Consider the following 132,950-nt stretch of genomic DNA (forward strand, 5'->3'; position numbering starts at 1 on the left):
AGCCTCCTGCAGTGATTGGTTGAACTGCCCTGATGTCACAGATTGTCTGCTCTCAAACTTCTGGATGCCACTGCTTGGAAATCCAAGATGTGACTTGGGAGGGTGGGGAAGAGATAGGGAGGAGCAAAAGCCTACAGAAGGTGCAGGCAGGGGTGTAAGACAACAGTAGGCCCAAGACAGAAGGGTTGGAACATCACACGGTCCACAGAAGAGCTGAAAAACGGGAGGCAAGGAGGAGGGCTGCAATTAAACATACTGGTTTTGAATCTGCCAGCCAAATCATTAGTTGCAGGCCTCTGAGTACCATTTTAATCCTAGCACCTATGAACAGGTTGGACACTATGATGCCCTCCATATACTGTTGGACTCCAACTCCCATCAGCCCCAGCCAGCACAGCCTGGAATGATGGGAATTGCACTACACAAAGTTTGGAGGATGCCATGTTGGCTACCCCTGAGTTAAGTCAAAGCAACAATCCTACACATTTTATAAGTAAACTCCTTTGAACTCAGATGACCTAGCTTTTCAAAGTAATTAAACACAGAGTTAAACTTTAAGAGTGATTTGTCCGAGAACCTCCATCCCTCAATCCTGGGGATCTAAACCTAGGGCCAAGTTCATTATTATTCCCATCACACTATGCTAAATTGAACTCAAACAAAATGAGTCTATCCAGAGCTCAGGGAAAACAGCAACCTGCAGATGCACGTTCTGTAGTTCACAGAATTTCGCCCGTGTGTCTCCTCCATGCCAGCTTAGCAAACTACAAGCAACACTTTTCGTTACCTTTTCTGTAGGCAGATCTGAACAACTGACAATCTCCTCCTTCACCAAGCGTCTGCAGAAAAGCTCCACGAAAGAGTTAGACTCCGCATACATCTTGTGACAGTAGAAGTTATATGCCAGCCGCGATATACAGTATGCTGTTAGAAGAAAACCGATCTTAAAAGCCACCTTCAATGGGTATTAAAACCTACTTATGCCAGAAAACTACAAAACCGATTACTGGTTCATCTCCCGAAGGAGAAATCCAATTGACCCAACTGATCCTGTAAGGCCCTGGATACTTCCACTAGGAAGCTCCTTATAACATCTAGCTCAGTATTGTTTACACTGACTGGCAACAGCTCTCTAGGATTTTCAGATTAGAGTCTCTCCCAGCCCTACCTAGAGATGCCAGGGATGGAGACTGGAATGCTTTACCCTTGAGCTACAGCTCTTCCCCTTAGTCCAAAACCTGCCCATTCAAACTTTGTTCTGAAAAGGTAATGAGCTTAAAGAAGCCATAGTTGTTTACCATCATGATTTCGGGTTGCTGATCAAATTTTAACTAGCACAATATTTTCAATTAAGCCAAAAGCAGAAGGACCAATATAGACAAAACTCTGCACAAAATCAAGACGCAGGTGAAGGTCTCTTCTTAAACAAGCTCTTTCTCAGAGTCAATAGCAACAGCAATTTGGACTGGTTTTTCCCCTTACACACCTTCAGCGGCTCATTAACCTTCTACCTGTTAATCAGGATTGTGCACAACTCAGGTGCTGAGATAATTGTAGCAGAACCTCTCTTACTGCTCACACCTCTGGCGGGGGTTGAGGAGCCCCTTGCTTGTGCCTCAGGAGACAGAACCAAGAAAAAGGACCCTTGGGATACATGAGGCCCTCAGTTTTGTTGTTGTTTAGTCGTTTAGTCGTGTCCGACTCTTCGTGACCCCATGGACCAGAGCACGCCAGGCACTCCTGTCTTCCACTGCCTCCCGCAGTTTGGTCAAACTCATGCTGGTAGCTTCGAGAACACTATCCAACCATCTTGTCCTCTGTCGTCCCCTTCTCCTTGTGCCCTTCATCTTTCCCAACATCAGGGTCTTTTCCAGGGAGTCTTCTCTTCTCATGAGGTGGCCAAAGTATTGGAGCCTCAGCTTCACAATCTGTCCTTCCAGTGAGCACTCAGGAGCCCTCAGTTACCAATCCCTAATCCCATCTAGTTATCTCCCGCTTGGACTACTGCAATGCGCTCTACATGGGGCTACCTTTGAAGGTGACCCGGAAACTGCAATTAATCGAGAATGCGGCAGCTAGACTGGTGACTGGGACTGGCTGCCGGGACCACATAACACCGGTCCTGGGAGATCTGCATTGGCTCCCAGTATGTTTCCGAGCACAATTCAAAGCCCTAAACGGCCTCGGTCCTGTATACCTGAAGGAGCGTCTCCACCCCCATCGTTCAGCCTGGACACTGAGATCCAGCGCCAAGGGCCTTCTGGCGGTTCCCTCATTGCGAGAAGTGAGGTTGCAGGGAACCAGGCAGAGGGCCTTCTCGGTAGTGGCGCCCACCGTGTGGAACACCCTCCCTTCAGATGTGAAGGAAATACGCAGCTATCCTATCTTTAAAAGACATCTGAAGGCAGCCCTGTTTAGGGACGTTTTTAATATTTAATGTTGCACTGTTTTTAACATTTGATTGGGAGCCGCCCAGAGTGGCTGGGGAAACTCAACCAGGGTGGGGTATAAATAAATTATTATTATTATTATTATTATCCTCCAGAATTTTAGCAAGTGACCAAGTTCTCCAGCAAGTTCAGCTTGTCAAAGGCAATCTACCCACTCATACACCTATTGAAGAGAGAAAGGTGGACACCTCAGAGACTGAGCTGCCAAAAATGAAGAGTGCATTCTTCATTCTTATGGCCCCCAATTGATCTGTACACAGCTGCATCTGCCCCACCTTCAGACTCGGACAGCTGGAGAAGGACAGCTGTTCGTCTTGGAAACCAACCTGAGAAATCCAGGTACTCGGCCTGCTCTTTCTTGGGAAGTCCTACTAGCATATCCAACATCCAGGTGACAACCTTCTGAAGATACACCAGTAACTCTGGCAGTGCTGCAGATTCCGGCCCCTGTGTGGAAATCCGAAAATTTTAGGAATTAAAGCAGGAAGGGGAACTTCAAGACTCAAAGCAACAGTTCACCACAGGGCATCTGAAACAGATAGTAGATCATCACCTTGATCAAGTTCAATGGTCAAAGTACCTAGGGTCAGTTAGGAAAACTATGCTGCACCTGATATGGTATGATTGAGGAATTGTGGGTGTGCTGCAGTCTCCTTCCCCCTTTTTTAAAATAAAGTATTATTACTAGAAATATAATGATACAAGAATAGAAAAGAGCATAGAAAAGCATAAAAGGTTAAGAGAGTATGAAAGTGAAGAAAAGACTGCAAGAAAACACAGTTAAAAGTTTGACATTTCAAAATAATTAACTTCACTATTTCTCATATACTTAATATATGCTTAATAAATGTATTGCTCCTCTGAACACTTTACAGACACTGCCTGCTTCATTGTCTTGATACGGTATGACACTCTCAGAGAAGCATGAATTCAGTCTCTGTCCCCAAAATTCCTTATTTTCTTTTAATATAATTCACTAACCAAGGCTTCTTTAAACTCCTCCTGCATTTTCATCACTGTCAATTGTATTAATCCAAACTGCTAATCAATTCAGTTTCAAGATATTATCTTTCCAGTACCTAGCATGCAATTCTTTTTAAGTATAGGGTGATTCTATAGTTACCTGCAGCCACTGACACACCACAGTATTTTGCATATAAATTCATCTTAATTACTTTGTGGCCCAAGACTTCAGCCTTCATTTTGCATGCCTTCCAGCCACAAGTACTTGTGTCTACTTTATTCTTCCTGTGCATCAACTCATTATCTAAGCAATTTGGAATTTACACACATTTGTTTGCATGATTAGGATAAGATAGCAATTTCCCATCATCTTTCAATGTGCCTGTCAATTATATTTTGATTTGCAGATCTTTACAGAATCAAAAGTTCCTCATTCAAGGCATAAGATAGCCACTACATCACATCCTATTGCTTTTTTAGCAAGATATGCTCACTTTGGTCCATAAATAGCAACACCCTAGTGGTCCTGGGCCCTAAGGAAGTTAGATTAGCCTCAACCAGAGCCAGGGCCTTTTCAACACTGGCTCCGGCCTGGTGGAACGCTCTGTCTCATAAGACCAGGGCCCTGCAGAATCTGATTTCTTTCCGCAGGGCCTGTAAGACAGAGTTGTTCCGCCTGGCCTTTGGCTTGGAGCCAATTTGATTCCCTCCCCCTCTTTCTTTTTTCTTTTTCCTTTCTCTCCCTATAATGAGGCTGCATTTTAATGTTTCAATATTTTAATGTTTTATTTTAATCTTGTTTTTAAGTTGTATTCATTCAACTTGTTTTTATTATTGCTTGTTAGCCGCCCTGAGCTCGGCTTTGGCTGGGGAGGGCGGGGTATAAATAAAAATTATTATTATTATTTGTTGTGTGCATTCTTGGTAGGAGAAGAGGCTTGTGCCACACATTACACAGTGTGCCTTTTGTGTGCATTATGTTTCTGCCCTTCAGAGGTCAGCTTCCACGTTCACAGCTAAAAAGAAATAACACTTTTATTTATGAACCATGGGCATTCTGTTGATGTGAAAGAAACCATGTCAGTATCTTGTCTATACAGTCGTACCTCAGAAGTCGAACAGAATCTGTTCCAGAAGTCCATTCGACTTCCAAAGCACAGCTTCTGATTGGCTGGTGGAAGCTCCTGCAGCCAATCGGAAGCCGTGGAAGCCCTGTTGGATGTTTCGCTTCAGAAAGAACGTTCGACTACCAAGGCGTTCAGGAGCTGAGGTACGACTGTATAGGAATTGGGTAGGTGATAAAAGTGCGCTTTTTCTTGTTTGATCAAAGTTCCATTTAGCCCAGAACTGTCTTCTTCAGAGATGGGGAATCTGTGGCTCTCCAGATGTTGTTGGACTACAACTCCCATCAACCTCAGCCAGCATGGTCAATGCTCAGGAATGATGGGCGTTCCAGTCTAGCCGTGTTTGGAAGATCACAGGTTCTTCATCCCTAGTCTACTATGACAGGGAGCAGCAATTCAACAAATCTCCAGGCAAATGTCTTTCACAGTCCTGCTACCAGACATTTGGACAGAAGACCAAAAGCTCCCCAACTGAGGCAGCAAACAACTTAAAGAGAGTAAGACTTGTTTATCCTGCCCAAGGAAGACAACCTCAGTCTTACTTCCACAAACTGAATGTTTTTGTCCATTCAAGACAGACTTACCTGCAGAGCCTGTAGAGTATCAGATACCAAAGTCGTGTATATCTGGAAGTAGTGGTACAGTTGCTTCTTCAGAGTTTGCTGCTGTCTCATGTTCTCCGGCAGAACCTTATACAAGACAAAGACGACAGAAAGTATTTGGAACAATTCCAAGTCAAACCTGTATAAGATTACTCGCAAAACCTTTAATGTGTTGAAAGCCCTCCTAAAAATCCCATTAAAACAAAAACAGTAGCACCCTAGTGACAGCAGAGGAACTGGCCTATTTTAATTTGAGACAGGAAAAATACAATTTATTAATCTACCTACCATCATTGGCAGAGTTTACAATGTCTTTTCACACTTCAATGTAAAATGCAATAGATGAGAACTTGGAAAACATATTTCTGAGATGTAACGCCAACATTTGCATTCTAAAAATCCGATTGTGCCCCCTCTTCTCTCTCACACACACCAACTATATAAAAGGCTGTACTTTGAAAATCAACTTTCTAGATCTCACAATAGCAGAGCAAAGGTATTTATCCTACCTACCCCCTCCCACCTCCTCTTGCCCACACAGGTTAAACCAGGGGTTGTCAACCTGGTCCCTACTAGTGGGGCGTTTCAGGATTCTAAGTGGGCGGTAGGGGGTTCTACGGCACAAGCTGAATCCTCCTTCCATCAAGCACTGGTGGGCGGTAAGGGAATTTTACCATCAAGAAAGATGCATTAGTGGGCGGTAGGTATAAAAAGGTTGACTACCCCTAGGCAAAACCAATGGAATAAAACATGTTTTGAAAGCCTTAAGTGTTCGTTGAACCACATTCACTGAATCTCTGCATAGTCTGCACCTTCCCCTCCCCAAATCCAGGATAAAACCCTATTGTTTACATCTCAGCCATGCACTACTGCTCTCACAAAGACATCCAGGACTGTATGAAAGTATAGGCAGGGAAAGCTTTACTCACTAAACTCATCAGCTTCTGGAGTAATGTGACGTAACTTTCCATGAAGGCAGAGATCCCCAGAATATCACGCAGGTTGAAGAGGCCCTGTTTGCTGTTCTTTGCAAGTCCAGAGAAAGGGGTTACGAGCAACTGGCAGCTTTCAGTCAGCACTCTAAGCAGGGGCTCTTGAGCATCTGGTGAGGAGTTTAGAGCCTGAGTAGCTTGGATGAAGAAGGGCTCTACTGAACCCTCAGCCTGCACCAACACTTTGTTCAGCTCAATTCCAGCAGAGAGTATGTCTAAAGCCACACTAAAGAAACGGCCCTCATTGCTGGACTTTCTCAAGTAGCCTCTGAATTGCTGGAGAACTTCATCGCTCTCTTTGAAGCAGCCACTTTTGCAGAGGTAACGGCACCTCAGCACAGTGAGCTCTAAGATGCAGAGACAGTCCTGGAAGGCCAAATGCGCAGCCACACCCCTCTTTTCCAGAAGGGCAGCAACCAACTGGTGGAATAACTCTGCACTGAGAAAATGGGCCTCTTCCTTTCCCAGCGGACTCCGCTGGGCCTCAAATGTCACAGCTGCAATGCAGGCATGCCGGGCCACGTTGGAGGTGAAGTACGGGGCCTCCTGAAGCGAGAGGTTGCCGGCATCGTTCTCCAGAAGCATCAAGAAGCGTACAGCTTGCAGATGGGTAGAGAGCACAGCCCTGAACTCTGCTAGACTCTTGTCCAGTTTAGCCCTGCCGTCCGCACTCTTCCACAGCACGCCAAAGGTGCTTTTGGCAACAGCCGCATAGTCATCAGCAGGCACCTGGGGAGGCTGGTACTTCAAGAGTTCCCCATAGAGGAGATCAGCAAACCTTAGGGAAGAATCATAGGAGCCCTGAGCAACCATACCCCTCAGCAAATGGAACAGCAACTTTTCCAAGTAGAGGGGAATATACTGGAGCCTTGCTGCAGTGTAGCCACCACAGGCTGCCTCGGCTAGGGCCTGGAGACTTTCCAAGTGAGCAGGACAGTCCAAACCTTCACCAAGCCTGTGGATGCAAGCCCGTAGGATTCTATCACATGCTGTGACCTGTTTGGAGGCTTGGCATGGGCTGTCTGCATTTTTGGGTTCCCCCTCAAGGCATTCCTGAAATTGAGAGGAGACTTTTAATATCATTGTTAGAGCATCTCACCATTTTTTAAGGTTTACTAAGCCCCTACTGGAGGCAATGTAACTATGTGTACCAAGAATGGGGAACTCTATGGCCCTCCAGATGTTTCTGAACTTCAGCCACCATTAGTCCCAACCAGCATGGTCAGGGATGATGGGAGCTGGAGTCCCACAACAACATATGGATGGCCACAGGTTCTCCATCACTGATTTATACAAACAGAAAAGCATGCATCCAGAGTCCCATTTGGGCATTGTGAGATTTGGCATTTTTTTTCTCCCAGCACAGTTCTACATTCAACACAGGAAGGCTGTTAGAACACCCCATGCAAGTCACCACCAGGAACCATATCAGCTAAAAAACCGCCATGTCAACTTAAGTAATGGTCAGTTAAAGGTTTCCAGAAAGCTCACAAGCTATTTATCCCCCAATAACTGATATTCATATTCACAGATATACTGTGTCTAATTCTTGGGATTCCATTTACCCACCATGGCGAATAATAGCCATAAAACCCTCTTTCAAAAGCCATTCCTTATCAACACATCTAGCAGCATTACCTTCAACTCAGACAGCAAAGTCAGTGTTTCTTGGGAAGTGCTGGTCCGCGCCACAAAATCCACGTCTTTGAGGAACTTCATCTCGCATCCTGCAGAAAGTAAGAATACAAATAAAATTACCAGCCCATACGCAGAGCTGTGCCAGGTCTCTCTCTCTCATTTAGCCTGGTCCTATATCCCTCATCCCTACCTTGTTACAGTACAAAATCGTTACAGTGTCACTGAATTGGAAGGGACCCTGAGGCTCATCTAGTCCAGCCCCCTGCAATGCAAGAATCTTTGAGTCACATCTCCTATCTTGGTGCTTAAACGGCAATAATTTACACCAGAAAAAATGGGCTGCTACTGGTGGCAACAGTGTGTTGGCACAGAAAACCATAAAATAGTAAGTCCCAACTAGACCAGAGCTTACTGAGCTCAAGAAAGGCTTCCATATCTGGACTGCCACACACACAAACACACCTTGAGTCTCTCACTGTTGCTTGCATGCCAATTCCTCTCGCTACATATGGAGCATAAGAAAAGCCTGGCTGCTAGGTCATTTAAAAGAGGTAATTCATTGGGTTGCTAAGCCACTTTTCATTCAAATGAACTTCAAAGCAGTTTACGAACAAGAACAAACAGCAATAAATTAATAAATGACAACAACATAGCAGAATAGAACATCACAAACAAACACAACTCATATGAAGCAACTGACAATCAATTAAACAATCTACAAAACACAATTAACGAAGCAGCAATAAAGAAAACAGGCTAAACCTCACAATTACATTGGAAGCCGTGTTATATGCTTAACGAATCAAAACGGCATTTATAGTCTATTGGGGGCAGGGAAGGACGCCTGGACGGGTACCTTTTACCTCAATGCAACCCCTGCGCTTCAAGCCACCAAACTCCTCCCAAGCCCGCCAGTACCTAAACCGAATTCCGCCCTGAGGGGCGTTCACACTGGCTCCAAAAAAACACCCCACAACCCTCTTCCCAGGCTGGGCTCGGACTCCGCCACCTTTCGGGATAGAAAACCGGTTCGGCTGCTCTGGGATATATTCTCTGGCACTATAGAAAGGACTCGGCTCGGATTCGGATTGCGTCGTGTAGACGCACCCCTCCCCCCCCCCACACTCCCAGTATCTTACTCCCAGTCTCCCGACGACCCCTCGAAGTCGGCGGGGCCGCTTCCCTAACCGGCAACCGCGCGAGGCAAACAAGCGAGGAAGCCCGCAAGCGGAACCGCGCCCCGCGCGCTCCCCGTTCAAATCGGCGCCCGCGGCCAATCCCCGTCGCCGCTTTGCAAGCCCCGCCTTTCCCGGGCTGCGCTTCCCCGCTGCGGAAACAGCGTAGCGCCTCGTGGGATTTGCTCCGGCTGCTGCTTGCTGCAAGCTAGTCCTACCTCCGGAATGCATTGCCGCTTGGCGTAGGATCGCGTGTGTTATTGCTGCGGCCAGTGATGGGCTACGGCGGACCCGTCGCCCATGGATTTGAACTTAGGAGAGGAGATTCCGACAGGAACTTTCTGACAGGAAGAGTGGAACGGTGGAGGTTTTAAAGCAGAGGTTGGATGGATGGCCATCTGTCACGTTTGCTTTAATTGGGATTTATGCATCTCAGGGGGTTGGACTAGATGACTCTTGGGGTCCCTTCCAACTCTTCAGTTCTCTGATTTCCTTCCGCACGTGAAAGGGATCGGATCCTCGGCTCACCGTTCTTGCAGAAAGCTGGCGAAGTGGGTGTTGATTGGTTTTTGATGTATTTTTAATCCTTGTTGGAAGCCGCCCAGTGTGGCTGGGGAAACCCAGCCAGATGGGCGGGGTACAAATAATAAATTATTATTATTATTATTTTGCTCGGTGTTGCAGATTTTTGTTACTTTCGCGTGCATTTATTGGGAGGACAGGACATGGGCGTAGCTAGGATTTTTGTTAGGGAGGGCAGGCTTTTGTTTTGGGGAGGGCAAAACCTCAGATTTGTACTGATTTTGATAGATTGGGGGCAGCTGCGCACCTGCCCCCCGGCTACGCCCATTGGGGAGGAGACTTTATTTTTTTTTACAGGGGAAACTGGACTGGACGTGCTCTTCTGGTGAACCGGCCACCTCTCGCTTATGCATCCTGAGCATTTGCCATTATTTACCCGGGCGTAAGCCGCACCGATTTCAAAGCGTCTTACTCCCAAGCAAGCGTCGCAGTAAAGGGGGATGACCAAAGCCAATCGGCAGTGCAGGAACAAATCACCCCAAATGTTGCCCTGTGCAGAATAAACGGATTGAAGTCCGTGGGGCTGGGCTTGGGCAACCTCTCGCCTTCTGGACTACCAATTCCCATCAGTCCCAGTTTGCATAGCAGCTGGGAGTCCAGTAGCCTGGATGCCCATAGGCTCTCCAGCCCTGCAGGTAGACCTGCACGCACAGGGTCGCGGTGGTCAAGAGATCGAGAGCCGTCGCCACGGGCTCCCCTGATATTGTGCCACCGCCAGCTTCTTTGGCCGCCATTGCTGCAAGCAGCCCACGGACGCCGTCGGTTTCCTAAGTGGGGAATCAACTTTCAGAGGGGAAGTTGCGACAGTCAGAGCCAAAGGTGCTGCTGCTGTCGCTGCCGCCGCCACCTTAAAAGACGACATAGAATTGTGGGTGCAGTTTGCAGAGCGAGGGTGAAATCATAGAAGCTGTCGGGGCAACGGCAGCGCGCGCGGGCGCGCAGCCGGCTTACCTACCCAGCGGTTTTGCTCGACGGTTGTTGAGCTGCAACTGGTCGGAGGTCGACCTGATGGCCACCAGCTCCAAACCTCTCCAGCCCGTCACTCACGTCATTTTCGACCTGGACGGCACCCTTTTGAATACCGAAACCCTTTACACCGAAGTGATGAATGATGTCTGCGGCCGCTACGGGAAACAGTTCACTTGGGACGTGAAATCCTCCATCATGGGCAGAAGGGAAGCGGAAGCGGTGGTGATGATTCAAAAGGCCCTGGACCTCCCCATAAGCCCAGACCAAATCATGGAAGAAAGTAAGAAGAAGAAGAAAGAGTTGTTCCCCAAATCCGTGTTTTTGCCAGGCACAGAAAAACTCATCCGCCATTTGCATCAACACAAGATACCTATGGCTGTGGCCAGCAGCTCCATTAAAGAGTCATTTGACATGAAAACAGTCCACCACCAGGCCATATTTCAATTATTTCACCATATTGTGCTGGGAGATCACCCGGAAGTGAAGGCTGGCAAGCCAGCGCCTGATATTTTTCTGGTCTGCGCAAAGAAATTTGAGCCTCCAGCCCCTCCAGAAAAGTGTCTCGTGTTTGAAGATGCGCCCAATGGGGTCAAGTCAGGTGTAAGTGCCGGCATGCAAGTGGTCATGGTTCCGGATGAACACCTGGCAAAAGAGTTAACCAAGGAAGCAACCCTGGTCCTCCCCTCCATGAGTGACTTCAAGCCAGAAATGTTCGGCTTGCCAAAATTTCAATAAGGGATACAGTTTCGTGTTGACTGCGTTAATCTTGCCATATTGGAGGAAATAGCAAACTCCTTATTTTTTATTATTAAAAGGCTCACCAGCCCTATTATAAGTTATAGTCTCCATTTCTCCCAGGTCATTTATTGAAATCCATGAATGCTAGAGAGAAAAAATGGGCCGTGCATGCTATGCCCCTCTTAGCAATTGACTTCTGAAAGTACCATTTTTGGCAGTAGCCCCCGCCCCTCCAAAGAGATTTAACCCTGAATTGCAGAGCCACTTGGGGAATACCAGACAGGGTGGAAAAGGGGCAGGGGAATCCTTGGGTGTGAATGCAAACATTTTTCAAAGCTCACCTACTGTGTTAATAATAATAATAATAATAATAATAATAATAATAATTTTTATTTATACCCCGCCCTCCCCAGCCAAGGCCGGGCTCAGGGCGGCTAACAAGCAATAATAAAAACAAGTTGAATGAATACAACTTAAAAACCAGATTAAAATAGAACATTAAAATATTGAAACATTAAAATATTAAAATGCAGCCTCATCACAGGAGGAGAAAGGGAAAAAGAAAGGGGGAGGGAATCAAACTGGCTCCAAGCCCAAAGGTCAGGAACAACTCTGTCTTACAGGCCCTGTGGAAAGAGATCAGATCCTGCAGGGCCCTGGTCTCATGAGGCAGAGCGTTCCACCAGGCCGGAGCCAGTGTTGAGAAGGCCCTGGCTCTGGTTGAGGCTAATCTAACTTCCTTAGGGCCCGGGACCTCTAGGGTGTTGCTATTTATGGACCTTAAGGTCCTCCGTGGGGCATACCGGGAGAGGCGGTCCCGTAGGTACGAGGGTCCTAGGCCGTGAAGGGCTTTAAAGGTCAAAACCAGCACCTTAAATCTGACCCTGTACTCCACCGGGAGCCAGTGTAGCTTGAAAAGCACTGGGTGAATATGCTCCCATGGCAGAGACCCCGTGAGGAGCCTCGCTGCAGCATTCTGCACCCGCTGGAGTTTCTGGGACTATCTTGCCTTGTTTATCTTTCCACATTTTGCAATGACCTGCCTTCTGGTTTTATTTACTCGTTTTCTTATTGCATTTGTCTCACACCTTTATTAGCTCAAGTGAGCATATGTGATTCTCCCATTCTCCAGAGATAGGTTAGGCTGAGATGGTGGACTGGGCCACAGTCAGCTAGCTCTTTGCATGAACTGGGAATTTGAACCTGGGTCACCCAATGCTCTAGTCTCAACTCCCAACCGCTCCAAACATATAAAACTCTGCCTTCTGGATTGAAAGGGAGATGGCACAAAGTAGAAAACATTATTCTGCCACCAAAGTCTCATTTGTCTCAAGGATTGTTGCCCAACTAACTCTATACATTATAAACCTGAACTTGGCCTTATTTGTGTTGACAGAAGTACAGGTTTTTAAAAGTAATTTATAAGTAGTACGCTGTTTAGACATCTCCGCCTCCAGTTTACATCTTTATGTTTATGAAGGACTATTCAGAATGTAACTAGAAATTTATAAATGTAAACTGAATCCTTCCTCCTGCAGCATGATCTTAATCTAATAATAATAATTTTATTATTTATACCCCACCCATCTGGCTGGGTTTCCCCAGCCACTCAGGGGAGCTTCCAGCACACATAAAAACATAATAAAACATCAAACACGAAAACCTTCCCGATACAGGACTGCCTTCTGATACCTTCTAAAAGTTGTGTGGTTCTTTATCTCCTTGACATCTGATGGGAGGATGTTCCACAGGGTGGGTGCCACCACCGAGAAGGCCCTCTGCCTGGTTCCCTTTAACTTCACTTCTCACAGCGAGGGAACTGCCAGAAAGCACTCAGAGCTGGATTTCAGTGTCCGGGCTAAATAATGGGGGTAGATTAGATGGCCCTTTTTGTTAGAAAAGTAAAAAATACTGCACCAGGACATTGCAGTAGCTACTGGGTGGTTGGGTATTACAGGGATCCTGCAGTGAGATAAAATAGCTCATTGGATGAAGAGCAGGTCCCACAGAAAACCCTTCTCTATCCACAAACTTGTACCTACTCATCCTTTTACTTGGTATAACATCTCTGCCAATAACCATTATTTTTGGCATTTCTCCCACCAGTGCCAAAAAAGGCAACTTGCAGGAGTACTGCAAACTTACCTGTAGAAACACCTTTTACAGCACACACTTTGCAGGCTAGAAGTAGAATTACCACGTAATTCTTTCACAGGAATGGTGGCATTCATGGGTGTTGCTGTTTTTTATTACATAGAGACTTCTAAACCTTATGTGGAAAGACGACCAGCTCTATTAGGCAGATTGAGACAGCTGCCACAGGCCACACTGACTTGGGGTGTTACGAAAGGACAGGAAATGATTATTTTTACTCCCAGGAAGAGAGGGGGAGGCACTTGTGGGGTATTCTGTCTCAAGTGTTAAAGTCATGAGGTTGTCCTTGGGTGCTGTGAACACGATACCGTTTTGATCCCCAGCATCTCTAGGTAATAATAATATTTTTTATTTATACCCTGCCCTCCCCAGCAAAGGCCAGGCTCAGGGCGGCTAACAAACAATAATAAAAACAAGTTGAATGAATACAACTTAAAAACAAGATTAAAATACAACATTAAAATACTGAAACATTAAAATATTAAATGCAGCCTCATCACAGGAGGAGAAAAGAAAAAGAAAAAAGAAAGAGGGGGAGGGAATCAAAGTGGCTCCTAGCCAAAGGCCAGGCGGAACAACTCTGTCTTACAGGCCCTGCGGAAAGAAATCAGATCCTGCAGGGCCCTGGTCTCATGAGGCAGAGCGTTCCACCAGGCTGGAGCCAGTGTTGAAAAGGCCCTGGCTCTGGTTGAGGCTAATCTAACTTCCCTAGGGTCTGGGACCACTAGGGTGTTGCTATTTATGGACCTTGAGGCTCTCCGTGGGGCATACCAGGAGAGGCGGTCCCGTAGGTAGGGCCTAAAGTGCCACCATCAGTCATTGTGGACAATACTGAGCTAAATGGACCAGTGGTCTAAGTAATAAGGCACTTTCCTGTGTTGGAATATCTACAAGGGTAGATTGACACCATACATTTAAAGCACATGACTTACCCCATAGAATCCTTGGAATTGTAGTTTCCCCCCACAGAACTGCAACTCCCAGTGCCCCCAAACTACAGTTCCCAGGATTCTTTGCGGAGAGGTCATGAGATTTGAATATGTGTTGAATGTCCTTCAAATTACAGTGGTACCTCGGGTTAAGTACTTAATTCGTTCCGGAGGTCCGTACTTAACCTGAAACTGTTCTTAACCTGAAGCACCACTTTAGCTAATGGGGCCTCCTGCTGCTGCCACGTCGCCAGAGCATGATTTCTGTTCTCATCCTGAAGCAAAGTTCTTAACCTGAAGCACTATTTCTGGGTTAGCGGAGTCTGTAACCTGAAGCGTATGTAACCTGAAGTGTATGTAACCTGAGGTACCACTGCAATGTGTTGGATCTGCCCCCAAGAGAGTTTCCTAATTTCCAGCACAGAGGGGAAACTAAGGCTTGTTGCCTCTGTAAAATCTATAGCATATAAAGTGCACTGGAAGAACCGTATAAGCAAGAGAAATAATTTGGGGATGGGGGTGGATTAATGCCTAAGGGTACTTTTGCACCTGAAGCAAAACATCTTCCCTTTAAGAAGGGCTCACAACTGGAGATTGATAGCAGGAAAATGGCACACCCAATAGAATCAGCTGCCTAAAGCAACCACTCAATATTACTTTTATATTTTTGTATTTATTAGATTTATATACCACACTTCATCGTAAGATCTCAGGGTCACATTGAAAGTATGAAGGGCCACCTGGAAGGTTCGGTATCATTTCACCTTCTAGGGAGAACCACAAACACATAAGCACCTTTCACACACACCACAAATGCACAATACAACCATGCACCAGAATTCGAGCATTTATTCCATTCTGAATTAGATATAAGTAAAGGTAAAGGGACCCCTGACCATTAGGTCCAGTTGTGACCGACTCGGGTTGCGGCGCTCATCTCGCTTTATTGGCCAAGGGAGCTGGCGTACAGCTTCCGGGTCATGGGGCCAGCATGACTAAGCCACTTCTGGCCAACCAGAGCAGCGCACGGAAACGCTGTTTACCTTCCCGCCGGAGCGGGACCTATGATCAGCAAGCCCTAGGCTCTGTGGTTTAACCCACAGCGCCACCCGCGTCCTGAATTAGAGATAGCCCAGCACAATTTTCAGCATGCGGTGGCAAATGTATGGGTGTGACAAACCTTCCAAAACAAATACCACCTGAACTAAGTTAGGTTGATAATTCTGGGCTGAAAGTAGGAACGGTCCAACAGGTTTGTCAAGTATGACTGCTCTTGCAACCCTCTCTTTACAACTGATGATGTTAATTGGGCAGGGGTACTGCAAAGAGGGGACGTGGGTGGCGCTGTGGGTTAAACCACAGAGCCTAGGACTTGCCAATCAGAAGGTCGGCGGTTTGAATCCCCGCGACGGGGTGAGTTCCAGTTGCTCGGTCCCTGCTCCTGCCAACCTAGCAGTTCGAAAGCACGTCAAATTGCAAGTAGATAAATAGGTACCGCTCCAGCGGGAAGGTAAATGGCGTTTCCGTGCGCTGCTCTGGTTTGCCAGAAGCAGCTTAGTCATGCTGGCCACATGACCTGGAAGCTGTATGCTGGCTCCCTTGGCCAATAAAGCGAGATGAGCGCCGCAACCCCAGAGTCGGCCACGACTGGACCTAATGGTCAGGGGTCCCTTTACCTTTACTGCAAAGACAGGCAGTAGTAGAAGTTGCAAGCAAGTATCTGCAGACATAATCCTGCACGTTCCAGGCTCTGGTGACTTGGATGGAGATAGAGGCAACCCATTTCCAAGGAGACAAAATATTTCTTCCTCATCCCCATGAGAGATCCTGTTCCGTTATTCTTTGCGTACTGTTAGGCATTAGTGACCCTGTTTTATGCTTATATATTGCTAATTGTCCCCACCTAAGGCGGGTGGCGCTGTGGGTTAAACCACAGAGCCTAGGACTTGCCGATCAGAAGGTTGGCGGTTCGAATCCCCGCAACGGGGTGAGCTCCCGTTGCCCGGTCCCCAGTTTGAAAGCACGTCAAAGTGCAAGTAGATAAATAGGTACCGCTCCGGCGGGAAGGTAAACAGCGTTTCCGTGCGCTGCTCTGGTTCACCAGAAGCAGCTTTGTCATGCTGGCCACATGACCCGGAAGCTATACGCCGGCTCCCTCGGCCAGTAAAGCAAGATGAGCGCTGCAACCCCAGAGTCGATCACAACTAGACCTAATGGCCCTTTACCTTTAAGGTAAGAATCATCTCCAGGCAACCAGACAGATCTTTAACATGAAAGGGTTTAGATAGTGGTTTTTATTTCCCCCCTACTCTTTTGTTACCACCAAAATACCACAAATAAGTAACTGGTATACCGTAATTGGGCCCATCTGTTGGAGATTTCAAACATCTAAAAGCTCAAGTTTGTTTACCCGGACCTATTTGGATATTTGAGAGTGTTATCCTGCCCAGTTGTTGACTTGCTGTTTCAAACAATGGATTTTAAAGGTATTTATTCTGTTCTGATTTGTATCTGCATTCTGTTGTACAGTGGTGCCCCGCAAGACGAATGCCTCGCAAGACAAAAAACTCGCTAGACGAAAGAGTTTTCAGTTTTTTGAGTCGTTCCGCAAGATGAATTTCCCTATGGGCTTGCTTTGCAAGACGAAACGTCTTGCAAGTTCTTGCGAGTTTGTTTCCTTTTTCTTAAAGCCGCTAAGCCGTTAATAGCCACTAAGCCGCTAATAGCCGTGCTTCGCAAGACGAAAAAAACGCAAGACGAAGAGACTCGCGGAACGGATTAATTTCGTCTTGCGAGGCACCACTGTACCCAGGTTTTATAATTTTTGTAAACTGCCCAAGGATTTTTGCCAAAAAGGTTTGGCGGTTATCCGCATTTTCTGAACTAACGTGAAATTTGTGGGGCAGTAACTTCTGTGGCCTTATTTGCAAGACTGCCCTGTTCACAAACCCAGCAGTGGGCTGAACAGAGGTGGGAGTGGGAGAATGAGAAAATTATAGAACTGTAGTTGGAAGGAACCACGGGGATCATGTAATCCAACCTCTTACAATGCAGGAATCTTTTGACCAACGTGGGGCTAATATTATTCCAAGATGCAACCTGCCTAGAAACACATCTTGCAAACTGTTGTCACCCAGACAAGAGGTTCAAAGCCTTCTGAAGGGCCCTGAATGGGGTGGGGCGTGCTCATGGATTCCCTTAGCTTTCTGCCATAACTCTAGGCAACATTATGCTACTGAAATGGTTATCCTTTGGCAACATGTACACGGTACGTTTCCACATTCTGATGTGGCAAAAAGTGATAAATCGCCCAGAGATCTACCAGGAGATGCACATCATCCCTTCTGCCTGCCTGGGTACCAAAGCGGGAGGGGAAATCAAGGCTTACACATCTGTTCACATGGTAATCACAAATTAGCAAGAGAAATTCTTCAGTAACAAGTAGAACTGATATACGTTTTTGAAAAAACCAGTCATTCCTGTTGGGAATGGTGGGAGAAGACATTGACAAGAATGACCAGAAACTGTTCTTATACACAACCACGGCGGTGAGGTTATTGCTGGCTCAGGTATGGAAACAGCAAAAATTGCCTACAATAGAAGAATGGTAGTACAAGGTTATGGAAGACGCAGAAATAGCCAAATTAACAGCAAAAATTTGACATCAGGGGGATGAAACATATCAAAAAGAATGGGGAAAATTTATGTTATATATAGAGATGATGATGTGAAATAGGGAAACCAGTAGAATTAAAATAATATCACATAACGGGAAAATACCAGAAATTTACTGGATATTAATATCAAAATGAATTAAAAATGTATATTAGGATTATTATTGAACAATATTTGTAAATGAATATAGACAGACAGCAAGAATTTGTATGTATAGAAAGATTTATTTGTTTACGGACATTTAATGGAAAAAATGAAGAAGAACAATCTTGTGGAAAACGGACAATGACAATGCGAAAAGTCAAAGAGGACACAAAAAAGCCAGAAGGAGGAAGGAGGGAAGTCAGCTCGGGAGAGCAAGAACAAATGTGAAATATAATGAATGTGTATGTACAGTATGTAACTAAAAATTCAATAAAGATCATCTGAAAAAAACCCAACACAAGTAGAACTGTCAGCCCGTGAAAAAGATCAATTAAATCTCCACATAACTGCATTATTCTGATGAAAGCAAGCATGATTGGTTTTCTTTAGGTGACACATCTACATGGCAGAGCAGCACCATTTTAGAAAGAGGATTTCCTCCTGTGGGAGAGAGGATGCTGTACAAGCGCCACAGATGCCTTTTCTGAAATGCTCCCAACGCCTGTGGTTTTTATAATTTATTTACTTTAGTAAGCTGCAATAATCTGCACCGTAAATCGGAGCTAGCTTTGAAAACAAGATTTTATCAATTAATGAATGACATGTTGCAACGATACTTGCATTGTGTAAGGGAATGAGTCACTCATGGAGGAGAGGTTTTAAACCATGGGTGGGGAACCTGTGGTCCTCCAGATGTTGTTGTCCAACAAAGGACATCATTCTAGCCACTGGCTATGCTGGCTTGGGGCTGAAGGGAGTTGGGAGTCTGGCTATCCAGCCCTGATTTAATCAAAGCACTAAATCAGGCTTCCTTAGCCTTGGCCTTCCAGATGTTTTGAGACTACAATTCCCATCATCCCTGACCACTGGTCCTGCTAGCTAGGGTTCATGGGAGTTGTAGGCCAAAAACACCTGGAGGGCTGGGGTTGAGGAAGCCTGCACTAAATGGAACCTTTGTGTCAAGAGGCAGGCTGCCTCTGAGTATCAGGTGCATCTGAGAAAACAGGAGTTTTCTCCCCAGCCATTGCTGGGAACAGAATTCTGGACCACATGAACCTTTGGTCTACGATTCTAAACCAGGAGTATGGAAAAAGAATGCTACCGGCTGCAAGTCCTATCTCTTTTTTTTCTTTTTTGCTGTGAACCTGAGATCTTTGGATGAAGGGTGATATGCACATTTAATAATAAACTAAACAATAAATTAATACCTGCACTTTACCTGCTGTAAAGTGTCTCGTACTGGTCATTAACAACTCTTACCACACCTCCACCTTTTTTAGTCTGAGCTTCCGTTACTATGAAAACATTTTCATGCTATCTTTCCAAGTGTCCAGAGTGGCTGACACCCAGAGACTCAGCAGACGCTCATATTCATTTGTTACTCTCCGTAAACAGCATGAAAAACTTGAAACGAAAGCAAAAAGGTAGTAATCAGAAATTATTTTTCATTACTGTGCAGTCAAACAATGCCCAGTTGCAGAAAAGAAGTAAAATACTCCAAGAAAGACTTGCAAAAGATCCTGACACCACATTAGGAATTCAAAATATTCCAGCTGCTAAACCAGGGATGGGGAACCTGTGGCTCTTCAGATGTGAGTTTTCCTTCTGCCAGCAGCCCCCTTCCCAATGTCCCTTCAATAAACTCTCAATGCCTTCTCTGAGGCATGAGAAGACCCTGTGAGATATGAGAAGTAAAAACTGACTGCCTCTGTTGCTTTGTGCCTCTGCTGGTCTTGGCCAAAGCTGAAAGCACCTTCATATCAGCCTGGATAAGCTCATTTGGTTAGAGCATGGTGCTGATAACACCAATGTTGCAAGTTCGATTCCTGTATGGGATAGCTACGTATTCCTGCATTGCAGGGGGTCAGACTAAATGCTCCCTTCCAATTCCACAATTCTATGATTTCTATCTCCGTCTCAAGACATTTGCTAAAAGACAAACCTTTCATATTCTTTCACTTGATAACAAGTTGTGTTTCCTGTTACGGATCAAATTATGTGGAAAACCTTTCAGGTTCTCCTTTCTGCCCGTCCTCTAAAAATGTTGCAACTCTAAAATCAGTTATGTAGTAGGAAGGGAGAAGTTTGAGCAATACAGGGTCTTCATTCGTGTGCATGAAGGGTTTGCCCTCTCCCTTCCCTCCCACATCAGCACAGCCAATGGTAGTTACAGCATCCGAAGAGCCACTAATACTCAATCCTGGGCCTAAACTATGAAGGCCTCACCATATATTACCCCCCCACCAAATAAACACTGAGAAGAGAAGCTTTATGTATTTTATTCTTTTCCAAAAGCAGAGGGTTGACAACATGGAATTTGGCTGACATTATGAACAAGTTCAATACTGATAATGGATGGTCAGTCTATCACCCTCACTGTTCACTTATAAAAAAAAGAAAAAAAGAAAGGGCTGTGTCCTTTTCACCCATTACTTTTCACAATCTATCCAGGATGAAGTGGTAGGAAGCACTCCCCACACCCTCACACACAAATTTTGGTAGCAGAAGTCAAGATGCCTCGGGAATCAAAAACTCCACGGTGCAGAAAAGAAAGCTATGCTTGCCACAGATCAAGTCCGATAGGGATCAATCCTTATTGAAAAAGGCATAGAAAAGATTCTCCCATGTGGGAAAAAAGGACACACAAGACTCAGAAGAGACTCTTGTGTTCTCTCTGCAAAGACCTTACCTATATACAGTGGTGCCCCGCAAGACGAATGCCTCGCAAGACGGAAAACCCGCTAGACGAAAGGGTTTTCCGTTTTGGAGGTGCTTCGCAAAACGAATTTCCTATGGGCTTGCTTCGCAAGACGAAAATGTCTTGCGAGTTCCTGCGGGGTTTTTTTCCTTTCCCCCCCCTTTTTCCCAAGCCGCTAAGCCGCTTATCAGCTGATCCGCTAAGCCGCTAAACAGCTGATCCGTTAAGCCACTAAGCCACTTATCAGCTGATCTGCTAAGCCGCTTATCAGCTGATCCGCTAAGCCCGCTAATCCACTAATGGGCTTGCTTCGCAAGACGAAAAAACCGCAAGACGAAGAGACTCGCAGAACGGATTCTTTTCGTCTTGCGAGGCACCACTGTACAGTACCAGAACTGTGATGTGCAACAGACGACTGGCCAACTCCAGAGCATCTTCCCCCAAGAAAAAGCATCACATATCAGAGCTCAGGAGAAGAGACCTCGCTTTGACCAGGCGGACTGGGCAACCTGAGCTCTGCATTGTTACGGACCACCGTGAAGAGGCTCACGACGGCCAAGAGGGCCATCACCATCATGACAGAGCAAATGGTGAACATGTTCCTGGTGCCTGTCTTGTAGTCGCTGTCATGGAGGATCAGCAGGCCGAGGCAGGCCAGCAGGTTGAGTGGGACGCGGAACCAGTGCATGACACCTGCTTGCTCCTTCTCGGGGATCACCTTCTGCCGCAGAAAACCCATAGAAGGGAAGTAGAGCCCGCAAGACAGCTCAATGAGCAGGAAGGCCAAGAAGGACTCGGAAGGGTTCTCCTGCCCAGGGTTGGTAGAGAAAGTCAGCATGAAGAGGGAGAAGAAAACCATCAGGACCGAGAGGGAAAGGATGTGCATGGGCTGCAGGTGGTATTTCTTGGAGGTTGCAACGCGGTAGAGCGATGAGCCTGCCATGCTGGCCGCCATGAAACTAGAGAAGACTATGCCCAGGGGTGGGTTGTGGGGATCCAGGACGGGAGTCCAAAGGAAGATGAAGATGTAGATGACACTCTCAAACAAAGCCTGGATGGTACCCAAGAGCAAGACCCGGCGGTCTGAGAGGAGGCACTTCAAGGCATCAGTGCAAGTCCTGGAGATAGCCCTCTTCTTGCCATAATTTTCATCCCAGTTCTTCATCGCCAGGACACCCGCCAGCATGAGAAAGGGGATGGAGACCATGAAAGGGGCCACCGGGCCCAGCCCCAGCCATTCGGCAAAGACGTTGGCTACCACGCCGGCTCCGATAGCGATGATGCCATTCCAAAAAGCCGCCTTGGAGAAGGTAGCGGGGATCCACTCAGCCGGGAAGTCGTGGCGTTCCACGTGCTCATGGACGTACCACGCCTCGAAGGCGGAGAAGAGCAGGGCAGTGGACAGCCCCCCTAATATCCTTCCCACAATGAGCACAAAATAATCCCAGGAGAGCTTTGTGAGGCAGCAGACGGAGTAAGTCAAGGAGAAGAGGATGCAGGATTTCTTACGGCCCAGGCGGTCAACCAAGGAGCTGGAGACCAGCCCAAACAGCACGCTGGAGGCAAAGCCACAGACGTAGATGATGGTGATCTGAGCCTCCAAGAAGTGGTAGTGCTGGTACAGTTTATAGAGATAAGGTCCCTGCAGCCAATCAGCAGCAAGGGCCAAGAAGTAGACCTGGTAATAGTCTAGCTGGAACCGCAGGAAGGCAGGGTTGGAGCAAGACCTGCCGGTGATCTTGGAACGGCAGGCGGAGAACTCCAAGCCAATGCATATCAGCAGGAGGAAAGCAAAAGCAACATAGGCAGTGACCAGCATGGTGTTCTAAATCATCATGTGCAGTGCATCTCCCAAGATCTGCTCCCGACACACCTGAAAGAGAAGAAGGCAAGAGATACAGATGTGACAATTTGCACTAGGCAGCTTTGCAGCAAGACTTGGAGGTGGGCAGAGCAGAGTTTATCTGTGGTGCATTTACACTTCTGAAAAAGCTTAGCACAAACTGTATGTACTCGGTGCACACTTTTGTGCAGTCCTAACACTTTCACACACCCTGCACACTAAAGATGACACCCCGCCCCACACCTTGCACAGACAAATCCTCTAAGCTCACCATTATGTTGGAAAGGCTGTGGAGAACGAGGTTCCTATATTCATGTGTGGTGGGAGTACCCTGTGGTCCATGCCTTTTGGGGGAAAGTTTTTAATCTGACCTCCAAAATCACTAAACAATCTATCCCTCCTAATTTGGCACTTGCCTTGTTATGATTAGATTTGACCGCAAATTCTACCCTTAAATCTAAATAATTAATTTCCTTCCTGTTCACAGCAGCTAGGCTAGTTATTGCCCAACAATGGAAGGAAACTTCTAATATACCAATAGAGGCTTGTGTTAATAACATCTGGAGCATTGCTCTGTCAAAATGCCTCACATACCATCAGTGACTAATCAAAGGCATCTCCAAAAAAGATACCTTTGACACAATCTGGTCTCCCTTTTTCTCTTCTATTGAAGAAGAACAGGATATTTTAATGCCACCATCATCACAGAAGTGTCTGTGGAGGGGATATATTGATTGAACATATATTGTATTATAACTGTATTGTAACTTTTGACTACATGTTTTTAAATGCATGAATGACGACACCCCAAATCTTTGAACACATTTTGAAACAATGAGTACATTAAGTGAACAATTTATTGCCCAGCCATCTGCAACAAATGGGAGTCACCTCCAGGTAACCAAGAAGAAAGTTTCGTGTAAACTAGAAGAGGATCAACTTCTCCTTTCATGCTACTAATATTTATAATACACTGCTAAATGAGCCTTCCATTCATAAGCAATATAGCTCTAAGTACCAAAATGCTGGCTGTACACAACAAAAGACAAATCATCTTCAGGCTGTTTGTGAAGTGTCCTAGAGCAATGCTTCTCAACTGTTTTCTAACCCATGTTCCACCTTTGCAATTACAGAAACCCCACACCTCCCCTCTTATTTTAATTGCATTTTCAAATGGATGTAAATTGCATAAACTTGATTATTATTATTTTACTCATATTGTACATATTCTTTGGGAACACTCAGGTCCCACCCACCTGCCCAATATATTCATATGCTTCACTAGTGGAAAAACACTGTTCAAGAGGGACTCTAGGAGGGTAGTGGACTAGGTGAAACTTTGGTCTTCTCCAGTAGGGCAATTCTTATGTTCACAAGCTACATAGTGGTATTTCTGAACATACAAGGTGGTGTGCGTGTAACAACAGGGCTAGCTTCCACGTGTACTTTAGCTTATCTTTCAATCAACAGACTAGAATTGCAAATGAGACAGAGTGTAAAAGCATAAGCATATGGAGATTAGAGGCAGAAAGGGGTTAAGGAACCTAATGTTCCCTAACCTAACCAGGGACGCGGGTGGCGCTGTGTTCTAAACCACTGAGCCTCTTGGGCTTGCCGATCAGAAGGTTGCCAGTTCGAATCCCCATGATGGGGTGAGCTCCTGTTGCTCTGTGCCAGCTCCTGCCAACCCAGCAGTTCGAAAGCACACCGGTGCAAGTAGATAAATAGGTACCGTTGTGGCGGGAAGGTAAATGGCGTTTCCGTGTGCTCTGGTTTCCGTCACGGTGTTCCATTGCACCAGAAGTGGTTTAGTCATGCTGGCCACATGACCCAGAAAGCTGTCTGTGGGCAAACGCTGGCTCCATTGGCCTGAAAGCAAGATGAGCGCCACAACCCCATAGTCACCTTTGACTGGACTTAACCATCCAGGGGTTCTTTACTTTTTACCTAACCTATAACCTCAAGATTGTCCTGGACTTCTAACTGGCATCACTTCCAGCCAGCAGGGTCAGAGATGAAGTATCGAACAATATCTGGAGGACCGCAGACTCTCCACCCCCAGGATAGGGGAATGGGGAGCAATGCTGGGCATTCAAGCCCAAGTGAGAAGGGAAGAGACAGCTTTGTTCTACTGATAAAGCCAAATTACTTTAAGATTTTTCCCCACCACCATGAAAGATACAATCCATGCCTCCCCCCACCCCCACTCCTCAAAGCTAAGAAAGAGAAATTGAGTGAGCCTGAGATTACTAGAGGCTGTTACAGCCAAGTATTCCTCATGTTGTTTCAAATGCTTCCCATACGAGCAGTGAAAAACAAGCTCAACCAGCTAAACTAGCCATCTCCTCCACCACACAGCTTGGGAGCAATCAAGAACAACTTTTTGGCTGAAATACAAAACTGTCTCCCAAGGACTCCTTTGCAGCCTGTTATTAAAATGTCTGTAATACCTCTACAGCCAGGAGGCAGAAGCCACTAAAAATATCTGCGAGTGTAATATTATTGCAGCAATCCTGAATTACAACTTTCCTACAACTCAGCTATGGAGCTTGTAGCTCATGTTAACCTGATAAGGATCAACATCCACACCTTACCTCTATGCAAATATTAACAATGAAAACCAGAAAGAGCAATTTAAACTCATTACTTCAGAAAGCAATTGTAAACGCATATTGTTTCCTCACAAACCCATAATGTTTTGCCTCCATAACCTTCCATTGTATAACTAATTATCACTGATCCCTAAAAATGTGAATCTCTCTATTTACTGGTCAAGCCCTAGGCAGGTTTTCAATTTATGCTCAACTCCTCACCAGATCCATGGCATCAGATTCATCTCCAGTACCTGTAGGAGATTATCTTTAGAACAGAACAGCCACCTGCTTCACAATGGTATTAGGAGAATAGAGGAACTAAGAGTATTTTATTTTCCCAAGCTTTAGAGGGGCAGCACAGTTTAGATCTAAAGAAAGCATGAACGGGCTTATTTGGCTTTTGCAATCAGATTTAGGAAAGCGTGGAAGTGTGGCAACCTAAAACCAGTGCTTTTTTAGGGAGAACTAACCAGAACTCCGTGGGACACGGGTGGCGCTGTGGGTAAAAGCCTCAGCGCCTAGGACTTGCCGATCACATGGTCGGCGGTTCGAATCCCCGCGGCGGGGTGCGCTCCCGTCGTTCGGTCCCAGCGCCTGCCAACCTAGCAGTTCGAAAGCACCCCCGGGTGCAAGTAGATAAATAGGGACCGCTTACCAGCGGGAAGGTAAACGGTGTTTCCGTGTGCTGCGCTGGTGCTGGCTCGCCAGAGCAGCTTCGTCACGCTGGCCACGTGACCCGGAAGTGTCTGCGGACAGCGCTGGCTCCCGGCCTATAGAGTGAGATGAGCGCACAACCCTAGAGTCTGGCAAGACTGGCCCGTACGGGCAGGGGTACCTTTACCTTTAACCAGAACTCAGTTCCAGCACCTCTCAGGTGGGTTCCAGCACCTCCCAGGTAAGTTCTGGCAGCTCTCAGACGGGTGCCATTGCCATTCTAAGAGAAAGAGAGAGGTGTTCATGGTGAGTTCCGGCACCTCATTTTCTGGAAAAATAGCACTGCCTAAAACCATGTAATAATACCTTATTTGTTTTTTAACTGTGATTTATTAACTCAAAAGTATTAGTTACAGAAAATACACTGTACTAACAACACAGTCCTGTGCACCCAGAGTGGCTGGAGCAACCCAGTCAGATGGGCAGGGTACAAATAATAAAATTATTATTATTATTATTATTATTACTGGGAAGTATGTCCCATTTAACTCAACGGGGCTTACTTACAGGAGGCAAGTGTGCAGCCTAAGCAAATTAAGGCAGGCAATGCCAACACCGTGTCCTCAAAACAATTCATGTGTACAGATTTACCGTATTTTTTGCACCATAACACTCACTTTTTTCCTCCTAGAAAGTAAGGGAAAATGTCTGTGCGTGTTATGGAGGGAATGCCTACGGGTGGCGGGGGGATCTGCTGCAGTCGTGAGCAGAGGATCCATGGCTCCCCTTCCTTCCCTCCTCCGTGGCTTGCTTTGAAACAGTAAAGTGGGAGAAGAGCCGCTGAGTGGGGAGGAGAGGGGGACAGAGAGCCTGCTTGCTTTAAAGGAGCAAAGTGGGAGAGAAAAGGAGCCTTCTCCCCTTATACCCCTCTTCTACATTATTAGCAGCATCCTTCTCCACACACCCCGCGCGTGTTCCTTCTCCCCTTAAACCCCTCTTCTGCATTATTAGCAGCATCCTTCTCCACACACCCCACGCGTGCTCCTTGTCCCTTGAGTGCTTTTCCTTCCCTCCCCACTTAAAACGTGGTTAGAAACCACGGATCAACATGGATCCTCAGGATTTTTGCACTGGGTCACCCCAAATTCACCATCAGATCACATAGCATGTCCATGGCTACATCTTGCACCAAAAAAATCACGCACCCACTGTTGCCTGGGGTGCAAAAACGTGGTTACAAAGCATGGATCCTCAGGATTTTTGCATTGGGCTACTCCAAACTCACTGTCAGATCACATGTCTGTGGCCACAGCATGAACCACAAAAATCATACATCCACTGTTTCGTTTAGAATATTTTTTTCTTGTTTTCCTCCTCTAAAAACTACGTGCGTGTTATGGTCAGGTGCGTGTTATAGAGCGAAAAATAAGGGTAGGTTAAGCTATTAGCTCCCATGCCGCAGCAGCTCAGGAACAGAAGACACTTTGGCTAAGCCTGAGAGGGGGGCAGGCTTCGATACACCTCCTCCCCATATAGCCCAAATCCCTACACACACATAGTAGGATGGTGCTTCTGAGGCGAAACAGAGAAAAGTTCTCTCCACACCACCACCCAGGGGAGATGGCTGCATGCAGAGCTAGGGTTGTCACCTGTCCTGTATAATTCAGGATTGTCCCATATTTCAATGCAAAATGCTGCGTCCTGTATTGCTAGTTCAGGTCTTTTCTCTCTTTCTATCCAGGTCAGCCTGGATAGCTCAGTTGGTCAGAGTGAGGTGCTGATAATGCCAAGGTTGCAGGTTCCATCCCCGTATGGGATGGCTGCATATTCCTGTACTGCAGCGGGCTGGGACTCAATGATCCCCCGGGTCCCTTCCGACTACAGTGGCCCCTCGGGTTAAGAACTTAATTCGTTCTGGAGATCTGTTCTTAACCTGAAACTGTTCTTAACCTGAAGCACCACTTTAGCTAATGGGGCCTCCTGCTGCTGCTGCACTGGAGCACGATTTCTGTTCTCATCCTGAAGCAAAGTTCTTAAGCTGAGGCAATATTTTTGGGTTAGCGGGGTCTGTAACCTGAAGCGTATGTAACCTGAAGCGTATGCAACCTGAGGTGCTACTGTACATACATGATGATAATGATAATAATAATTTATTATTTATACCCCGCCCATCTGTCTGGGTTTCCACATGATTCTACGATTCTCTCTGTCCCTCAATCTGCCAAGTTAGGGAACCTTTGCAAAGGCGGGTGTGCAAAACGTCATGCAGCAGAGTCAAGCGCAGCCAGATTTACAAATTCATATTGTGCGTAAGAACCTTTTAATGAGGGTGAAAGAGGAGAGCGCAAAATATGGTCTGAAGCTCAACATCAAAAAAACGAAGATCATGGCCACTGGGCCCATCACCTCCTGGCAAATAGATGGGGAAGAAATGGAGGCAGTGAGAGATTTTGCTTTCTTGGGCTCCATGATCACTGCAGATGGTGACAGCAGCCACGAAATTAAAAGACGCCTGCTTCTTGGGAGAAAAGCAATGACAAACCTAGACAGCAGAGACATCACCACCTTGCCAACAAAGGTCCGTATAGTTAAAGCTATGGTTTTCCCAGTAGCAATGTATGGAAGTGAGAGCTGGACCATAAAGAAGGCTGATCGCCAAAGAATTGATGCTTTTGAATTCTGGTGCTGGAGGAGACTCTTGAGAGTCCCATGGACTGCAAGAAGATCAAACCTATCCATTCTTAAGGAAATCAGCCCTGAGTGCTCACTGGAAGGACAGATCGTGAAGCTGAGGCTCCAATACTTTGGCCACCTCACGAGAAGAGAAGACTCCCTGGAAAAGACCCTGATGTTGGGAAAGATGGAGGGCACAAGAAGAAGGGGACGACAGAGGACGAGATGGTTGGACAGTGTTCTCGAAGCTACCTGCATGAGTTTGACCAAACTGCGGGAGGCAGTGGAAGACAGGAGTGCCTGGCATGCAGAATTGTGTGTGAGTGATAAGATTGTACAGTGGTACCTCGGGTTACAGACGCTTCAGGTTACAGACTCCGCTAACTCAGAAATAGTACCTCGGGTTAAGAACTTTGCTTCAGGATAAGAACAGAATCGTGCTCCGGCGGCAGCAGGAGGCCCCATTAGCTAAAGTGGTGCTTCAGGTTAAGAACAGTTTCAGGTTAAGAACGGACCTCCAGAACGAATTAAGTACTTAACCCGAGGTACCACTGTAATGGATTGGGGGGGGGGAGGGGAAATAAATCGCACCCCAGAACAAAGGTGGCAGCCCTAATGCGAGAGTGTCCTCCACCCGCATCTCCAGAGCGGGAAGGGGAGGAAGCAACACGCCCTTCCCCGACCCCCGCTTCTCGCAGGGCCCCCTCCCCACATTCCTGCCCCGCCAACGAGGTCGCCTCTCTCGCCCAGCCCTCTTCGCTTCCGACCCTTCGGCCTGAGGGAGGGGAATTCCCCTCCCCCAGCCGCCCCCCCCGGACTCCCCCTCCCCCCGGCCCTTCCCTTTACCTACCTGCCTGGGTCTCTCTCCGGCTGCCCTCCCCTCAGCCCCGTTCTCTCCGCCTGGGGGAGCTCAGGCTGCACGCCCGACGCCTCGCTTCCGCTTCCGGAGCCGCCGCGCTGCCTGTCACGTGGCCGCCGGCCGCGCGCTCGGCCTGTCGCGAGCCCGCCCCCTGGAGGCGAGCGCCGCCAATGCAGGCTGCTTGCGGCGCCAACTGTATTAAGCACCCGGTCCGTCCTGCTTTTTATTTAATACAAATTTATTTAATAAAAATTTAGCAGCAGCATCAGCAACAACAACAACTTTAATTTAACAGCAGCAGCAATAACAAGAAGAATTTCTTGTAAGAAGAGGATTTAATTTTTATGCCGCTCCACCACGTATTAAAAAAAGTACCTCTAGAGAAAACTGAAGCGGTGGCGGACAGTTCAACCAAAATATGGCAAAAAATACGCAGGTACATAAAAAACAACATTGCATTAATACGAAATCAAGATAAGAAACTTTTTTTATAGAAAAGAATGGAAATGGTTTATTGAATCTTTACAAACAAACTGTGAATGAAGTTGCATCACTGATGTTTCTTTTTCTTTACTGAATGGATTTTCCACATTAAGAGGACTTTTTTTTTTTAAAGATACAGGCTGGAATTATTATCACAATGACATTATCAGCCCAGACACTGAGATCCAGCGCTGAGGGCCTTCTGGCGGTTCCCTCATTGCGAGAAGTGAGGTTACAGGGAACCAGAGAGAGGGCCTTCTCGGTAGTGGCACCCACCCTGTGGAACGCCCTCCCTTCAGATGTGAAGAAAATAAGTACCGTATTTTTTGCTCTATAAGACTCACTTTTTCCCTCCTAAAAAGTAAGGGGAAATGTGTGTGCGTCTTATGGAGCGAAGGCAGGCTGCACAGCTATCCCAGAAGCCAGAACAGCAAGAGCTATGAGAAAGTCGCAGAATCATAGCACTGTAGAGTTGGAAGGGACCCTGAGGATCATCTAGTCCAACCCTCTGCAATGCAGGAATATGCAGCTAGTCCATACAGGGATCGAACCTGCAACCTTGGCGTTATCAGCACCATGGTCTAACCCACTGAGCTATCCAGATTGCTGCTTTCACTGCGCAGTGATCCCTCTTGCTGTTCTGGCTTCTGAGATTCAGAATATTTTTTTTCTTGTTTTCCTCCTCCAAAAACTAGGTGCGTTTTGTGGTCTGGTGCGTCTTATAGAGCGAAAAATTTGGTAGGTATCTTATCTTTAAAAGACATCTGAAGGCAGCCCTGTTTAGGGACGTTTTTAATATTTAATGCTGTACTGTATTGTTTTTAACACTCAATTGGAAGCCGCCCAGAGTGGCTGGGGAAACTCAGCCAGATGGGTGGGGTATAAATAATAAATTATTATTATTATTATTATTATTATTAGGGTGGTGTAAAAAAACACAAAACCTTGTGTATGTATGTGCAGCCACGATTCCACAACAAATCTCCAATCTGGAAGCACCCTAATTGTCAGTACAGAAAGACCATGCAAGCATGGTCTACAGTGGTACCTTGGTACTCAAACGCCTTGATACTCAAATATCTTGGAACCCAAACACTGCAAACCCAGAAGTAAGTGTTCCAGTTTGCGAACTGTTTTTGGATGCCGAACATGTTCCATTTTGAGTGCCGCACTTCCATTTTGGGTGTTACACTTCCGATTTGAGTGTTAACGCTGAGTTCTGTCCGTTTTTGCTATTTATTTTATTTTTTTGTTTTTGTGGCTCTTTTTTGTTTTTGTGACTGTGTGGAACCTAGTGTAGCTACTGATTGACTGATTGTGTGACTGCAGTACAGTGGTACTTCGGGTTAGGTACTTAATTCGTTCCGGAGGTCCGTTCTTAACCTGAAACTGTTCTTAACCTGAAGCACCACTTTAGCTTATGGGGCCTCCTGCTGCTGCCGCGCCGCCGGAGCACAATTTCTGTTCTCATCCTGAAGCAAAGTTCTTAACCTGAGGTTAAGGTTAGAGGAGTCTGTAACCTGAAGCATATGTAACCTGAAGCGTATGTAACCCGAGGTACCACTGTACATTGTTTATTACTTTCATTTTATGAATCAGTGGTCTTGTTAGACAGTAAAATTCATGTTAAATTGTTGTTTTAGGGGTTGTTTTTAAAAGTTTGGAACGGATTAATCCATTTTGTATTACTTTCTATGGGAAAACATGCCTTTGTTTTGGAACGCTTTGGTTTTGGAACGGACTTCCGGAACGGATTAAGTTTGAGAACCAAGGTACCACTGTAAAGGAACCAAGGTACAGTACCAGTGTAAAGACCTTTAACGTTGTTTCAAAGCTTCAGATTATATGCTTAGCCACTAGGTGGCAGAAAATACACAGTGAAGTAGTCTGTAGTTCAACATGGCGAGATTGCTATGTGTTTTGTTTTATGGGAGGTGAAAGGTGCACTGGGACAGAGGCTATATAACTACCTTGGCCCTGGCTGCAGTACTTGGGAGTCAGTGTTGATTTGAATTGCCTTCAATGCACATCTGGCTTGTGCTGTCTGCTCTGAATCCCATCTGGGGATTCATCTGCACAAGGAAAGTTAATGCGGTTAATTTCCTCCCTGCCAGCTCTGGTCCCAATTGCACTAAAACACACGTGTTAATAAGAACCCAGTGAGTCGAACATCTGGCAGCCATGCTTTGAAATGTGCCTTCCCCCAAAAAGTATTATTAATTCCCCCAAATAAAATGATTAATTATTGTTAGTGAAGCTACAGGGAACCAATCACAGGGCCTTCTCGGTAGTGGTTTTTTATGCTTTTACTCTGTTTTTACTAAGTTTTAAATGCCTTTACAGTGGTACCTCGGGTTACATACGCTTCAGGTTGCATACGCCTCAGGTTACAGACTCTGCTAACCCAGAAATAGTACCTCGGGTTAAGAACTTTGCTTCAGGATGAGAACAGAAATCGTGCGGCGGCGCCACAGCAGCAGCAGGAGGCCCCATTAGCTAAAGTGGTACCTTAGGTTAAGAACAGTTTCAGGTTAAGAACGGACCTCTGGAACGAATTAAGTACTTAACCCGAGGTACCACTGTACTATGTTTTTATATATGCTGTAAGCCACCCAGAGTGGCTGGGGAAACCCAGCCAGATGGGTAGGGTATAAATAATAAAAAATTCTTATTATTATCATCATCATCCTGGGAACTGTAGTTCATTGAGTGTGCTGGGAATTGTAGCTCCGTGGTAGGCAAACTACAGTTACCAAGAATCTGTGGGGGAAGAAAAGTGCTTTAAGTGTGGAGTATGGCTGTGACCTATTAAACTAACTGCCAGGGAATACAAAATTCCAACCTTCATTCTCATTTGTGCCTTTGTGACCTCCTTTACTGTTCTGCACTGTTTTGTACTTTTGGTTTTGTGTGTTTGCATGTAGGACTGCTGCTTCTTTACAGGCTGTTAGGGAAGCAAGCATTTAACACGTGATTCCATCTCTGTCTCCACCAAGAAGCTGTCTGTGCCTGCCGAATGTTTATCTGCTACACAGCTATACACAGTTACCATCGGGGGGGGGGCACACAATGGTTCGCAATGCGCTATGTGCTTGTGCATGATTGCATTCTCCTGTAGGCCATATTAGGAAAATAGTACTATTTGTAAATTCACAGTCATACCTCGTGTTGTGTTAGGTTCATGTTGTGCCTTTTCAGCTTGCGAACACGGGAAACCCGGAAGTGTATACTTCTGGGTTTCGCCACACATGCGCAGAAGCGCTGTATCGCGCAGAAGAGGCACTCTAGTTATGGACTTTTCAGGGTGCGAACGGCACCCCGGAACGGATTGAGTCCGTAACTAGAGGTAAAGGTAACGGGACCCCTGACCATTAGGTCCAGTCGTGGCCAACTCTGAGGTTGCGGCGCTCATCTCGCTTTATTGGCTTTGGGACCCGGCGTACAGCTTCCGGGTCACGTGGCCAGCATGACTAAGCCGCTTCTGGCGAACCAGAGCAGTGCATGGAAACGCCGTTTACCTTCCTGCTGGAGTGGTACCTATTTATCTACTTGCACTTTGACGTGCTTTAGAACTGCTAGGTTGGCAGGAGCAGGGACCGAGCAATGGGAGCTCACCCCATCATGGGGATTTGAACCGCCGACCTTCTGATCGGCAAGTCCTAGGCTCTGTGGTTTAACCCACAGCGCCACCCGCGTCCCAACTAGAGGTACCACTGTACTAAAATAGTAAATTATGCAAAAATATTCAAAAATATGTAAGAGATCTTATTTTTCTCCCAGCTGAGACACAGGTTTACTCTAAGGAAGATTATATTATATGGCTTCAGTAACAGGGCCAGCTCCACAAATCAAAGCGGTCATCTGGGGACACATGGCATAAGGTGATCCAGCAAGTAAACGGCTCCCAAGCTATTAAGGGCTTTATATGCTAATAGCAACACCTTGAACTTGGCCTGCTAGCAGATTGGGAACCGTTGAACTTTGACTGATCTTAATACACATGAATCAAATCAGAGCCTGGATTTGCAATTGGAGACCCTTCTCCATTTTCCCCCTGCGAGGAAGATGTCGCAGGTGGCGACCTGAGAAAGGGCCTTTTCAGTGGTGTCCCCCCAAAAAATTTGTAGGGTGCTCCCGGCAGGGAAGCACATCTGGCACCATCACTATCTGTTTTTAGGCACCAGGTAGAAACATTTTTATTCACCTAGGCTTTTGGACCTGAAATTGGAGAGTGAGGCATGCGCAAGTGGCGGAACCCGGAAGTAACGTGCTCCGTTACTTCCGGGTTGCCGCGGAGCGCAACTCGAACACGCTCATCCCGAAGCACATTCAACCCGAGGTATGACTGTACTGTTGCTATGGCCATTGGCTAATGCGAATAAAGTTTTATCTTATCTTATCCTTATCCCATGTTTGCCTTTCTCATTTAAAGCGGGTGCAGGGAACCTTTGGCTCTCTAGATGTTGCTGAACTACAACTCCCATTATCCCTGGCCATGCACCATGCTGCCCGGGGCTGATGAGAGCTGGAAGCCAGCAGGACTTAGAGGGCACTCTGCGTTGGCTACTGCTGATCTAGAAGTATTTACACTTTCTGGGCAGCCGCCAGATCCTTCCTGCATTCTGTACAACCTGTAGTGCATAACTGGGGCTAAAGAAATCAGCTGTAAACAGCCACAGCCAGGGGTTTCAGGAAGCCGCAGGCAACCCAGGCACATTGTGTGCCGCTGTGTCTCTGGGAAGCCACTCGGAGCCGAGGAAGGAAGGGGTTAGGTGAGGTTGCTCAGTTCCACAACCACAGCCTGTTTTCTGCAGCAGCCTCCAGCATTCACGCCTGACCCAGTTTTATACCGTGGCCCAGATATATTTAGAATCCTCCTGCGGAGTGTGTGACATGACAAGCATGCTCAAGTCTTGGATCTTGTGGTCTCCTTGGTAGGGGAGCCCCCACCCGCTTTGCCTCAAGTTCCCAGGTGAAAGGGGGGGGGGCTTTATACAAACACACTGTCGCAGTGTTAGAAAAGGCTCGCATTGAAACAGTGCTCCAAAGGAAATTTGTCACGGTGCACGCAGTCGTTGCTTGGGAGAAAGTAGTTCAAGAGGAGCATGGGGAGACGGAAAGGGCCATAGATAGCTCAGGAGCAAGTGCAGAGCTTGCAGACCGCCTCCGATTCAGTCCCTGGCATATCAAGGTAGGAACTAGGTAAAGGGTAAAGGGACCCCTGACCATTAGGTCCAGCCGTGGGGATGAGGAAGAAATATCATTTTGTCTCCTTGGAAATGGGTTGCCTCCATCTCCATCCGAGTCACCAGAGCCTGGAATGTGCAGGATTATGTCTGCAGATACTTGCTTGCAACTTCTACTATTGCCTGTCTTTGCAGTAAAGGTAAAGGGACTGACCATTAGGTCCATTCGTGGCCGACTCTGGGGTTGCAGCGCTCATCTCGCTTTATTGGCCGAGGGAGCCGGCGTACAGCTTCCGGTTCATGTGGCCAGCATGACTAAGCCACTTCTGGCAAACCAGAGCAGCGCACGGAAACGCCGTTTACCTTCCCGCCGGAGCGGTACCTATTTATCTACTTGCACTTTGACGTGCTTTCGAACTGCTAGGTTGGCAGGAGCTGGGCCGAGCAACGGGAGCTCACCCCGTCGCGGGGATTCGAACAGCGCCACCCGCGTCCCAACAAGGAACTAAGGATGGACCTTCTATACAATCGTCTCAAAGCAGTGTTCAATAAAAACGGTCAACACCACAAAAAGCCCAGCAGATCTGTTTAAAACAAAACTAAAATCCTACAAAGCTCAGTCGGTAGAGCATGAGGCTCTTAATCTCAGGGCTGTGGGTTCAGGCCCCATGTTGGGCAAGAAGGTTCTTGCATTGCAAAGGGTTGAACTAGATGGCACTCGTGGTCCCTTGCAGCTCTACACTTCTATGATTCTATGGTACCCCTTTATCCAGCTAGGAACAAAAATGTTTTCAGTGGTTTCTGGAAAGCACAAATGACAGGCACCTGTCATATATTGACAGGAATGCTGTTCCACAGAACAGGACCAGCCGCACTAAAAGTCCTGCTCTGAGTTACTGTGGAGTGAGCTTCTGAGATCTTTGGAACTTGCAGAAGAAATTCTCCTGCAGACGGCAACAATCTACTGGGTGTATAAGGTGATCTCTTGTGGCCTTCCTTTTAATATATATATATATATATATATATATATATATATATATATGGCTTGCTCAACCCTACATGTCAAAGTATAATACAGCGGTGCCTTGAGTTACACACGCTTCAGGTTACATACGCTTCAGGTTACAGACTCCGCTAACCCAGAAACAGTACCTCGGGTTGAGAACTTTGCTTCAGGATGAGAACAGAAATTGTGCAGCAGCGGCAGCGGGAGGCCCATTTGCTAAAGTGGTGCTTCAGGTTAAGAACAGTTTCAGGTTAAGAACAGATCTCCAGAACGAATTAAGTAAGTAACCAGAGGTACCACTGTAGTAAAGAGAAGAGTGCCTCTGAGCATGTGTAGAGCACCATTCTCCCACTAACTATCCTAACTAGTTAGGATAGTTAGGTGTTGGTGTACCTCATTTGTGCCATCCCCTCAGCAGAAATATTCAGATATATTTCAGTTCATTCTATTGATTATCTTTCCAAACCCACACTCTCAGTGCATGAGTTATGCAGTTACAGTGGTACCTCGGGTTAAATACTTAATTCATTCCGGAGGTCCGTTCTTAACCTGAAACTGTTTTTAACCTGAAGCACTGCTTTAGCTAATGGGGCCTCCTGCTGCCGCCGCGCCGCTGGAGCACGATTTCTGTTCTTATCCTGAAGCAAAGTTCTTAACCTGAAGCACTATTTCTGGGTTAGCCGAGTCTGTAACCTGAAGCGTCTGTAACCTGAAGTGTCTGTAACCCGAGGTACCACTGTACTGGGCACCTTAGAGTGGCTGGGTAATAATAATAATAATAATAATAATAATAATTATAATAATTCGTAGTAGCAGCAGCAGCTGTGGTGCATCTGGCCAGGACTAGGAAGACCCAGGTCCAAATCTGCACTCAGCCATTAAGCTCATTGAGCGACCTTTCACTAGTCACTTTATCTAACCTCTTTCACAGAGTTATAAATGTATGCGGCTTTGATCTCATAAATGCACTTATGTCAGGTCCCATGGGGCTTGGAACTTGCTCAGTCAGAACCCTTTTGATTTATTCACAGCTAAGGTCTTCAAGTTTCCTTAAAGCGAGCCTCAGATTTTAAAGGCTTGACTTGCAAGGAGGCTTGCTGTGGTCTCCTCTGCCTGTACGGTGAGAGCCCTCAAACATTTTATGTCCTAAGCTTTGCCCGCCATTTCCTTAAGCCACCCACTGAGCAGTTCTCCTGAAAATCAGGATAACAGCAGGGTAAAGGATTGCACAAGAAGGGGAGAGAGGCAGGGAAAATGAGTTCAGAGGCAGTGGGACCTCTTGCCCAGCCAAGTGACGGCACACCCTGCCCCTTTCTCCTGCCATTTCAAAAATGTTTCAGATAGCACAAGGGATTATGGGGTGGGAGGCGGCTAGCCCCTGACCCATGGCCAGTTCTACCATTAAGCACAGTGCGGACTCTGTATACCATGAGCCTGGCCTGCACCCCCTCCCCAAACGTGCTGCCCTCAGATCAGGTGGAAGATGCTTTGAAAATTGCCACGAAGGTACGTTTCCTACTTCGCAACTTAACTTTACCGCACGACCAGAAACAATGAATATGTAAGTTTTATACGTCCTTCTTCAGCATCACCTTTTGCCATTTGTTTTTGTGAGGCCAGACTCTGGGAGATGGAGTGAGATGGAGTCCTTTACCTAGGTAGCCAATGAAATGGGTTCAATACATACTGGTATGTGCAAGCTTTTGGCTGCCTTTGGGTGATTTGTTGAAAGCTCCCATTGGTGGGGTGTTGTTGTTGTTTTAAAAAAGAAGTCCACTATTGGGGCCCCAATATCGAGAGGTTCACAGTACATTAAAACCTATTATTTTGCGCATAAACCAATCCACGGGAGAATGGTTAATAATTGATTGCACTTTCTGTGCAGAGTGCAAGTTGCCATTTTTGGTTCAGGTTAGGCAAGTCAGCAGAGGGACGCGGGTGGTGCTGTGGGTTAAACCACAGAGCCTAGGACTTGCCAATCAGAAGGTTGGCGGTTTGAATCCCCGCGACAGGGTGAGCTCCCGTTGCTCGGTCCCTGCTCCTGCCAACCTAGCAGTTCAAAAGCACCTCAAAGTGCAAGTAGATAAATAGGTACCACTCCGGCGGGAAGGTAAACAGCGTTTCCGTGCGCCACTCTGGTTAGTCATGCTGGCCACATGACCCGGAAGCTGTATGCCGGCTCCCTCGGCCAATAAAGCGAGATGAGTGCCGCAACCCCAGAATCGGCCACGACTGGACCTAATGGTCAGGGGTCCCTTTACCTTTACTAGGCAAGTCAGCAACAAGTTGAGATGCACCTGAACCAGCAGCGAAAACTCTCCATACTCCGTTTGGGGAATTGAAATGAAACGGAAGTACCATTCTGTGCAGGTGTGTGTATCCTGTTCCCAGGAAATGCCAATTTGCACGTTTCCCAAGAGCGTTTTTTCTTTCTTTTTGGTAAACGACCATGTTGGAAGGCGGATTAAGTAGTGTGCTTGATGCCAAAGAGGGATGTGAACAGAGGTGGGCTTGAGGAAGGGCCGGGAACAGGGCATGTCCACAACATTTGGACAGGCAAACTCTAGCTTTTTAACAAATGTTTTGCTCTCATGTTTGGACAAGTGGAGGACAAATTGAATATGGAAAAAAGTGGATTTATTCTTAGGTATGGATGAGCTGCTAGCTCTGTCTATTTCCATGGATGCAAAATTATTTACATTTTTAAGAACTATGATTTGAGTCTAGCTGTCTGGTTCAATAGGAGCCAATATACCAGACAAATGAAACCATACATAACAGCCAGTGTGATACTCTCCTTTGGGTCATACAAGCTACATCTGCCGACATTCCCTCTTCCACACAACTGTTAAGAGCTCTGGCCTTTCTCCTCCTCCTCCTCCTCCATCTGGCTACCCTAATCTCCCAAGGAGCAGATTCAACTCTTTGGATGCATGCAATTCTATTATCTACCAAAGCACCTTATCAATAAAAGTCTCCACCACCTCCATCATTCAGCCTGGACACTGAGGTCCAGCTCCGAGGGTCTTCTGGTGGTTCCCTCATTGTGAGAAATGAAGTTACAGGGAACCCGAGGTACCACTGTATATTAAAGCTAAATGACAGAAGACAGGCCTTTGGCGTGCCCCCCCCCCCCCCGCCGCCCCACCAGTGCACTCTCCGTGGTGTGAAGAGCCCCATTTATTGATTTCTGCCTTGTTGTGTTAAGAATCACAGGGCGCCTCTCCTTAAAAACTCTTGCCGCTGTTAAGAGTCACAGGGCCTCTGTCCCCATGGGGCTCTGGCCTCATCCAGGTACTGGCCATATCTAGAGAATAGAAAGAGGCAGGTGTTCCTTTTGGCCTCCAACTGCTCTTGCCCATGCTAAGCAGCCTGGCGAGCTGAGAGTCCGCGTGCTGGCTCAGGGCAGCTTTAGGAACTGGGTGCTCTTGGCCTTAGGGAGCTATAAATATAGCCCCGCTGGCCGCGTCCCGTGGGCCTGCCGGCCTTGTGCATGTCCTGGAATCCTCCCTGAGCAGGGAAGGCCATGGGGCTTTCTCGCTGGGTGCACTTCCCTGAGTCCAGCAGCAGCCGTGCAGAGACACTGTGAGTTGCTCCCAGCCCTGCCCTTCACCTTCTCCTGGCCTGGAGGGTGCCCCCTCCCCTGCCCGCCTTGCTCATGTGTAGCATCGGCTGCTGCCCCCCGCCCTGTCCCATGTGCTGCCCCGGCTGCTTCAGGCCACCCTGCCCCACTTGCTACCCGCCTCCTTGCTGCCCCACCTGCTGCCGCCCCTCCTGCTGCTACTGCCCCCCACCTCCTGCCTGCTGCCGCTCGGGGGGCTGCTGCTCCAGCGGCTGCCGGCCCCCGACCCCCTGCTGCCACCCTCGCCCTTCCTGGGGGGGCTTCGGCTGCTGCCCTCCTCCTCCTCCCCCTTGCCCAGGCTGCCGCCCTGCTTCACGATTCTGCGCCCCATCTTGCTCGGCCTGCCGCAGGCCCGGGACCCGCCTCAGCACCAAGTGAGCCACCTTTGCCCTCCTTCGGATGCCTGTCTCCTTCGGATGTCCTTGAAAGCCCAGGCCCCCGTGGGAACAGCCCAACTCGGCCGCCTCCTTGCCCAAAACAACAGTAAGTAACCATCTTTTCTGTGACGCCAGCCACCGGCTTCCAGCGCGGCTTGCTGGCATCCCAGAATGCTTTGCTGCGATGGAGGCGGTTTCCATTTTGTGGCCAGGGTGGATGATGAGGTCCTAGTGGCGAATCTTGCACTTCGGAAGCGATCTCCCTCCCTGACCTTCCTAGCTGTAATCCCATCAGATATTAAATCCCCTGAGATCTCTTCACAAAATCCTCGAGGAGGGTCTGGTGGCGGGACAGGCGGCCATATTGACAGGTGGGGCTCTATTCAGCATCCTGGGTCATCTTATGGCTCACAAACCCCAATGGATCCCCTTCCCCATTGTATCGGTGGCAGGCTTTGGTCATATGGCACCTGGGTGGGTCGGTTGGCATTTGTCTGTCACAAGAGACTATGGAGGAGTGTGCCTTTGGGGGTGAAGTCGGAGGACAAAATTTGACACACCCCATAAATATTTCTTATTTTCACAATGATTCCTTTTGGTACAGTTGCTTTTTCCGTGGATCTTCTCAGTGAGTACCCATATAAATATATTGTAGATATTATTATTATTATTATTATTATTAATTGCTATTTTTCTGGAAAAAGAGGTACCAGTGGTGGCAATGAATGGCAATGAAAGGCCCCGATTATTATTATTTTGCACCCTGTACATGGGAACCGCTCGCACCGCCTTAAATCTGTCGCTGCCGTTATGCACCGCAACCTTTTTCTTCCGCATAAACCAAAGCACAAAGGCTGTTTTCCCCTCCATGCCTGTGTAAGGGGGCGAGCTGGCGAAGTGTAGAAGAAGAACTCTGACAAAGCCTCTGTTGTTGTTGATGCTGGGGAGGCGGTGGCGGGGTGTGTGTGTGTCAAGAGCCCAGTTCCTGTGTTTTGCTCCTCTGGGACTTGAGTCAGCAAGCAGATCCAGTGTCCTGGCCCTTCAGGCCTTACATAAATAAAAAGAGAGTGTCGTCCCCCCCCCCCCATCAACAAGTAGAAAAAGAGCAGCTTTCACAAAGCCCTCCGCTACTCGGTAGGGGCTCTCCTTTAAGTGACAGTTCTGGAGCACAGGACTGTGTGAGCTTCCCAGCAGCAGTGCCCATCTGACAGTCCAGCACACCAGGTGCACTGATTGCTCTGGGAGATATTATCTCACAAAGAAAAGGCATTTGCCAAATTAGTTAGATGGGGCTGGGGGACAGGGGGAACCGAGTTATATGGCCGAAGCACAATAGCGGCTTAGGCAACTTTTATCAGCAGGGAAACAACTGCAGAGACAAGGATGGCGCCAGGGAAAGGGGAGGGGTGGGTGGGTGGGCGCAGCTTCTGGAGCAATGAGCTATATGTAGGAGGGCCCAGGAAGGGGATTTCGCACAACCTAAAGGAAGATTGTGCAGGCTGAATTGTGGGGATCGCATGGATAGTGACGGGCAGGCAGTTTTCTGAAACAGCAGGGAAATGCACAAGGGTGAAAGCAGCTGTCTGAGTTGTGGGCAAGTGTAAGAGAGTTGGGATATAAGAGACGCCTAGAAAAAAAAACACATTTTGTAAGCTGTAGATAACCTCTGCTGTTTCACCATTAAGTGTTCCAGTTGCTGCAGTATCTTTTAAGCATATACCTATTTTGGGATGAATCTTTCCAGAGGGGAACCTTACTGATGGTTTTTGGGTTTTGTCTGCATGTGATGTTGGGGTCCTCCTGAGACCTGCAGCCTATTAAATCTTATACGAGACAAATTGTGAGATTTTCTTCTACGTAGGATCTTTGGTGTTAATATGGATCTCCTAAATGTCTCGCTTTCATCATACAGTGGTACCTCAAGAACTTAATTCGTTCTGGAGGTCTGTTCTTAACCTGAAACTGTCTTACCCTGAAGCACCACTTTAGATAATGAGGCCTCCTGCTGCCGCCGCACCGCCAGAGCACGATTTCTGTTCTTATCCTGAAGCAAAGTTCTTAACCTGAAGCATGATTTCTGGGTTAGTGGAATCGGTAACCTGAAGCATATGTAACCTGAAGCGTATGTAACCTGAGGTACCACTATATTAATGAACAGTTTGCGGCTGTCTGGGTGCTTGCAGATGGGAGTTTAATGTGGGATTGATCTGCAAAAGTTTTTCACACTGCCCACAAGACATTTGCTCCTCAGCAGAGCACAAACTACTTGGTTGTTGTTTTTTTGGTGCTGCAAATGATATGAGCACGTCTGTTTCCACCAGCCACCACCTAATAATGTATTGACAGAATGCCCAAATTTCAATAACCTAATTCAGTCTCAAGATCTCTACACAGTACATATGAGGTATTACCTGCTCACATACTTCCTGTAAATATGGACTTCCTCCTCTGGGAATTGCAGGCTTCAGTCGACAGATGCATTAAATTTATGAAACACCACATAACATAAAATTATCTAGGTGCTGTACAGAATAAAAGATCACAATAAAATCAAAGTAAATTTAAGAAGCAACCAGCATAAAACCCCAAATGTAAAGCCACCATGCTGAGGTAGCAGATGCAGCACAGAACTGAAACAGCCATCAAATACACTAAAACCATCAATAATGCGGGTGGTGCTGTGGTCTAAACCACTGAGCCTAGGGCTTGCAGATCAGAAGGTTGGCGGTTCGAATCCCTGCGATGGGGTGAGCTCCTGTTGTTTGGTCCCTGCTCCTGCCAACCTAGCAGTTCGGAAGCACATCAAAGTGCAAGTAGATAAATAGGTACCGCTCCGGCGGGAAGGTAAACGGTGTTTCTGTGCGCTGCTCTGGTTAGCCAGAAGCGGCTTAGTCATGCTGGCCACATGACCCGGAAGCTGTCTGTGGACAAACTCGGCCTATAGAGCGAAATGAGCGCCGCAACCCCAGAGTCGTCCATGACTGGACCTAACGGTCAGGGGTACCTTTACCTAATCTTTAAAAGCCTGGGAGAACAGAACCTTCCTTCCCCCAAAAGACAACAGTGTGCACACCAGGTGACTTCCCAAAGAGAGCATTCCATAACCATGGAGCCATCACCGAAAAGGCCCCCTCTCCTGCAGATTTTCCCCACCAAAAAGCAGAACAGAGCTTTTGCACAGTTGCAACCACACAGCCCCATACACCCCCACCCACTCTAGTGGTTTATATCCTGTTATGTCAAAAATTGGGCTTTAAAAAAAGGGAGATGACAGCAATCTTGCATTTGCCACTTCACCTTAGATTGTGAAATTGGTTCCAGGTGTAAGAAAATGGGCTGGTTTAGCTTTTATGCGGGGGGGGGGAGTACTATGAAATAAACTATATAGATATGAAATAAACTATATAGATTGATGGGTGTCAATCATGCACGTAGCCAGGATTTTTGTGGGTGGGGCAAGACTTTTGTTACAGGGGCAGAACTGACATGATTGATCAGTTACCGTATTTTTCGCTCTATAACATGCACCAGACCATAACACGCACGTAGTTTTTAGAGGAGGAAAACAAGAAAAACAATATTCTAAACGAAATAGTGGATATATGATTTTTGTGGTTCATGCTGTGGCCACAGACATGTGATCTTACAGTGAGTTTGGAGTTTGGAGTAGCCCAATGCAAAAATCCTGAGGATCCATGTGGATCCATGCTTTGTAACCACGGAGGAGGGAAGGAAGGGGAACCATGGATCTGCTCACGACTGCAGCAGATCCCCCCCGCCACCCGCAGGCATTTGCTCCATAACACGCACAGACATTTCCCCTTACTTTCTAGGAGGAAAAAAGTGAGTGTTATGGTGCAAAAAATACGGTAGTTAAGTATTTCTATTGTTTTACTTGATCATAATACCCAGGGTGGGGGGGACACGTTACAAGCCAGGGGTGCCAATTTAAATAAAATAAGCCCCGCCCCACATAATCACATTACACCGCGCACACACCATGTGAATGGCAAGTCCCATCAACTTTGGGAGTCCCCCTCAAATATTTTATTGGGGGGGGGGTGGCCCCTAGGAGTTGGCTCCTATGTTATACGCTTTGAACAGGCAACAGTTGTCCATTTCCAGCAGAGAAATGCAGTGATGCAGCTGGGTAGCTCAGTAGGTTAGTGCATGGCACCGATATTGCCAAAGTTGCAGGTTTGATCCTCCGTATGGGACAACTATAATTCCTGCATTGCAGGGGGTGATCCACAAGGTCCCTTCCAACTCTGCAATTCTATGATGGGGGAAACAACGCATAGAATTTCTAGCTGTCGATACAAGTTGTAGCATGAGTTTTATAAATCATTTAAAGTGTCAACACAAAGAGAAGTTATTAATATTGCAGTTGTTGTATAAGGGATTATGATTACCGGAATGGAACGGAAATTAGTAAGATTTTGGAATGCAGAAATAAAGAAAACCATCAATTCCAGCAACCGGGGTGGGGGTGGGGCAACCTTATTTAAAGTACAGTGGTACCTCGGGTTAAGTACTTAATTTGTTCCGGAGGTCCATTCTTAACCTGAAACTGTTCTTAACCTGAAGCACCACTTTAGCTAACGGGGCCTCCTGCTGCTGCCGCACCGCTGGAGCCCGATTTCTGTTCTCATCCAGAAGCAAAGTTCTTAACCTGAAGCACTATTTCTGGGTTAGCCGAGTGTGTAACCTGAAGCATATGTAACCCGAGGTACCACTGTATATAATTCGGTATTTGAACGATTGGTATTAGTAATTGTATTATAAATCATAGCTGTCAACTTCTCCCTTTTCTTGCGAGGAATCCTATTCGGAATAAGGGAATTTCCCTTAAAAAAAGGGAACAGTTGACACCTATGCTATAAATTGGTATTGTTATAATGAGGCTTTTATTGGATTGTAATTGGGAACTAATAAAAATGATTATCAAAGATAAAGTCGTAGCAGGATTCCCCCCCCGCCCCTTTCTTTCCCCCCAAGGCCTCTCAGCCTTCTTCTAACACGTGTCAGCCTCCTGGGCGCGCGTCCGTGGGAATGGAATCGCGCCAATCTCCACCCCGCCCCCAGCTAAGAGCAGCCATTGCTGGCTTCCCCCACGCCACCCGCTCCTCCCCTGTCCTCGCATCGCCCTTTCCCACGTGCGGCGAGCGAGTCACGCTGAGCCGCGCCCCTTGGGGCACATGGCTGCCCCTCGCTAAGCCTGCGCCGCCGGGGCGGATCTGCGCCCGCAGCGCCAGGGGAGATTAGCGCCGCCGCCGCCGCCGCCCCGGCCTGCCCGGGGTAGCCCCGAGCGGGAGGCCGAGCAGCCGGAGGGCTCAGCCCGGCCGCGTCCTGCCCTGGCTGGGCTTGCACGCAAGGAGCAGCGGCTTGGCAGATGGGACTCCGGGCGCCGCACGTGCGCTTCTCCGCAGCTGATCGGAGTTGGGGAGGTCGCGCCTCTCGCTGCGGGTGGATCAAGGGAAGAGAGGATTGAGGCCAGCTAAAGCTTAATCTCTCTTTTCCTCCCTCGAGGTCGGACCGAAGTTTTACAGAAATAAAGCCCCAACCTCGCCAGATTTAAGGGCCGCCAGCGACCTCCCTTGTTGTTGCTTTGTTGTGGTGGTGTTGTCGTAAGAGCCAGATCCTAGGGCCTGAGGTCCCTGTATTTATATTTATATTATTTATATTTATACCCTGCCCTCTCCAGCCAAGACCGGGCTCAGGGCGGCTAACAACCAATAATACAATGGTACCTCAGGTTACATATGCTTCAGGTTACATACGCTTCAGGTTACAGACTCTGCTAACCCAGAAATAGTGCTTCAGGTTAAGAACTTTGCTTCAGGATGAGAATAGAAATTGTGCTCCGGCGGCACGGCAGCAGTGGGAGGCTCCATTAGCTAAAGTGGTGCTTCAGGTTAAGTACAGTTTCAGGTTAAGAACGAACCTCCGGAACGAATTAAGTACTTAACCCGAGGTACCACTGTAAAAACAAGTTGATTAAAATACAATTTAAAAAACAAGGTTAAAATACAACATTAAAACGTTAGGATGCAGCCTCTTCACAGGAGGAGAAAGGAAAAAGAAAGAGGGGGAGAGAATCTCTGCAAAAACCCTTACGACCCCCCATAAAATATTTGAGGGGGCTGTGCCCCCCCCCAAGTTGATGGGCATCGCCATTCAAATGGTGTGTGATCGATTATGCAGAGGGGGCTTACCTGCCCCCCCCATATTTTATTCATGTTGGCACCCCAGGTGGTTGTGATTAGGAGAAGGAAAACTCCGATCCTAAACCTGCTTTGCAGGATATGTTCAAGAGAAGAAAACGCTAGTAGTAGTAAATCTGGAGTGCAATTCCTAAGACAGTTGGATGGCGACTTGTACGCCTCCTTCCAGCAACTCCTGCAGCCAAGCTGGTGTCAAACATATTCTGCTTTCCTTTGGACCACAGCGATTGGCAGCCCAGGACTTCCATATAAACTGCCCAGGCTTGTGCCAGGCTGTGCTAACACACAGAGCAGTTTAACTTCACCCCCGGAGGTGCACTCCATTGTCTCTCAAGACAGACGGATGCCAACAAAATCATTATTATTATTAATTAAATTTGTGTACTGCCCTTCATCCGTAGATGACGAACAGGAGGTCACTGGGATTAAGGCTGGCTTCCAATTTCCTGCCTGATGTGTGAGGCGAAGTTGAGTGAAGCTCCCATAGCTCTGTTTATTCAGAATAAAGAGATGGGTGCTGGGTACGGAGTGGTCAAAAGCATACAAGCAGAGCTGGCCCAGCTGTTAGGCAGGGTGAGGCCGCTGCCTCAGGTGGCAGAAGCCCTCTACAGGTGCCCTGCCTGCACCATCGGCGCCAATTTTGGGCAAGGTCATATCTATTTGGGGCGAGACCACCACGATCGTGCCTGAAATTGGTGCTGCTGGTACCCAAGGTGGAAAATCCCGCAATCCATTTTCTGGCATTAAACATATTACTACATATTTGTGTTATTAATATTATTTAATCTAACATCAATTTGCCTTTTCATGACACCCAAAACCAGCTTTTTTTTTTTTTTTTTTATAAATTTTTTATTGCGTTTCTTTCCATAATTTTATAGATTCCACACAACACAGAAACAGTAAATACAAGAAACAATTTTTTTTTTTTTTTAACAAAAAAGGAAAAAAAAAAGAGAGGTTATAAATCCACTTTCAATAAATCCCTGTTTGGACTTCCCCACACCTTCTGGCTCTGCGTTCTTTAAATTAACAATGTCAGCAATTTGTTACCTTATTTCATACCTTATTGTAACTTTCAGTTGTTATGTATCTAAATTCAGTGTATTATGTCTCAATTTTAAAACCATTAAAATAAACATAACATGTTTGATTCAAATTATCTCATTTTCTCTTTTATCACTTATTTTACCATTTACTTAACCATATTTGCTAAAGCATAGCATTTCCTAATCGTGCACTATCTTAAGATTCATACAGCTTATAATATTTTTGCAAATAGTCTTTAAATTTTTTCCAGTCCACCTGAATTGCTTCTTCGTCCAGATCTCGGATTCTGCCGGTCAATTCAGCTATTTCCATGTAATCCATCAACTGCGTCTGCCATTCCTCCAGCGTGGGCAAATCTTGTGTCTTCCAGCTCTTTGCAATGAGTATTCTTGCTGCTGTGCTAGCATACATAAACAAAGTTCTGTCCTTCCTTGACACTCTCTGGTCCACCATGCCCAGCAGGAAGGCCTCTGGTTTCTTGGGGAAGGTATACCTAAATACCTTTTTCAATTCGTTATAAATCATTTCCCAGAAGGCCTTCACTTTTGGGCAGGTCCACCAGAGATGAAAAAAGGTCCCCTCTGCCTCCTTACATTTCCTGTGCCCATTTTATCATGGCAGATTTAACTATCTCATCCTGTGTGTTCCACATAAGCAGCAAGTTATACATTCTCGACAAAGTCTTGGTCTTTGGTTCTAACAATTCTGTCTCTAATTTCGATTTTTCCACCTGGAAACCAACTTTTTTATCCAATTTAAAAACCTCTTGAATTTGAGCATAATGTAACCAATCTCGCACCTTGTTTTTCAGTTTATCCTGGCTCTGCAGCTTCCAGTTGTCTCCAATTTTTTCAATTAATTCCCAATATTTCGGCCAGTAGGCCTCCATATTGGGTCTTTTTCGAGCCTTAGCCTCCACCGGTGATAACCACCTCGGGGTTTTACTCTCTAATAAGTCTTTGTATTTCATCCAGACTGCAAAAATTGCTTTTCTAACAATGTGGTTTTTGAACAATTTATGAACTTTAACCTTGTCATACCATAGGTATGCATGCCAACCAAAGGTATTGTCAAAACCTTCCAGATCTAGGACATCGGTGTTTTCCAGCAAAAACCAATCTTTCAACCAGCAGAAGGCTGCCGCCTCATAGTACAACCTCAAGTCCGGCAGGGCAAACCCCCCTCTTTCTTTCGAATCAGTTAATATTTTAAACTTTATTCGGGGCTTTTTGCCCTGCCAAACAAACCTGGATATATCCCTCTGCCATTTTCCAAAACATTCCACTCTGTCCACGATCTGTAGGGTTTGAAACAAAAACAACATTTTCGGCAAAACATTCATTTTTATGGCTGCGATTCTTCCCAACAAGGAAAGTTTCAATCTTGACCAAATTTCTAAGTCCTTTTTGACTTCCAACCAACATTTCTCATAGTTATCTTTAAATAAATTCAAATTTCTGGAAGACAAATAGATCCCTAGGTATTTCACTTTTTTAACCACATTTAATTCTGTTTCCCTCTGAAACCCCTCTGCTTCAGTAGGTGTCAAGTTCTTGGTCAGAACCTTAGTTTTTTGTTTGTTCAACTTAAATCCCGCAACCCGACCAAACTCGGATATAAGTTCTAAAACCCTTTTAGTACTGGGTTCTGGCTCCTGTAATGTCAGAACTAAGTCATCTGCAAAAGCTTTCAGTTTATATTGTTTCACTCCGACCTCTATCCCTTGTACCAACCGGTCCTCCCTTATCATGTTCAGTAGCACCTCCAGGACCGAAATAAATAAAAGAGGGGATAGAGGGCACCCTTGTCGTGTCCCTTTTTCGATTTTAAATTCCTCCGTCACCACATTGTTCACTATTAATTTAGCTTTCTGCTCCGAATAAATTGCTTCTATTCCATTTTCAAACCCCCGTCCCACTCCCATCCCTTCCAAGTTTTTCTTCATAAACATCCAAGATATGTTGTCAAATGCTTTCTCCGCATCAATAAAAATTAACACCGCCCTTGTGTTCCTATTGGTTTGTAAAAGCTCCAAAATGTCAATGATGTTTCTGGTGTTTTCATATAAGTGTCTACCAGGGAGAAAGCCTGCTTGGTCTTTATGAATTACTTCGTTTAAAATCTTTTTAAGTCTATTTGCCAAAATGTCTGCAAATATTTTATAATCCACATTCAGGAGTGAGATGGGACGATAGTTCTTAAGCTGAGTCTTTTCAGATTCTGTCTTAGGTATCAATGTGATGAAAGCTTCTTTCCACGTTTCTGGTGCCCTCTTCCCATCCATAATCTGGTTACATACCTCTAACAAAGGTTGTGTCAAATAGTCCTTCAAAGTCTTATAATATTTGGAGGTAAGTCCATCCGGGCCTGGAGATTTGCCTAGTTGCATATTCTGGATGGCACCTTCAATTTCCTGTGAAGTTATTTTAGAATTCAAGATTGATCTTTTATCTTGAGTTATTTTTGATAGTCCATTTATCTTTAAAAATTGGTCTATCTCAAGTTCTTTCTGAGGCCCCTGTGCATAGAGTTCTTTAAAATATCTGTGGAAGCACTTCCTGATTTCTTCTGGTTTCTGCACCGTTCTTCCTTCAATCTCTAGATTTGTAACTGTATTTAGCTTTTGTCTTTTTTTCAGCTGCCAAGCTAGCAGCTTTCCACATTTATTTGCTGATTCAAACGATCTTTGCTTCATCTGTTTAATTTTCCATTCAATCTCTTGATTTATCAGTTTAGAATATTGTGCTTGATGGAATTTGATTTCTCTCAGCACCTCCTTTGACTTTGGTTTGGTTCTCAATTTTTTCTCTCCTTGATGTATTTTCTCCAATATTTTATCCTTTTTTCCATTCCAGAGCTTTTTCTTAATTGTATTCTGTTGTATCAGAAACCCTCTCATAACAGCTTTGCTTGTGTCCCAGATCATTCTTTTTTCTACTGTAGTATTCAGGTTTATCTCAAAATAGTCCTTTAGTGTTTTTTGGGCCTTTTTCACAATCTCTTGATCTCTTAGTAAGGTGTCATTCATTCTCCATCTGAAGGAGCCGGATTGAATTAGTCTAAGTTCTAATTTCAGAGCATTGTGGTCGGAACATGTTTTTGGGCAGATTTCCACCTTTCTGGTCTTGGGTGCCAACCCTCTAGTCATCCAGATTTGGTCGATCCTTGTCCAAGACAGGTGGGCCTCAGAGAAGAAAGTTCCTTCTTTACCTAGGGGGTTCTTTGTCCTCCATATGTCAATCAGATCCAAATTGTCAGTCAGTTCAAAAAAGGTTTTAGGCAGTCTGCCATCTGATGTTAAATTTTGGCTTTGAGACTTATCCATATATGTAGACACCACTCCATTCATATCTCCCATCATTATGATGTTAGCATAGTCCATATAGTCCAGTAAAATCTCATGCAGCTTCTTGAAAAATTCTGATTTCCCGTCGTTTGGCGCGTATATTCCTAATATCAAAATTTTTTCTCCTTGCGTCTGAATTTCAATCGCCAAAATTCTTCCTTGTTCATCCTTAAATAAAAATTTTGGTGCCAGGCTCTCCTTAGCATATATCACCAAACCTCTTTTCTTAACCTTATCTGATGAAATAAATTCTTGGCCTAATCTTTTATTTACCAAAACTTTTCTGTGGAGCCTGGTTACATGAGTTTCTTGTAAACAAATAATGTCCAATTGTTCTTTCTTCAATCCAAAACCAGCTTTTAACCAGTTAGTGAGACAGGATTTACCCTTACAGAAGCGTTGCTGTCAATGTGCTGATGACACACAGCTCTACGTCTCCTTTATACTGCAGGTGAGGCAGTAGATGTGTTAGACCAGCATCTAGCCTCTGTAATGGACTGGATGAGAGCCAAGAAACTGAAGCTCAACCCAGGTAAGACCCTGAGGCACAGTCAGTGGATGGTTCCCTGTTCCGGGCAGGGTTGCATTCTGCCTAAAGGATGTTTGTTTTAAATTATTGTATGTATATGCCTTTTACAATGCAAGTCTCTTTGAGGCATTTTACGTAGAAGATGGCCCATGCAGATGACAATAACATAGATTGCTGGGAAGTAAGTCTCATTGGTATCAACCAGATTTACTCCCAGGTCAGAATGATTGCAGTTATACAGCCACATTTATGCTGAAGCAAGTCCCATGTTGTTCAGTGGGACTTACTCCTGAGTAAGGGTGCCTCAAATGACAGCCCTCACATCGTAAAGATAAAGGTAAAGGGACCCCTGACCATTAGGTCCAGTCGTGGCCGACTCTGGGGTTGCAGCGCTCATCTTGCTTTATTGGCCGAGGGAGCCGGCGTACAGCTAGCATGTGGCTAGCATGACTAAGCCGCTTCTGACAAACCAGAGCAGCGCACGGAAACGCTGTTTACCTTCCCACCGGAGTAGTACCTATTTATCTACTTTTACTTTGACGTGCTTTCAAACTGCTAGGTGGGCAGGAGCAGGGACTGAGCAATGGGAGCTTACCCCATCATGGGGATTCGAACCGCCGACCTTCTGATCAGCAAGTCCTAGGCTCTGTGGTTTAACCCACAGCGCCACCCACATCCCATCCTCACATCATACTTAATAATAATAAGTACTTAAAATTTCTAAGCATTGCAAAGAGATTAACAGATAAAACAATCCTTGCCAGCAGGCTGACAATCTAATGGATATGCTATAAAAGGAAAAAGGGCTGAGGAGGGTAGAGGAAAGCAAACATTAGAGCAGTGCTCTTTTCTGACAGCAAGCACATATTCTGCAGCTGCTCCTTCTCTTGCTTGGATGAGGCAGAATGATCTTCGCCTTGTTCTTCCTGGAATCCCTACAGCTTCCACAAGCCTCTTGTTGATGGATTCGGCTGAGCTGCGACCTCTGTTTGCTCCTGTTCTTTATTTTTAAACCCATCCACAGAGCATGTAACAAGTCGTGTAACAAAACATTGCATCTCCTTTTGTCTATATCTGAAAGGATGGTGACTCTTTGCCTTCTACTTATTTAGCCAAACGTAATGGTTCCATGCAGGAATCTGGGTCACCCAGAGAGGTGGGGGTGGGGAGTGGAAGGGAAGCAGAGAGTTAGGGTTTCTGGGCCACCTATGTGTGTGTGGTGCTTTTTTTGTGAACTGCCACAAACAGCAAGCAGGGGCTCAGCTGGTTCTGGGTTGCCATTTATCAACTGCTCAATCCCTTCTTTTCTTCCCTGGGATCCTTCAAAGTCCGCGAAGGTTTCTTTTTAGATGAATTGCTGTCTGGCAAGACAGCCAGGGGAGGCCTTGAACAAGACATAATCATACAAACTTCTAATAGCTTCTGCATTAAAACTGGTGACACACTTTACTCTTGCATCCCGAAAAGGCTTATGTAAGAGGAGAACTTCTTGGCAAAGGGGACCAGCTCTTGGACAGTGTTGAAGTAAATCCTTGTGCAAGTGCAATGGGACTTTCACCCTCTTTCCTCCTTCCCCTTGCACACGCTGTCTCCAGATCTGCTCCATAGAAGCGGGGGTAAACCCAGAACAGATTTAGGGGGTGCCTGGGAGAACAAGGGGTGCTGTTGAACAAGCAGAAATCATTTTGCTGAAGCAACACTAGCTTTAGTGATACACTGCACACCATCCCTTATGTAGCTGCATGGATCACTGTTCTGGACTCAGAAAGAGCATGATAGCAAAGGCTTCTGAGACCCCGAGACCCTGGAGAGCGGCTGCCAATCAGCTGCAGCCAATACTGGGCTGGATGGACAAAAAGCCTGACGCGGGATAAGGAAGCTTCCTTATTTTGCTTTAGGTGTCCCTGCTGATTGGCATGCCTAGAACAGCAACTCACACAGAGATGAAACAGAGAACAGTTTGTATCCTCTGAGGGTATGTAATTCTGCTGCAGCTCTTGTAGTGGGTGCGATGGGATGTTTTCATCACACTCAGGGCGGAAGAGACAGCGATTCTGCAGACTGAAGCAGTCGAGTGGGCACATATGGCAATCTTGCAAGTAAACCGGTCCCTAATTGTTAAGGGCTTTATATACTAATGGGATGCGGGTGGCGCTGTGGGTTAAACCACAGAGCCTAGGGCTTGCCGATCAGAAGGTTGGCAGTTCGAATCCCCGCGATGGGGTGAGCTCCCGTTGCTCGGTCCCTGCTTCTGCCAACCTAGGCGTTCGAAAGCACGCCAAAGTGCAAGTAGATAAATAGGTACCGCTCCGGCGGGAAGGTAAACGGCATTTCCGTGCGCTGCTCTGGTTCGCCAGAAGCGGCTTAGTCATGCTGGCCACATGACCCGGAAGCTGTACGCCGGCTCCCTCGGCCAATAAAGCGAGATGAGCGCCGCAACCCCAGAGTCGGTCACGACTGGACCTAATGGTTACCAGAGGATGCAAGCTGCAAATTGAGCCTTCTTTGCAGCCACACAGTAGGCAGATTATGTGCTCCAACCTGTGGCGGCTTCAGAGCAAGACTGAGACTTCTCCATTGGAGAAGCATCCATGTGCCGTCTTCTTCTGCGCATGCGCAATACCTAGAGATGGTTTGTGACTGCACAGTGCCATGAAGTGCGGCCTTGGGAAGTTCTCCTGCACAAGCCCCATCGGAATGTAAGCCATGACTGTTTTTCTCTCCCATTCATCAAATCCCTTTATAAAGCTATCAGACCTGGTGGCGGTCAAATCTGATTTCATCCACTTTGCTGAAATGAATGGGAGGCCTCCCATTTTCTTAACCGCTTCTATTCTCGGGGATTGGGCAGGAGGGCTTCCCTGAGAACTGTGACTGATCAGATCTGGATCTCCCACTCTGCCATGGGCACTGCTGCCTCAACTCGCTGCATAGTAGGACCTTCTCTGCTCTTACAGTCTTCAGGATGCCTTGCGTGGCCCTGTCCTAAACCTTCACGGACTTCTCTTGTGCTATAAAGACTTTCCCCCCAGCAAGGCCATTGACTGATATTATTCTGGCGCAATGCTTGATCAAATGTTCTCAGGTGCTCACATCGGGACCCAGAACACAAACTCTATTTTTCAGAGCAGAACAAACTTTTAGGAGAAAAAGACTCGAGTAAATTAAATTGTCAGCTTCCCGTTCCAGCTCTCTTAACTTCGGGTGCCCCCCCACCTTCTGCCTCACTTTTTAAACCTTTGTCATGGCAGTATGTTAATGGTTCACTGCACTGTCCCAGTTTCTCTCTGTGTTTTTTTTACATCCTATTAATAGCGGTTGTCCCAGTTTCATATTCAGCAGGGGCTTTCTCTGCGCCCTGGTATATAACTTCCTGGCTCACACATCTCTGTTTTTAACCAATTCATCCGTTGCAAACATTGAGTCCTGTATTTTAAAAATAATGCATTTTTTTTTTTTTCTATTTAGGCGTTAGTTGTTTTGTGCTACAGGCCTGAGCTGTCATTCTAACTTCCAGACTGATAACTCAGTTGGTAGAGCATGAGACTCTTAATTTCAGGGCTGTGGGTTCAAGCTGCACATTGGGCAAAAAAGATTCCTGCATTGCAAGGAGTTGATGACCCAACTCTGCAGTTCTATGATCCTATCTCCAAGTGTTTTATATTAAGCCAGTACTGTATTTGGGACACGGGCTAGTACTGTATTTGGGACACGGGTGGCACTGTGGGTTAAACCACAGAGCCTAGGACTTGCCGATCAGAAGGTTGGCGGTTCGAATCCCCGCGATGGGGTGAGCTCCCGTTGCTCGGTCCCTGCTGCCAACCTAGCAGTTCGAAAGCACGTCAAAGTGCAAGTAGATAAATAGGTACCGCTCCGGCGGGAAGGTAAACGGCGTTTCCGTGCGCTGCTCTGGTTCGCCAGAAGCGGCTTAGTCATGCTGGCCACATGACCCGGAAGCTGTACGCCGGCTCCCTCGGCCAATAAAGCAAGATGAGCGCCGCAACCCCAGAGTTGGCCACGACTGGACCTAATGTTCAGGGGTCCCTTTACCTTTACCTGTAGTACTGTATTACAATACAGTCATACCTTGGGTTACAGCCGCTTCAGGTTGCATTTTTTCGGTTTGCGGACCGCCGAAACCTGGAAGTACTGGAACGGGTTACTTCCGGGTTTCGGCGGTCACGCATGCGCAGAAACACTGAATCACGCTTTGCTCATGTGCAGAAGCTTTGAATTGCAACCCGCGCATGCGCAGACACGGGTTGCGAATGCTGCGGGTTGCGAATGTGCATCCCGCACGGATCACGTTCACAACCCGAGCGTCCACTGTACAGTTGTACCTCGGGTAAAGAACTTAATTCATTCTGGAGGTCTGTTTTTAATCTGAAACCTTTCTTAACCTGAGGTAACCCACTTTAGCTAATGGGGCCTCCCGCCGTGCCATTTCTGTTCTCATCCTGAAGCAAAGTTCTTAACCCAAGGTACTATTTCTGGGTTAGCGGAGTCCGTAACCTGAAGAGTCTGCAACCCGAGGTATTAGCAGTAGCAGTGAAGGGAACAAAGACACATGCAGAGAGAGAGAAAGATAGACTGAGCAATTAGTGGTGATGGCTATATGGAATCTTTAGGTTCGGGGGCTATATATGTCTCAGTATCGGCCACATCTGCACCTTGCATTTAAAGTCATATCACACCACTTCAAGCAATCATGGCTTCCTCCAAAGGATCATGGGAACTGTAGTTTGCTGAGAGGGGACTCCTTGTCCCTTCACAGAGCCACAGTTCCCAGAGCTCCATGGGAAGAGGATTGGACTGTTAAACCGCTTTAAGAATTGTGGCTTTGCAAGGGGAATAGGGTTCTCCTAACAACTCTCAACATGCTTAACAAACTACGGTTCCCAGGATTCTTTGGGAGAAACCATGACTTGTAAAAGCGGAACATTACTGCTTCAAATGTAAGGTGCAGGTGGAGTCATAGTTGTGGGGGGCAACAAAAGCAAAGGAGGGCTAGTTCAAGCCAGTCAGATGGGCGGGGTACAAATAATAAACTATTATTATAAATTATTATTATTAATCTATCCCCTTTTTGTGGGTTTGACATAGGCATCTGGATGGCCACCGTGAAAACAGAATGCAGGACGAGATAGGCCTTTGGGCTGTTCTTACATCTTATTGCTCTGATTTGATTTATTTCAGTAAGCTTTAAGCATACCCAGATTTCATAAGCTGATCCCATCTGTGTTCTACATACAATTCCTAAAAGAGTTCCTCCAGTTGAGACAATTTAGGTAAAGGTAAAGGGACCCCTGACCATTAGGTCCAGTCGTGGCCGACTCTGGGGTTGCGGCGCTCATCTCACTTTATTGGCCGAGGGAGCCGGCGTACAGCTTCTGGGTCATGTGGCCAGCATGACTAAGCCGCTTCTGGCGAACCAGAGCAGCGCACGGAAACGCTGTTTACCTTCCCGCTGGAGTGGTACCTATTTATCTACTTGCACTTTGACATGCTTTCGAACTGCTAGGTTGGCAGGAGCAGGGACCGAGCAACGGGAGCTCACCCCGTCGCGGGGATTCGAACCGCCAACCTTCTGATCGGCAAGCCCTAATCTCTGTGGTTTAACCCACAGCGCCACCCGCGTCCCTTGAGACAATTTAAAGAGGCCCAAATTGTGGATTCTCAAAACCGTCTGCACATGATGAATGCATCTTAGAAGTGATCAAAGTATTTCATGCTCGAAATGGCATTGACACATGCACCAGGGTTAAGCAGATGTAGGGCGATTTTAATTTCTATGGTGCATAATTTGGCAGTTTGGGGCTTTTTAAATGGTTAGGCCCATAGTGTGGTTTGCACAGAGGCAGCCCCATGTTTTTGTGGCCACACCATTTCCATGTATGGTTGGCAAGATCCTCGCACAGCCCCTGCCAGTCAGAGCTAGATGAAACAGTTGTCTGACTCAGACAGATTCCTATGATCCACCCTGAGCACTTGAGAAACTCAGTGAACTCTCTCAGTCTTGGAACTCCCAATTTGAGTGGCTCACAGTTGCTTAAAGCTGCAGCCCTTGACATGTCTATTCCAAAGTAAGTCTAACTTTGATTTTCACTGTGGAATTTACTTCCAGGTAAGTGAGCCCAGGGTTGCAGCCTGCCTCGCTCTCTGTTGTCACTAGTCACAAGGCTTTAGCACTCTGTAGTCACTAGTTGTCAGGGGAAACCACCTGTACACTGATTATGGCATCACAGAAATAAATAACTGTCTTCAGAACTTTGGCAGGATTTACAATATGGTGACCATGAGCCAACCAAAGAGGCACTTTTAAGGCCCCAGTGATTTCAAGGGCAGATACCCCCAGTAAAACAAAAGGGGCAGAAAATTCCTCTAATCTTATAATTATTCAACCTTGGGTCCCCAGGTGTTGACTACAACTCCCATCATCCCTGACCAATGGGCGAAGCCGGCTGGGAACAATGGGCTCTGTAGTCCAACACCATCTGGGGAGCTTACTGACTGCAGCACTTTTAACCAGCTGCGGTTCAGAAATTCTGGTCACAGGGAGGGCCTTGCAGAGGCCCGGGCCAGGTGAAGTCTTATAAATAAGTATATAAATAATTTTCACAAAAGTTATGCTGACACATAATTTTACTTCAAGGCTTGAACCGTATCTGCATATAAAGACAAAATGATCGTGAATATGCTGACCGAGGCCCCTTTTGGAATCGGAGGCCCAGGCCAAGTGGCCCATAAGGCCGCCCCTCTGTCTGGGCCTGGTCACAGGCAGAAATCCAACAGGTGTAGCTTTCCCCAGCTTTGGTGCTGCCTATACCAAGGGACGCGGGTGGCGCTGTGGGTTAAACCACAGAGCCTAGGACTTGCCAATCAGAAGGTCGGCGGTTCGAATCCCGCAACGGGGTGAGCTCCCATTGCTCGGTCCCTGCTCCTGCCAACCTAGCAGTTCGAAAGCACGCCAAAGTGCAAGTAGATAAATAGGTACCGCTCCGGCGGGAAGGTAAACGGCGTTTCCGTGCGCTGCTCTGGTTTGCCAGAAGTGGCTTAGTAATGCTGGCCACATGACCCGGAAGCTGTACGCCAGCTCCCTCGGCCAGTAGAGCGAGATGAACGCCGCAATCCCAGAGTTGGTCACGACTGGACCTAATGGTCAGGGGTCCCTTTACCTTTACCTAAATTGTCTCAACTGGAGGAACTCTTTTAGGAATTGTATGTAGAACACAGATGGGGTCATCTTATGAAATCTGGGTATGCTTAAAGCTTACTGGAATAAATCAAATCAGAGCAATAAGATGTAAGAACAGCCCAAAGGCCTATCTCGTCCTGCATTCTGTTTTCACAGTGGCCATCCAGATGCCTATGTCAAACCCACAAAAAGGGCATAGAGTAATAATAATAATTTATAATAATAGTTTATCATTTGTACCCTGCCTATCTGACTGGGTTGAACTAGCCCTCCTTTGCCCCCCACAACTATGACTCCACCTGCACCTTACATTTAAAGCAGTAATGTTCCGCTTTTACAAATCATGGCTTCTCCCAAAGAATCCTGGGAACTGTAGTTTGTTAAGCATGTTGAGAGTTGTTAAAAAGGTAAAGGGACCCCTGACCATGAGGTCCAGTCATGGCCGACTCTGGAGTTGCGGCGCTCATCTCGCTTTATTGGCGAAGGGAGCCCGTGTACAGCTTCCGGGTCATGTGGCCAGCATGACTAAGCCGCTTCTGGCGAACCAAAGCAGCACACAGAAATGCCATTTACCTTCCTGCTGGAGCAGTACCTATTTATCTACTTGCACTTTGACATGCTTTCAAACTGCTAGGTTGGCAGGAGCAGGGATCCAGCAACGGGAGCTCACCCTGTCGCGGGGAGTTGAACCACCAACCTTCTGATCGGCAAGTCCTAGGCTCTGTGGTTTAACCCACAGCGCCACCCACGTCCCTTGAGAGTTGTTAGGAGAACCCTATTCCCCTTGCAAAGCCACAATTCTTAAAAAGGTTTAACAGTCCAACCCTCTTCCCACGGAGCTCTGGGAACTGTGGCTTTGTGAAGGGACAAGGAGTCCCCTCTCACCCTTTACCTTTTTATACCACTTTTTATTTTATTGAACCACCACGAAGAAGACAGTGCTTCTGAGCAGACAATGCCCCAGCTCCACCTCCGGTTAATCACCACCCCACTCTCCCCCTTCCCCAAGTCATCCTCGCCCCCCCCCCCCCCCGGGATCCAGAGCGGCAGCTTGGCTCCCTTCTGGGGCAAATCAGGACGTGACCCCTTTCTCTGCTGACAATAAGCTGGGAACTGCCGCTTGCCTGTGTCCCAGATGGGGCCGTGCCAGGCGACGGGTGGGTGCGGGGGACGCGATCGGTGGGGGGGGGGGTGCGTGCGTGGGGGGGGTGCTCTCCCCCCCCCCGGATCTGGGCTCCTGCTGCTGCAATGTGTGTGTGAAGCGAGGCCGTGCTCCCCTTCCCCTTCCTCCGCCTTGCTGCCCATGTGCGGCCGCGGGAGCTGATGTCATCGCTTGGGCTGCCTGAAATGTGTGTCAGTGGGGCATGCCTCCGACGCTGTCACATGCAGGCTACACATGAGCCAGCCGCGGAGGCAAGCCAGATCTTCCCTCCCCCGCTCCCTCCTGGCTCGAAAACAGGAGCGGCTAATCCCCGAGTTGAACAAGCAAAAAAGAAGCAGCAGCAAGCGAGCAAGCCTCACCCGCGCCTATACAATCCAGGGAGCGCCGGAGTAAGGGGAGTGGTGGAGAGGGGGGGAATCTGCAGCCGGAGCCGGGCTTGGAAGCACGTGGAAGTGGCGGCAGGCTGCAAAAACGCCGCTTTCGGGAACCTGAAACCATTTCGCAGCTCGGGAGCAAGCAAGCAAGCGAGCGAGCACGCGCACACTCGCATCCGCGGGAGAAAGCAAGGGAGGGGGAAGGAGGGAAGCCGCAGAGGGTTCCCTTAGCGCTTAGCCTACTTGCTCCGCCGATCGTTATTTCCATTTATTTATTTATTTTCGGCCGCTTGGAGGGGGCCGCCTCGTTTGCAAGCACACACGCACCGCACAGGTCTATTGCAACGGCTCGTCGCGATTTCTCCCTTGCAAACCCGGAGTCAAATCTGCAAACGGAAGCCGGGCGCCTGGAGACGCAGCAACATGGATAACAATTCGGGTAAGCCGGCGAGCGTTGCTGTGATGCTGCAAACTCTTCTCTCTCGCTAGGATTTTAGCGGATCGTAGGAGATGGCATCAGTTCTCTGGAAGTGGGTGGGCGCTAAAGGGGGAATGCGAAAAAAGAGGAGAGGCTGCACCCGGGTTTGTGTTTTTTGGGTTTGTGTTTTTTTGCAAGCCGTTTGCAAAATGCAATCATCTTTGTGCCATATATAAGCCGGGTTTTTAACGTTCTTTTCAGTGGCAATATCCTAGGATAGGATATCCTATCAGGTTAGATTCCCGGCACCGGAAGGCGTTCATAAGTCTGGGATTTAATTCATTTCCCATTTAGAAAAACACACATCAGCGCGCACAGAAATCCCCTTGCGTTATTTTTAGACATTTGGTATTTTCCTAGCCGAAGCGTACATTTCTGAATTGTGAGTGGGGGTTTCTAAAGACCCTTTAATGCCTGATTTCCTCCCCTTTTTATTTCTTTGCATGAAGAGCGGGGTGGCGGTGGAGGGAGAAAATAGAAATATGGTTTTAAGTGGAAAGGAGAGGGAGGGAGGGAGCCAGCCTGAAAGACGTGCAGGGGCAGTCAAGGAATGAGAAAATTATTGCTGCAATGTGGGAAGTAGTTCTGATGCGTAAAATTACTACTTGCCTTCGAAATTTGTTTTGATAAAATAGCATGCATTTGACTTGCGGGAATGCCCCGGGATTCGTGCACCTCGGTAAACAAGCCCCGTGGCATCTGACTGGCAGGCTCTGAAAAACTGCAACTCATTTCTGTTTTGTCCTCGGCTGTTGTGAAAAAAGGAGGGTGGAAATATTGCAGGTTTGGAGAGCTCTGTGTGTATGTGTGCAAATTGGAGGGGTCCAGCAGTCACCCCCATGAGGTCTCTCTGGGATGTACGAATTGATGCGTGTGGAGACCTACCAAGTGGGAAGTTGGGTTTTAGGGGAACAGGGTTGCTGAAAGCGGGGTGAGATGAGGTTAACCCAGGAAAGTGGGCCAGTGTAAAGAGAGCCAGCTTTTTACATAGGAGAGATGAGCAAGTGCTGCTTTGCACAGAATCAGACCATCCAGCCCAGACTGGCAGGTCTCGGGTAAAGGTATTTCCTTCCCAGCTTGAATTCTCTTCCCCTGGTAGATGCTAAGGATATGGGACCTTGGGCTGTGTCCTCTTTTACTCAGAAAGCGATAGTCATTCCATCACAGCAGAGAAGGCTGCCCAGCGTAGAGTTCAGCATCCTGTGAAAATATCAACTTTCTTGTTTTAAAAGGGCAAGTTTCTAGTCCTTAATCAATGCTTGGTGGCAGTAGTGGCAATGCTGGCTGAAATCTCAGATGCGGGGGGGGGGGGGGGGAGATATCTAAGCAAGGCTTCCATGGACCAGGAGATGGGTACTGGTGACCTGCATAGCTCTTTGCCTGTCCTTTTAGCAGAAGCAGAATAAATTATGCCCCCCAAAAGCAGATAGATGCAAATTTATTTAATTTGCAGCGTTTACACAGGCTGCCTGATTTTTTCTTGCATTGGCGCGGATGGAGCTTGCTGCAGAATTTTCATTTGTTTGTTTTAGTGAAGAAGGTTACAAACAGAGCCAGGCTGGGTTACGTATCTTTATATTCATGCAAGAGTGCCTTCCATATGTGTGTGGGGGGGGGGGGTTTCTCCCATCTACTACAGATCTCTGGAATACGAAATAATTTTCACAAGGAATCCTCTGCTGTGCAGTCTTTGTGGGGGACACTGTGACCTGATTGCATAGTTGCAGAGCCCTGGGTTGCCCCGTGTCTCCTCCCCCGCCCCTCATTCCTGCTAAATCATCTGTAAGAAGCTTTTGGAGTGCAGTGTAGGGGAAGCGTTTCATAGCATTAAGAGTCCCACAGATCTCCTGTTAACCCCCAGAAGTTCCTTGGTGGCCACAGAGTGACGGACTTGGGTTCAAATCTCGCTGAGGAATAGAATGAACTCGGTGGCTGTGTGAAAGCCACACTTGCCTCTCAACCCAACTGACTTTGCAGGTTTGTCATTCGAATTGAATGGAGCATGCCTTCTGCTTTGAACTCCTTTGAGGAATAAATACTATTTTTTTTGTATTTCATGCGCACTCGCATTAAAAGAACTTGGACGTTTCTAGTCCCAGGGATCATTGGGGCAGCAGGACAAGAAGCAGGAGCAACATGTCACTGCTCTGGGGCCACTTCTGGGTCAATAGCATTAGAAGCGGTCAGCCCTACTGCAGTTTAGAGGTGGGTGGTGTGCAAGATGCCATCAAGTTGCACTTGAATTCCACCGTGAAGCTTAACATCACTGTGATCCTCCCCCCCCCCCCCTTGGCTGGGGAAGCTGCTGTGCCTTCTCCACTGGGGCAATGCAGCAATCAGAAATTCTGGGACTGTTGTGACGTCACAATGGCCTCTTGAAGGTTTCCTTATCGTTCTAGGAGGCTGCTGTGGTGATTCACGACAACGCATGTTGACACTGTGCATTGTGCTACAATCTCTCGAGATGTCACTTTCCAGTTGTGGGTTAACATTGGGTTGGATGACTAACTTAAGCCCCATTGATTTCAACCTCTGTGCATGACGTAAGTCCATCCTGTTTGCCTTCTAGGCCTAATCTTTTATCAAGTGCCTACAGAAGTACAGTACGTGTGCAACTGTTGGCACCCTTGGAGACTTGGGTATTCCCTTCTAATAGGACCCATTTGGGAGCAATGCCTCCTCAATGATTGATGGCTGAAGGAAACACATACACACTCTCTTTAAGGCAGGGCTGGCCAACTTCTGTATTATGCGGTGTATCCTGCTTCTCCAAACATTGGGGCTGCAAGTGTATTTTATCACCAAACCCTTCCTTGTGGTGGTCATATTTCATAATAAAGTTGGTAAAAAGGTAAACGACTCCGACAGTTAAGTCCAGTTGCAAACAACTGGGGTTGCGGCGCTCATCTCGCTTTACTGTCCAAGGGAGCTGATGTTTGTCCGCAGACAGTTTTTCCGAGTCATGTAGCCAGCATGACTAAACTGCTTCTGGCGAAACCAGAGCAGTGCACGGAAACGCCGTTTACCTTCCTGTCAGAGCGGTACCTATTTATCTACTTGCACTTGGATGTGCTTTCGAACTGGTAGGTTGGCAGGAGCAGGGACCGAGCAACCGGAGCTCACCCCGTCGCGGGGATTCGAACTGCCGACCTTTCGATTGGCAAGCCCAAGGCTCAGTGGTTTAGACCACAGCTCCACCCGCGTCCCGATAAAGCTGGTATCTCCTAGTAAGTTTCACCTTAAAAATAATAATACTATGAAGCTCACTGGGACATAGCCGTGGTACAACATACAAAACCTAAACAGAGGGGGTGCCATTAAAATGTGGAGGTTCTGCATTTCCCCCCCATTATTTTTTTCCTTTTCTTTGTAACTGGGACAACTTTCTTCCTTAAACCCTATTCCTTAATTCAAAGTTGAATTTCCTCAAAGAACCAGTGGTGGAATGTGGGCCACCAAGGCTCATCCTCCCCGCTGCAAGGCATTCAAGGTGTCCTGCGAGACTTTGGGCTGAGTCCCTGAACCAGCATCCATCTGCCTAATCCGTCTGATGGGAGCGGCAGTCTTGACAGGTCCCTTGCTTGGAGGATCCTGGGTATACCTGCACGTGATTACCACTTGCTTGGTGCTCACCTGACTCCGCAGTCTCCTGACTTGAGCGCCGCAGGCCTTAACTGAACGTGCCCAAGGTTTTCTCCAGCTAATCACTGCTTGAGTAAGATTGCCAGGTGACTCACGGGCTGTTGAGGAGGAGGAGGCGGAAGGTGTGCATGGATGTGCCTGCTTTCAGCACCCAGGTGTGCTGCTATTTTATCTCTTCAGTAGTTAAAGATCTTGAGTGCTGGCATGGGCTGGGATAGGAGTGTCCCGCTTGCCAAATTTTCGGAGGCCGATTCCATTTACAAGGCTGAGATTCCTCTTCAAGGTTCATGTGAAGTTCAAGATTGTCTTCCACCCCGTTCGGCCTGGGACGTCGCTGCTTTGGAACATTGCAGTGAGCTTGCTGAGCCCAAAGGTAGTCGGCCATGCTGCTTCATGGTCAGACTGTGACCCAAAGAGTAGCCACTGTTGGTCAGAGCGGTCGAGACTTGGATAGATGTAGCAGATCATCTGAGTTGGTTCAAAGCAGCCTCGGGCGTTTCCTCATGAAGGAAACTCTGCAGTGGTAGAAGAAATCCTTAGTGGTCATTAGTGAATCCCTGTCAGGGAAAAAGGCCGGATGTAAATAAATTATATATATAATAAATAGAACAACAATAATTTTACATGTAAGCTACACCTGCTGAAATTCCTTCTCCTAGACTAGTATTAAAGGTGCTGTGGTGAATGCGTTGCAGCTGGCCAGACAGAACGACACCTTGTGTATGCTATTCTGGAGGTTATTACAGTTATTATTATTAATCAGATTTCTATACCGCCCTTCATCATAAAATCCCAGGGCGGTTCACAGAATAAAATACAGGATAAAAACAAGTACATAAGTACCGGTAAAACGAAACAGCAAAACAATAAACCTTCACTTCCCACAGATACATTTAAAAGGCTGCAAAATATTCTTCAGACACTACCACCCTGAGCCAATTTTTTTTGGGGGGGGGGAACCCCCTTTAAGGCCTTGCACTGACAGGACTCAGAAGGTGAATCCCACCCATACATTTCTAACAATTTCCCCTTCCCCTCAAAGCCAGTTATGGGGAAGTTGACTGTAGCCAGGAGGTTTTTATCCACTTGAAATTCCAGTTTTCTGTGGGCCAAATTCTTCCCCTGGAATTCCAGTTGCTACCACAGATTTGTCTGATAAAGAACAACTGGTGGCCGAATTCTCAGACCAGTAAGCAATTGTGTCTGTCCCTCAGTGGGGGTCCGCTTGGTTTTAATCAACAGACAATTTTTTGCTCACTGGAACAAGAAAAGTGCTTTAAAAACTCAAGGGGGGCAGGAAATTAATTTGTGGTTTTTGTGTTGTATCTTGGCTAATGGCTATTCGGAAATATTTCATGTTTTAGTTTCCAAAGGTGTGTATATGGGGAGGGAGCATTGAGTTGTGTGCACACAGTGAAATATACTTTGGGCCCCAGACTGCAGTTCCCCTATGGCCCTCCAGATGTAGTTGGACTCTGACTCCCATCATCCCTGGCCATTGGCTATGCTGCCTGGGGTTGATGGGAGTTGGAGTTCAACTGCGTCGGAAGGGTTGGCCAAGGAGCTGGTCACCCATTGGTGAAATTTTGCACCTTCCTAACTAGAATATGTTGCAACAGTTAAAGGAGACCCGAGTTTGATTCATTGAACCATATTCTCTCTCTGGCTGCCTGTGCACACCATATATTTAAAACACATTGCTGCCCCAAAGAATGCTGGGAACTCTGCCCACCACAGAGCTACAATTTCCAGTGCCTTTGAGAAACCACAGCTCCAGGATTCTTGGGGAAAGTCAAGGGCTTGAAACGTATGGGGTATATGAGGCATTCTCACTTACTGTTTCTGTTTTGCACACGGCTGCAATTCCCTGCACTTCCTTATCTGTTTCCTAGAGCTCACCTTTGCATCAGGGCTTCCCCATTCACTTCAAAAGTGTTTATGTGCAAAACTGCCCTTGAAATTAGCAGAGAAGAAGCCCACTTGAACGGCAGGGCTTTATATCTGATCCCATCTGCTGAAGTCATTCCCCATGTGTGCATGTAGGCATTGCTTTCTGCCTTTTTTTTTTTTTTACTAGTGTTTCCAAACCTGTTTCATAAGCTGTGTTATTTTGGGCGTGCAGCCAACGATCTCCTGCTATGTTTGCACATCCTTGTCCACTTATAGAAACACAGAGTGCAATAATCAGTGATCTCTGCACACAGCACTCATCTCACGATGAAAATTAGCCTGAGGTTGGCCCTTTGCCCACAGGCACCCATTCCCCTGGCACCCTAAAGATAACACATTCACAAGGAGCAGATTAGTCTAGACTCTGGGATCATGAAACACAACAAATACCCAGTGTGCATGCAGCAAAGCAGTATGCACACTGCTTGCAGAAGCAGTAAACAACATTTAGCTTATGTGTGAATGGTAGGATCTGTGCCATTTAGGACACTGACCTTATTTTACAACTTTCCCTTGAATATAAGAATGTTCACCCTCCACCCACCCCATACTAATTGTACAGCCGCAGGTGGTACTGCAGTGGTAAGGATGATCAGAGGCAGTAGTGGATGGAGCTATTATTATTATTATTATTATTATTATTATTATTATTATTATTGCCACCCATCTTACTGGGTTACTCCAGCAACTCCGGGCAGCTTCCAACAAATTAAAACACAGTAAGACATCAAAAGATTAAAAACATTACCAAGTTTGATTGTAGTGTAGACCTATGGTTCTCAAACTTTTTTCTCTAGGCCACATTCATTCCCCCCCCCCCCCATAATATTTTATTAAAGCTTTTTCATAATACAGTAAGATAAAAGAAACCAAGCTAAATAAAAATAAAATAAAATCAGAGAGAAGAAAAAGCACAGAGTCCTCTCGCAAAGGTAGCTCTTAACCCACGTCATGCACAGAAAGTGGGGATCCCTCCCAAATCTCACCTGGGAGCTTCCCTTCCTTCTCCCTGGCTCTCAGCCTCAGAGATCTTCCCTGCCTTTCACCCAGGGCCCTTCCACCAGCCATCCATCCATCCACCTCCCTCATGTATGTGTAATCCTTGTCCCAACGATTCCCAGATGGTGGAAATGTCAGGTGCCATCGCAGCGTCCAGGCATCTTCACTTGGTCGCATATGGGCCAAAAGCCAGGTGCAAAATGGGCTGATCTATATGGCACCCCATATGGGATGATGGAAGGAGAGGCCCATGCTGCAAGCATGCTAAGGTCATGGCTCAGAGAACCACGTGACCAACCTCTCATGCTTGGCACTTGTCCCCCTCTGTGTCTAGAGATGCCTCTTGATCAGATATGATGGTGTTCGGTTGAGAGACAAACAGGTGGACTCCCCTCCTTTCTAGAGTGAAAACTGGAGGGTATTTTTTGGGTGCTTAATCTAGGTCAGTGGGGAAAAGCCTTAGAAATTGGGTATTATGGAGGTAGCTGTGTTGCAACTGCCAATTTCTGTGTTGGTGGAGGGGAGTCAGGTGGGTCTGTTGATGATTTACAAAACCTCCCAATCTCCTGTGCTGAAGGGGTTTGGATGCCACAGAGGTATCCCACTGGCGGGGGTCTTTATCATGCCTACCAAAAGTGTAATCCGGTTACTAACAATGGTCCCAACCTGGAGTTGGTGTGACCAAAAGAATGGTAAAAAAAGACCTTGGCCAGGAATGAGTCACATCAGGGCTTCAGATGTGGTGGCAGCCCTGTTGCTCTCAAGAGCCTTTTGTCATTTCACCCTCATGGCTGGATAGGTGGTGGGTTTTTTTGCACTCACGGCTTCCCCAGGAACCCTGGGAATTGTAGTTTGGCGCTGGTGCTGAGCATCTGGATGTAGAGAGCCCCGGCCTACTTTACAGAACTACAGTTCCCACGGTTCCCTGGGAAAAGCAGGGCCATGACGGCTAAGCTAGTTTAAGTCTGGGGATGTCTTAATTAGGCCACACATTCCAGCACTTCGGAAATAAGGTCATTTGTGTGTTTGTAATGCCAAGCACCTCTTCCTGAGGCTCTTCTTCTTTTTCTTTTTTAATTGGGTGTTTGTATTCATTTACTCTGTAATAGCCTCTCCGGCACTGGCTGGAAAAGAATGTGTTTGCAGTGCAATAGTTTAAAACAACAACAGCAACTTAAAAATTGTTTAATAGCACGTTGAGTCTCTCAGTGGATCCGACTTTTAGGGTAGCTGCAACTCAAGCACAACCAAGAACTTTTACTATCTGGATGGGCAGTGAAAGGTAGATAGGGTAAAGGAGGGGAGCAGTGTACAACATCTAGGGTATATTTGCAAGCATCCATTTATATGTATCACCACTGCATACATCTCCTCTTTCTGCCCTCTCCCCTCAAGTTTCCAATGTCTAGAGACCTGGGAGATGGACATGAACCCTGAAGAACTATAATGCACCTGTGTGTGCAACACAGAATGCATTTTAAAAACGAGTACACGGCCTCCAGCATCTTCCCAAAAGACAGAATAGAGACCAGGGACCGGCAGCAAAAAGTAGGGATTATCCCTGGTAAATAGGGGCAATGGTGTGTTTGTCAATTCAGCTATGCAGCAAGCCTGCCACAAATGCTGGGGTCCATATTTATGTCAAGGGACGCGGGTGGTGCTGTGGGTTAAACCACAGAGCCTAGGACTTGCCGATCAGAAGGTCGGTGGTTCGAATCCCCGCAATGGGGTGAGCTCCCATTGCTCGGTCCCAGCTCCTGCCAACCTAACAGTTCGAAAGCACGTCAAAGTGCAAGTAGATAAATAGGTACTGCTCTGGCGTGAAGGTAAATGGCGTTTCCGTGCGCTGCTCTGGTTCGCCAGAAGCGGCTTAGTCATGCTGGCCACATGACCCGGAAGCTGTATGCCGGCTCCCTCGGCCAATAAAGCGAGGTGAGCGCCGCAACCCCAGAGTTGGTCATGACTGGACCTAATGGTCAGGGCTATTACTATATTTATGTCAGTCGTTTGTGGCCTATCAATAGCCCCAGAAGGGAGGTGGAAAGAATGTGGGGGGGGGGGAGACAGGGAGCCCCCATTCATCAAACAGAAACGGGACAACTTGGATAGGAAAACGTTTGCGAATTGGAGGGGGGGCTGCTTGCTTGTTCCTTGATTTGTCGAACAGCTTCCTTCCAGTTTCCAAAACCTCCACTGCCCTTGGTATCGGTACCCATAGGTTGGGGACTATTCACAAGCCTGCTTTGGTTTCCCGTCTTCTTGCTTTGAGTCTGGGAGCTCCCCTGCTGAAGCCGTGGAGCTGGGGATGATGAACTCTGCAGCAAAAAGCTCCCCCTCCCGACTCACTCGGAGCTGCGCCACCTCACCCTGCCCTTTCTCCCGTTGCGGTGACTTTGACCTACTTCGCTGTCTGAAGGCGGCGGCAGCACTTTCACAGGTGCCAGAGAGGCTGAGATCAAACTTTAAAATGTATCGCGGCAGGCAGGATGTGCTGGGCCAGGAGCGAAAGCAGACGCGGTCAGGGCGTGGTGGGGCCGCCGCCTATTTGATTGCAGAGCAACCTTTACCTTTGCAAGGGATGCTATTCCTTCCGTGAACCTTGCCAGGCGTGTGGAAACACCTTCACCGGGGTGGTAAACAAAGAAGCAAGGGGTGATAAGCAGGCTATCCTTTCTGATTCCTGTTACCTGTTGAACTGAGCCCTCCCATCTTGAACAAAAAATGTTTTTCCCCCTCCTGGAAAATTTCCAGCCCTGATCCAAAAGCAGTGAGGTCAGCTGAGTGAGACAGACTTGTTCAAGGCCACCAGTTCAAGTGGTAAAATTACACACAGGTACCTATGATATAAGGGACGCGGGTGACGCTGTGGGTTAAACCACAGAGCCTAGGACTTGCCGATCAGAAGGTTGGCGGTTCGAATCCCCGCGATGGGGTGAGCTCCTGTTGCTCGGTCCCTGCTCCTGCCAACCTAGCAGTTCGAAAGCACGTCAAGGTGCAAGTAGATAAATAGGTACCGCTCCGGCGGGAAGGTAAACGGCGTTTCCGTGCGCTGCTCTGGTTTGCCAGAAGCGGCTTAGTTATGGCTCCCTCGGCCAATAAAGCAAGATGAGAGCCGCAACCCCAGAGTTGGCCACGACTGGATCTATTGGTCAGGGTCCCTTTACCTATGATATAGACCCAAATGGCTTCGTCTTCTAAGGGGAACGTGTCCCCCCCCCCCAATATCTTATTGAACTCCAGCTCCCATCAGCCCCAGTCAGCATAGCCAGGGGTCACAGAAGATGCAGTGAGATCTGGAGGGCCACAGGTTTCCCAATGCTTGTTGTATGCAAAGCATCTTTGAGGAGGTGCAATTTTCATGGGAGGTGTGGGGAAGCATGAAGGAGGGATGCCTGCCACTTTCTGCTGCAGTCTCCTGCAGTTGCCTCTTGCCAATAGGCTGGCCGAGGGCGGGGGGCAGTTAATCACAAAAATAGAGGTTGGGGAAAGGTTACATACCCCTCTCCTAAATTTGGTTTGCCCAGATGCTGTCGCTGTCAGGGTTGTATCAACAGAATAACACATGGCAGCAATGTGCTCTTCGTAATTTTATCCCAAGGAGGGGACCCACATTTCAGTTTCCCAGGCCCCACATCCCATCCTTGGGCCGTTCCTGAACTCATTCTGAAACCAGGTCACTGGAGACAAAACAAAAGCGAAATGAAAAGCCCCCATTAACCCTGATGTAAATGGGCTTCTGGTGAACCCAGTTGCCTAGGCAGCTCACCACAAGCCGAGCTTGCCAGAAACTTCGGAGGAGTGGTGTGTGAAAATACCTCCCACTGTATATCATGGGACCGGTCAGAAAACAGGCTCACCAGACCCATATTCAAACCAGGTTGCATTCTGTTCTCCCCAATTCCTCAGCTTGGTTTTAAAAACAAGCCCAAATATGTGTGAGCTTGACTGTCTCTCCTTAGTCTTGACAGTGGATCAGTATGCCTGTCTTAACCAGAAGGTTGGTGATTCAAGCCCACCCAGGGGCAGCTGTTTGCAGGATTCCTGCATTGCGGGGGGTTGGACTAGATGACCCTCGGGTCCCTCCGAACTCTGCAATTCTCTGATTCTATCATGGGGCTTTAGTTCAACAGCAGTGCCCATGCTTGGCATGCAAAACACACCAGGTCCAATCCATCTATAGGTAGGCCTGGAAAAGACCCCCGGTGTTTTAAGCCGGAGAGAGCTGTTGCCCAGTCCGCTGTAGCCAATCCTGAGCTACATGGACCGATGTTATCAGGTGCCTGAAATCCCAACTCCTTAAAACTGCCATGCAGAGGAGAGGGGGCATCCCTTGTTTTTGCAACTTTGATCAGTCCTTTAGCAGGAAAAAAAAGCAAACATTGAATCCCTGGGAACCGAGATGCTTCTAAATATATCACTTGTGGGGTGGGGGCCTCTGGTAGTGTTTTGTCCCCTTAGCAATCCCCCCCCCCCCCCAATCTCAGTGAAGCAAACAAATATCCTTGTGATCACATTTGGTATCTTTATTTCCCAGGCTCTCTGCCTGTTCTGGGAGAGCTGCTGCAGTTCCAACAAGCCCACGGATGCACTCTGATTTGTTTAACCTACTTAAAGCCAAAAAACCGAGCTGCTCTTTCCTCTCCTGCCCCTCCCTCCCCTGTTCCACTGATGAAGGAACGTGCAGGCAGATTAAAGCCTGCACGAGTAGCTAGTGTCTCCTGGCAGGCTTCAGCTAAGACCCTAGCTAGACTCGTGTTCCCTTTCTGGGTAATCTTATTTATTGACACATCACCATTTTGCAAGGGAAGCATCGGCCTCTCCTTCCTGGGAGGCGGGCTACTCTCCTCCTCCAGAAGGACATCACTCGGAGCCGAGGTGCGCTGGGTGGGGAGGCCGGATGGGACCAGTTAGGTTCAATTTTGTACGGCTTCCATTCCAGGCTGTTGGCATGGACTCCACAAACAACTGATTTTTACTCTGTTTTCCACAAAGACAGGGTCAAGTTGCATTCTCAGGTCAATACAAAGGGGTTTCTCTACTCCAAGGGAGCCCCTTGTTAACGGCCTAAGATCCATCTCTCTCTGTCACAGATCTGTGGCCCTCCAGATGTTGGAAGACTCCAGATTCAATCAGCCCCAGCCAACTTGAGCAATGATGGGAGTTGTAGTCCTCCAACATCACAGTTTTCCCAGCCCTGTTCTATAACTTGCTTTTAATGGAACTGCTGTGATTTCATGCAAGTGGGTTGTTTAAGTGGTTTCTGTTGGATTACTGATGTCCTTTAGAAGAGTCTGGTTTTTTTGAGGAAGGGGCAGGACTCCCCACTTTTTGTAGTGTACCCCAGTGTCCAAAGGATGCTAGCATTGGAAGGGATGCATTTGACCTTTGCAGGAAGGTTACATCACAGCATGGTGTCCATTCTTTTCTGGCAAGTGCTCCCTTAACAAGATACAACAAATGCAGACGTTCTTCCAATTTTGGCAACCCAAGTTTTAATCTGAGATATCAGATCCTTGGCTGGAAACTTTTTTGGCAAGCCTAACCAGACACATGATTTAGTTACTTACATTTGTTCTGAAAGTCTTGCTGATCCTTATCTTTATTTTGAACAATGATGGCTTTATATATATGTTTATTTGTGAGATTTATCTATGTTTTATCAGTATGCCACTTGGAGAATGTTTAGATCAAGCAGTTTATGCATTTTCCTAAATACGTTTTTTTTAATTGCCTGCCATCGAAGCAGCCCTGCTGTGAAGTAGGTCATTATAACCCCCATTTTATGGATATGGGAACTGAGGCTCAGATATAGTTTGCATGTTCTTGGCTGAGCAGAGATTTGAACACAGCTTGAAGCCATGTGCTATTGCCTGCCAAACGTGTCTTCTTTCATGTTAACAAAATGTGTTATCCTTAACACTGACTCCAGTTTAATAAAATAGATTTCTCTCTCTCTCTCTCTCTCTCTCTCTCTCTCTCTCTCTCTCCCCCCCCCCCCCCCCAGTTAATTTGCCAAACCCATTTAGATACTTGTGTTGGAATTCAGGGCAGGCCAGCATTAGAACCTCAGATTAGCCCCACATTTTGGCCCTTGAATTTGGAACCAGAAGTTTGCTATTAGAGATTGGCCGAGGAGGCTGCCTTTCCTATTGATCGGCTAAGCAAGCAAAACCCGACTCCTTTTTCTTTCCTGTTGAGCTGCAGCCTTTAGTTAGATCCAGGTAGGTGTAAAATAATTCATGCAAAAGTCAACTTCAAAGTGATAGATTAGCCAGCCCAAAATAGGGTCATTGCTTGTATCTGCAGAGGAAGGAGGAAAATCGGGTTTCACCGCTTAAAAAAAAAAGTAAAAAGGAGGGGGGAAACAACAGCAGCTCCCTGGCCTAGATTCCGAAATACATCAGGACTGCCGCCAGCTGTTGACTGCTTCAAAGGCAGCGTGAATCTGCCTTACAGACATGCTCCAGAGCCACCCGGGAGCTGCTGAATTTGCCTTTGTCAGGTGAATTCAGGTCACCAGGTACAAGGCACTGCAGCAGCAGCAGCCTTCAGTGCAGGGGCTCTGGAGGGCGCCTTGGATTGAATTTCAGCAGCGCCCGGGAAGTGCAAACTGCCGCAGTTTCTTTTCCTGCTGTGACATGTTCAGTGGCGCAGCTGAGATCCATCCCCTGGTTTCTGGCTTGCTCGAGGTCCGAGGACTTGCTGGGTGTGGGCCGAGATGGCCTCTTCCCTGTGCGCTGGCCCCACTGCAGAGAAACCAACTGCAGCGTCAGCAAGCCGGAGCAGCGTGGGCGCTGTGACGGTGCTGATGGATGAGGCAGCACACAATGGCAGCCACTAAGAATGCCATTCGGAGAGGAAGGGGTGTGCTTGACAGTTGGTGGAGGGTGTTGCTGTTGCCGATGGTGCCCATTTGGCTTACAAGGGGTTGGTGGTCCAGTGGTACCTCGGGTTACAGACGCTTCAGGTCACAGACTCCGCTAACCCAGAAATAGTACCTCGGGTTAAGAACTTTGCTTCAGGATGAGAACAGAAATCGTGCGGCGGCAGCAGGAGGCCCCATTAGCTAAAGTGGTGCTTCAGGTTAAGAACAGTTTCAGGTTAAGAATGGACCTCTGGAACAAATTAAGTACTTAACCCGAGGTACCACTGTACAGGGGAGCTGACAGCTGCTGATGCAGAGGAGAGGCTTCTGCTCTCATTTCTCTGCCACTGATCTGCTCTATTGACCTTGTGTGAGGCATCATAATCATAATTTTATTATTTATACCCCGCCCGTATAAAAACATAATCAAACATCAAAAACTTCCCTGGGCCTCAGATTCTGCTCCCAGGCAGGCAACTGTTTGTGTGGTTCCACGAATGCCAGAAAGACCCCCTATCTTTGAAAAACTGACATTGGGCCAGAATGTATTTTTTAAGATTACGGAATAGCCAGCTCCTGTTCTCTGCCCGTGGATACACACTCAAAACAGGCTCAGAGCTGTTTTCGTGTCAGAAGTGCGCTGTCTCTTGACATCGCACACTCACAACTTGCCTGGAGATCTCAAAACGCCCCGCTCCAGATGTTACAGCATTGTGAGGTGCGTTGGGAATTACCTGCTGAGCTGAGAAAGATGCTATATGGGTTGATAAGTGCTTCAAAACTAGGTAGAGCTTGCAGCCCATATTGCAATCTTGCAAAATATTGTTATTCAAGCCCTCCATTCTGCTTCAAAGGAAGTTACCTTGTACTAGGTCAAGAGTTTTTGTCTCATCCAGCCTGGTGTTTTCCATTCTGGCTTTCCAGGATCTCAGGCACAGAGAGTTCTTTCCCATCACCTGCTGCTGCCTGATCTCCTTTTAAGCTAGAAATAACAAAAATTGTGCCAGAGACCTTTTGCATGCAAGAGGATATCCTGTGCCACTGAACTGTAATCCCTCTTCTTCAAGCTGTCAGGATTCATCACGTTTCAAGGGACTGCTGCCTTTTACGAAGAAGTAAATTCCATAGAGATCAATGGGTCTGATGCCTACATAAAGGTATATGATAGCCATCGTTAAAAAATCAAAAGGGCTGTCACATGGAAGATGGAGCAAGCTTGTTTTCTCCAGCTCTGGCGGGTCAGACGCAAATGTATTCTGGCTAAACACCAGGAATGAACATTCTGAGAGCAAGAGCAGTGGAATGGACTCCCTTGGGAGCTGGTGGACTCTCCATCCTTAGAGGTTTTAAGCAGAGGTTGGATGGCCATCTGTCATGGATGCTTAAACTTAGATTCTTGCATTGCAGGGGGTTGGACTAGATGACCCCTGGGGGTCCCTTCCAACCCTGCATTTTTATGATTCTGTATAGTGCAGAGGCAGCGTCTGCAGTCCCACTCAGTACTGTTAGGGGTTGCTCACTCCCTTTCTCCTACACTTGGCACAGTAGCCAGGAGGGTAGCATTTTATCAGTAGAGGCATATCCAAACACAGGCGCAGGAATTGGAGCATCCGTCTGTGATTTGCTAGGCATCTTCTTGGGTGCAGGACCAGTGGTCAGGGATGATGGGAAATGTAGTCCAGCTGGAGACCCGAGTCTGGGGAAACCCTGATCAGGGCCACAGATTTCCTACCCCTTCTGTAAATCAAGGGTAGCCAACATGGTGCCCTCCAGGTGTTGATCAACTCCCATCATGCCCAGCAAATGTGGCTAAGTCAAGGATGATGGGAACTGTAGTCTGACAATGTTTGGGGGAGCCACGCTGCCTATCCCTGCTCTACATGGTCTTTGTATGTTTCCTGATCTTCCTCTGCTTTGAGCTGATCGTTAAACTTTCCATTTTAGATTCCTGCCTGTACGATAATCTTGCTCAGCTGCAGTTGCAGAACCGCAGCGCGTTAAGTGGCTTCATTTTGTAACGATAATAGCAAGGATGAAATAATAATAATGTGCATTTGGAGCTAGCTGGGGCGCCACAATGTGGGCGGGGGGGGGGACACGTGAGTTTAGGTGTCTTTTACAGAGGCGAGTAAATAGGCTGAAATGATCCTATTCAGTGCTATTTTAAACTGGTGGCTGCCAACTTTCAGGGTGTTGTGAAAAGCCGAGATATAAATACAGATAATCCACAGTCTGCCCACCTTTGAAAGCAGTGGTTTTCAGTGTTTCAGGAAATACTTTGCAGACAGACTGATCTGTAAGGAATCCGTGTGTCACTGAGGATTCAGAGGCAATATTTAGTGTGCTATATCACTCCGGAACACAGGGTCCTCCTCGCTGGTGGCCCTGCATCAGAATGTGCCCTCTAGAGAACATGCCCATCACTTCTGCAGCATCTCTGCACATTGCAGTGAAAGATAAGCACCTGGCTTGTCTGCTGTTATTGATCTTCTCAGCAAGGAAATCCTCTTGATAAGGAGGTTCTCCGGAGCACAGTTTTCAGGCCGCTGTTTTTAAACAAAATAAGAAGCAGCGAAAAGTAGATTCATCAGTGCATGTGGTCGGGATGAAGGAACATGACAAGATGTCTCTCCAAACAACTATTAAAAAAAGGTCATGCGAAAGCCACTCTTCTGCCGGTTTAACGAGGTGCCATTTCTTACATTTAAAAAACCAGAGAAACACAGATGTGGGAGTGCTAATTGGGTGTAGGACAGAAGATGCAAGGCAGACTGGTCAAGGGTTTGATGGGGACTAAGACCAGCAAATGGCAAGGCAGCACTGTTAACACTCACATTGCACAGGAGACCAGAATGATCAGAAACAGTATGAGAGTTCTTGAGAAGCAGTTTGAGAGATTCAGGATTTGAGATTACGCTTTGCACGCACAAGGTTTCAGATTCAATCTCCAACATCTCCACATCAGGCTGGAAGATAAAAGGTAAAGGGACCCCTGACCATTAGGTCCAGTCGTGACCGACTCTGGGATTGCGGCTCTCATCTCGCTTTATTGGCCGAGGGAGCCAGCGTACAGCTTCCGGGCGTTGTGGCCAGCATGACTAAGCCGCTTCTGGCGAACCAGAGCAGCACACGGAAACGGCGTTTACCTTCGCACCTGAGCGGTACCTATTTATCTACTTGCACTTTGACGTGCTTTCGAACTGCTAGGTTGGCAGGAACAGGGACCAAGCAACGGGAGCTCACCCTGTTGCGGGGATTCGAACCGCCGACCTTCTGATCGCCAAGTCCTAGGCTCTGTGGTTTAACCCACAGCGCCACCCACGTCCCAGCTGGAAGATACCCCTCTCTAAAATCCTGGAGTGTTGCTGCCGCCAGTGCAGGCAAATATTGAGCTAAATTGACCAATGGTCTGAACTCAGCATAAGACAGATGCCTGTGTTCCTTAGTTTGTATACCCAGCCTCTTGCAGGTTAAGGATGCGTCACCCAAGGGCCCTAAGACCCAGATCTGGCACTGGTGCAGCCTGCGACAGCTACTTGTGCGATACACACCTTGCCACCCACCTGTATTTTGTCAGCCACTTACTTGCCCTAGTTAAGAAAATCGCTGTTTGTAGTCTGATCAAAAAACAAACCCATTCATAGAATCATAAAAATTACAGCAGCAGCAATAAGTGCTGCAAAGCATATCCCAGTGTGTCCTATATGAATCTGGCTCCAAAATTAAGCTTTGCACTGTTTCCAAAGTTCAGTGTGCACAAGCAAAATTCTCAGATTTTGCAAAGCTAGAAAGCCGAAATTGGGTAGAGAAAGCAGGTACTGTAGAGTGCTATACTTACATGTGTGGTGTACTGTTTCAAATCACACAGTTTTTATAGAATCTATACCAAACTCTGTTATACTATATGTATTCGCATAAACCATCCTGAGAAGAGCTGACCTGGGTCTCTAGAAGTAATGAGAAGGTAATGGGGCATAATGCAGACATCTGGATTTCTTTTTCCACTGCCAGAGGGAGAATGGGAGATTATAAATACTGGGAACGAGGAATCCTGGGTTCCATCACATCTCCTGCTTATTCCTGTTGTATATATGCAGAGTAAAGGTGCGTTTTTTCATGGTGGGGAGAGATTTATTTAAACTTGTAGGAGTGATGGTGGCAGTCCCATTTTAACTGCTCCGTCCTTGCAGCTGCAGTCTGGGCTGCCCAGATTTATGGATTGCGCAACTCATATTTTTGCAGATTAACCTCTGCTGCACTTAGCTTTTACCAAGAGAGGTCTGGTGCCTTAACTTGACCCAGGGGTCAGTAGGGCTTGGATCAGTAGGGCTCGGTGTGCCGTTTTCAGGCAAGAGACTCTCATTTTGGCTTCTGGAAAGCCCCCGTCCTCCTCTTAAAGGCTCCCTGCAATCCTACACATGGGGAAAGGAAGGGAAAGGGGCTGCTCTCCTTCTTGCGGAGGGCGTTCTGCACATGCACAGATGCGCTCTTTTCTAAAACCTGCTCCCTGCGGTCCCGGCTGGGCGTGGCGATTCTCCTCCAGGAGCCAGCCGCGAACTTGTCCATGCGCTAACAAGGATGGATCCAGCCACCTCCACAGCTCCCCTTCCTCTCGGATCGCGTCTCTCGCCCGCCCCCGCTTGCATGCATGCAGCTGCATGCGCAACCCCCCCCCCCGTTTGCACGCATGCATGCAGCTGCATGCGCAAACATGCAATGCCGCGTCTTGCATCGCGGGCGCCTCGCGTGCAGAGAGCCGCCTCCTGCTGTCGAGGAGGAGGATGAATGCCGCCCGAGCCATGTGAGCCGCGAGTCAGGTGTCTCCCCTCCCCGCCTTGGCGGCGCTCCAGCACGTTGCTTGTTCCTGACACTCGTTCCGCGGCAGCTAGAGGCGGACACGTGAGGCGCTGACCCGATTGGAGGCTCCGCTCCGCAGGGGAGGCGAAGCGGAGCTGGGAACCGGAGCTCGCTCCTGCCACCGCCGCCCCCTCGGAGCTCTTCTCCGGCGGCGATTGGCAGGCGCTAAAAATAACAAGCGCCCGGGCTGCTGCTCGCTTGGCACAGATGCGCGGCGGGCAGCGCGGCGATCCCGGGGCAGTTAGGCCGCCCCATTTGCAAAGTCGCGGAGATGGGCATGGAAGCAAAGTCATTTAAGGGGTTTTTTTAAGAGATAGAGAAAACAGGGAGAAGTTCGTGACCATGGGCGCAGCCAAGGGGGCCAGTTGACCCCCTAAATCAATCAAAATCAATACAAATTTGAGGTTCCTCCCCAGCAAAAAACTGCACCCCTAACCAAAAACCTGGCTATGCCCATGGAGAGGTGGTCGACATATTACAGTATTTTGGGGGTTTTCTGCTCCTAAAGATGTATGCAGAGAGCCAGAGTTTTGAAGCGTAACCCAGCACCCAAGACTAGTGGGACAGGATTCAAATTGATGCCCAATTTCCGTGTGTCTTGGTGGAATCAAGGTGGTGTTTCCCCCCAACTGCGCTTCTGATCAATGGGGCAATTCCACCGACCCCTGCAAAACAACCTTTGAGGCAACTTCAGGTATCCAAAAAAAGTGATAAAAATAAGTTCTGTGTGAGAGATGCATGCATCTCAGTTCTGAACATACAGAGTCACTGCTATGCTGAGTAAAGACCATTTTTCATCTAGCCCAGGGTTTCCCAACCTTGGGTCTCCAGATGGTTTTGGACTACAACACCCATCATCCTTAGCTGGCAGGTCCGGTGGTCAGGGATGATGGGACTTGTAGTCCAAAACCAGCTGGAGATCCAAGTTTGAACTAGCCCAACACAATCTCTCCCATGACTGGCAGTGGCTCCCCCAAAGATTTCAGGCAAAAATCTTTCCTGTTGCCTTTGCTATCCTTCTGCTGGGCTTAACAAGAATCTGACCTGGAACATTCTGCTGTATGCAGAATATGTGATCTTCTGCTAAAAAGGTAAAGGACCCCTGACACTTAAGTCCAGTCGCGAACGACTCTGGGGTTGCAGCGCTCATCTCGCTTTACAGACTGAGGGAGCTGACGTTTGTCCGTAGACAGTTTTTCTCGGTCATGTGGCCAGCATGACTAAGCTGCTTCTGGCGAAACCAGAGCAGCGCACAGAAACGCCGTTTACCTTCCCACCGGAGCGGTACCTATTTATCTACTTGCACTTTGACATGCTTTCGAACTGCTAGGTTGGCAGGAGCAGGGACTGAGCAATGGGAGCTCACCCCGTCGCGGGGATTCGAACCGCCGACCTTCTGATCGGCAAGTCCTAGGCTCTGTGGTTTAGACCACAGCGCCACTTCCGCTGCACCTTTCCAATCAGTAGGGTGAGATTTGTTCCAACAAGGGGAGCACTTTCACCACATCATCCTCGTCAGGATGCTTCCCCGTATCCTCTCCCTCACACCCTCCACTGCCAAATTAATCCGGATTTACTATTTCTGCAGGGTTGTGTGTGTGTTTTTTTCTTAAATTTATCGGATTTTCTGCAGAAACGGTAAATCCGGATTAAATGGGTGAATAATAATGGGGCAGCATTTTGATGAGGACGGTGTCATGTGGATGCTGCAAAGGAGAAGAAGCGTGATTTCACTTGCTATGCTTCTCTTTGCAGCATCTTTTGACCGTCCAGAGGAGGTCCTAAGGTGTTGAGGGGAAGGGAAGGTGTTTGCCTCTCTGATCCACAGAACCAGCAGTGATAGAAAAAGCACACTGTGGGGCATGCATGCCTTGTTGAACTGTTTGCTTTTAGGCTCAGGTCAAGAGCCCACCATAGAAGTTGAATAGAGTTTGAGATTGTCTTGATCTAGGCCAAAGATCAAATGCAGTTCTAGATCATGCAAGCGAATTCCCAGATGCCCCTTCAGCTGACGGTCTGCTGAGCAGAATGGTTTGCGTGCGCTCTCTCGTTGGGAAGAAACTCTTTTCCCATGCCCAAAGTTGGTTTTAAGGCTGGCGCTGCTTGCAGCCTGAACAAGCTGCCCTTGCCCTTATAAGCTTCACAATGCCTAGGAAAACATAAAAGAGAGGCGGTTTATTTTTGGCACATGTTTTTGAAGCCAGGGGTTTTTGCAGGACAGAGCTGAGTGACGATGATTGGCCCTTACGGCAAATTAAACTCATTCTGTCACCAAAAGATAGAAGGGAGCGAGGGAGTGTGGAGACGTTTGCTCGGAAAGTACTTCTCCGTTCCTGATGTAGGTCGCATGCGGATGTGGTGTGTGAGTTCAGGCACATAAGTCGAGGAGCCAGAGGGAGTGCGGCTCCTGTAACGCTTCTGTGTGGTCCACTTTACAAAATCCTTGTGCAATGGAGTACATCTCTGCTTTTTGGTGGGGGGCGGAGGAATAAATGTTGAGTTAGTGAAGGAGGAAAAGGGAGAGGAGCTGAGAGCTGGTGGGACAACTGGCCTTCCCCTGTGGCTCTTCAGGAATGAGAGTTGTCATCCAGCAACGTCTAGAGGGCCAGAGGATCCCCCCTGTACTTTATAGGGATGTCAGGGGGCTATTGTTGTTAAAGAGCCTTCCTTAGCCTCTCTATAGTCTCTTCCCTTTGGCCAGGCCTGAACACACAGGCTGATCTCCCATCCTGATCAATTCCTCTGACTTCAGGCTCACAACCTGCCCTGGCCTTGAGACCCGGCAGTGCAAAGCCATTAAAAAGGGTGTTAAGGGACATTTATACCAAGCGATTTCCTAAACGCACTGTTGGAAGGGAAGCCAATTGCCCTGAGCCGATGGGGCCTCTGGTTTGGCATTTGCAGTGGCACCTTGTGGGGTCCTGGCACGGCCTTCTGCCTCTCAGATGGCCGCTTGGGCTTTCGTGCCTTCATATGCGTGCCATCCGCTTGCCCTAGTTTTCGCGCAGCACGTGTCGCCCGGGCCACATCATTCTCTGCTCTTCCCCATGCGCCGTCCCACATGGAGGCTGCATGCGTTCAGTCGGTCACTGGCTTCACACCTTCAGGCACAGCTGGCAGCTCAGTGCCCTGGCGGAGAGAGACACAGTTTTTTGCAGGGAGGAAGGGAGGGGCGGTGGTTCTTTGGCAGCAGTGACCCCATTCGAGGCCCCTTTCCCCATTTCCTCCTCTCCGACCTCGGTGCGCAGGTTTTGACCAGTCAGACGGCTGGCACACATGCCATCTGCGAAAAGACAGAGCCATGGTTTGCCAAAGAAGGGGTGGAGCAACGGTGGTTCGAAATCACAGCCAGGTTGATGTCGGATGAATGCTAAAGGCACCATTTTAAATCGGCAATGGCTGTTGTTTTACTATTGCTTTCATTTCTCGCAGCCGTCGTAGATTGCAGAATAAAGTTTGCTTGGAGCTTTCAGCAGAAAGTTGCTCGTCTTGGCCTTGATCGGTGGTTCTGCAAGCCACCTCATATTCTCCATCATTCCCTTCCCTCTCTTCCAGCAATGCCCTATATGGCACTAGTTCACGGTGATTTTTGCTTTCTTTGGCCCTCAAGAAATGAGAGCTGAGGAATTGGAAGGATCTGTTTGTTTGTTTGCTCGCTGCCTGCCGCTGCCTACAAGAGAGTTGGTGGGCTGGAGGCAGGAACAAACTCACTTTATAGGAGTGCAAAAAGACGCCTCTAGTCACCAGCACCTCTTTGAACCCATGGTGCCCATTGCCTTGGCAAGGCTTCTAGAGTCTTCTGTGAACACACCCCCAGGGGTGCCCTCCCCCCTTTTTAAACCAGGGGGTCTGCTCACCCCCACACTCATTATTTACATCCAAGCAATGGAATCTTGAAGGTGCACAAACTCTGGTGACCTGGTCCTTGCTCAGCCAGTAAAAAAACGGCAGAAAATTTTGAATTAGAGAATCTCCTGGAAAGTTTTTGCATTTTCTTATGCAAATTAGGATCATTTACATCTGTAAATTTTCAGTTTGTGTTGGAGGAAAAAAAAATTAATGACCTGAAGAGTGATCTGATTGAAGATAAAATAGTGACTGAGTGCTACACTCACACCAACCCTGTGAGGTTGGTTAGGCTGAGGCCCGGTCACCCAGTAAGCTTCATGGCTGAGTAAGGATTCGAATGCAGGTCTCCCAGGTCGTCTGACACTCAGTTTTATATTAGGGATCTCTTCAACCAAGCGACTTACACAACTTCTAAGCAAATAAATGTTCCAAGCATGGTTTCAGCTCACACCTGCTAGGCGTCTCTCTGCAGTTCCACAGTCCTGATCTTTTCCCCACCTCCTCCTTGTCCACCCTCACTCCAGGTGGCGTGATCCTGTATGTGGGCTCCACAGCCGGCTCCAGCCCCACCCCGGGCAGCCCCCCCAGTGGATACCTGGTGCCTTCGCCTCAACACTCACTGCCATCCTCGCTGGAAGAGCTGACCCTTACGGAGATCGGGGCCATTAAGCCTCAACGGGCCAGCTCCCCGTCCTCGCCCAAGGTAGCCTTCCAGTTCCCCGAGGGCATCCGCTACCCTAGCAAGGGCCAGTCGCCCCCAACGCAGAGCAGGGTACCCGCTGCCAAACAGAACGGAGCCACTGGCACCTTCACAAGTAAGTGGCTCTCATTTTGTCAGAATCTTTATTTGGGTGGTATTATTATTATTAATTCCTGCCAACCTAGCAGTTTGAAAGCACGTCAGAGTGCAAGTAGATAAATAGGTACCGCTCTGGCGGAAAGGTAAACGGCATTTCCGTGCGCTGCTCTGGTTCGCCAGAAGTGGCTTAGTCATGCTGGCCACATGACCTGGAAGCTGTACACCAGCTCCCTCGGCCAATAAAGTGAGATGAGCGCCGAAACCCCAGAGTCGGTCACGACTGGACCCTAATGGTCAGGGGTCCCTTTACCTTTATTATTATTATTATTATTACAGTCATACCTCATGTTACGTCTGCTTCATGTTACGTTCTTTCACGTTACGTCCCACGGCGACCCAGAAGTACCAGAAAGGGTTACTTCCGGGTTTCGCCGCTGGCGCATGCGCAGACGTTCAAAATGACGTCATGCGCAGAAGCAGCGAATCGCAACCCAAGTGTGCACAGATGCGCCGCTGCGGGTTGCTCTCTTTTCATGTTGCGAACTGGCCTCCGTAACGGATCCCGTTCGCAACCAGAGGTACCACTGTATTATAATTATTATTATTATTATTATTATTAGGTTTTTCAAAAAACTTTAACAAATTTACTTCACATCCAATTCTATGATTCTAAAATCTGCCTAGTTGCTTGCGATTTTAAAACCTACTTTACTGCAAAGGCTCAAGGCTGGGGCCAGTCTTTCTTCTCATTTACCCTTTAATTTATCGCTTGGGAGCGCGAGCCCATTGCTACTCCCGTTTTAAAGAAGGGAAGAAACGTTTCACTTAGCTGAAGCGGGTCTGGTGTTGTGTTGGCATACAAATCTCCATTTCCATTGGGCCTGCACACTCAAAACCGGCCTTGCCCAACCAGTTGAATCTCCAGCCATTTTGGACTTAACAACTGCCATTACTATTGGGAGCGCTGCCACCTCTGGCTAATAATGCAAGTTATAACTCCCAAAATCTGGAGGACGCCATGTTGGGGGTGTGTGGGATTGGCAGGGGTCAGAGACTGAGGGTGGAGAGGAGGGCACAGGTGGAGAATTAACCACCATTCTTCTCTCCCTCAACAGAGACAGGTGGGATGGTTCTGCTCTGCAAGGTTTGCGGTGACATTGCCTCAGGCTTCCACTATGGCGTCCATGCCTGTGAGGGATGCAAGGTAAGCTGCGCTCTGCTTATTCTCCTTTTCACATGTCTAAAGTATTCTCTTAAGCGATAAGGACTGGAAATTGTTTTTTTTTTTTTTCTAAGTAAAAAAGAACCAAGCTGAGATCCTTAGAACACTGAATTTGGCACCTTTTATCGAATCTTCTGCTTGTGCATTGGAATGTGGATCACACACAACTCTGATTCTTGTGTGTGCTTTTCATAGATCTCGGGACTATGTTTTCCAAACCAGCCGTGAGCTTCATTAACTGGTTTACTTTTAAAGTGCCTTGCAGAAGTGATTAGTCTTGACTCTCTCGTGCCCTTCTCCCTGTTTGCATTGAAAGCAGGCGTGCTGTATACTACAATATCCTCCCTAGCCAAGTAGGCGTTGAAAGGCGACGCTCAGACATGGCTAGAAGAGACAAAACGGATGCTTTGGTTATGACCAGGGGCATTGCTAGGTGCTTATGCGGTAAAGGCCTTATGGCACAAGGCTGCATAATATTTGCATATTCTAATTTGTACCTATAGATGCCTCTGAGAAATTAAGATTGCAAGTTGCTGGGAGTCTCACTACCACTGTATGAGTGTGTGTGTGTGTGTCACAAAAGGGGAGCAGGGAAGGGTTGAGAGACTCAGACCCTGCTGCAAAACACCCCTCCCCAAAAGACCCCCACATACTGTGGCTCAGGCCATCTTGGCGGCCCCCTAACAACATTGCTGCAGCTTATCAAACCAATTGGAGACCACTTTGTTTGCTGTCCATCCAAACTGGCCCCCTGGGAATTTGGGGGAGATTTAACTTGTGCTAGGTTCCTTGTAGCTCATTGCAACTCCTTCAGCCAACTTTTGGAAAGAAGCTAACAGCAATTTCAGCTTTAAATACAACTCTGAAAACAGAGCAGATAGGGCATCCGGAATTTCCCAGACATAGCCAGGATTCATCCATCAAAAATAGTGTCCGGGTGGAATTTTTGAAAATGGGTTAAAATGTCCGGGGAAAACCGGAGCAGAAGTGTTGAATTTTTTTGCGAATTTCCTGAAAAATAGCTAAGAAGCATCATTTTGGGGAGAGATGTTCACTTTTGGAAATATGGCAACCATAAGTGCAGACCAGGGACGCGGGTGGCACTGTGGGTTAAAGCACAGAGCCTAGGACTTGCCGATCAGAAGGTCGGCGGTTCGAATCCCCGCGACGGGGTGATCTCCCGTTGCTCGGTCCCTGCTCCTGCCAACCTAGCAGTTCAAAAGCACGTCAGAGTGCAAGTAGATAAATAGTCCCTCCTCCGGCAGGAAGGTAAACAGCGTTTCCATGCGCTACTCTGGTTCGCCAGAAGTGGCTTAGTCATACTGGCCACATGACTCGGCCAATAAAGCAAGATGAGCGCCGCAACCCCAGAGTCGGCCACAACTGGACCTAATGGTCAGGGGTCCCTTTACCTAAATGCAGACCAGGGGGTCAGCGTGTGACGTGTGTTAGTATTAGTTTCTCTTTGCTAACCTGGTCGCTGTTTCATTCCGTCTGCCAGGGGTTCTTTCGCAGGAGCATTCAGCAGAACATCAACTACAAGATGTGTGTGAAGAACGAAAACTGCATGATCATGAGGATGAACCGCAACCGCTGCCAGCACTGCCGCTTCAAGAAGTGCCTGGCAGTGGGCATGTCAAGAGATGGTAAGCATCTAGGCAGGGTCAGAACAGCCACCAGAGCAGCAGACTCTTGCTTTCAGGGCTGTGGGTTCGAGCCCCACGTTGGGCAAAAAAAATCCTGCATTGCAAGGGGTTGGACTAGATGACCCTTGAGGTCCCTTCCAGCTCTGCAATTCTATGATTCCATGTTTCGGGGCAGCTGTAATGAATTACTTTCAGTGACAATCCAGAGCTTTGGATGTACATCAATAACAGGCCCTGTGGTTTTCCTGCAAGTGCATTAGAATTAGTTGAGCAACACCAAACTGCATTGAAGTGTCCTGTGTTTCATCTAAGAGATAGTAGGCAGAGTGTTTGTTTACAGTCTTGTAAAACACGCTCCCTTTAGGAAAGGCAGACCTGGGGGCATCCTCCCTAAAATGGCTAGGGAGTGGGGCGTGAGAAAAGGGTGCTAGACCCTGGTTTGCTTTCTAATTAATGTCCCACGATACAAAGCCCAAGCCAGCCTTTAAAGCACAAGCAACGGCTGGCTGTTTCCTCTGCTCCTTTATTCTTACAAGGGCACTGTGTCAGCAAATCCTTTGGTTGATAAATAGAGCCCTGGGCTGATTTATGCTTCCAGGCCAGGATTTCCAGGGCAACGGAGAAAGTTGTGGGAGGAGCCCCTCTTGCCCAGAAAGCAGGCAGCATTCTTTGATTAATGGTCACGACAACTCTCTTGGGTACATGATAGATGTACCCAGAAACCTTGAGGAGCTGGTGACTAATTTCGGCTTTGCAGTGACGCTGTGGGTTTGGGAACAGGGTTGGATCTGGTCCCCCTCCGCTTTGTCTGTGGAAAAGTTAATGCCAAAATCGGCAGTCGACGCCACCCCACAAGTTGCAGAAATTGTGCATACGTGCAGTGGGTCGGTGCATCTAGCTGTTAACCAGAAGGTTGGTGGTTCAAGCCCACCCACCCAGGGACGGCTGTGGGCATTGCAGAGGTTTGGACTAGAAGACCCTCAGGACCCCTTCCTCCAGTGTGGTGTAGTGGTTAAGAGCGGTAGATTCGTAATCTGGTGAACCGGGTTCACGTCTCCGCTCCTCAACATGTAGCTGCTGGGTGACCTTGGGCTAGCCACACTTTTCTGAAGTCTCTCAGCCCCACACACCTCACAGAGTGTTTGTTGTGGGGGAGGAAGGGAAAGGAGAATGTTAGCCGCTTTGAGACTCCTTCAGGCAGTGATAAAGCGGGATATCAAATGCAAACTCCTCTTCTCCACAGTTTTATGATTCTATGTGAGATCAGCTTACCTGATTTGGCCTGTACCTATTCCAGTGGTGTTTGAGGCAATTCCGAAGGGCTTCACCACTGTCTTCGCCTCCCCACCCACCCCAGTGCTGCCAGGTTGAAAGCAAGAACAGGGAGTATTTGGGTGGGTGCAGTTTCCCCCACATTAGCATAGGGACAAGGAGAAAAGCTTCTCATGCCGAAATCTTCCATCACTACAGATTATCCTCAACTTGCTGTTTATTTTCCGGACGGCGGCATGCTGTCCCCAACAGCTGTCCCCTTGACTTGCCCAAGAAGGGCCTGTTTCATGGCGTCCTTTCCCCTCGCTCACATTCTCCTGCCATTTCTCCCCCCCCCCCAACAGCTGTGCGCTTTGGGCGCATTCCTAAACGGGAGAAGCAGCGCTTGCTGGATGAGATGCAGAGTTACATGAACAGCCTGAACGAGGCCCCCATGGACGTTGGCATGAGCCCCGAGGCGGACGCCGCCCCACCCAGCCCCAACGCCCAGGAAGAGGAGGCCATCAGCGCCATCTCGAGGGCTTACCACGACATCTTCGTCAGCGGCCAGGACCGCCTGGGCAAGCGGGGAGGGTCCCCCGGGAGCGAGGCCTGCCCTTTGACCAACTACAACGATCAGCAGCTGAACAACTCCTACGGCTACGGGCAATACGAGTCGGCCACTCTGCGCGCGTCCAGCTACGGCCCCCAGGAGCCCCCCGGCTTCGTGGACAACGGCTCCCGGTGCTTTGGCAACGAGATCTTCAAGGCCCAGCAGGCTGGCTATCTGCACAATGCCGGGTGCTACCCAGCCTTTGAGTATGGCTATCCCGAAGCAAACACCCAGAGGGGCTGTCCCTGGCGGGGTACTACCAGTCGAGGCATCGTAAGTACTAGAATTAAATATTATATTGGGGGAAACACTGCCATTGGATGCGTGGCAATAGCCACAGGAATGTAGGCATCACTGGAGATAGGTTATGGAAGATGGGTAGGGACAATGATTGCCAACAATGGAGCCTCCATGCAGAGGGGCATGATACCTTCAAATCTTTGGGGCAGACAACAGGGGATGGTTATCTTCTCTGCATCTGAACTTTTCATTACTCCCCAATGTTGGCCAGCTTCAGGGAAAGAGAGAATCGTAATGATGCAGAGGGTGAGTGCATCTAACTGTTGTTAACCAGAATGTTGGTGGTTCAAACCCACCTGGGAATGGCTCCCTGTATTGCAGAGAGTTGGGCTAGCTCTACAGTTCAGTGATTCAATGCTTCTGAGCGGGCTTGAGCCTCAGCACGGCTCAGTTTGGAAATCAGGCACTGGGCCGAGCTGCGGTGGAAGACTGCCTTCAGCTTGCAAAGCTGGGCTTGTTGGCTGCTGCAGGATCTCCAGCAGGACGCTCTGGTTTTCAGCTGGGAAACGCTTCAAGCTCCCTCTGTTGGAAACAATGCTCTCTGCACCGCAAATGAGCCATTTTCAAGAGCCCTCAGGGCTATAATAAATACAGCGTCTTATGTTGCATTTTAGGATTAAATAAAGGCAACCTTCCCTTCAGAAATGACCTGCTTGAATCAGGGCAATTGTATTCCAAGGTCTAGCCACATGTACACATCACATGTGGGTGTCGCTGTGGGTTAAACCACAGAGCCTAGGACTTGCCAATCAGACGGGGTGAGCTCCTGTTGCTTGGTCCCTGCTCCTGCCAACCTAGCAGTTTGAAAGCATGTCAAAGTGCAAGTAGATAAATAGGTACCACTCCAGTGGGAAGGTAAACATTGTTTCCATGCGCTACTCTGGTTCACCAGAAGCGGCTTAGTCATGCTGGCTGCATGACCTGGAAGCTGTACGCCGGCTCCCTCGGCCAATAAAGCGAGATGAGCGCCACAACTCCAGAGTCGGTCACGACTGGACCTAATGGTCAGGGGTCCCTTTACCTTTACTTTACATATCACATAGAGATCTGCGTGGCTCGGCCACCTCCTCTGTTTGCCTTGAGCTGGAAATGCGGCCCTGTTACTACCTTCCCCACCTACTGACATGCAGCGGAATAAGGTGTTGTTTTGGACCACGTACACTGCTGCTCCTGTTTTTTAAAAATAAATAATCTGCACAAGTGGCAAACTAGCACATGAGGAAACATGGTCCTAGCCCAGCCGTCTCCCCTGCAGAGAAGCTTTTCCTTTTTGCACAGTTATAAAAACACGAGCCCTCTTTGTGGCATGAAGTGGCGCACTGCATTCTGCTACTGCAGGGCAGGGAGGGAGGGAATTTTAAGTGAATACTGGGAGTGGGGTGACCTCTGCCCGTGGTCTTACACACACAAACACACACCTATGCATTTTTCTCCCAGTGGAGCTTCTTGAGGGGAGATAACTCCCACTGGAAGGAAAAATAGTCACAAACAGTTTTGTGTATGAAATGATGTGCAAGGCGAGGAAAAGCTGTTTGATAGATTACCTGTTTCTTCCCCCACTGCCATTTATATGAAGGGTGGGAAACCTACAACCCTCCCATCAACCTCAGCCAGCATGGCCAAAGGTCAGGGTTTACGGGAGTTGAAGTCCCAACAGTATGTGGAAGACCCCAAGTTCTCCATCGCTTCCTTGCAGGGCTAATTGGAGGGGCAGTCAGGAGTTTTGCCCTTGCAGATGTTGCTGAGCTTTTAAATAACAGTGGTTGATTTTATTGTTCACGATGTTTTTATTACACCCTACTCTGGGATTTATTTTTAAGGGAAAAGGAGACCAAAAATTTCTCAAATAAATAATAAATAATTTTTTAAAACAAATTTTAATGGTTCTTAAACAAATACAGATAACCATTAAACACTTGCCCAGAAGCACATCCAATGGTCTTTGTTTTATTTATTGTCTCTAGACATATACTTAACACATTCAGCTTTCAAACGTATTGCTTAACATAACCCTTCCACTGAGAATAGTGAGCAGTTGGTATAAGAAGGTCTTGATTTTAGTCATTAACATAGTTAAAGAAAGGGGTCCACGTTTCTTGAAAGGTGTCCCTATTTGTTATGCCTTTAATTGCCCACCTGTGTCTGGTGAGAACATTGCTATATGTCAGATATTATTTTGCCATATGTTCAGGGGTCTGAATAATAAATACATTTTAATTGACTAGAGATTACTACTCCCCCCCCACCTGTGTGGGTGGTTCAAATCCGTGTGACGGGGCAAGCTCCCATCACTCTGTCCCAGCTCCTGCCAACCTAGCAGTTTGAAAGCACGCCAGTGCAAGTAGATAAATAGGTACTGCTGCGGCGGGAAGGCAAACAGCATTTCTGTGCACTCTGGCTTCCATCACAGTGTCCCGTTGCGCCAGAAGCGGTTTAGCCATGCTGGCCACATGACCCAGAAAGCTGTCTGTGGACAAACGCCGGCTCCCTCAGCCTGAAAAGCGAGATGAGCGCCACAACCCCATAGTTGCCATCCAGGGATCCTTTACCATTTACTTTGATTACATGAACCACCCTTTGCAATATAAGGCGGTGTGACATTAACATATGAGAGTGCGAGAGGTGAAATAGTTAAACAGGTTACCCAATCGGAACCCAGGGGGGTGGAGTCAGAGGGACTATAAAACCAGCTCTGGGAGGGGCGAAAGGGGAGTTTGTTGGGAGTTGGGTGGTTGGTTGGAGTGGGAGTGAATTGGGATAGAGTCTGGGTAGGTTGAGTTAGTGTAGTGAAATAAGCTGAGTCAGGAACAGTTGGGAGCTGGGAAAACAAGTAAATATCTGAAAGGTGGTTTAGTGAGTGAGAGCAGGTAGCGGAAGTTACAGGTCTGGATAGGCACCCTATGATTGTAGTTGACTTAGACCGTTTATGAAACCACACGCTTGTTAAACTGCAATAAACAAACAGAGGTTTATGTTCCAACTTAACCCTGACTGGACTCAGTATTTTACCAGGTAGGGCCTGGGTGGTGGCAGCGAGAAATAAAGTGGTGGCGCAGGGATCAATAGACGGTGAAGTGTCCTGGGACCCTGTGTGATCACCACGGGTGGCAGTAAAGATGCATCTTTTGGAAGTAAATAAACGGTATTTGTCGCTTGCTGAAGCAGTGTATTTGCAAGGGGTTCTTCTGGCTAGATTGAGCTTAACCTTCTTTGCTGACCTCCTTGTTGTATGCAGGCCTGTCCTCTGAATGCCACCCCCTATTGCAGCAACGGCAAGAGCAGCCAGCAAGTGTGGGAGGAATTTTCGCAGTGCTTCACGCCAGCCGTCAAGGAGGTGGTGGAGTTTGCCAAGAGCATCCCCGGGTTCCAGTCACTCTGCCAGCAAGACCAAGTCATGCTGCTGAAAGCAGGCACTTTCCAGGTAAGAACAGAAGCAGCAGCAGGCAGGACCCGCATGCAACAGCACTTCTCCCCATTGTGATTCTCAGCAACTGGTATTCAGGGACAGCCTACCTGCAACAGAGGAGGTAGAATCATAGAGCTGGGACCACGAGGGTCATCTAGTCCCACCCCCAGCATTGCAGGAATCTTTTGCCCAACGTGAGACTCAAACCCATGACCCTGAAATTAATACTTTCATGCTCTACCAACTGAGCTGTAGAATCTACCCATTGTGGCTAGCAGCCAGCGACAGCCTTATGCACCGTATTTTTCTCTCTATAAAACGCACCAGACCACAAGACACACCTAGTTTTTGGAGGAGGAAAACAAGAAAAAAAAATATTCTGAATCTCAGAAGCCAGAACAGCAAGAGGGATCGCTGTGCAGTGAAAGCAGCGATCCCTCTTGCTGTTCTGGCTTCTGGGATAGCTGTGCAGCCTGCCTTCGCTCCATAAGACGCACACACATTTCCCCTTACTTTTTAGCAGGGAAAAAGTGAGTCTTATAGAGCAAAAAATACAGTAATTCTTCTTTTGCCCTGGGCCTCTCACAGATGGAGCTAGGTGCATACTCTCCTTGGGCAAAAAATAGCTTGCACCAGAGGCAGTCATTGTGTTGCTCTTCAGATGTTTTTTAGACTCCATCTCCCATCATCACTTGCTCATGGCCATGCTGGCTGGGCACAATATTGTTGCATTTTTGGAGGGCCCTGTCATTGCTTAGCAATTGGCTCTCATGCAGGGGACCCGAAAGGCCTGCCTTAAGCAGCACTCTTGTGCCTTCAAACAGCCGCGCAGCAGGCTGAATTTTAACAAATGTAGTTCCTCCCACTGCTCAAAAACAGAAAAAGGTCAGACCTGCCACCCTGTGCTATGGACAGGAGAACTTTAAGGGTACCTGGCACAAGTCAATCTCGAACCTCAAATGAAAAACTCAGTGCAGCCTGTGATAGGGATGGGCAGAGACACCCTTCGTGCTTTCAGGGCTATGCCCTCCTTTTCAAAATACCCTGCTGGCTTCCCAGCATCTCCTTCCACCTGGTAATAGGACATGGCAACAGGCAATTCCAAAGCCTTGTTTTGGAATCAATGAATGATTAGCTCAGGAAGGCCTTTTTCTTCATTCCTAGGATGTTGGTCACAGTGGCAGCCCGTTTGCTTAGCCCTCAACCTTCCCCTCTTCTTTCCCTTCCCAGGTGCTGATGGTTCGCTTCTCCTCCCTGTTCAGCCCCAAGGAGAAGGTGGTGACCTTCCTGAGTGGGGAGACATACTCGCTCTGCAGCCTACGCACCATGGGCATGGGCTCCCTGCTGGACGCCATGTTTGAGTTCAGCGAGAAGCTCAGTTCCCTGGACTTGGACACACAGGAAATGGCGCTCTTCATGGCCGTAGTCCTGGTCTCAGCGGGTGAGTCAAGGGGTCATAACTGGCTTTGTGGGGTAGGGGGAGCATTCTGCGGCTTGCATTAAAGGCTTTCGCTGTACTTGCGGTCCTGTGCTGGGAGAATCTCAGATGATTCCTTCTCGCCTCGGAGCAGTTAAAGGCACCCAGGGGTGGAATCTGGGCGCGCTCACTGGCAAGGAGGCATTGTGCTGATCGCAAGGCCCAGCCCTGCAAACAGAGGTTAGAGCAAGAAGACTGCAGTATTTACAGAGGGATCCTAATCTTTTATAGCCATCACTGCTTATCCTGTTGGTTAGTTTTTTAAAAAATATTTCTTTTCATTTTATCAGACTTGATAGTTACACACACACACACACACACACACACACACAGTAAAATACCTTGAGATAATATATCTCCTGCCCATCTGGCTAGGTTGCCCCAGCCACTCTGGGCAGCTTCCAATACATATAAAAATATGATAATACATCAAACATTAAAAACTTCCTGATATAAGGCTGGTTTTGGATGTCTTTTTTTTTTTTTAAAGCAAATTTGATTTACATTTCTAGCTTTTATGGGGCAAATTGGTATGAGAAACGCCTGGCAAAAAAATTTCAGAAGTTCAAAGCAGTTGCTGAATGATATTTCCAGTACTCAGCAGTGAAGCTCTCCTGCCTTCATTTTTTTTGGGTGTGTGTGTATTCCAGCATAATTTATTGGTGCAGAATTTGGGTCATTTCAGAACAGGATTATTACTATTTTTTAATGTTGAATTGTCATCTGCATCATAATGTCAGGGTGTCTCTAACAAGTCAGCTTGATGCTGACAAATAAACATTGCAACTATTTTAACTTTACAGTCATACCTCGGGTTAAATGTGCTTCAGGTTGAGCATATTCAGGTTACGCTCCATGGCGACCTGGAAGTAATGGAGTGTGTTACTTCCGGGTTTCGCTGCATGCACAGATATTCAAAATGACGTCATGCGCAGAAGCGGAGAATTGCGACACGCAGACGGGTTGCTTCAGGATGCGAATGGGGCTCTGGAACGGATCCCGTTCGCATCCAGAGGTACCACTGTACCAGTCTTTCCCCAGGGAAATGAAAACCCCTCTGTTCTCCACGTGTCTTTCTTGTTTCTGTCAACTCAATACCTTTGCTTTGGTTTTCAGATCGCTCCGGCATCTCTGACGTGGATGCAGTCGAAATCCTCCAGGAGACGTTAATCCGGGCCTTGCGGACTCTCGTGACTAAGAAGCACCCGGACGACTCCACGCTTTTCCCCAAGCTGCTCCTCCGCCTGCCTGACCTGAGAACCCTCAACAACCAACATTCAGAAAAACTGCTTGCCTTCCGCATCAACCCGTAAGCCCGCTGGACTGGACGACTTCTGAAACCCTGCGAGTTTTGGGTAAGAAGAACCAAGAATCGACCATCAAGCAAACTTAATGCATCGGACTAAATTTTGCTCCGTGGGGAGAAGATGGTGACGGTGAAAGGAGAGGAGCATAAGGGATCCGGCAAGGGAGGGGAACCCATAGCCCATCGCAGCTGGGATCTACTAGAGCGGATCCCTCCCTGGCGAGGAGACCAGACACAGGAGGAAGGGTTTGTTTCCCAGATAGTGCTCTCCGTGGCGCTGTGCAGATTGAAGATCATTTATTTTGCTAGAGGAGATCAGGCAAACGAGCTGGACACGCGTTGTACCGTGTTGTTTTTCAAATGTGTGCTGATATATATATATATGTATATATTTATATATATATATATATATACAGTACATGCATATATATCTTACTTTCCATGTGATATTGTGTTGAAGTTCTGTATATAAAAACACTGGGTTTATTGTGCGTAATTATAATAACTCTTGGTAGCGCTTTGTGGGGTGGGTGGGGGAGAGGAGGAAAAAAGGACAAACTGATAAGGCGAATGTTGCAACTCTAGCTCCTTTCCTTTTATCTGCATGCTACCGCAGCCCCAGGACTCAAGCTCCCCCGCAGTTCTTTTTTAGAATTCCTTTCTTTGGGGTGGGGAGTTTGCTCTGTTTCGCTGCTGCTCTTTCCCGAAGAAGGGATCGCACACACAGAACTATACCGTCTTTTAAGACGTTCAGTTTATGCTACAGATTTTACCGGGTAGGTGTTAATGTTCAGATGCGTAAAGTAGAACTGCTCAACTTGGGCCCCTTTCCCACTTCCATCCCTGCAACTGAGCAAGTCCTCTTTGTCACGCCTGACCCAAGTGTCTATGTCAATATAATATATATTTTGTAAACGTTGCAAGCAAAAACACAATAGGGGCTTCCACTAGTACGCAGGTCAGACTTGCTCTCAACTTTCGGAGGCGGCCATAGCATGCTAGGAAGGCCATTGGGCCCCATGGTGTGGGAAGAGGACCGCTGCGAAGGGGCTAAGGCTGCAGTCCTTAACCTTGCTTACCTGGGAGTAAGCCCCATTGACTTTTGGAGGGCTAAATTCTGAGCAGACATGGTTTGGGGGAGGGCAGGCTCTCAGAAGGGCAAATGGAAGAAGCAGGAGTGCCTTCCTTGCCAAGTAAGGTTTAGGGAAACAAGCAGAGGTTAGCTGAGCCCTTAGGTAGAAAGGGCTAAGCAAAGCAAACACTCCGAATACCATTCCACCCAACCTTACCAGTTCCTTCCAGGCAATGTCTTTTTCCAGAAGAGCGAAGCTGTATGAGTACTCTCCCAAAATTCCAGAACCTAGTTTTCCATTTGAACCTATAGATCTTGCTCACTTTCCAGGATATGGGGCACAGAGCCCCAGAGTCCTGGCTATCTTCCGAAGCTGCCTTTGTTATATTTAATCCCCAGTCTCTTATTCCAGATGTGCGAATATAACCCTAGACTGCTGGCTAATCGCTCTTTCCTAACAACCAGTTAGTTGGCTTGTTCCCGGGGAGGCGGGGAACAGAATGGAACCTAGAATTAGCTTGGTTCCAACGTTTTCCTCCATTCGCTATACTGAAGGCTGTGTGTACTCTACACTTCACACACACATACACCAGATTTTGAGCCAAGAAATGCTTAAATTTGTGACCTGGGTAAATTATGCAAATTAAATATCCTATTTCTTTATTCTGTACCGTTTATGCTGCTTCCGCCAGATGGGAAATGTGTGGGTTTCCCCCCTTTTTTCGGGTGATGGGGGCACAGGGTGCTTCACCTAGTGATCCCTGCAAGATCTACTTGGTTTCAGATACCCAAGCTACACATGATGCTGGCAGGCCCGTGTCTGAAGTATAGGTGTCTCTGCATGGTTTTGCACACCAAAGGGGCACATGGGTGGCTGGGGTGGCGATGTTCTGAACCCTTCCTTTGTCCCTGCTCTTTTCTCCCTAGTTCCCCCCCCCTCACCCCACCCAGGCTCAACACCAGCTAAAAGTGCCTGGGGAAAGGAGTTTTGAAGGAGAGAAAGATGGCCGGTATTGGGGACAGTTCATTGTGCCCCTTTGGAGCTTTTAAGCTATACCCCACCCCAGTCACTCTCTGTTTTACATGTGCTTTCTGCCATTGTCATGTGTAGTTTAGGTCTCGGACCTCTTCTTGCAAAGTCCAATGTTTTCAAAATTACTCTTGGGTTGTCAGGGGAAGAGGATTTATTTTCTGTTAAAAAGATGTTCTAAGGATGCTAAATTCCATGCTTGGAAGTGAGGCACGTGGATTACACACAGCCTTGGTTATGTAGCTCCAGAGATCCCAGGAATTGTTTCCCTCAACTTTTGTATGTGAAACTGTATAGATTTAAAAGGAGCCAAACCTTGAGGTTGGTTGGGATTTTATTTTATTCTTTTTTGAGGGGGAACTTGTAAGGGAGGCGACCAAAAAGGGGTCTTGGGCTCCCACTTCTCTCCTGTAGGACCACCCTCCTGCTCCCACCCCCCAGTGTCCTAACTTGGCTGTAGTCAGCCCTGCCGCCCTATTCTCTGCATTGAAACATATCAGGTCTTTTTACATCCCATTGACAGGAGCTCTCATGGCATGTTTCAGTCACCCTCCTGTGTGCATGATGTGGGGGATATCTGTGTTCTTCGCAGGGTGGGAGGGACACTGTTGTTGCTGCTGCTGTTGTTGTTCAACACTGCTTTTAAAATGAAAAAAAACAAACAAACCAAACATTGCACTTTTCTTAGAAATCTAGAGGAAAAAAATGTATGTTATAACAAAGAATTCCCTCCCTAAACCGGAGTATATTTGCTGCAAAGGGAAAATAGAGAGGGTTTTATTTGCTGCTGCTGGTGCTGCTGCTGTTGCTGCTGTTTGGAGTCCAAAAGACTCGCAAAAGATACCGACAAGAAAGAGAGAGAGTTTATTTTTTGTCTAATATTGAAGTGCAATAAATACATTGAAATATAAATAAAATAAAGACTTGCTTAACAGTGAAACAAGTGCCTGTCATTTTTGTAGAAGGTGATGCATATACGGTACCTTTTGGGTTTGTTTGGTTCTACTCTGTCTCCTTTTTTTATAGCTGTAATTGCTAGTCTTCACCACTAGATGTCTGTGTAGACCACAGTTGTCCCTTATCTCCCCAAATATAGTACTCAAAATGGGCCTACTGACAGGCCTTCAGTGCATGGTAACCATGGGAACATCCAGCATATGCCAATTCTCAGCAAGTTGCGTGTTTCTGCCACTGCATGCAAGACCCAGCTTTTGGCATGCAACCTCTGTAAATGCCAGGAAAATTAAAATTTGTGTTGGGGAGTAGTTTTGTTTTTAAATAAAAAAGCTGAAGCCTTGTGAGTGCCCCAGACTGGTCTTGCGGGATCAGGCCCAAAGTCCTTAACCAGCATCCTGTTTCTCACAGGGACCAACAGGGGGGATATACAGGAACCAGGGGCCGGCCCACCCATGAGGCAACAGCCTCAGGCGGCAGGGTCCATAGGGGCAGCAAATTCAACCTCCAAGGAATGCATCGCCTGCTGCCACCGCTGTGGAGACGGCGATAGCTGTGGCCTGCTCCTTGGTGGCTGGATCTGCCTCCTCAGCAATGACCCCGAATGCCATCAACTGCAACCTCTGGGTGAATAGGAGGCATTGTGGTCCTCTCCCACCCTTCTTCCCAATTTAGATCTCCGCTACCCGCTTGTTCCTGGTGTAGATCTTCCCTTGCCCCTTCTTTCCTGGTGGGGGACCCCCATTTTGTGGTTCGCCTCAGGTGCCAACATCTCCTGAGCCGGCCCGGACAGGAACTTTTAATCATCTGGCCTACTTTGCAGGGGCTGCTCAGTCTTCTGCAACAGAGGAGGGCAGCAGAGATGGCCCTATCGTAAGCAGAGGAAGATGGCCGCTTCAGGTGGAGGGTGCTTGCCCCCCAAGCTAACCTTCTGCACCCTGTCACCTCTGTTGAAGTGACGTTCGACTGCAGTCCTGTTGGCTTCTGTACATGGAATTGGGGTGGCTAAGGCCCCATTTTGTCCTTTGCCTCAGAGGCAGCTGGTCTTGAATTAAAAGATTGAGAAAAACCCTGATTAATTGGGAGCGCATTTTTAACCTACCGCAAGGGTGGGCAAATTTGGGCCTGATTTCATGTGGGTGGTAACAAGGGGGTGAAATGGGATATGGGCTAGCAGATGGAGACAGGAGTGGCCCTCCCACTGTTGGTTCTGGTCCTGTCCCATCCATAGCTGTCAACCGTCACTTATTTGGCGGGAAACTCCCTTATCCCAGCGCCGTGTCCCGCTGCTGTCCCTTAAATTTCCCGGGTTTCAAAGGAAGCAGCTCCTCTCCCTCCCTCCCTGCTGGCCAGGGAGGAGGGAGGCTCCAACTGTGTTGCTTGGCTGCCTGGCCTGCCCCCCCCCCCCGGCCTCCTCTCACCAGCCTTGGCCCCCGGGAGCCCCTCCCCACCGGGACTGGCGGGAGCCTCGGGCCCTTCCGCCGCCATCCTCCTCGCGGCCGCCGAACTGAGCGTCTCTGCCTGGGGTAGCATCTTCGTAGCTTGGACTTCGTTTTGTGCGAAAAGTGGTTGCTGCTTATAGTTATTTAATTGCAGTGTTTCATCAGCTTGAGCAGCAACCTCTGGAAACGAAGGGCTAAAAACCAGCGCTGCTCTCCAAAATTATCTGGTCCCTTTTAACTTCGTATTTCAGGTGGTTGGCTAAAATCCCTTATTTTGGCTGCTGATCCCTTATTTTCGAGGCTGCTGGTCCCTTATTTTCAAATCTAAGTTGACAGCTATGGTCCCATCCACCACCAGAATGTGGCCCTTGACTAAAAAACCATGTTCCCCATCCCTACATTAAGCTCTAAAGGACGGACTTTTTGCGTTAAGGAAAGTGATAGGAAAGTGTGGGGTGACACTTGCTTTGACACAGTGCCATCTAACCTCCCTGCAAGCAGAACAGAATGAACGCTCCTTTAAATAGCCAACATCGTCTTATCTCACAGCAAAACAAGTTGGGATGAACACTCAATAAACACATATCCCTCAAGCGCCTTTATTTCCAAGCATATGTTTCCATTGGAAACTATAGTGTTACCCCACAATTTCCCAGGCCAGTCTTCCCCAAGCTGGTGGCCTCCAGATGTTTCAGACTACAACTCCCATCACCCCCGACTCTTGGCTGGCCTGTGGCGATGGGATTTGTAGTCCAAAGTATGTGGAGGGCACCAGGTTGGGGCAGGCTGACCTAGGCACTTGCAAAGGGAGAGGTAAACAGAAGTCCTTGACAGGTCCTTTCCCCATTATCTTCTGTGCATGCCACCAAAAGCTACGGCACGGGCAGCCTCCCCTTTCTGCCTCCCTGCGCTTCAGAATAGGGTGCCCATTTCTCCACACGGGCCTCATTGTACCCCACCGCCAGTGCATAATCTGGCAAGATGCAAGGATGAATGTTTGTGCCTCCTCCTCGCTGAGGTCCCTTTCCCTCAATAGCCCCGTTGTTCCTGGGCCGCCTGGCTTGGCCCTGCAGCCCCCGGAATCACCTCAGCTTTGCGGTAACCAGCCGTCTACTTTGTTTGACTTGAGACCCGGCCAAGAGGCCTGGACAAGGCAAGAATTGTGGAGAGCTGTGGAGAGCAGAGGAGAGAGAGGGAGACTGGTCCCCTGCATTTCTGGGAGTCTGCTGGCGGGAATTACCTTCTCCCTCTCGACCCCCCGCTTCCTCCCCCCCCGAATCTAGGACCTTGACCACCAGCTGAGGGGCAGATGTAGAGGAGGATGAGCAACCAGGTGATGTTCCTTGTGCAAAGAGTGGGGGTTTTAGCTAGGAGAAGGGATGCCCGATTTGAAATCTCCACGCTGCCATGAGGCTGACCTGGTGATCTTGAGGTAGTCACAACTTCTTGGCCCCAAACCTAGCTCACAGGGTTGTTTCTGAGGAGAAAAATGGTGGGGGTGGGAAACCAACCCCGATATTCAGCTCCTTAGAAGAAAGGCAGGGAAATATACCTAGTGCTATTTTTCTAGACAATGACAAACCTAGAAAGCATCTTAAAAAGCAGAGATATCACCTTGCCAACAAAGGTTGGTATAGTTAAAGCTATGGTTTCCCCAGTAGTGATGTATGGAAGTGAGAGCTGGACCATAAAGAAGGCTGATCGCCGAAGAATTGATGCTTTTGAATTCTGGTGCTGGAGGAGACTCTTGAAAGTCCCATGGACTGCAAGAAGATCAAACCTCTCCATTCTGAAGGAAATCAGCCTTGAGTGCTCACTGGAAGGACAGATCCTGAAGCTGAGGCTCCAATACTTTGGCCACCTCACGAGAAGAGAAGACTCCCTGGAAAAGACCCTGATGTTGGGAAAGATGGAGGGCACAAGGAGAAGGGGACGACAGAGGACGAGATGGTTGGACAGTGTTTTCGAAGCTACCAGCATGAGTTTGACCAAACTGTGGGAGGCAGTGGAAGACAGGAGTGCCTGGCGTGCTCTGGTCCATGGGGTCACGAAGAGTCGGACACGACTAAACAACAACAACATTTTTCTAAAAAACAAGGTGCCAGAACTCACTACGAACACCTCCTTAGATTGGCAATGGCGCCCACCTAAGAGGTGCCAGAACTGAGTTCCAGCAAGTTCCAGCTGAAAAAAAGCCCTGCTTATAAGTCAAGAGCCTCTGAACAATTGCCTTTTCTGTGCTTTCAGATTGTTCTGTTTTATCTGTGTAAGAGCTGCCTTGAGTCCTGGACTGGGAAAAAGGCGGAATAATAATAATAATAATAATAATAATAATAATAATAATAAATAAATAAATAAATAAATAATAAATGCTTGCCTGAGCCATGGCAAGCAGAATCATAGAGACCCAAAGGCCCAAGATCATAGCAAACACACATGAGGCACAAAGCAGCACTCTATAGCCACATATAGCTCAGACTTGTGTAACTGTTTTTCATTTCCACTTAAAACGTGTCGGGAATCTGTGGCTCTCCAGAAGGTCTTGGACTAAAACTCCCCACAAACCCTCCCCAGCAATGGTCAGAGGTAGCAGGAGTTGCAGCCCAAGTACATCTGAAGGGGAGGGAGAGTGCACAGGTTCCCTAAACCTGATTTAGAGGCAAGATAAAGGGACCCCTGACCATTAGGTCCAGTCGTGGCTGACTCTGGGGTTGCGGCGCTCATCTCGCTTTACTGGCCGAGGGAGCCGGCGTACAGCTTCTGGGTCATGTGGCCAGCATGACTAAGCCGCTTCTTGCGAACCAGAGCAGTGCACGGAAATGCCGTTTACCTTCCCGCCGGAGCGGTACCTATTTATCTACTTGTACTTTGACGTGCTTTCGAACTGCTAGGTTGGCAGGAGCAGGGACCGAGCAACGGGAGCTCACCCCGTCGCGGGGATTCGAACCGCCAACCTTCTGATCGGCAAGTCCTAGGCTCTGTGGTTTAACCCAGAGCGCCACCCATGTCCCCTATTCCCTAATTCTCACTTCTCCTAAATACATTCCCTCTTGTTCATTTTCATATTGCGTAGGCCCTCTGCACCCTCCAAATCCAATGCCTCTACTAAAGGTCTGAAAAGCAATGAGCTCCCCACTGCTATAAGATTCCCCAGGCCTCAATTGCGCCTCCCCCAACAGCCTAGCCTTCTGCTTGGCTGGCAGCCTAATATAAACTTTAGGTCAACTTCAGTTTTGGACATTTTGCTGGCAGCCAGTGAAGGCATGATGTGATAGGACCACTTATTTGCCGCAGCTCAATTTGCTGCTGCAAAGGTGCCTTATCAGATTTTGACCCAGACGTTCATTCTCTTGACCGTAGAATTTGGATCTTTGGACAGATTTGTGCCCCATTCAGCCAACCCAGCAGCTCTTTACCACTCAGCCTACTGCTCTGTTCAGTAGGTTTCTGCCTGGCTCTCTTAACACAGAGATTAATTCATTGAAATGTATGCACATTCAGTGCTCCCTATTGCCTTAGCATTGCAACTGAGTATTTAATTAAAGGCAGCCAAGTGGGTTCCCTGGACTTCCCCTGAGGGCTTTCGCTTTACTGGCAAGAAAATGTCTAGTAAGTCAGAGCTTTACCTCACTGACCCTGCCTGGTGGAGTGTATTTTGGTCCCCAGCCTAGAACGCTGTGTGGATTATTTCTCCAGGCCTGGTTCCAGGATTTTTGGGTGCCTCAAAAAGCTTGGTGGGGCACATAACAGCCCTGCTGGATCCATTTAGTCCAACATCCTGGGACGCCTCCCCACCCCACCCCAGAAGGAGTGCAACAGCTCTTCACACACCTGTGATTTTCAGCAACTGGTATTCAGAGGCAAGTTGCCTCTGACAGTGAGGCTGAACGTCGCCATCAAGGCTAGTACCTGTTACATGGTATATTTTGCCAAGTAGAAGGCTGGATGAAGTTTAAGCAATGACATCCTCAAATAAGATAAACAGCTCAGGACCGCAATACCTCAAGGGCTGCCTCTTTCCATGTGAACCTACCCGGACCCTGAGATCACCTTCTGAGGCCCTTCTTTGTGTGCCTCCTCCTCAAGAGGTCCGGAGGGTGGCAACATGAGAATGGGGCCTTCTCTGCAGTGGCTCCCCATCTGTGGAATGCTCTCCCCAGGGAAGTTCCCCTTGCGCCTTCATTATACACCTTTAGGCGCCAGGCAAAAACGTTCCCTTTTAACCAGGCCTGTGGTTGATCTGATTTACATCTTATGCCCTTTTAAAATGTGTTCTCCCCCCCAGGTGGGGATATTGTGTTGTTGCTTTTATTTTTATTATGTATTTTGTGGTTATATATCTTGAATTTATTCTGTGAACCAACCTGAGACCCCCAGGTATAAGGCGGTATATAAATTCTATAATAATACAGTAATAAGAGAAGCGATGTAGCTCAGCAGGTGAGCTAAATGAGCATGCCTATTTCAGACCCTAAGTGTCCCTATTTTCCACGGACAGTCCTAGAATTACAGAAGCCGTCCCGGTTTCTGATTTGATCCCGGAATGTCCTGGTTTTCCTTTGGACGTCCCTATTTTGATGGGAGAAATGTTGGAGGGTATGGATAGGAAGTCCCTGTTTTTATCGGAGAAATGCTGGAGGGTATGTTATTTAAGGATGCTGTTTCCACTAAAAGGAATCTCAGGTAGCCAAGAAAAGACACTCACGAAGATGAAGGAGAGTTGCTACTGCCCCACACAACAGGCAGGACAAGACAGACCTTAGGGCCACCCCTACCATTAGGCAGTGGGGCCAACTCAGGAAGTTGATTTAGGGTGCAATAAAATGGTTGCAGCATATTAGTTATTAAAGAGGTGCTTGTGGGAGTATGGTGCAGCTTGACTTGGGAGTACAGTGGTACCTCGGGTTACAGACGCTTCAGGTTACAGACACTTCAGATTACAGACTCCACTAACCCAGAAATAGTACCTCGGGTTAAGAACTTTGCTTCAGGGTGAGAACAGAAATTGCGTGGCAGCGCAGAAGCAGCGGGAGGCCCCATTAGCTGAAGTGGTGCTTCAGGTTAAGAACAGTTTCAGGTTAAGAACGGACTTCCAGAATGAATTAAGTTCTTAACCCGAGGTACCACTGTACTGTGTTTGCTGTGCTATCCAAGGCCTCAAAATGTCTTGGACCAGCACTATAGCTCACTACTGTATAGGACATCTCTTTCTCAGATCAGGCGTGGGTGGCGGCACAGTGGATCTAGCTTCCCAGCAGTGACATTAAAGGGTAAAGGGACCCCTGACCATCAGGTCCAGTCGTGGCCGACTCTGGGGTTGCGGCGCTCATCTCGCTTTATTGGCCGAGGGAGCCGGCGTACAGCTTCCAGGTCATGTGGCCAGCATGACTAAGCCACTTCTGGCGAACCAGAGCAGCACACGGAAACGCCGTTTACCTTCCCGCCGGAGTGCTACCTATTTATCTACTTGCACTTTGATGTGCTTTCGAACGGCTAGGTTGGCAGGAGCAGGGACCGAGCAACGGGAGCTCACCCCGTCGCGGGGATTCGAACCGCCAACCTTCTGATCGGCAAGTCCTAGGCTCTGTGGTTTAACCCACAGCGCCACCCGCGTCCCAGCAGTGACATTACTGCTGTGGAATTGGACAGAGAGGAGAAGGGGCAACAAGGAAATTGGGATGCATCAACAGAGGACCACAGGTACTTTATCTCTGTTCTAAATGACAGGCCGACGTCTCAGAGAGTCAGGAATGTAGTTCAAATGATGTTGGGCCTGTGCATCTGTGTCCAAAATGAAACAATTTTGCAGTCTGCGAAGGGGCTGGGTGGAGAGGGCTCATTCCTGCTCCACGCTTATGAGGACCCATTCCTTTAAGCCCCCTGCTTGTCCCTTCCCCAAACTTTTCCAGATGTTGCAGCTTTTCTTCCCCCATCTCCTCTCTCCTTGTCACATCTGCAAGTGGTTTGAACTGCAGAGAAGATCTGTGTGGAGTGGTGAGTTGGCACCAAACTTTCCTCCTTGCTCCCGCCCCCCCCCACCCCGCTCCATTCCCTGGCGCACGGATGAGTCCAAAAAGTTAAGAAAACCCTGGCATTGCAGGGAAGCTGGCCCACATCTTCGCGTTGCGGGTCAGCACATGGCTGATTAAGCTGTATCAGCGCAGGCAAGTTTCTCCCAACTCGCTTTTTCCTGCCTCGCCCGCTTCCTTCTAATCTAGATGCTTCAATGTCTGTCAAGTCTTCATGGCTGGATCCTGACAAGCAAAGAGCTTGGCTATGCAAGAGGTACCCAAGGCATAAAATTCCCTCTCAGGTCAAATTGAAGTTCAGCCTAGAGACAGCAGTCATTTTTCCTCTCAATAGCTGAAAAAGGGCTTGGAAGGGAAAAGGTTCCTGCTCACTTACACTTTTGCCTCTATTGAAACTTGTTGGGCAGGTTTCCGTATTGTTTCAAAAACCTGCCCAATCTGTTTGGCCAGAGGTAGCAGAGGGCCAAAATGAAATAAGTATGTGTACACACCATGGGAAGCCAGGTCTCTTGTCAAAACACTTTCAACCCTCTAAATGTGCTTCTCTGTCTCCAGAGAAATGTATCAAAAGGCGCTTCTGGAAATGGATTATCTGATTAGATAGTTAAAATAGCTTCCCCGCCAGATTTTGTTAACACTGTTCACACATGTGCAGAAATATGATAAGTCGGGCTTACAAGCCCTTTCATAAACTTGTGAAAATGCCATAAGGGTAATTCTGAAGGTATCTGAATTCCTTCTTCAGTCTGAACACGGGGAACAATCCTTGAAAAAACAGGGCCGGCCCTATCATTAGGCATTGTGCGGCAATTGCTTAGCTGGCAGTGCAGCAGATTTACCTTCAAACTCCTAGTAGATATCCACTCAATGTTTCTAATTGTTTGGAGAAGCGTGTCTCTCCTCACTACATTTTTTTTTTTTAAAGCAAATATCAGTGAACACATGGTGAGCATGGTGGAACATATGGTGACCTTATTCTGGGATGCTTATCAAAACTCCAGGCCACTGAGGCTGAGATCACATTGACAGCTTTGTCTTCCATAGAAGAAGTGGGAGATATGACCCGTTGGACTGGTGTATCTGGTCTCCCTGCTTGTCCCTCTTTGACCTGAAAGTAGGTAACGGCTGAATCTCAGCCCTCTCATCACATCTTCAAGACTCTCCATGAACATGATTCCTGCACCGAACACTCCTGTTTCATTGGGCATGCCATGTGCAACATGGGGAAAGGATCTTCTCAGTGATAGTCTGGAAAAGGCTTGGTTGGCAGTGTTGGCTCCAGATTTTTGTGGGGCTTCAGGGCAAGATGCCCTTTGTAGGCATCTCTCCTCCCCAGCACTGGCTACTTCCTCTGATACCCCAATGGAAAGGGCTGGCAAGTGACCACGTGATGGCAGGAGTTGCCTCTTCTCACTTGCTTTTCTTGCTTGAACGCTGTTATCTACTGAGTTGAATAGGATCCAAAAGGCAGCAGTCTGATTGGTCCTAGAACAATAGGATTCAGAAGGCAGCAGTCTGATTGGTCCTAGAACAATAGGGTCCAGAATGCAGCAGTCTGATTGGTCCACAGGAGCCACCCAATCCAGCTCCAGGTGGAAGTGAACCCTCAACCTGATTGGCCTACAGGTGAATCCCGGAATTAGCCAATCACGTGGGGCCCATTGTGTAAATAAAGTATATAAAGCAGACATTCTGGGGGAACTTCCATTCCTCCTCACCACTATGAGCTGAAGAAAGAGCATGAAATCCACTCTTGACTCCGAGTAGATTTCAAACACACTCTTTGGACCAGAGGCCAGCAGGTGGCAGTGATGAGAGGAGCAGTGGCAGGAACAGGGAGTGCCAGCAGTGCGCCCTTGCCTATGCGTGGGCTTTGACAGGTGCCCAACAATACTGATTGCTGACCCTAACTTTCGTGGCCAAAAGGACTTGCAAGGCTCATGCTGAGGGTACTTTCACTGTGTGTTGGGGGGAGACTAAGGAGGATGTTCCAGAGAGAAGAGTAAGATGCATTCAAAAGAGGCTGTTTTGGAGTTTTATCCGTCCTGGAGCACAGTAACAGGATATGCACGAGGACAAGTGTGATAATCTCCTTCTTTGCAAGCTGATCTCTTTAGAGACTGTCGCAGAATCTGATGCTGACTTTTTCCTGGTTGGGCGAGAACCTGTCAGGTGGCCTCAAAAATCACTCTGGATTTCAAAACTTGGCCTGAACGAGATAGCTGCTTCCACCACCACCCCTGTTCCTGATGTGTGGTGTGATGTGAAGATTTATATGCTAATCCATCACATACAACGTAAAAGCCAGGAGTAGATTGTCCCCCCCCCCTACATAATCTCTCTGCTGGGAACCTGCCTTTATGGCTCCTTGGGCCGATATTGGACTATAGATCTCCATCGAGCCGACAGGCCTTTCCAACCCGCAGGCCATGGGCCCGGCTAATGAAATCACAAGCTGGCACAATGACTTCAAATGTGCCTGAAATAAATTCGATTTGGAAAAATGAAGAAAGTCTGAAGTGAGCTGTTTATAGAAGGGGTCTGAGCAAAATGGGCTGGCTTCTGGGAACGATCTAATCCAGTTAGGGCTGCGGAGGTGGCTCTGATGTGTTTGGAGAGGACAGGCATCTTGGCTTAAAGTTACAATTGGAAGGCGTATGGACAGGCAAGTTCAGTTCATGGGTGCCCGTCTCACCTCAGGACTAGCCAGATTTTCTGCCCGGTTTGAAACAGGTTGCCTCAAGGCTCATTTTGATGATCAACAGTGATCGTCTTATGATTTGGACCAACAACTAACATTATTTTTGAAAGGTTATCATGTATCTAAATTTCACACAGGAGACTGGAGTGACAAGCAGTCCTTAAATTTCCACCTGAAAGCTATCACCTGCAGACCAGAACCACCCAAGGTGGATGGGGGAGCCACTCTAGCGCTTCATCTCTATGGTGAACTGCCCTGTTCCCAAGGCAACTGTTTATGACCAGCAAATGAGACTGGTCCATTATGACAAAGGAGGGACTGCCCCACCAACCTCAGCCTGCCCTCAGCCAGCCCACATAGGACAATCTACAATGGACAGACAGGACAAGACCATCACTTCTTCCCTTGCCCTTCTGTACTACTCTGTCTCGGCTAATGTACCCAGAACCAACTCACGTAAGACTGCTGCAGTTCAGGGAAGGAGGATGGCGTCTCTACAAAGTATATTTTTGACATCATTGTTATGTGTTTGGCAGCCTTTCCCTTCCTTCTGAAAGGACTTCCTCAGCCCAATTCACTCTATTGAAACCTGCAAATGGCACTCCGGCGTAGAGCTGTGGAAAGTAGAAGCTTGGGAATGCAGACCCTTCTATTTTCCAGGGACAGTCCCAGATTAACAGAAGCATCCCGGTTTTTTATTTGATCACGGAATGTCCCTCTTTTCCTTAGCACGCCCCTCTTATCATAGAAATGTTAGAGGGTATGGAGTTACGCGACCCCCGAGCCAAGGAGATAAGTAACTTCGCGACTTTAAGAAGACATCCAAAGGCGAAAGCGTTTTTTTTTTTAATGTTTAATGTTTTATTATGTTTTATATATGTTGGAAGCTGCCCAGAGTGCCTGGGGCAACCCAGTCAGATGGGTGAGGGTCTAATAAGATGTCCCTATTTTCATCGGAGAAATGTTGGGGAGCTAATGAACTAAAATAAATAATGAGAGCCAGTGTGGTGTAGTGGTTAAGAGTGGTAGACTCGTAATCTGGTGAACCGGGTTCGCTTCCCCGCTCCTCCACATGCAGCTGCTGGGTGACCTTGGGCTAGTCACACTTCTTTGAAGTCTCTCAGCCCCACTCATCTCACAGAGTGTTTGTTGTGGGGGAGGAAGGGAAAGGAGAATGTTGGCCGCTTTGAGACTCCTGAAGGGGAGTGATAAAGCGGGATATCAAATCCAAACTCTTCTCTTCTTCTTCTAATTTCTACCAAGACAAACTCCACATTGACTGGATAGCCAAAGAGGAAGCTGTCTCCCTCCAACACACACCTCAAGTCAACATTACTCCACTAGGTACGGTGCTTTGGAGGCCATCAAATCCATCTTTCTCTCATCATCTCCCCCTGTCCCACTTCACTGGTGGAGGCAGGGAATCCAAGGCCTCAGGCCACATCTGTAATATGAAACCCATCTCCCTTTGTGTTGATTGTTGATTGGGTCAGGCCCCTCCAATGACCTCGGCCCTGTCAGGACTGCAAGACTAACAAATATAAACAGATGGAGTTTCTGCAGGTGGCAGCATCCCCCTGGGATCTCCCAGGTAATCCTATTACCCATTCATTACCTGGGAGGCTCCCGGCAATGGACCCAGCTTGCTGCAATATCTGCTGCTATTAAAAAAAAAAAAAAAGACGAATCAGTCCCCACCGCCCACCCCTCCTTGCCATGAAGTTCTTCTGCTCAGTCTAACAAGAGTCAGCAAACTTTTTCAGCAGGGGGCCGGTCCACTGTCCCTCAGACCTTGTGGGGGGCCAGACTATATTTTGAAGGGGGAAAAATGAATGAATTCCTATGCCCCAGAGATGCCTTTTAAATAAAAGGACACATTTTACTCATGTAAAAACACCAGGCAGGCCCTACAAATAACCCAGAGCTGCATTTTAAATAAAAGGACACATTCTACTCATGTAAAAACACACAGATTCCCAGACTGTCCGCGGGCCGGATTTAGAAGGTGATTGGGCTGGATCCGGCCTCCGGGCCCTAGTTTGCCTACCATGAACAAGATTTTGGGGGAAAGAGGGGGAGGTGGAGCAGCTCTAAGGAAACCTTTGCTGGAGGCTGAGTTCAGAGGGAGATGCGCCAGTAAAAAGTAGCCATTCCATCCGCTCTGTTGTTGTTTAGTCGTTTAGTCGTGTCCGACTCTTCGTGACCCCCTGGACCAGAGCACGCCAGGCACTCCTGTCTTCCACTGCCTCCTGCAGTTTGGTCAAACTCATGCTGGTAGCTTCGAGAACATCCATCCGCTCTACCAAGAGACTAAATGGAGGCCAGAATACAACACTGCTTGTGGCTCACTACCCTGACCAGTGAGAAGTTCTAGGCCAAGATGACCTGCGCGTGGTGTACGGATGACTGAATCTGTCAATGTCATTTTCTCTCAGTTTCTCATATTTCCCACTTTAACTTCCATTCTCTACATTTCCATATCAGTTTGACATTTTTGTTTAAAGTACAGTGGTACCTCAGGTTACATACGCTTCAGGTTCCATACGCTTCAGGTTACATACGCTTCAGGTTACAGACTCCGCTAACCCAGAAATAGTACCTAGGGTTAAGAACTTTGCTTCAGGATGAGAACAGAAATCGTGCTCCGGTGGCGCGGCAGCAGCAGGAGGCCCCATTAGCTAAAGTGGTGCTTCAGGTTAAGAACAGCTTCAGGTTAAGTACGGACCTCTGGAACAAATTAAGTACTTAACCCGAGGTACCACTGTACTCACAAGCATTTTAGTGCAAATTTATACTAATACACAAATGCCCGTAGACAATTTTGCCTACTGTACTGTACATATTTTTTGAAAATGCACACATTTCTGTACACTTGGCTAGAGAATGGCATTTCAAAATACAGAGATGTGCTTATTATGAGGGATGGCCACGCTTCATATTTTGCATATTGTTTCAGAAAGGAAACATTAGGTAGCCGTGGTGCTATTTTCCTAGAAAAAGAGGTGCTGGAACTCACCATGTGCACCTCACTCGTTCTCTTATACAGTGGTACCTCGGGTTAAGTACTTAATTAGTTCCAGAGGTCCGTACTTAACCTGAAACTGTTCTTAACCTGAAGCACCACTTTAGCTAATGGGGCCTCCTGCTGCCGCCGTGCCACCGGAGCACAATTTCTGTTCTCATCCTGAAGCAAAGTTCTTAACCTGAAGCACTATTTCTGGGTTAGCGGAGTCTGTAACCTGAAGCGTATGTAACCCGAGGTACCACTGTAATGACAAAGGTGCCCCTCTGAGAGGTGCCCAAACTGAGTTATGGCTGAACAAAAGCCCTGGATAGCCTCATCATTCAGTGCAAACTGAATAGAATTTCTCCCCATCCTAAGTTTGGCTTCCTTTGGAACTGAGAGAGAGAGAAGGATAGAGAGTACTCTGGAGACAACAGCGCCTTTGCAATATTTGCTTTGAGTACGTATAAAATAGAAGAGCATAAGTGGAGGCAAATAAGAGCACAGTCTTACCTGTTGTCCCACTTCAGATTCCTTAGCAATACCTGCACCCAGAAGGTAATTTCAGCCATGTGTCCATGGCTGGGGTTGATTTAATGAACAAACAAATATGCAGGTAAACTGAAATAACTTTCTTCCCCACAGTCTGTATCCCTAAGCATTTCCCTCTCAGCTGGGCTCATTTTTTGGTATTGGAACCCAAATAAATTGGAGTTTGGGGGCAGGAGAAGCATTTGATTGTAGGGGAGTGATCTGTCAGAGCAGAAGTCACCAGCCTTTAGGGGCCAGCGGGCATATTTGGAATGTGAGACAGTGGAGATGTACCATAACACAAAATGTCTCCTGTAGGCAGGGGCGTAGCATGGGTTGCCGCTGCCCGGGGTGGACTGAGCAGCAGTCAGTCCCTTTGCCGTCCAGCATCTAATCAGTGGAGTCTGTTCTTGCAAACTTGCTCCAACTTAGGAGCAGAGATAAGGCAGAGAAACGTGAAGCCAGGAACACCACTGTGCCGCCTCGCCCTCCTGCCTTGCAGTGAGGCGCTCTGGGCAACGCACGTGGCTCCAGAAGAGCTTTCCCACCTTCCTTTTCCTCCCTTCCTCCTCATTAGGCAGCAGCAGTGGCACCACCCTACCCCTCCCTCCCTCCCTCCTTCTCTGCCAACCCAGGGGCAGGGTGCGGGTGGGCATCCCTTCACCATCCACAAGGAGAAAGAAGGTGCCCCCACCAGGTTGCACCCCCTCAGAAATTTGAGCCTAGGGCCATGGCCCCCTGCCTCCCCCCTCCATGCTATGTGTTATGTACTGAAGTTCTCACTCTGGGCCAGCAGGGGGATGCTGTAGATAGTTTTCACTCAGGTCCACATATGCAAATAAGGAATTGAAAGTGACGTTCAGTGATTGGATAGTTACAGAAAGTTGTTACTGTTGCTTTGTAGTTGAGCTCTATATAAGCAGGTTGGATGAACCCTTCAGTTCAGTTCTGTTCTGGCCTGTGAATAAACAAGAGCTGTCTGAAGAATCGCTGTGTCGTCTGATATGTTCACCTACAACTTAACACTATGCCACTGGCTGTAGGAGCCTGTAGCAAGGCCAAGCCAGTACAAACATGAGTTGAGCAGGATGAGTCTCTCATGCACTGTGGAATTTTCAGGGAATATTTACTGATATTTACTGATTGCCAACAAAGGTCCGTATAGTTAAAGCTATGGTTTCCCCAGTAGTGATGTATGGAAGTGAGAGTTGGACCATAAAGAAGGCTGATCGCCAAAGAATTGATGCTTTTGAATTATGGTGCTGGAGGAGACTCTTGAGAGTCCCATGGATTGCAAGAAGATCAAACGTATCCATTCTTAAGGAAATCAGCCTTGAGTGCTCACTGGAAGGACAGATCCTGAAGCTGAGGTTCCAATACTTGGGCCGCATCATGAGAAGAGAAGACTCGCTGGAAAAGACCCTGATGTTGGGAAAGATGGAGGGCACAAGGAGAAGGGGACGACAGAGGGCGAGATGGTTGGACAGTGTTCTCGAAGCTACCAGCATGATTTTGACCAAACTGCGGGAGGCAGTGGAAGACAGGAGTGCCTGGCGTGCTCTGGTCCAGGGGGTCACGAAGAGTCGGACACGACTAAACCACTAAACAACAACAACATTTACTGATACCTTCTGCGGACACCATAGGAGGTGCTGGTGGGCACAGTGTTGGCAGACGGAGGAGTGTTCAGCAACCCTGTAGCTCTTAAAATTGGAGGCCTGCTTCCTATCTTATATATGATTGGGACAGAGCTGGCTTGGGAACATAGGAAAGCACCTTATACCAGGTGAGATTAGTTATCCATCAAGCCTACTCTGACTGGCAATCGTTCTCTCTAGGGCTTCAGGAGGAATTGTTTCCCCACCCCACCCCCCGCCACATCACCTTCCAATTGGTTTTTTCCTCTTTCAATTGGAGACACCAGGGATTGAGCGACTTTCTGTATAAAAACATGTGCTCCACTGCTTTGCTAAAATCCCTCCCCATGGTCAACAAGCTATAGGTTTAAATAAATGGGTCTACCGCCATCACAGCTAGTTTCATCTTGAGGCCGAGATAATAATGGCTTGCCTTAAAGACCACCCAGTGTGTTCATGGCAGAGACTCGAACCAGGGACTTTGCTGGCTTGCAACTCATGTGCTTCGGCAGTGCGCTGACCTCCACCGCCACCACCCCTTCTGTGATATTCTTGCCTGCGGGATTGAGCGAGGAGATGTGGGAGAGAGAAGGGTAAACCTTGAGGTAAAAAGCATAAACCTCTCTGCTTTCCTTCCACCAGCTGAGGAATCCCAAAGTGAGCCTCACTCGAGCCTGCTGCTGCATCCTAATTGGAAATCTGCAGGGCAGCTGAATTCTTCTTAACCCTCAAAGTATGCAAAAACATTGTGCCTTCTGTAGCTTAACATTTGCAAAATGAGCCCGGAAGATGCCTATGAATTAACTTGTGCACCGGTCCTCTGAAGTCTCCAGGTCTGAAGCCACCATTGGGGGTCCGATGAATGCCCAAGTAGATGGACCATTAGATCTCTTGTGACTTTTTTTTTCTTTTCTCATGTGAAGCTAAGAAGGAGTTATCTTTGCCCGGATGCCAGTCTCTGTGGCCTCTTTGCAACGCCCACTTGGCCTGAAGGGGAAACTGTGGTCAGATTTCAACGTCACAAGTATTTGTGAGCGTCAAAGGACCATTGCAAGAGACAATGCAGCCAAACAGATGCTTCAAGCATCCCTGTCCTAAACTGCCCCTTTTGGGGGGGGGGGCAAGGGATGCTCTGTGCCCCCTTGTGGTAGGTAAAAGGACTGTGCCAATTCATCGTGGAACCTTCTGGACTCTGGCAGACCTCCTAGTTTATTCTGGCTTCTTAAGCTTCTGGTCTGGGCTGCATGGAAAGTTTTCCAAAATTCCTGGCTTGGAGTCTGTAAATGGAAGGGATTCCAGAATGCTCTAACAGAGATTCAAAACCTCTTTGCCGGGTTCAGCTGCCTCTTTACAGCGATAGTTACTGCGCTCGGGCACATTTAGACTAGGAGTAATCATATTTTAATATGTAATAGTCATTTATCACTCATCTTATTCCAAACACTTGGGGCTAGCCAGAATAGATTTCAAACTTAATGTAAAGTATCCAGTTAAAATTCCATTAAATCAGCAAAATATGCTGATAACAGATGCTGCACTCTAGCATTTTAAAGAGAAAGAGAGATTGAGAGGGAGGGAGAGGGAGACAAACTGGGAACACTCCTTGTTCAAATCTCCCCTGAGCTATAAGCTCTATGGATTGCCTTAGGCAAGCTAATATCTCCATCTGCCCCATGGGGGTAATAATCCTTCTCAAACTTACAGGAATGACCTCACTCTTTTTATTCATATTTATTTTATAATATAATAATTGTATACTGCTTTTCAACCGGAACGGTTCACAAAGCAGTTCAGAAAATCAGATTTATATTGTGACGATCCATTGCTGTCATTTGGATGGGTCCCACAAAGAATATTCGGGCTCTGGAGAAGATACTTTCTGAATCTTGTTATCCTGCTGACCTAAGAGAATCCCTGAGATTAAACGAATTGTGAGCTTCTCTGTTCAGCCATCTGTCTTCAGAATATGGGTGCTTTCAATAGTAGCAAGTAAATGTGGGCTGGTGTCCAACTGCCATGGCTCCTAGCTTTGCTTGAGCTCAGAGGTGTGATGGCAAGGCAGGTTCTGGGGAAGGGCGTAGGCAGAAGTTGTGCTGGTCCCGAGGGTTAACCGTCCGGCGAGGTCCGAGTCCAGTCCGAGGTCGAGGGTGCGGTATGGATACTGTCCATCAAAGCTGAAGCTGGGTCCAAGGCAGGGAGTCGGGTGAGGTCAGGAACTCTGGCAGAAGAGCAGGACAGGGTGCAGGCAGGAACAGGCTACCAACAACGTTGCTCCCGCAACTTGGGGTTGGCTGGCTTTTATCGGCCCCGGTCCACAGGTGACTTGCCTCTCCTGGCCTGGAGGCGAGCACTCCTCCTGCGAGAACTTACCGTATTTTTCGCACTATAGGACGCACTTTTTCCCCTCCAAAAATGAAGGGGAAATGTGTGTGCGTCCTATGGTGCGAATGCAGGCTTTCGCTGAAGCCTGGAGAGCGAGAGGGGTCGGTGCGCACCGACCCCTCTCGCTCTCCAGGCTTCAGGAGAGCCCCACCGCCAGGCTTCAGGAGAGCCCCACCGCCAGCCCCACAAGCTCGGGGGACAGCGGGAGAGGCGCAGCGCGCCCTTCCCGCTGTCCCCCGACTTGGCTAGAAGGCTGGCGGGGGGGAGAAGCCTGCTCCTCCCCGTCGCCAGCCCCGCAAACTCGGGAGACAGCGGGAGAGGCGCAGCGCGCCCTTCCCGCTGCCCCCCGACTTGGCTAGAAGGCTGGCGGGGGGGAGAAGCCTGCTCCTCCCCGTCGCCAGCCCCGCAAACTCGGGAGACAGCGGGATAGGCGCAGCGCACCCTTCCCGCTGCCCCCCGACTTGGCTAGAAGGCTGGCGGGGGGGAGAAGCCTGTTCCTCCCCGTCGCCAGCCCCGCAAACTCGGAAGACAGCGGGAGAGGCGCAGTGCGCCCTTCCCGCTGTCCCCCGACTTGGCTAGAAGGCTGGCGGGGGAGAGAAGCCTGCTCCTCCCCGTCGCCAACCCCGCAAACTCGGGAGAAAGTGGGAGAGGCGCAGCGCGCCCTTCCCGCTGTCCCCCGACTTGGCTAGAAGGCTGGCGGGGGGAGAAGCCTGCTCCTCCCCGTCACCAGCCCCGCAAACTCGGGAGACAGCGGCAGGGGCGCAGCGCGCCCTTCCCGCTGTCCCCCGAATTGGCTAGAAGGCTGGCGGGGGGAGACGCCCGCTCCTCCCCGTCGCCAGCCCCGCAAACTCGGGAGACAGCGGCAGGGGCGCAGGGCGCCCTTCCCGCTGTCCCCCGACTTGGCTAGAAGGCTGGCGGGGGGAGAAGCCTGCTCCTCCCCGTCGCCAGCCCCGCAAACTCGGGAGACAGCGGCAGGGGCGCAGCGCGCCCTTCCCGCTGTCCCCCGACTTGGCTAGAAGGCTGGCGGGGGGAGAAGCCTGCTCCTCCCCGTCGCCAGCCCCGCAAACTCGGGAGACAGCGGGAGAGGCGCAGCGCGCCCTTCCCGCTGTCCCCCGACTTGGCTAGAAGGCTGGCCCAGCCCCGCAAACTCGGGAGACAGCGGGAGAGGCGCAGCGCGCCCTTCCCACTGTCCCCCGACTTGGTTAGAAGGCTGGCCCAGCCCCGCAAACTCGGGGGACAGCGGGAGAGGCGCAGCGCGCCATCCCGCTGTCTCCCGACATGGTTTGGAGGCTGGCGGAGGGCTTCCTCCTCCCCCAGCCCCGCAAGCTCCCAGAGCGATGCCAAAGCTGCGCGCAGCTTCGGCATGGCTCTGGGTCCCGTTCTGGGGGAGGGGGAAGCTCGGGCTTCCCCCGCCCCAGCCCCACGCCTGGCGGGGGGGGGGAAATAATTTTTTTGCCTTTATTCCCCCCCCCCCCAAATCTAGGTGCGTCCTATGGACCGGTGCGTCCAATAGTGCGAAAAATACGGTAGTTCCCTCCGCCTCTCTGCCCTGAGCCTCTGCAGCTCAGGAGAGGCTGGAGGGTTACCAGACCCAGAGGCAACCTCAGTTTCCCCTGCCGGGGCTGAGAGTGGAGCACCTGGAGGCAATGGGGCCTCCATCACCTCAGGAGCCAGAGCAGACTCTGCTGGTGCCTGCACCTGAGGATCCAGCACAGGTGAGGACCCTTCAGGCTCAAGCCCCAGCCCCGGCTCAGCTGGTTCTGGAGGCGGGGACTCCTGTGCAGGCTGGGATTCCTCAGGTTCAGCCTCTGAGTCCGAATCCCAGGCCATCACAGAAGTACTTCAAAGCCCCCTCCCCAGATATTCCTGCAACCACTGCTGCAGCTGCTACGCTGGGTAGAAGGTATTGACTGCTCTCAGCCCTTAGCGCTTTCCGAGCAAATCCTGTTGGACAGGCCCAGCGCCAGCACCCTGAGGCACACCAGCGATGTTTAGGATATAGTGCAGTGCAGGGGTGACACCAGGAAAAAATTGCAGAGAAGGGACAAAGTATATTTCTAGTATGGTAAAGGTAAAGTGACCCCTGACCATTAGGTCCAGTCACGGACGACTCTGTGGTTGCGGCACTCATCTCGCTTTATTGGCCGAGGGAGCCGGCATACAGCTTCCGGGTCATGTGGCTAGCATGACTAAGCCGCTTCTGGCGAACCAGAGCAGCGCACAGAAACACCGTTTACCTTCCCGCTGGAGTGGTACCTATTTATCTACTTGCACTTTGTGCTTTTGAGCTGCTAGGTTGGCAGGAGCAGGGACAGAACAACAGGAGCTCACCCCGTTGTGGGGATTCGAACCGCCGACCTTCTGATCGGCAAGCCCTAGGCTCTGTGGTTTAACCCACAGCGCCACCCGCACCCCTCATATTTCTAGTAGGGATGGGCAATACCTGGTTTTCAACATTGTGATATATCACCAGCTAAACGCAACGATATACTGATATATCACAATGTCTGAAATAAGGCTGGAGCTATGTAGAGGCATTAGTTGGCTTCACGGTTTCCCCCACATTGTGATTTTTGCATCGCACAGCACACACACACCCAGTTTTCAATAGGTTGTCAGGTCAAAAATTATGAAACCAATTATGGACTTGAAGCCAGTTTGGGACAATACGTATATATCACCCAGCCATAACACACATTATGATTTGTGATACATTGCCAGGTCAGAAATGAAACCGATATCACACTATGGACTTCAAACCGGTTTTGGGACGATATATCGCCCAGCCTTAATTTCTAGGTGGGCGAGTTGTATCCCACATGTTAATATCTTGGAAAGAAAAATAACAGTATATGCTAATGCCCACAAAGGGGAGGCAAGTGGGGGGTGGGGAGTTCCTTGTTTGGGTGAGGGGTTGCCCCATGACCCCCATCTGGCACTGCCCATGATACATTGGCGACAGCAGCAGACAGCCATCCTAATTTCCCACAATTCCCTGTAGTGACTTTATATCGGACACTCCAGGGTTTTGTGGGGAATTAAAATCACTGCCTGCCAGCACTGGTCTTGCCACTAGGCAGAGCAAGGCGGTCACCTCAGGGCAACTGATTCTGGGTGTCCTGACAGGGTTGCATTGTTAACTAATTTATTATTATAGTGTTTTAACTGCTGAGAGGCAGGGAGAGCTGTATGTAAGCAGTCGTACAAGCCTTTTTTATTTGCTGAAGTATGGGGTAAAATGAGAGATATAGAAAGACAGACAGATATAGATATACGGCTTTTTTCAGCTGGAACTCACCAGAACTCAGTTCTGACAGCTCTCAGGTGGATGCCATTGCCATTATAAGAGAACAAGGGAGGCATTCATGGTGAGTTCTGGCTCCTCTTTTTCTAGAAATAGAAAATAACTTGAGTGGCATTGGGTATATTATGCACTTTGACCTTAGAGGGCACTATCTGCTGCTTCAGCTCAGGCAGCAAATTATCTGCCTATTGTTTTCACTTCAGGTGGATGTGGGCCCGCTAATGTTGAGGACCCCCTTTATCTTGGGGTCTTTTCAAACATGTTTGGAGGGACAACCCTAAATACAAAACTCAAGTTTTATATTTCTGGTTTGATGGTAAAGGTAAAGGGACCCCTGACCATTAGGTCCAGTCGTGGCCGACTCTGGGGTTGCGGCGCTCATCTCGCTGTATAGGCCGAGGGAGCCAGCGTACAGCTTCCAGGTCATGTGGCCAGCATGACTAAGCCGCTTCTGGCAAACCAGAGCAGTGCACGGAAATGCTGTTTACCTTCCCGCCGGAGCGGTACCTATTTATCTACTTGCACTTTGACGTGCTTTCGAACAGCTAGGTTGGCAGGAGCAGGGACCGAGCAAAGGGAGCTCACCCCGTTGCAGGGATTCAAACTGCTGACAGACCAAATAAGCCATTCCTACATCAGTTCTGACTTAAAAAGCAGAGACATCACCTTGCCAACAAAGGTCCGTATAGTTAAAGCTATGGTTTTCCCAGTAGTGATGTATGGAAGTGAGAGTTGGACCATAAAGAAGGCTGATCGCTGAAGAATTGATGCTTTTGAATTATGGTGCTGGAGGAGACTCTTGAGAGTCCCACGGACTGCAAGAAGATCAAACGTATCCATTCTTAAGGAAATTAGCCTGGAGTGCTCACTGGAAGGACAGATCCTGAAGCTGAGGCTCCAATACTTTGGCCACCTCATGAGAAGAGAAGACTCCCTGGAAAGGACCCTGATGTTGGGAAAGATGGAGGGCACAAGAAGAAGGGGACGACAGAGGACGAGATGGTTGGACAGTGTTCTGGAAGCTACCAGCATGAGTTTGACCAAACTGCGGGAGGCAGTGGAAGACAGGAGTGCCTGGCGTGCTCTGGTCCATGGGGTCACGAAGAGTCGGACACGATTAAATGACTAAACAACAACAACACTTCTGAAGTAAGTTGTTTCATTATGGAGTTACTTTTCCTAGAGACTCACCTGTTCAGGGGAGGTAGCCTTTAGAAACCTCTCTCTGGAGTTTCTTTGCTCCATAGACAACTTGGCACTTGAATAACACTGTAAATGTGGGTGCTTTCAGATTAGATGGCATGATAGGCTATAGCGTTGTGGTCAGGAACTGACAGACGGCAGGCCAAATGTGACCCATAGATGATCACTAATTAGCTCCCCACTTCCAGGGACTAAAATGAACTTTTTTTTTGCCCCAGAGATAACTCAGAGCTGGTTTCAGAATACTTCCAGAAATCACTCCCAGCATGTGTACCTTGGAGTTTCCTTCTTTCTTCTGCGATGGTCAGTGTGGCAGCCTGGTGTTATCAACTGCAACCAGCTATGGGTAGGCTAGCATAGTCAGACTGGGAGGGAAAGTAGTGGGAGATAGGTATTCTCCTTTGTGGTCACTTAAAGCCATCTCATATACATTATAGGAAAGAAGAAGGAAAAACACCCTCTGCAAAGGACCCATGCCCTACTGCTTTTTGCAGCTCTGGTATAACATGTGATAATATCTCGCATATCTGCCCTGCGCAGAGATGCACAAGTTCCAATCACACTGGGAGCTCCTGTAGTCAAGCATTAAAAACTTCCCAATACAGGGCTGCCTTCAGATGACTTCTTAAATTTGTGTAGTTCTTTATCTCCTTGACATCTGAAGGGAGGGCTTTCCATAGGGAGGGTGCCACTGTTGAGAAGGCCCTCTCCCTAACTCCAATAATGAACACTGTCGAAACAGTGAAACGCTGTTGAAAGAGTCTTTGCCCTGCCCCCTGGTAATTTGCTTGACTGCAAGCAAACTGCTGGTTTCAAGTCAAATATCAAAATTCGAGAATATTTGGCATACCCTGAGTCAAAGCCATTGTGTTGAACTGTAGCCATATTAACAACAACGGAGAGGCAATGCGCAGCTAGACGTGGCTCCCAAGGCCTTCAGCTCTGTTAGCAAGGTACCGTATTTTTCGCTCTATAACACGCACCAGACCATAACACGCACATAGTTTTTAGAGGAGGAAAACAAGGAAAAAAATATTCTAAACGAAATAGTGGATATATGATTTTTGTGGTTCATGCTGTGGCCACAGACATGTGATCTGACAGTGAGTTTGGAGTAGCCCAATGAAAAAATCCTGAGGATCCATGTGGATCCATGCTTTGTAACCACAGAGGAGGGAAGGAAGGGGAACCATGGATCCTCTGCTCATGACTGCAGCAGATCCCCCCCGCCACCCGCAGGCATTCGCTCCATAACACGCACAGACATTTCCCCTTACTTTCTAGGAGGAAAAAAGTGAGTGTTATGGTGCAAAAAATACGGTACTTTTTGCACCAGCTGAACTTGCCGGTTGCTATAGCTGAACTTCCTCAGTCAATTACCCATAGATTTGCTGTGAGTTTAGGGACGTGTCCACATTTGAACATTATTTGAGCTGTTAATCCACTCCTCCCCCCGCTTCGAATTAGACCAGAGTACAGGCACACAGCACCCATTTACACACGTTCAATACACCACAGAAACATCACAAAATGAGGTGTAATGGGTGTTTGCTGGCTTTTTCAATGGTGTTTCAAATATGCGTGATTTCACTAAGGCGCACAGTGCCTTGCACGTAACCCCCTCCTAAATGTGCACCTGGAGGGGGGTTGCCTATAGTCCACACCCACATGTATTTGAATTTGTATAAGAACAATTTGTCTTTTCTGTTCATACCAGTGGGCACGTGTTTGTCCCTGCCTTCCAATTTGATGATTCTGTTATGTCAATTAAGTACTAACAGAGCATGCATGCACAACCATCAAAGGACCCAGCGTCTCCTGGCTTACTTTCAACAGGCAGGGTGAATGTGGGACCTCCAGCTCACAAATGGTCAGCTGAGCTGTGCCTCCAAGCATATTCCCCATACTGGCATGTGAGACTGATTGAAAGCGACTCAGAACAAGACTGAGCCTCTGACACCTTCGTTGAGACACTCAGAAACACAGGTGCTTCTCCCAAAAGGCACCTCTCCACCCCCATTGTTCTGCCCGGAAACTGAGGTCCAGTACCGAGGGCCTTCTGGCGGTTCCCTCACTGTGAGAAGTGAAGCTACAGGGAACCAGGCAGAGGGCCTTCTCGGTAGTGGCGCCCGCCCTGTGGAACGCCCTCCCACCAGATGTCAAGGAAATAAACAACTATCTGACTTTTAGAAAATCTCTGAAGGCAGTCCTGTTTAGGGAAGTTTCTAATGTTTGATGTTTTATTATGTTTTTAATGTGTGTTGGAAGCAGTCCAGAGTGCCTGGGGAAACCCAGCCAGATGGGTGGGGCAGAAATAAATTATTATTATTATTATTATTATTATTATTATTATTGGGAGCAGGGAAGTGGGTGCTTTATTTGCAAAATGGGTCACTGCAGAAACAGACCTAACATTTTTGGAGTTGTGGCGTTCTAGAAGTTCTCTCATTGCTGAGGTGTGGAGCTTATTGATTGTTAAACAAATTGGGTGTGGCCAAAGTCACCACCAACAACTTGGCTATTTGCTACTGGCAATGAGCTCCACATATAGGTGTAACTGTCAAAGCATGAGATTATATAATCCTGCGAGCCATCAAGCAGAGTCCCTTGCCTGGACTCTGATGTTGCATTTTATTGAAGTTACTGCTAACCTTTGGATAGGAAATGGACTCATTGGTGTGCACCCATGCACGGATGGGCTGCAGCTTATCCCACTGATCCTGGTCTTGTCAGGACCACGTTGCCAGTGGTACAATTTTAGTCAGCGCTTACACTCGCCAGTATTACAGCTCCACCATCCTTGTGAAACAAACAAACAGGAATGCAGAGAGAGAGAGAGAGAGGACTGTGGTAGATAAAGTGGGGCAAAGTCACATTGGCTTTGGAATGAATGGTCAAAAGAGGAGCAGAGCCCAGAGCTACCAGCAGACAGTCCCATGTTTCAACCACAAGACCTATCAACGCATGAGTGCAAGGCCACAAGCTTGATCACTGGAGTTAGAGAACTGACAGAGAAAAAGAGAATCCTTTGCCAGCTTTTCATGTTGGATCACATGAGAGCAAAGCATTCTAGTAGGACAAAGCAGAAGGAGCTGCCCAGATTATAGACAAGGAGAGGTAGGACAGAGATGACCACAGAGAAAAGGCGTTTGCAAATTCCAGAGGTGCCTCTGCTTCTGCTTGTGGGTGCAGCTGCCCATGCAACGTAAGTTTTTCAGCTATGGCTCTACTCTGAGTCAAGCTAATGTGGTTGACATTCATCTCAGGAGTCCCATATTGGGTACTGCAAAGGGTCACAGAGTAGGATAGTGTGAATGTGCAGCAATCCACACAGCCCATGGTCGTTTTAAGTATGCTTGTGCAGGAGAACTTCCTAAAGAATTGTGAGGATGCTTTAAAGCCACCCTGAATATTTTCCCTGCTTGCTCCATCTTGCTGTTCCAGCAGACCCAATGATTTTCCATTCCTCAGGCCAGAAGGCCAATAGCACAGTGCAGATCCTGCAAAGAGCATATATTTTATCAGCTGACACAGGAAACGGTGGAGAATCATCTCCCTCCCATTCCCCTTCCAAACTGCCTGCTTGCTCCACAAATCAACTTACGATATTCCTCCAGTGATGGCCATGAAGAATTCTCCAGAAGAAGAAGAACACAAGATAAACGTAATACTCCTGGTTCTCAACCTCCAAGAAGAAGTAGGTCTGAAGTGTGTGGGAAGAATGACATGACCCATTCTCCCAATAGCTCTCCTTGTCAGCAAGAAGTCTCTGGCCATTTCATTGTCCTTTGAAGGAATATGGTCCAACAATTAGTCTCTATGGCATCTTTCTTCAATCTAGTTCCCTCCAGATGTTGTGGACTACAACTTCCATATCCCCTAGCCACTAAACCCTGAAGATTGACAATGATAGCAGCTCACACCAACAATGATTTTCCAGGGACATGGAACTGAAAATGAGACGCTCCCTGGTAAATAGGGACCATCGGAATTGTGTAATAAATTGGTTCCTTTATGCTCACTGATGTTATGAGCACCAACCAGAAGGCTGTACAACACCCTTCAGGAGAGGAGGTGTCTGCTACCACAACTACAGTGGTACCTCAGGTTAAGTACTTAATTTGTTCCGGAGGTCCGTTCTTAACGTGAAACTGTTCTTAACCTGAAGCACCACTTTTGTTAATGGGGCCTCCTGCTGCTGCCGCGCCGCCAGAGCACGATTTCTGTTCTCATCCTGAAGCAAAGTTCTTAACCTGAAGCACTATTTCTGGGTTGGCGGAGTCTGTAACCTGAAGCATATGTAACCTGAAGTGTATGTAACCTGAGGTACCACTGTATTACTTTTAAAAGGTGAATTGACTAGAAAGTTGAACCAGTTATCCAGGTGCCATGGCCGCAAGAGGATTTTCAATAGGTAGACAAGACGGGGTGGAGCCTGAGATCAGGAATTAACAAAGGGCAGGGAAAGCGAAAGAGGGTTCACCTACCTTTAGCCCTAGTCAGAGGGAAGGAAGCTGTACCTATGTTAGAGTGGAGTGAATGCATGGGCCAATGAGAAGCAGCTGGGCTGTACTTTTTCCTTCCGCCGCATTTAATCACTGTCTTCGAAAGTAATTTGAGAAGTGGCCCCAGAGGCCTGAAAAGTTGGAGACAGAAGCTGGGAACCTGCCGTGCCCTAGGATGAGCCCCAAGGCCTGCTAACCAGCTGTTTCTCCCCGTCAGAGGGCATGATCTCCTTGGCTTTAATGAGGCTCATAAATCCTGCCGGTGTCACAGGCACACGGCTACACCTCACGCAAAGACAAACACAGCCTGCCACCTTTAACCCTGCTCGTGGGAGGAAGAATTGCTGCCTGTGTATTTGCACTGCGACACCACAGAGACACCTAGTTAGTGGGCAACAAGAAGAGTGTGGTGCCACACTCATGCCACATTTACCGGATTATTATTTTTGTGTGTGTGTGTATTTATATACATTTAAAATTTATGTTTCCACCATTTTGGCTTCCTCAGTGTGGCATGTGATAGCATAAATCCTGGACTATGGTCTGCAGGTAGCTGCCCTGATGAAGCTAAGCAGGTCTGAGTCAAGGCCCAGCACCAACCGCTATGTAGGGATGTGCATAGATGCTAGAAGATGATATATTTATTAGATATTGTCCTTCCTCCCTCATGTTTGTGAGTTCAGCCGAGTGCCATCCCTTTGCAGCTTAAAAGGGAAGTTTAAAAGTAAAGGGACCCCTGACCATTAGGTCCAGTCGTGGCCGACTCTGGGGTTGCGGCGCTCATCTCGCTTTATTGTCCGCGGGAGCCGGCGTACAGCTTCCGGGTCATGTGGCCAGCATGACTAAGCTGCTTCTGGCGAACCAGAGCAGCGCACAGAAACGCCGTTTACCTTCCCGCCGGAGCGGTACCTATTTATCTACTTGCACTTGACGTGCTTTTGAACTGCTAGGTGGGCAGGAGCTCCCAACTGCTGACCTTCCGATTGGCAAGCCCTAGGCTCAGTGGTTTAGACCACAGCACCACCTGTGTCCCAAAAGGGAAGCTTAGATAGGCTAGTTTTATACCTTTTGGTGTCAGTAATCCAGGATACTTTTAAGGCAGGCTGGATTCACCTGGTATTTCCCCTTTTCTCCTCCCTTAAAGCAACGGTCGCACAAACAGCCTTGTAAAAGTTAAAAATGACATCTACTCATTCAGAATACTTGTTGAAGATTAACAGGTACAGGAGCTTTGTTCAGGCAGGCTTAAAATGGTAATTCCATTACAAACACATGAGCTGTGGCTCAGACTTAGCATATGTTCTACATTGCTGGAATGGGGTGAAAGAGCAAAGGAAAAGTGCCCAGTTAGGTGAGAAGATTATATATGGCTATGCCACCCACCCCCGTCCCCAGTCAGGGAGGAGTGTTTCTCAGAGTTCTCTCTAGCAAACTTGCAGGAAAACTCTTTTGAGCTTCATCTCCGATCATGTGCCTTTCTAGCAAACATGCATTGTTGGTTTGTCCACATTGTAAATATCCCACAAGCTGGACAAGTCAGGCAAAAAGTATTGTAGCACCTTATAAGACTAAACAGTTTATGGGATCAGTTTTTGTGGGCTGGAATCTACTTCATCTGATGCAAGGAAGGTTGTCTCAATTATTTTATTCAGGCCATACATTTAGAGCAGCCAGGGAGAATCCAGGGAGCTGTAGTTTGTTAACGGTGCCGTGAATTCTAGCTTTGTGAGGCCAGCACCCTTAACAAACCACATTTCCCAGGATTCTTTGGGGGAAAGCCATAACTGCTAAAATTGTAGAAGAGTGCTTTGAATTTACAGTGTGCCCAGGAGCATAGTCTGTTCTGGTGTTAGGTCCAAGAACACATGGAAGGAGAGAGGTTGGGCTTCATGTGCTCCCTCTCCTGACTTTGAGGCTGAAGGGAGATTCTTTGCACATTCAGCTAAACTTGCTTGGAATCCTGCCTGCAACTGGGGAGACTGATAGCGCAGGGCTGCAGCTTGCACATAGGACTATGCACATTCACTCAAACAGGCAAAGAATCCCTCTTCGGAACCATAGCCATGGTTGGAGCTGACAGTGATATAGAAGCAGGGGTAATGCTTGTGTTCTCGCTTCCCCTCCATGTTAATTTATAATTTACAGTGGTACCTCGGGTTAAGTACTCAGTGGATTTGTAACTGGCTGACTGACCGAACCCAAAGGGTGCTCATCAATGGTTCCTCTTCATCCTGGAGAAGAGTGACTAGTGGGGTGCCACAGGGTTCTGTCTTGGGCCCGGTCTTATTCAACATCTTTATCAACGACTTGGATGATGGACTCAAGGGCATCCTGATCAAATTTGCAGATGACACCAAACTGGGAGGGGTGGCTAACACCCCAGAGGACAGGATCACATTTCAAAACGACCTTGACAGATTAGAGAACTGGGCCAAAACAAACAAGATGAATTTTAACAGGGAGAAATGTAAAGTATTGCACTTGGGCAAAAAAAAATGAGAGGCACAAATACAAGATGGGTGACACCTGGCTTGAGAGCAGTACATGTGAAAAGGATCTAGGAGTCTTGGTTGACCACAAACTTGACATGAGCCAACAGTGTGACGCGACAGCTAAAAAAGCCAATGCAATTCTGGGCCTCATCAATAGGAGTATAGCATCTAGATCAAGGGAAGTAATAGTGCCACTGTATTCTGCTCTGGTCAGACCTCACCTGGAGTACTGTGTCCAGTTCTGGGCACCACAGTTCAAGAAGGACACTGACAAACTGGAACGTGTCCAGAGGAGGGCAACCAAAATGGTCATAGGCCTGGAAACGATGCCTTATGAGGAACGGCTAAGGGAGCTGGGCATGTTTAGCCTGGACAAGAGGAGGTTAAGGGGTGATATGATAGCCACGTTCAAATATATAAAAGGATGTCACATAGAGGAGGGAGAAAGGTTGTTTTCTGCTGCTCCAGAGAAGCGGACACGGAGCAATGGATCCAAACTACAAGAAAGAAGATTCCACCTAAACATTAGGAAGAACTTCCTGACAGTAAGAGCTGTTCGACAGTGGAATTTGCTGCCAAGGAGTGTGGTGGAGTCTCCTTCTTTCGAGGTCTTGAAGCAGAGGCTTGACAACCATATGTCAGGAGTGCTCTGAGGGTGTTTCCTGCTTGGCAGGGGGTTGGACTCGATGGCCCTTGTGGTCTCTTCCAACTCTACGATTCTATGATTCTATTCTATGATTCTATTCTAAGTACCTAATTTGTTCCGGAGGTCCATTCTTAACCTGAAACCGTTCTTAATCTGAAGCACCACTTTAGCTAATGGGGCCTCCTGCTGCTGCCGCGCTGCCGGAGCACGATTTCTGTTATCATCCTGAAGCAAAGTTCTTAACCTGAGGTACTATTTCTGGGTTAGCGGAGTCTGTAACCTGAAGCGTATGTAACCTGAAGCGTATGTAACCCGAGGTACCACTGTACTTAGAAAAACAAAAGCAGCTCCACATTAGAAAGAAATAGCATTGTTTACAGTGTATTCTTCTTTTCCAGTAACCAGCAGTTAACTCAAGAATGGAGAACTCACAGGCCTGGGGACCAAATGCAGCCCCCTGAGACCATCCTCAGGCCACACACCATCACCAGCCTTACTCTGCGTCCTCCTTGAATGTTTTTGCCTAACTGGACTGTGTCCTTGAATTCTGACAATGCTTCTTGTATGCCTGGATGGGGGATCAAGACAGCTGTTTGAATGTGCGATGAAGCTCTCCATCCTACCATACAAAGGTAAGAATCACCTTTATTACTCTGTCCAGTCCTGCCTCTGGCTCCACTGGCATTTGGCCCTCAGGCTGAAAAAAATTCTCCTACCCCCTAAGCGAACTAGCACACCAGTCTGAAAATTTGTTTAGTCATGTCTGACTCTTCGTGACCCCATGGACCAGAGCACACCAGGCACTTCTGTCTTCCGCTGCCTCCCGCAGTTTGGTCAAACTCATGCTGGTAGCTTCTAGAACACTGTCCAACCATCTCATCCTCTGTCGTCCCCTTCTCCTTGTGCCCTCCATCTTTCCCAACATCAGGGTCTTTTCCAGGGAGTCTTCTCTTCGCATGAGGTGGCCAAAGCATTGGAGCCTCAGCTTCAGGATCTGTCCTTCCAGTGAGGACTCAGGGCTGATTTCCTTCAGAATGGATAGGTTTGATCTTCTTGCAGTCCATGGGACTCTCAAGAGTCTCCTCCAGCACCATAATTCAAAAGCATCAATTCTTTGGCGATCAGCCTTCTTTATGGTCCAGCTCTCACTTCCATAAGCCAGAACAGCAAGAGGGATTGCTGCGCAGTGAAAGCAGCAATCCCTCTTGCTGTTCTTGTTTCTGGGATAGCTGCGCAGCCTGCATTTGCTCCATAAGACGCACACACATTTCCCCTTTCTTTTTAGGAGGGGAAAAGTGAGTCTTATAGAGCAAAAAATACGGTAATAGAAGTGGAGGGGCTGTCGATCTTGAGGGTATGTGGCAGGCAAGGTGCTGCTGGTATTCTGTCTCACCTTCACATTGTAACTGTGAGACCACGTCTAGTGACATTTGCAACACTTTCCAAAGGGGTTTGCCTCTTATGTAACTGCTCCTGTGAACTTCTTTATCTCTCTAGATTTGCAGCTAGATCTCCCATCTCCTCCTCCTTTGCCCTTCTGAAGCCTGATATGTGCGTAAGTGTGGGTTCGAATGTGTGTTGCATGATTCTGCAATATCTACTCACTGTTATACTTTGAGGAACCTTCCTAGCTGTTTCCCTTTCTGGGCAAGTCTAGTAGGAACTACTCTCAGAGCAACACCCTCCACCCACCCCTGCAAATAACAGAGTATTTTGAAATCAGGGAGAAAATACTATGCCCTTCCCCTGGCGTGACCTTTCATTCCAGCATCTGTACCAACGATGGCCAAGTCAGCCAAATTTATCAGCAAGTTCCAAAGAATAAGGTCTGTTCTGCAAACGCAGCAGAATGAGGTGGCAGAATGATCTGTAGGTGGTAAAATGGACAGTGCCACTTTAGGCTGCAGGCAGAGGAATGCCATTTTTTAATGTTCAAGTATCTCTTGGGACGCGGGTGGCGCTGTGGGTTAAACCACAGAGCCTAGGACTTGCCAATCAGAAGGTCGGCGGTTCGAATCCCCGCGATGGGGTGAGCTCCCGTTGCTCTGTCTTCTCCTGCCAACCTAACAGTTTGAAAGCACGTCAGAGTGCAAGTCGATAAATAGGTACCACTCCGGCGGGAAGGTAAACAGCGTTTCCGTGCGCTGCTCTGGTTCGCCAGAAGTGGCTTAGTCATGCTGGCCACATGACCCAGAAGCCGGCTCCCTTGGCCAATAAAGCAAGATGAGCGCCGCAACCCCAGAGTCGGCCACGACTGGATCTAATGGTCAGGGGTCCCTTTCCCTTTACTTAAGGAGTGTGTAAGAAACTCTCCACTAATAGAAGAACTAGTTACCAACATGCCAGGGACAAAGTTTTTACCCCATTTTCTTTCCTGCTGCCTTAATTTTCTACTTGCAATAAGTTGCTTTGTCTCTGCATGGATCTATACACAGGAAAGCCCCCACTATAAATAAGTCATAAATTAAATTGTTATAGCAAAAGAAAAAAAAAGCCAATGTAAAATGGCGTAGAAAAGTTTTGTGCTCTATAATGCCGTCTGGTGTTGCATGTTTATAATGCATTTAAAACGCTGATTATGATTTTTTTTACTAATGTAGCTGAGTCCTCTGTGTGTTTTAATCATTCGGATAGAAGTGTAGACCAGGCCTAGCTAGAAGCATAGACTGGTCTAGACCGGTACCAAACAGCTTGGAACGGTTCCAACAAGTCCGAACCAGTTCCAACCGGCTTCGACCGGTTCAAACCAGCTTCAACCGGTTCAAAACGGTCTGGACCAGTTCCAACGAGTCTAGACCGGTTCTAACCAGCTTGGACCAGTTCCAACCAGTCTAGACCGGTTCTAACCAGCTTGGGCCAGTTCAAACCGCTTGGGCCAGTTCCTACCTGCTTGGACCGGTTCAAACCTGCTTGGACAGGTTCCTACCAGTCTGAACCAGTTCCAACCAGCTTCGACCGGTTCCAAGCAGTCTGGACCGGTACCAACCGGTCCAAGTAGGTTGGAACCGGTCTAGACCGGTTGGAACTGGTTCATACCGGATTGAACCAGTCGAGGCAGGTTGGAACCAGTCAAAGCCATTTGGAACTGGTTCAGACTGGTAAGAACTGGTCCAAGACGGTCGGTACTGGACCAGACCGGTTTGAACTGGTCGAAGCCGGTTGGAACCAGTCGAAGCAGGTTGGAACTGGTTCAGCCTGGTAGGAAGCAGTCCAAGCCGGTTTGAACTGCTCCAAGCAGGTTGGAACAGGTCTAGACCAGTTGGAACTGGTTCACATCGGTTTGAACCAGTTGAAATCGGTTAGAACTGGTTCAGACTTGTAGGAAGCAGTCCAAGCCGGTTTGAACCGGTCCAAGCAGGTTGGAACCGGTCTAGACGGGTTGGAACTGGCTCAAACCGGTTTGAACCGGTTGAAGCCGGTTGGAACTGGTTCAGACTGGTAGGAACCAGTCCAATCCAGTTTGAACCTGTCCAGACCGGTTTGAACCAGTTCAAGGTGGTCGGAACCGGTCCAAGCCAGTTTGAACCGGTTCAGACCGGTTTGAACCGGTCAAAGCCGGTTAGAACTGCTTCAGACTGGTTTGAACCGGTCGAACCTGGTTGGAACCTGTCTAGACCGGTTGGAACTGGTTCCAACCGGTTGGAACCGGTCCAAGCCAGTTTGAACCGGTTCAGACCGGTTGGAACTTGTCAAAGCCGGTTGGAACTGGTCCAGACCAGTTTGAACCGGTTGAAGCCGGTTGGAACTGGTCCAGACCGGTTTGAACCGGTTGAAGCCGGTTGGAACTGGTCTAGACTGGTTGAAACTGGCTCAAACCAGTTGGAACCGGTCCAAGCCAGTTTCAACCGGTCCAGACCGGTTGGAACCGGTTCAAGTGGTTGGAACCAGTTCAGACCGGTTGGAACTGGTTCAGACTGGTTTGAACCAGTCAAAGCTAGTTGGATCCTGTCTAGACCGGTCGGTACTGGTCCAGACTGGTTTGAACTGGTTGAAGCCGGTTGGAACCGGTCGAAGTAGGTTGGAACTGGTTCAGACTGGTAGGAAGCAGTCCAAGCCGGTTTGAACCGGTCCAAGCAGGTTTGAACCGGTCGAACCTGGTTGGAACCTGTCTAGACCGGTTGGAACTGGTCCAGGCCGGTTTGAACCGGTCGAAGCTGGTTGGAACTGGTCTAGACCGGTTGGAACTGGTTCAAACTGGTTGGAACTGGTCCAAGCCAGTTTGAACCGGTTCAGGCCGGTTGGAACCTGTCAAAGCCAGTTGGAACTAGTCCAGACCAGCTTGAACCGGTCAACGCTGGTTGGAACCGGTCTAGACTGGTTGGAACTGGCTCAAACTGGTTGGAACCGGTCCAAGCCAGTTTGAACTGGTCCAGACCGATTTGAACTGCTTCAAGGTGGTTGGAACCGGTCTAGACGGGTTGGAACTGGCTCAAACCGGTGTGAACCGGTTGAAGCCGGTTGGAACTGGTTCAGACTGGTAGGAACCGGTCCAAACCAGTGTGAACTTGTCCAGACCGGTTTGAACCTGTTCAAGGTGGTCGGAACCGGTTCAAGGCGGTTGGAACCGGTTCAGACTGGTTGGAACCGGTCAAAGCTGGTTGGAGCCTGTCTAGACCGGTTGGAACTGCTCTGTTGGAACTGGTCTAGTCTGGTTGGAACTGGTTCAAACCGGTTGGAACCGGTTCAGACCAGTTGGAACCGGTCAAAGCCGGTTGGAACTGATCCAGACCAGTTTGAACCAGTCAAAGCCAGTTGGAACTGGTCTAGACTGGTTGGAACTGGTCCGTTGGAACTGGTCTAGACCGGTTGGAACTGGTTCAAACCGGTTGGGACCGGTTCAGACCAGTTGGAACCGGTCCAAGCCAGTTTGAACTGGTCCAGGCCGATTTGAACCACTTCAAGGTGGTTGGAACCGGTTCAGACCGGTTGGAACTGGTTTGTACCGGTCGAAGCTGGTTGGAACTGGTCGAAGCAGGTTGGAACTGGTTCAGACTTGTAGGAAGCAGTCCAAGCCGGTTTGAACCGGTCCAAGCAGGTTGGAACCGGTCTAGACCGGTTGGAACTGGCTCAAACCGGTTGGAACCGGTCCAAGCCAGTTTGAACTGGTCCAGACCGATTTGAACCGCTTCAAGGTGGTTGGAACCGGTCTAGACAGGTTGGAACTGGCTCAAACCGGTTTGAACCGGTTGAAGCCGGTTGGAACTGGTTCAGACTGGTAGGAACCGGTCCAAGACAGTTTGAACCTGTCCAGACAAGTTTGAACCGGTTCAAGGTGGTCGGAACTGGTTCAAGGCGGTTGGAACTGGTTCAGACCGGTTGGAACCGGTCAAAGCTGGTTGGAACTGGCT

General features: G+C 48.1%; 3 protein-coding genes, 2 long non-coding RNA genes and 1 pseudogene across 12 annotated transcripts in view; 3 read left to right on the plus strand and 3 right to left on the minus strand.

Annotated features, from left to right (window-relative positions):
- The window catches only part of ESPL1 (extra spindle pole bodies like 1, separase), a 42,083-nt gene extending 33,060 nt beyond the window's left edge, over positions 1-9,023 (minus strand). The window contains exons 1-6 of the mRNA XM_080994335.1: positions 8,909-9,023; positions 7,770-7,858; positions 6,069-7,184; positions 5,122-5,226; positions 2,777-2,897; positions 788-924 (exon numbers count right to left, since the gene is read on the minus strand). Coding sequence (XP_080850461.1) covers positions 788-924; positions 2,777-2,897; positions 5,122-5,226; positions 6,069-7,184; positions 7,770-7,850 — 1,560 coding nt within the window. The 5' untranslated portion in view covers positions 7,851-7,858; positions 8,909-9,023. The remainder of the gene's footprint in view (positions 1-787; positions 925-2,776; positions 2,898-5,121; positions 5,227-6,068; positions 7,185-7,769; positions 7,859-8,908) is intronic.
- Positions 9,024-10,420: 1,397 nt separating this feature from the next.
- LOC308471109 (pseudouridine-5'-phosphatase pseudogene) lies at positions 10,421-11,334 on the plus strand (annotated as a pseudogene). Its single transcript has one exon. The product of its transcript is annotated as a pseudouridine-5'-phosphatase pseudogene (transcript).
- Positions 11,335-20,398: 9,064 nt separating this feature from the next.
- MFSD5 (major facilitator superfamily domain containing 5) lies at positions 20,399-29,553 on the minus strand. 3 transcript variants are annotated; one of them, XM_080994794.1, is made up of 4 exons: positions 29,448-29,550; positions 26,119-26,204; positions 21,211-22,706; positions 20,399-20,824 (listed from the first exon to the last, which is right to left on the minus strand). In XM_080994794.1, exon 3 carries the CDS (start codon positions 22,650-22,652, stop codon positions 21,294-21,296), a length of 1,359 nt encoding a protein of 452 aa, XP_080850920.1. In that variant the 5' UTR covers positions 22,653-22,706; positions 26,119-26,204; positions 29,448-29,550; the 3' UTR covers positions 20,399-20,824; positions 21,211-21,293. The 3 variants fall into 3 exon arrangements, with proteins under 3 accessions (XP_080850920.1, XP_080850921.1, XP_080850922.1); XM_080994795.1 differs by having other exon boundaries at positions 26,112-26,204; XM_080994796.1 differs by lacking the exon at positions 26,119-26,204 and having other exon boundaries at positions 29,448-29,553.
- A 9,243-nt stretch (positions 29,554-38,796) lies between these two features.
- On the plus strand, positions 38,797-97,715 carry LOC308470924 (nuclear receptor subfamily 1 group D member 1-like). 5 transcript variants are annotated; one of them, XM_080994624.1, is made up of 9 exons: positions 38,797-40,236; positions 51,202-51,282; positions 83,175-83,465; positions 84,565-84,653; positions 86,173-86,317; positions 87,934-88,454; positions 91,717-91,902; positions 93,118-93,328; positions 94,481-97,715. In XM_080994624.1, exons 1-9 carry the CDS (start codon positions 40,170-40,172, stop codon positions 94,675-94,677), a joined length of 1,788 nt encoding a protein of 595 aa, XP_080850750.1. In that variant the 5' UTR covers positions 38,797-40,169; the 3' UTR covers positions 94,678-97,715. The 5 variants fall into 5 exon arrangements, with proteins under 5 accessions (XP_080850750.1, XP_080850752.1, XP_080850753.1 ...); XM_080994627.1 differs by lacking the exon at positions 38,797-40,236 and adding an exon at positions 40,280-40,501; XM_080994625.1 differs by lacking the exon at positions 38,797-40,236 and adding an exon at positions 40,701-40,758.
- Positions 97,716-108,176: 10,461 nt separating this feature from the next.
- Positions 108,177-114,999, plus strand: LOC308471173. The gene is made up of 3 exons (XR_013982749.1): positions 108,177-108,726; positions 109,162-109,242; positions 113,713-114,999. It is a non-coding gene; the product is annotated as an uncharacterized lncRNA (long non-coding RNA).
- On the minus strand, positions 114,778-118,944 carry LOC308471283. The gene is made up of 2 exons (XR_013982876.1): positions 118,751-118,944; positions 114,778-115,250 (listed from the first exon to the last, which is right to left on the minus strand). It is a non-coding gene; the product is annotated as an uncharacterized lncRNA (long non-coding RNA).
- Positions 118,945-132,950: the final 14,006 nt, after the last annotated feature.

Source organism: Podarcis pityusensis, assembly GCF_964106645.2.
Source record: "Podarcis pityusensis genome assembly, chromosome: 2".
Lineage (NCBI taxonomy): Eukaryota > Metazoa > Chordata > Lepidosauria > Squamata > Lacertidae > Podarcis > Podarcis pityusensis.

Excerpts from the sequence above, each read along its gene's own strand:
- MFSD5 (XM_080994796.1), bottom strand. The coding sequence starts at position 22,652 with ATGCTGGTCACTGCCTATGTTGCTTTTGCTTTCCTCCTGCTGATATGC.
- LOC308470924 (XM_080994624.1), top strand. The coding sequence starts at position 40,170 with ATGTCCTTGAAAGCCCAGGCCCCCGTGGGAACAGCCCAACTCGGCCGC. Across the intron at positions 40,237-51,201 it reads CCTCCTTGCCCAAAACAACA|GTGAGGCAGTAGATGTGTTA; the intron begins GTAAGTAACCAT and ends TTTATACTGCAG. Across the intron at positions 91,903-93,117 it reads TGAAAGCAGGCACTTTCCAG|GTGCTGATGGTTCGCTTCTC; the intron begins GTAAGAACAGAA and ends TTCCCTTCCCAG.